A 144,179-nucleotide genomic window follows, 5' to 3' on the forward strand; every position below is an offset into this window, starting at 1 on the left:
TTTCACAGCCTTTTCAGTATTAAGGCCCATTTCTCACAAAAACAGAAGTTTGAAGAAAGAGGGGAAAATATCACCTATTTGTCATGGTCCAAATTTAATCTTCATTCAAAATTAAAAAGCCCCACAACACTGTCAAAGCAAAACTGCTACCCCAAGTCACCTCCAACTGTCAAAATATTTCTATGACTCTATTTAAAATAACTGGCAATGGCCTCTCCAGATCTCGTATTTCTAAAATGATCCCCTAAAATAAAGGAATTAAACCCCTGTGTTTAAAAGGTCATTGGCATAGGAAACAATGAATTAACAATAATGAGGTATCAATAGCAGTAATGAGGTAATTTTTTGATCCCAAGCTATCCAAATAGTTGGAAGATAATTCCTTAATGTGCCAATTAAGTTCCATCCTTCTCAACTTTGAGAGGACAAAGCATAAAAATAGGACTAAGGTTTGTACAAAAACACATCCTATGAATGAGTCTAGGAAATCATTAAAACAGTAATAAATTGGAAATAACACATATGGAGCCACAGGATGGATTTTAAGCTCTTTCAACACAAAGTTTACTTCCATTTACTGAAATCGCTCTCTTCGTATGGGACTTCATTCGACACACATATTGTGCCTCAGACAACAAAAAGCAGTAGCTTGGCCAAGTTTCCTAACAGATCTGCGGATAAGACCACAAAGCTTTAGTCTACAGGGAAAACCAGTTGACTTGGCAAGTCGGCCTGTGGCTTGCTGACCTTTGTTTCACAGAAGGTCACTGCAGAGTCACATTCCTGAACTTCCCAGGGATTCTGCAGCTCTAAAGCTAGGGATCTTTTAGACTACAGCATCATGATAGCCTAAAGAAACATGAATTAATAAACCCTTTTTTTAAATTCTCACAAAACCTTTTCAGAAATCCAGGAACAATCAGGAGTGATACCAGTCCAGTTCTCGGTTATCAGCAACTAAGACATTGCTGAAAAACGCTGTAAGAACACACAAAACCAGCTGCACATGGGTGAAAGGCTGAAGGTTTCTGTGTCTGTATGAGGAGCTCTGATTGTCTTTTGGCACAATTATGAGAGTTTAGCTTACAGTGCTATCAAGCTGGCTCTTCTTGTTACATTCAATGCAATTAAAAAAAAAAAAAAAGGGCAGTGAATTTTTTTTCTCCAATTATTTTCTGTGGAAGAATAGAACCTTGTGCACTTTTGGCTGCAGGAATTAAGTTAAAAGCCATGGCAGATTATAATTGATTTGCTAAAGGAGCAAATAGAAACCCACAGCATTTTCAGCGAGAGAATGACAGACTATAACAGGTTTAACACTGATGCTAGGTTAAATCTTAAATCAGGCATGTGCAAAGCCTTTCAGTTTTTCAGGGTGTGGCTCAGACATGGAATGAACAAATCAGTTTTTAAAGAGGTGACACATCCACAATTAGAATGATTATTTTAAAGAATCATAGAATAACTCAGATATGGAATTATAGATGCTATTAAAAAATCATCCTATTATTATTAGTTCCAAAGGAGCAGTAGCTGCTGACACTGCTGAACTTTGTGATCATTCTTCTACATTAAATTACTAATTTTCTAAAAAGTGAGTTTCTTTTCTCTACTTTATGTAATCTATATCCTTATCTTGAGTTTCCTTTCTAAAAGATGCATCAAACAAATTGTTTAAGTAAGACAGAAGAAGCTGTATGAAACCACTCTTGCTGAAATGAAAAAGTTGCTTTCTTTGGAAAAAAAATATAATTTAGGGGCCAGTAGATTAGATGACCTCAAGAGGTCCCTTCCAACATAAAAAATTCTGGGATTCTCTGATAGATATTTTTATGTATTATATTTTCTATACTTCATAAATTGAATAAACTTCCTATTTTATTCTGCTTATAAATATTAGTTAATATTAAATATATTTTCATTACATGTTATTCAATTTTATGCATTGTATTTTACATATTCTATCATGCAAATAAAACAAAATAAAATTAAACGAGCTAATGTGGCCATTTTTCTTTAAATAAAGTTACAAACTAAAGAAGTACTGGCAAAAAAATAGAGATAAAAACAGATATTTCTGTATTCTTGATGGAGTATTTTAACAGCACAGTCTCCAGTTCAATGTGTATAGTGACAACAAAGGAGCAGCCACTATGACTATTAGTACTGCAATTCCTTATACAAACAGATGTTCTATTTGTCTATACATATATACACACACACACACAACAAACCAGTCACAATAGAACACTGGTTCATTTCTATTTATAATTCTGCAAGCAGTCACACCTTTCCTTCCACCTATCCTGAAGGTCATTAATTTGCATTTTGTGGGGGGATGGATGTGTGTTTCCAGCACCCAAAATTTTGAAAGAGGGAGAGTGCAACAGCTTTCCAGCCAAGTATTAATGCCAGGCTGCATCCACTGCTGCTGGATAGAAACTGAGTAGTCACGGCCTTCGCAGGTGGAGCGTGGGAGGGGAAATCCACTGTCAGTGAATGAGGTTGCCGGGCAAGACACACACTCACACTCCCACACAACAGCTGCTACTGCTGTTCCGGTCAATAGCCCCACCATCTGAAGGAGAGAGACTTTTTCAAAGGTGAGCTGATTCAACTGCACAAGGGTTTAAGGTCATTTTTACTAATTATTTCCTGAATTAGAGCTATCTTCTATTAAATAATGGTAACTACTCAAGCAGACTTCGGCTGCAACAGGAGTGGACCCCTAAGAACTGCCACCCTGCTCTCTCAAATCAATGACTAAACTTGTGATGACTTCAATCACCCTGGAACAAACAGACCTTTAAACCTGAGGCTCTCTCTCAAACAAAAATGGACTAAAGTCAGCAGGTGTTCTGCTCAGAAAGGCGCCAGTATGAACTTCCAACTACTGAAAACAGCCCCTGGACACATAAAGATGCACTGCCCATCATCCATCAAGTCTCTCTACTGAAATGTATTTTTGTAGAAGACCTAAACACCTCTGAGGAGCTGAGCTTTTGCTCATCATTGTCCTCCTGGAGAGTATCAGGAAACATGAATTAATAAGTGTATTTTCACCTATACTAAGGAGGTCCAACGCTTGTTATTTGTTGTCACTGAGCCAAGAGTCAGAAATATGACACTGTAACTTTTGAGTTTTGGTTGTACTCTTGAAAATTAGTATTTGCATTTCAGAAAATGAAAATATTAAAACGGTTGAGATTGATGTTATATAACACATCCAAAATGCCAACAGGAAAGTGGAAAATGTAGTAACGAATATCAAAATAACTAGTAATACTGAAACAACAATTGTCCCTTCTATTCGGCTTTTATTCATTGACCAGTAAATTACCACAGAAGATATACATACAACCTTTAGGCTGGGGATCTGTATCACACAATAATCAGTATAATCAATCTCCAGGAACTCCCATATGTGCAGCACATCAGGTTCTCTATCGAATTTGTTCAATAACACTAAAATTAACATTTTAAGGAAGATATGTTATGAATACCACAGGGATTCCTGGAAAAGCCGTACTTCAGGAAAGATTTAAACTTCTTAAATTTTATAACATTAGTGCTGATTAATCATTATAAATACTGATGAATTACTCTGGAAAGGGATTATATTATATTATATTATATTATATTATAATTATATTATAGTGTTGTTCAGCACAGTTGATGATGTAGATGAGCCTGTGGTTCCAAGAATGTTAAGGGGACCATCTTATCTTTTGTTTTCCCACAAGATTTCACTCCAGTGTTCCTATGACACATTTTATTTTCTTTTTATTAAGTGCTTTGCAGAAGAACTCTGCAATTCACTCCCTGCTGCTGCTGACCCCGAGGCCCGCAGTATAGCCCCTAACTTTGCTGACCTCTAAGGTACATGCACAAGAGGTGACAGAAAACACAGACAAACCACTGAACCACGCTGAGGCAGCCAAGCACAGGTAAGCAGAACAGGTTTAGCTGATTATTACAGGCTGAATGAAGCTGGTGGCTGGAAGAGGCTGACATTTCAGGATTGGTTTGCTCAGATACATGAACAACCTTTTGTAAGCCATGGCACAGATGAGTGCCTACTGGTTTGACTTTGTAAATACATTCCTCATGGCAATACCCAAGTATTTACATTAAAACCATTTAACCTTTTATAAATACCACAACATACAGTTTTGATGCTTCAAAATCTGCAGTGCCTGAGTCTATCTTACAGTGGGAAAATGAGTTGGAGATGTCCCAGTTCAGAAGCTGGGCAGTAGAGGTAGATGACCTCCTACAGATCAGAGGGACAAGATAGACCTGTACTTCACAGGGAAAGGTTGCTTGCTAATCTGATATGCACATCAAATGAACAATAGTAATCTAATAACAAGCACCTGTAGACCACAGATTGTCTATGAAAGTGCTTCTATATTTTTTCCTTTGCATCTAAACTATTTATATTTCAACCTAATGGGATATATAGGAAGTTGGATTAAAAGTTCTTTTATCAACTATTTGTTTCACAAATATTATAAATTACATACTATTCACAGTTTCATTTATATTGTACTCCAAGTATTTTTTCCCTTCAAAACCTACATATATGGTTAGCCTTATCATCTCAAGGTTAAGTATCAAATCTTCATCATATTTATTGTTTATGCTTTTTTTCATACTCTATAAGTCAGTTAGAATAGTGGAAATCTGTATATAATCAATAGTATTGTTCCAGAAGTACTGATACAACTGAATTAGAATCAAAACTGAAGTCCTTATTTATACCAAGGTTTTATATATTTTTACTGTTCGTGGTCTAATTCATAAATCAGCCTTAGAGTGTTGTTTGCCTTTCTTTTCCTTTATGAAGATACAAGAACAGCACATCTGATGAGGGATTAAAAGAGAACTCCAAGATAAATTATTCATGAGAGCAAACAATATTCTTTTCTAAAGAAAATGATAGCTTTTAGAAACACAGTGCAATATATGCAGAGCCTTTGTAAATACAGGGAAGTAAGAAAATAAGAATTAAATAAATGGCTGGTTTTGAAACAAAAATATTATTTCTGATGCCTACATGATTGGCCTACATTTATTCAAGGAAAACATTCATTCAGACATGTAGGGTGAAATGCTGACCCTGTCAGCCAGCAACAAAACACTTACTAACTTGAAGAGAAACAGGATTTCATCCTCTCAGTGTGAAATATTTATAGTTCCTCAAATCCATTTTAGATATTAAAATTAAGTATATTGTTACTTTTCTTTCTGTTTTGTTACTTTACTTTGCTCCTCCTCCCTTACTGAGAAAAAAAAAAGAAAAAGGTAATGTGGCTATTTGGACTAGATGATCATTTGTAGGTCCTTTCCAACAAAAATATTCTATTCTATTCTATTCTATTCTATTCTATTCTATTCTATTCTATTCTATTCCGTAGCTTGATTCATCCTAAAACCTTTTTTGGCTTTATATTTCCAAAGTAACACCTTCTTTATTCGACAGAGGAAATCCTTCTGCCATAGATGTATGGGGAAATCATGTATTGAGAAAGATTTCAGAAGAGGGGCCTAGTCTTAAAAAGCTTCCAAAATATTATAAAATAAAAATATGCCACTCCATTTGCTATGAAAAATATAAAAGCTGGAGTAAATTACTGTGCTAGGCTCTGTGCTGCTGTGCCTGATCAGCTCTGCATCCCTAATCTAGGTAGTCATAAATTGCAAAATAATAATTTAGGCTGACAAAACTGCATAATATTATAAGTAATGTACTGTACCTAGGGATCCTCACCAGCAGTTTCATTTTGCAAGAAGATATAAAACTGAGATATCCTGACTCTTCAAGTTCTCGGTTGAGGGAGAGGTTCAAAGAGCAGAAGAAAACTCACATTGCTTGTGTGCCTGGCATTCTGCATGGGGAAAAGCATAAAGCACCTCAGATTCTTTCAAGAACTAGGTAAAATGTTTCAAAGACTCACATTCAAAACTCATGGGTTTGCCCCCTCTATATTAGGGTAGTAAGTGTATTTACAGAAGATACCTGTCAATACCTAAATGGTTTCTTACAGGAGAAGACCAAGCATAGTGACTATGTAGAGGTAAAGGTCTTTATTTACTGCCTGAGTGAACTGATCTAACAGGGACTGAGTGCTTTTCTTGCTTTCCCCTCACCCACACAATGCAAAGGAGCTTGGAGATGGACAAAACCAACTAGGTACACTGTTGGGAGAAGGGGGTAGCAAATGCCACCTGGCAGCTTATTAACTATTGAGGAAGAACAGAGGAATTCTGTCTCTAAGGGGCTTTTTCTTTTATTTACATGGCCTCTAATGACCACAACTGGGGTTACACTACTTAGGAACCACTGTTTAAATAAGGGAATAGTCTATTTAAATGCTTGGAACAACACTAAATTTATATCTTTCAGAATACACATTGGTTATCTGCCCACATTGCTATTTGATTATGTCCTACAAAGTGTTCTCTCTGTAAAGAAATCTTATTAAATTATCAATTAATGTGATTTTATCACAAATATTTCACACTTAGGTGTTTTCTTTGAAGCACCATTCCCTAGAATCAGGTAATTCTGTATTTTAAACAAACAAACAAAAAAGTTTCAAGCCCAGTGGTTTGCACAGTAAACTTTGAATTCATTAACAAAAAGAATCTCAAATATCCCCAGCTCTTCAGGAAAAAAGTCTTATTTTCTGTGCATCTGGATTTTCCGGTACCTCTGCTGCACCAGCTGTCAGGGCTTTCCTATGCAACAAGAATATTGATCTCGGGTAATCATTTTTAAATTTTCCCAGAAAAAAGTTTAGACCTGACTCTATGCTTTCTACCTCTAGCAGATGGAAAAATAAAACAAACTACAACCTGGATTTACTGGGAAAGAAAATGATGTCATGTCAGAACCTCCCCAGCAACAAGCAAAAATTACTTTGACTGATCACTAAATGAGGGATTTTAACTACCAGTAGAACATGGAGAAAGACTGATGCATTTTACTGATGATGTAGATACAGCAAGTCTTGACAAGCTCTGATCACGACAGTGATGCCATCATACACACGGTGATGAAAGAAACACAGCAGCAAACAACAAGGAAAAAAATGTCACGTCCTAATAAAAAAATGCAGCTGCAAGAATACACAAATTAAAACACCAGACTTCCATGCCTGACCCATTTGCACATTCTGAAAGTGACTGGAGCTTCAGAGATGGTGGGACACATGAGTCAAAGAAGCTGTGGCATGAAGATGACCATGAAACACTTTATTTGGTTTTGACTTCCAGCTGTGTTTGGGTACACTTGAATTTTCCTCTGTTGCATATGGATTACAAGCACTGGCAAAGACTAGGTTGAGAGCATGGACATTTAACTAGCTGCAATTATCCTACAAAGTGCTTCACAGCTCACATCTGGGTCTGGAACAGTGAGCCAGCATCATGGTAAAGTTGTCCTGAAATTCTACCAAAGCAGAACTGTGCATTCAACTACTAAGCTGGAAGCAGTAGCTTGCTTTGTTTAGTTGTGTTGGGGCACTAGAGAATACTGCCAGTCTCTCTTAAAGAATCTTCTGCATCCCAAGATTGAAAGGAAGGTGAAAACAGAACCAGGAAGCTTAAACAGAAATGCTAAGATTCTAAAATGGGAAAACTAACACTGATCAATGAGTAAGACTTTGTTTTTCCTTTTGAATACTACTTCCATAGGTTTGATACATACCAACAGAGTTCAAGGCGACACAATAACACTACACTCACATACTTAGAAGATTTGCTCATCAAAGTTTGACTGAGCAAATTTGAAGTTCCTTGCAAATTTCTGCCTGTAATTAAATGAAAACCACAAAACATCACTTGAAACCCATATCAAAATGCAGCAGTGTATAAAACAGGTTGTTTAGCAAAACCACAACACGAGCCTGTACGCCATGATCATCTACAGACAGGGCAATGTAAATACTTAGCAGAGCTGAGGCCCAAGCCTACCATATCCACTGAGGAACTTTTCCCAAAACCTCTACAGAACTGAATTAAACGACACAACTACCATTAGTAAAAGTAGTCACAAATACTAATATTTTTGAGATCAGAACAGTTTCCCCTTGGAATCAGCAAAGCTCTTAAACATATACTGAATTATAAAGAAGTGAGTAATTCCATCCCTATGTGACAAGCTGCTTAAATACAATGGGAATGCTTAAGTGCTCTGCTACATGGGGATGCCATTACTCACACACTTTAATGATAAGCATGTGCTTATTACTTAACTTTTTATGTTGCCATGTCTAAAAAGAAGCATGCAACTAATTAATGTACAATTATGAGAGCCCACACTCCCAGAGCTTACTGCATAAAAAAGAATACAGAGAAGAGATAAAAAAGCAGTAGAGTGACAGCTATAAAATGAAATGTAATTTGAATCTGCCTGTATATTTTACAGGTGAACAGTTTGAATGATGACAGATTTCACCCCAGTTTGAAAGAGGAAAAGTCGTCCACTTCTTTGGCAGAATCTTCTCTTTATTTTTTCTTGTGTGTTTTGACACTTGATTTGTACAAGATAACCACAAGATAAAGGGCTCTTCAGGGATACATTTTGTTAATTAGCTATATGCTGTTTTTCAAATTCTGTAAACTAAACAGCAGATTTGGTAAGCAAAAGCCATCTTGACATGTCCTGAATGCACTCCAATATTATTTAAGCTACCAAGATTTTCACATGATATTCCAATTTCTTTTCACAACAGTAAGTGCTTCTGCAATTTTAATCCATATTTTCTGCATTTCCTCAGGAAAGATAGACTGCATGAAATTAAGGCAATGAGCAACAATATTTGTGCTTTTCTCCAGACTTGTCTATGAATCATTTAGGTGCAACTTTCACCAATAGAGAAATTTTACAATCATATACATTTCAACACAGTCCATTTTCAACACAGACTAGGAAAGTAACAATTAACATTTTTAAGTCTTCTTCTGTGGAAAAACCATGTATGCAAGTAAAAGATGCACCAGAGTATTTTCTTCTAAGTAGGTTGCAATGCTGTCATTCTACAGAGATTTTGATAGCCTGTATCTACGGCTTCTGATGTGTACTTTGGGATCCCTGCACAACTTTAGAAATACACTCTTCTATAAAAGGGAATAAAACATGTCAGCCTTGGCACAGATTGTCTGCAGCAGCAAAGTTAGTAAGTAAAATTAAAAAAGAATCATAAAGTTATATTAAATCCAATCTACTACACTCCATGAGCACCTACATTTTAACTGGGTAACTTCCTGCAAGAGGGCTATTACTGCCCCTCTTGCTTAGGAAGAGCTCCTCAAAATTTCAAGAGGACTATGGCCTAAATTAGAATTTTAAGGCTTTTTTGGAATGTTTTGATCTGGAAGTTGGTGACTCTGTCCTCACTAAAAAAGTACATAGATAAAAATCTTTAACTGTCAATGTTTCAATGACAGGCATCAATGTATTTTCTGTATATATGAATGTATTGTTAGACTGAAGGCAAAATGGCCAGCCCCAAGGCCTGATGTTCCAGTCATTCCTTGCTCAGTGTTTCACTTGATGCCAATTCCAATACCACTTTCAAAACTTATTCTTTAATGCTGTCAAAGCCCTTTTCCTGATGGGAGAGAATAAATGCATGTCATCTGGTCAATTTTTTTGCACAAACAATATTTTGAAAAATCCAAAATTTGCACATCTCTCATTTTCTTCTCTTTAGGGGGATGTTGCTCAGCCTGAATTGAAAATTCTGAAGTTCTTTAGTAGAACTGCCCTTTCATATTATCTTTATTTATTACAGAAACCACAAGGCTTTCTTCTCTAGCATTTTCAGGCACTACATCTTATATTTTTGCTTGCCATGGGGTTTCCTGCCTTTTATGAGGTCACTTTACAGTTACTGAATCTCCTTTTTTTATCTTCTTACTAAATTTATTACTTCTTGTAGTTCCTTTTACTTCATACTAAGCCTTTTAGGTTTGCCACAATTCTCCTTGGGATAAGAAGAAATAACTTGACTGTTTTGTAAAGAAAGCACTAGAAGACAGGAGCGAAGATGGATTGCAGACATGTTTTAGACATGTAGGGCATATGGTCGTTTGGTAGCTTCATAAAACTTTCCATAGAAGAGAAATGCCTCATAGTTTCTCCTTCTTTTCTGTATGCCCATTGTTTAAAAGGATGATATGAAGTGCTCAACTGAGCTCTTACAATAAGAGCTTATAAAAGTTTTCATCACTTAACTAGAACACATTTTCCCAAATTAAATTGACATTCTACAGAAACTCTATTGCATTTATTATCCTAAACTTTCAACTTATCATGCTGACACTACACAAGTCTTGAGATTTTTTTCCCCTCTGAGTTGTAAGAAATACAGACCTGGAGCTTTACTCTAAGTGTAGTAGTTTCACTGTTTCTTAATCCTTCTGGGTTTTCCTTCCAGAAGGAGATCTTCTGGGCTTGTATCTAATTTCTCTTGAGTAGTTTCTGTCTTCTGTGCATTTTTTCAATCAGGTTTTCAATTCCATACTACCTTTACCCTTTTGGAAGGTTTGGCAAGACCCTCTGGTTTAAAACATGTGCTGTTCTGTTGATTTCATCTGGCTGCTTGTATATGCCAAGGAGAACTAGTTCGTTTCACTTCATACGGAGAAACTGTGCCAGTGATTTTTTGCAATTTCCAATGCCAATTACATTGTCTGCATTACTGAGTTTGGATCCCAGACAGATCCTTGCAGTCTGCTTGCTTTTGATTAACACCGACTTTAGGCATGTGAGGTCTGTGAGTTGCTATTAACCATGGCATTCTTGTTAAAATATGACTTTCCTCAGCCCACATTTAACTGCTGCACAATTAAAACAAATCCTTATGTTCTATGTTTTATAGTACTGTTGTCAGACCATCAGAAATGAAACATAAATTCTTCTAAAATAAGCTGCATATATGACAGAAAAATGTGCTACCGTTTTTCGCATGACCACATGGTTGACTTGAAAAATATATTGACTTGAAAAAATATACGTGTTCCTTTTTATTATAACCATTTAATGATTTTTTTTTTTTTTTTTTTTCCATTCAAGAGCAGACTGTTTCTCTAGAGGCTGTGGTCTTCTCCCAAGATTTCTGTGCAGAAAGCCAACTCATTTGCTACCAACATGTGAAGCAGATTTCAGGTGAACGTCCCTTGGGACCACATGGCGACAAGCACCGCACAACTGCAGAACACTCACGCTTCCATTCGGCACGGGGTACAGACTGGTGCAAAGCCTGGCGAGCCTGACAAATGAGGCCTAAGCACGAGGGTTTGCCCACTGGAAGTCCTGATTTCATGGCCACACTGAATGAAGGCAGCAGCCCTACCATGGGCCCAGCTACAGCTGTGGTCAGGCTGACACAGTTTAGTCCAGCCCAGAGCAGGCAATGAAGTACCAAGGTGTACATGAGGCTGCCCTCGACCTTCCCTGCCATGTGAGGTGAGGCATCTGATGCTTTCCACGTGGACCTCACTCTTCTTTCCCACTGTGGACCAGACCAGTGTCTTGTGGAGTGCTCACTTCCAACCCTCTCAAGCTGTGCCTGACAGGCAAAAGCAGGGCCACCATATATCAGTGGCCATGGGTGCCCTCCACCCTGGGTTGCCTGCAGTCACCCCTGCTCCTCCGTGATGCTCCACCACTGCCATTTCCCCGCAGATTCCCAACCGCTGCCGTGAGACACCTCTCCCTCTCCCTCTCTCTCCATTTTCACACTCCACCCACTTTTTGCTTTCTTTCTCCATCTCTGCCACCGTCTCTCTCCCTTTCTGGACTTGTCTTTATTTGGCACTCCCGGAAGCTGCTGGGCACTGCTCTCCCTGCCTGCCCGGGCAGCTGATGTGACTGACTGACACCGGCTCCCGCTGAGGAGGAGGAGGAGAAGGAAGAGGAGGAGGAGGAAGGAGAGCAGCGGCGAGGCGAGGGAGGGGGGGAGCGAGTGACCGACCGCGGATTTTCATTGCAGAGAGGAGGGGGGGAAAAAAAGGCTACGCGACTCATCAAAACAGGTAACTCAAGAGCAGGCGGCGGCAGGAGGGGCGGGATGCCGGGAGCGGCCCGACCCCCCTGGCCCCGGGCAGCGCGGCCGGGGCCGCGGGTGCGCTCCCGCCGGTGGCGGCGGCAGGAGCAGCCGCAGCGGACATCTTGGGGATGAGGGAAAGTGATGTGGGGACGACTCCGGGCTCGGCCGGGGGCGGCAGGGCGGCAGAGTTATTCCTTGGGCGGGTAGTGCGCCGGAGGTATCTGGGTCAGGGACCCACGCTGCCCCGGACTTCCCTCCTGTCACCTGCGCCGGGCTGCGCACGGAAAACCTCCCCCTCTCTGCCTTCCTCCCTTTCCCCGGGTGCTAAGTGGGAAGGGAGTGATCTGGGCTGGGAGAGGGGAGACCCGAACGAAATACCGCGGCACGGGAGGGATTCTCTTTGGGGTCGAAGCCGGATCTCCTCCGCCAAGCCCCGCGTCAGCGCCGGGAGCGACTCCGGGGGTGCTTTCGGCTGTGCCCCAGCCCCCGCTCCGGGTCCCGGCAGCCGACGGGTTATTAAAATGCCCTCGGCTTGTTTGTGCAGACCTGGCTGTCAAATGGTGCCGGTCTTGAACTCTCTTAATCAGCGTAAGATGATCTAATTCTGAGGCAGGCGGCTCTAGTGCCCGTGGGTGTTGGGGCGCCGAGCCCTTGGATCCCCCCGCCCTTGGAGCCGGAGGTGTGCTTGTGGTAGAGGTGGCAGAAGAGCCTACAGGTTTAGCGCAGAAGAAAGGGTTAAATAGCATCTATGGGTGAGCGACCTAAAGGCATAACACATACCTTTACATAACATATAAAGGATACTTCAAATACAAGGTGGCTTTCAGAGGGGGCAAGAGAAAGGCAGAAATGAAGACACGTGAAGCCGAGGTCCTGCATTTTTCAGTGACTTGACATCAGGAGCGCTCCCCCAGAGACGCAGCCAGCACAAAGCCGAGAAGAACTTCTTGTGACCGCACCTGAAAATGTGCAATCTGTCCTTTGCTTTGAGGATTGCTGTAGTATCTTGGCATTACAGCATTAACAGTGAGGATTTTTATTAAGTAGAATTTAGATTTTGTAATGTGTAGGGGCAGTCTTAAAAAACAAAGACCATTTGGGGAAGAAAGCTTTCTTTATATACCTTACCTAATGTGTTTGTTTCTGAGCGATGGAAAATACCCCCTTCACAGAGGCCAGTCCATTAGGAAATAGTTGGAAGGGATCTGTTTAGCAGGGGATCTGAGTGGGATAAACCTGCAGATTTTATAAATTTATTTCTAAGCCAGGCAAAAGTGGCAGTGGTTTATGGACTACCATGTTTCATTGTTTTGTGAAATTGTAATCAGCAAACTCATCCTACTTCAGAAATGAACTTGAAAAATTATTTAGAATAGTAAAGTGGTAGATGGAATGAGTTGGGACTCAATACAGTACTCTCAAATCTGGCCTTTTAAGACATTACTGTGAGTCAGATACTCTAATTTTTGTGCAACTTTTATCCTAGCATTTCCTTTTAATTACTTATGCAGATGATAGTCAACTTTTTTCTGCTTTGATGCATTTTCAGTACCAGGATTTCATAACTATTTTGAGCAAGGTTGCACAAGAACAAAGGCAATCTACCTTCTGTAACAAAGCCAGGCACATACAACAATATGGTCTTTTTGGTCTTGGGCTTAAGAAAAATGCAAGTCTTCTGACTATTCCTATGATTCCTTTGTGTCTTTCCCCTTGAATGCTGCTCAGATGTGGAAGGTGGACAGGCACAACTCCGAACTTAATGAATAAAATATGTTTTCTCAATTAAATAAAAATGAAGAGGATGTGCATTATTTACTACTACGGTAGAACCAACCTCTGACATATTTTCATTATTCTTTGTCAGCTGTGGCTCTCACTTAAGTGGAGAAAAGTGCTTCTTAGTATACCATAAGGAGCAAGAGTACAAAGATTACATATATTAAATTCTCTCCCATGATTAGATATTCTGATCCCACTGTATAATTTTTATTAACCATGCAAAATACAATGGGCACCCTAAGCTTAAAAAAAAAAAAAAAAAAAAAAGAAGAAGAATTAAAATTCACTCAGGTCCAAAATTCATGGTAATCTGAATTAGCAGGTACTGGGAGAATAGAGTGAGTAGGGAGGGCTGGAAACCAAACAACTTATATTCAACTCAGCCTTGATGTTGATTTGCAACATCACCTGAACAAAAATCACATAATCTAGGCTTTAACCTGTGGCCTGTCAGTGGCAGTAAAGTTGCAATTGGTTTGAACTCTAGGGAGAGAAATTATGAACTGTCAAATACCTTAAAGAATATTCTTAGTGGTTCTGCACGAGTTCTAACATCACGTGCAACAGCAGCAAAATCAATAGCTGCAGTTGCTGCCTACTGGAACATCTGACTACATGAAAGAGAACATTCTGTGCTTATTGGGGCAAAACCAAAGAAACACCTGTGATAGATAAGGCATACATTTTTGTAGTTATTCTTCTGCTTTATTATGAACTGGTTAAAGGATTTTGCCTGATGAAGTACCCCTGATATACATAAATAATTTTAATTCCTTTTTCTAAAATTTCAAGTGCATCTTTTGCAGTAGAGGGGACAAATGGGAACTTGTCATTTTCATGTGGTACAGAGTCCACTCCAGTTGCTTACATAATACAAAATACTTCAAACTCTAAAGATTCGGCTCTTCTTCAGAATGTCACTGCTAACGACTATACCAGAATAGCAACACCTTTACTAAGCACTGTATGCTGAAGTGACAAAAGCATGCATGAGCACAGCTGCATCTGTGGCAATGATTATGCTGATTCAGATGCTTCATCAAGAGTAGGGAGTTTGGGGCTTCTTAAATTTGTGTGACCTCTGTCACCATTTAGCAAGACTTTGTGGCATGGACACCACTACAGTCTACACACACACTGCCTACTGCTGTCTTAATTTCACCTGTGTTCTTAAGGTATTCTGACTGTCAGTTTCAGGGACTTTTTGTTATTTAAAAGGTCCCATTGAGACTACTTTCCTGAATATACGCTAATGGGAATTGCTTTGTCTGACCCACAATTTTTCAGGGAACAGCAAGCCAAAGAGGTCGCTTGTAGAATTCCAAATACCAGTAGTAGTATGCTGGGAATTAAAGCCTTAATGCTTTTGTGGGCTATATAAGAAAATGAAACAGGGAAATGCTCAATTACATAATTAAATAGTGGCACATTTTTCCAAGAAGATCTGCTCAGATCCAAGCTTTAGGCTATGTTTTGTATTTGTTTAAATATTTTATTCATTGCTCTTTGGAAGGAATGCAAAGAATCATTTACATTTCTGTGTGTAATCTGTCATTGTCTAGAAACAGCAGACTAATTCACCTAGCCGCTTTGGATCCTCTAAGGCAACAGCCATTCTCAGAAAGGCTGACTTTTACAAGCCTCTAGGGTAGGTCCAGTTTGATTTCTCTGGGTTTCGCAAGACCTTGCACTGAAATAGAGGAGGGATAAATCGTTAAATGTCTGAGATCTTGTATGTGAGCAGGTTGCATGGATTATCATTAAAGCTTAGGACCTCTTAAGTAGTACCTTAAATAGAAAGGTCTTTTTTAGTAGCAGCTGGCCCATTTCATCCTGAATCAAAAGCAAAGGCACAAATTGCAATGCCAGCAGTATTGCAAAATCAGTGGGATGAGTTTTAGAATGGGAGATGCATGAAGATCTTAAGTTTTTGTGACCAGTAAAGATCCCAGTTGAGCTGCAGAGCAGAGGAAGGACTCATATGGCAAAAAGTTTGCTTAAGCCCTGCTGATTGCTGCTGTGCTGGAGGAAGAGCCACTGGCTACAGGCTAAGTGGAGCAGCCATGATGAGCCTGAGACCATCAGACACAGATTGCAGCAGGATGTTCTGGTAAAAACAGGAACACTTGCAAACTTGGCTGAAATCAAGCCCAGCTATTCAGGCTTCAACATAATATGGATATGCATGAGAAGTGGGGTATGGAAGCTTTGTAAAAGGCCACCAGCACAGCAATCGAAACTGTTACAAACCTTGGTACTGAATAAATCTAGTCTTGTCTTTTCTTCAGAAGTAATTTCACAGTTTTTGTTTTTAGAGCTTGCAATACCTTTCACTTAGTTTTAACTTCTTCCTTTGTTTTTTTCACTTCACATCCCAGAAGTATTGAAATATTTGTACTTTGTGGAATTTACCCTTTCAGAGAGTTCAAATTCAATTTGTTTGGAGCCATGGCATAAAGGATCTTACTGTTCAGTTATTCTGAGCTGAACTGAAGCACTTGAATAAAATCAATGCCTACATACAGTATTTTCTCGGTTCAGCAAGGCAGTCTGCTTATATACAGTAATTGGACTTGTGACAGGTAATTAAATGGCTTGTAAGACCTTTAGGATGCTTGATTACATGAAGAGCCTGACACTAATATATAGTAAATGAGGTGGCTAAGACCACTGCATTTCTGATGATTGGACAGATACTAAAAATCATACACTCCATTGGAGGGAGAGAAGAAAATAAAACCAAGACAAAAGACTATGAGCAGTGGTGACATGAAAAGTGAGCATAAAATGAATAGGAGAATGTACTTAGAAACTGGGTTGCCTTGGTTATTTTAAGTCAATCATGCTTACACAAACTGTCAGGCAGTCATGACTGCTTCAGTGTATCATTAAATAATGAACTCGCTCTTTGTGATCACAAAATTCATGACAGTCAGAATTATTCAGCAAGGGATAGAAGCTCTTCACAGAACTTCCCAATAATTAGAAAGTGAACTGATACTCGAGGAGATATTAAGCACATACATGAACACATGCCATACTTTAAAGAATTCATATTAAATTATCAGAGGCCTAACTGCAGTCCATGTTATTATTACATTGACTTGTAGACATACAGCTCAATGTGTGCAGTTACTCACCTATATTACAGGACTAAACTGCGGTGTGATAAGAAATCTAAAATGCATCAACAGTCTTAGAGGTATTTGTCAAAACAGTGATTGTTTTACAATGCAAGTTTTACAATTTTTCTGAACAATGGGATGAAAAAAGGGCTCTGTTCTTTTTCAACATGTTTTTGTAGACAGCAGCCAAACAGAAAATTATGCTTTGTGGTACCAACAGCATAAGGCCAGACAAAGGAAAACACTTGGGTTAAATGGGAAAGGTTCAACATGAACCTGCTTTTACTTCTTCTATGCAAATGTTTTTTTGCTTATAAGAAGCAGTCCTTTAAAAACACATAGGTTATGCCAAAGAAAGAAGTCCACACACAAGATAATTGATGTATCACACTCTTATGCACAGCCATAAGGGACTCATTCATAGCATAGCAGTGGGTTTAACACACACAGTGAGGTACAGAGAGAAATTTTTTATGATGAGTATACTAGAGTCAGCCAAGACTTCAGATCAACTTAATAGTCAAAATGGTACATCCATCCACAAAAAGCAGAAGTCATGCAGACATTTTTGTCTTTTTGCTATTTCAGGTACAACTGTCCATCTTAACAAAAAAAAAAGTCACAATTCTAATACTGTTTGATATACAAAACTAACTATTTTAACCAGATTTAAAAATTAAATAATTCTCTATACTTAAGAATTAATTGCTCCCAGATGAGCTTGTAGTAGATCTAGGGGCAAAACATTAAAAATGGCTCTGATTTGAAACTCAAATCATTCTTCTCACACAGGGCCTTACTGAGAGGTCTTCTGGTTTAATCCAAATTGACATCAGTTTGAGAAGACTCTGTTTACATTCCTCCCCTACAGCTAATGGAAAACAAAACACAAACCATACAAGGTAATGTTCCTATTGGTCTACCAACACATACTTTCTTCTCACCACTGTTCCCTTTGCATTCTCTGTGCAGAATCTTTTTGTGATAGCAACCCAAAAAACTGCAAGTGCTCCTCCTTACCACTCAGCCAGTACTGAGTTGCTTCCAAGCTCTGTCTGGGAATGAGCAACTCCTGAGACCCCAATCCAGTGGGTTATTATTGTCTGAACAAGAATGGGGTGCAGCAGGAATTTGGGTCCCTTGCCAAAGGTGGCAAAGAGACTGCCTGCTCCAAACAGCTTGGATTTGTAGGTGTATGAATGATGATATAGGTAAAAGAGCCATTTCAGACCCAGGCTGTCTGTTTTTGTCAGAAATGAAATGCTGTAAGATGCTTTTGTAGTTTGAGGGGATATTCAGGAATGCATTTCTCCTCCCTTGATGTTTGTTGACATAAATTGTACAGAGGAACTCTCAGAGGACACAGTGCTTTGGATCTATAAAATGTTCCTGACTGGCTCTCTGATGGTACCAGCTGGCAATCTGGAGGGTTGTGTATTTTATTTCATATCTTAGTAGCAATTTATTAAAAGATTAAGAGAGAAAGGACATGTGCAAGGTGCTGTACTTGCAAGGACAGTGTGATTTTCCACTTCCAAGGCAGTGCAACAATGGTAAATACAATTAAAATGCCACTTTACTGCCTATATTCTGGTTTAAGCATCTGCCCTTTTTTGGCATAGTGGGGAAATCCAAATCTGACATGTAGGATATCAGATGATCTGCATGAGTGAGACCTGGCATCAATTTTCAGATGCTAGATGAATTTGGAAGAACTGGTGGGGGCAGGGGAGGAAAGCAAATAAATTAACAGGTAATTTCTTTTATAGAGTGCTAGGAAGTAAAACAAACTGTGGAACTTTGTACTCTATTTCTTGCTGGTGTTTGTGAGAATCATTTCGTACTTAACAAGGTAGCACCATTTTTTTGTTCAAAACCACATTTTTACATGCTAGATATGTCATCATATGTTTTTTCCCCCTTATGCTACTGTACTGCTTTTCCCTGTGCATTCATTACAACTTGTTTCTTCTTGAGGATGGAGCAATATTGTCCTCTGTTGTAAGTCACATACAATAGTAACTGGAATATACGTGTGTGTTTTGACTTAGAGTTTGCTGTTTGGGATCAGTATATCAGGAAATTCTAGTCTACAGCCAAGTTTTTTTCCCTTGATAATAGATAAATGGTGCTTTGAGACAGTTGGGGAGGAAAGCAGTGATCTCCCAAGGCCTGCCTATAAGAAGAAATCCACTCTTCGAGTTTCAGCATACTTTGTTCTACCTAGTTTTGGCTTTACTTCTTTTGTGGAAGAAATGACAGATGGTAGTACTACTACATGCCAAAAAAGATACCACTAACAGTAAACAGGGCAGAGCTGTGGATCATCTGTCTTGATTTTGTGCCCAAGAGATGGTTACCAATGTTAGTGTTTAAATGATTTGTCAGTAGATGTGTGTTTACACCTTTCCTGACTCCTAGGTGACCTTATTTTCAGTGAAGGACAGTATTCTTCTTCACCAGGAGAGCAGCTGGATAAGGATTACATGAGAGTTGAAGCATTGTTATTTTTAACTCTTTATAGGTGGTCAGCATCAACTCTGGGAAAAGATACATGGTTAACCCTGATAATCACTTCAAGATCAAATCTTTAATTAAAATCTTGACAGGTGAGATAGTCTGTCTTGATGTAAAAACATGCTTTATGAGAGTGGAAGCATGCCATAGACATATTTACATCCTCTTTTCTTTAATGTGCAGAGATTTAATTTGACACTGTAAGTAGACCAGTCTTATTTATTTATAATATAAGCTCTGGTGCTATGTCATGGAAGAAAGTACCTTCACAGAGTCAAGCTGTGCCATTTGTGTTCTGATTCCTTTTGAGCTGTGGCTTTGTGGTATCTCTTTGACCATACAGAGTGCAGTGTGGAATAAAGTAATCAGACAAACAGCTGAATATAGGCCAAGAAAATGCTGAAGTGTCATAACATGAGACAAATATGTAAATCCCAATATATAGGCAAAGATGTCAGTGTTTAGATTGAGAATGGATGAAGAGAGTTTTCATGCTATTGTTCAGTGGATGTTTAGAACAGTAACTTCTAATTCCTGTGTTGTTTGTAAGGTAGATAACACTGTGTCTTTTAATGATAAAGCAAGGTGTAAGATTCGTATATGTACAACTGATTGCTCTTTTAGTGCTATGGACAGTGATCACAAAAGTATTTTTGCACTTTATTCATACATGACAGGCATAACTGTGTGTATTCTTATGTGCATGATGTGCATGTACATATATGTATATAAATAGATGCAAATATGGTGTACTCAGGGTTATATAAATGTGCAGATAAAGAGTAGATAGACATAGTGTAAACATGATGATTATCAAGTGTAATAGTCTATATAAAAAGAATAGAAACCTGACAACCCTAATATTAGGGTAAAAGTGGTTTCTACTTCTGTTTAAAGACTCTAACAATATATTATTCTATGATTGCTGGTGATGCCTGCTTTTGGAAGAACAACATTGTAGTTCTCCAGTTAATGGGACTAGAATAAAACAGTGTAGAATACAGTGAGTAAAAGACTATGTTGTAGTAGGAAAGTATTGCATAAAAAGACCCTTCAGGTATTTGAGCTGGGTTCCCCTGAACTTCTGACACTGTAATGTGTATTCTTAGTGTCTTAGAGAAGGTCATTTATTGGGTAGTACATTATAAGTCTGCTCATTTGTGAGACTCCTCAGACCTCCTGGTGTGTGCACTCAAATTATTGAGTTTGTAGTCAAACAATTGGATTCTTTCATACGCAAAATCAGGCAGAAGAGGCCAAAAAGTAACAGGTCTTCCATAGAAGTTTGTGCACAATTTTTGTGACATTTGATGACATCATCAAAGAAAATTTTAAGGCAAATGGAAAAAACCCCAACCAACCAGACTGTATCTTCACATAAAGAAAAATAGGTACTATACTAAAAATATATTTTAAAATACTGATGAAATTAGTTGACTGTATGCTGTGTTATGTATTAGTATGGTTTGTTACACCATCCAGACTTAAGAGTGGTTGAAAACAGAACTTCTAAAATAGACACCATTTTAGGCTTCTATGTAATAGGGTAAAATGTGAAAAGAATGTACTCGTAATATTTTTTAGGATTAACAGTGCTTTGTTTTAAGAAAAGTTTTAATATTCTCATAAAAGTTTGAATTTTTCAGAAGCTCCCCTGATACATTAATCTCATTCCTGCCAAGATATTTGTAACCTTACAAAAAATTTAAGGTGTGTTTTTTTTAAGTGAATTGATTTTTCAAACAGAATAGTGTGCATTTTGCAGTATAAAGAAAGTACATTGCCAGTGGGTCAAGAGAGGTGATCCCACCCCTCTGCTCAGCCCTGGTAAGGTCACACCTGGAGTGCCATGTCCAGTTTTGGGTTCCTCAGCAAAGGGAGACATGGAGCACCTGGAGCAGGTCCAGTGGAGGAATGCAAAGCTGACCAAGCAACTGAAGCATCTCTTTCATGAGGAAAGGCTGAGGGAGCTGGGCCTGTTCGGTCTCAAGAAGAGGCAACTGAGGGGGGACCTCATCAATATCTATCAGCATCTGAAGGGAGGGTGCCAAGAGGACAGATCCAGGCTCTTCTCAGTGGTGCCCAGCAAGAGCCCAAGAGGCAATAGGCAGCAGCCGATGCCCAGAAGTTCCACCTGAATATGAGGAAGAACTTCTTTACTGGGCAGGTGACCGAGCACTGGAACTGGATGCCCAAAGGGGTTGTGGAATCTCTTTCACTGGTGATATTCAGGAACCATCTGGATGCAATCCTGTGCCATGTGCTCTGGGATGACTGCTTGAGCAGGAAGGTTGGACCAGATGACCCCTCTGAGGTCCCTTCCAACCTGACCCATTCTGTGATAAGAGAGCCCCTCTGAATTTTTACACTGTTCATATGCATGCTGTCTAATGTCATCCTCTGCTGGGGGTTTGATTTTTTATTTAATATCAATAGGAAAACCCCATAAATTCCAGACAAAACTTTCTCACAAGAATGGTTCTCTCAAGGGTTTCATGCTGTAAAATCTTCTGCTTCACTTTTAGGTCAAACACAAACCTCATTACAATTATAAAATCTGAAGGTCCCACCCTGTTTGAAAGGCAGCATGACTCAGAGCATAAGAGCTTTGCATTTGTTTCCACAGTCCTAGTAGCTAATTTCCTCTCATGCTTAAATTTTTAGAAGAAAAATATTATTATATTTTATTAATAAGAATTAGTAGTACTTGTTTGTAAATGAAAACATTTATTTCCATGGTACTTTACTTATTAATTATAATATTTAGGCTTTCTACACTGGCTTTGGAGACACTGAAGCAGCAATGTTTGATTTGGTTGCTGAGTGTTGCATAGTGGTGCAGTTTATTGGCATCTGCTATTACTCTTTAATATCTCTGCAGTACTAGTAATCATACAGGAATCATCCTGTGGAAGAACACCACAGGATGATGGCCCTAGAGAGCTTCTGAATCGCTGTTTGCCCCAGCTGTGGATGTGCATTCCCCTGTTGCTCCTGTTTTTGCACATCCTGGTGCTGGGCAGGGGATGCAGCCTAGTGTGGGGGCTGGGCTGGAACTGGCCACAGGGATCATGTTAATCAAGAGCCATCATCATCACATACACCCCTTGCCGAATGTCACTTATCAGGATCAAACACTCACAACCTAAAGTGGGGAACATGTACATTAAACTCGCTCTATTAAATGATAGGGGATTTAAACATAGCTTTGCCTTTGCTTATATAACTCTTTCTCACTCTGCATGGTATATAGCACTTTTTTCCCAAGAGATTGGCCAATATTCAAAAATGTCAATGCCTACACTGCCTCACATGTAAGAGAGCAGATAATCACATTGCGAGGAAAGAAGGCAATGTGTGAGTTGTTAAAAATGTAACCTAATTTCTATTTAATCTTAAATCAAAAGTACTGCAGCAGGCAGGCCTCTGGATTTTTTTTTCCTATCCAAATGTTAATTAGCATTTGATTTTAAAAACTTGGGAAACACTGGTTCATGTTGGGTACTTCTGTAAGAAAAAAAGTGATGGTGAATCATATAAGAAAAATAATCAGAAGACCTTCTTCAATTTCTGTGTAATCTTCAGTCAGATGACTGTGTCCTACTACAAAGTATAAAAGACATAGGCAAATTTCAGAATGAACCTTTTCAAAAATCAGAGAGTATTAATTGTGTCTGTATTTAGTTTCTTTAAATGCTGACTCAAATCATTGTAGGCATAAGATTTTACCAATTACTTCTATGACTATTCCAGTCATCTCAGTATCTGGTTGGGAGCATACTTACGCATTTGGTCATGAGTTGTTCAAGTGCAGGCTGTTAAAAGCTACACTAGCAGTGGTTGGAACCTGGTACTTAGAAGGAAGAATCAGAGATGAGTACTGATCTGAGTCCCTGCTGACAAAGAAGCAAGCTACCCTTTGTCAGCTGCTTCACTGCAACTGATTATATGCCAGAAAGACAGAGCTTAAAAAATGAGAGTTTAACCATAAAAGAAAAAGCCACAAGATGAACAGAACTGCAACATGAAGCAAGGACTTTACTGAGAGGGGTACTGTTTCTATCCATAATGATTTTTTTCAGAATGGCAGAGACTCATGGCTTGATGGAGAGATTGGAGAAAGCAGTGACTCGACTTGAATCATTGTTTTCAGATTCACACATATCTGGTGGAATGGAGTGTGATGGCATCAATGGAGTCAATGGAAGTAAGTATGTTATTTTGAAGTACCATCTCTCTGTTATTAAAAAATTGCAAATATTGTATATGTTTGTCTTCTAAGAGGGAATGTGATCCCACCTCTTACAAATTCTGTATCAAAATAAAGTAATATTTTTAAAAATTTATTTAGAAGTGCCATGTGACAAGCTTAGTAGCATGTACAATTCTAAACTAATATGGCCTAGAAAATTCACGATTTTACTGTTTCTTAACTATACTGTCCATGTCTCAAGCTTTATTACTCTTTCCATTTTAGCAATTATATGTACAACTTATATCATTGTAAATAACTCCCCAGGTGAAAATGTCTGCTTGAGCCCAGTTAGCAGAAGAAATGAGACATCCCCGAAATGTACAGCATAAATATTCCTATAGAAGTCACCTATATAAACACTGTTGATTTGCCAGCTCTCTCTAAATTTCATAGTGCAGACCCACTTAATTTGTTTAACATCCTTAATCAAACATGAGTTTGTTTGGAAGCATTTGCTTACTAAAGATTGCTATACATCCATGGCCTTACATTGTTATCTCTGTTCTCAAGCGGCTCTCCAAAGCACTACAGTGGAGAATATTCTAAAAAAAGCCTATTCTTTATCTATTCATATCATGTCATCAAATCACATTTTTTCATGCATTAATTTTTGTGGTACCTGAAAGTTATGGGCTAAATAACTTTACATATGTGGTACTTCTAAATATGATGGAATACAAGTACTCTTTCCTTTCTTCAAAACTTGTTTTTCATACAGAACCCCAACATACATCTCTTTTTTAGATTCACGTTCTTTGCTTTCTGTATTCCTTGCCCTTTCTTGCATTCTCCAGAGAAGAGCACATCCCAGCATGGACTCCACTGCTGTACAGAAGCTGCAGGACACATGGAAAGTTGCAGGCAGCTTCCTTTACTGACACAGCAACAAGTGGAGTATGTGAGCTGCTGTCAGCTTTGCCAGCCGACACATGCGAGGAGCATTCCCTGCACTCTTGTGTGCCCTGGGCCTGCACACTGGCAGCTGCTGTGGAGCAGCTGACTGAGAGCAGTGTGTTTCTGTGGCAGGAAAGGAGCATCTTCCAGCAGGCTTCCATGGCAGATGAGTTCCAGTCACAGAAAGCTTCAGTAAAAAAGTGCTTGCAGTCCAGAGAAAACCTAGGCAGCTAGCAAACTGTAGCAAAGTCAGGGAGAAATACGATCCATGTAGAAACTGACAAATCAATCACCACTATGAATTGTGCAATTCTCAAAGAATTCAGTTATGTAATGAGTCCATTTAGGTGAATCTGTATTTATCCAGAGCACAGTATTGCAGAACCAGGGCTGCTTTCAGAACAGGAGATAACTCACCATGCCAGGTACTTCCATGAAAACTGTTTATATTCTTGACCTGACCTTAGAGCTCAGTCAGGTGAAAAGATTCACTCCCCAGGGAACCAGAGCCTGAACGCCCCGACAGACCCCTAGAAGAAACCAACTGAGAAGCCTTGTTGAAGTGTGATTATAAAACACACCCACTGGGAGACAGCAGTAAGAAGCTGAGGTGAGCAGCACCATGGAGTGCTTGCCAGGCTGCATGGCGTCTCCAGGCAGAGCTGTTTCACACAAGGACTCAGGAATTAGCTTTTGCTGGTGCAGTTGGGAAAGTCTTCAGTTTGTGTGACTGGTACGCCTGCAGTGCCCCGAACACCACTCCGTGTGCCTGTGTCACTGTGCCTCTGCAGAAGTTCGTGTACCTGCCACAGCCACTGCACAGGAAACAGTCTTACAGGTCTCTTCTTTTTCTCCTTCAAAAGTGACACTCAAGCCAGAGTGTGACCTTTTTTAAATCTCCAATTGAAATGGAGGTATATTTCTTTCTTCAACCATGACCTCCATCCCCTAAAAGACCATTCCATAATTAGATTTAAAAAAAAAAAAAAAAAACCTTGGCTTTTCAATTAATACATTTTCAGAAACAGGATGGGAGATCTGTACCTTTACTGTTTTCCTAAATGGCATTACAATAGCAGAATTGCAAATAAATCATTCCGTTGCTGTGCACAGCCCACAGCAAATTCTAGTAAATGCTCCTGGGAGTGAGCTGCATTGAATAGAAAAAAATAGCATAGTTGCTTTCTAGCTTTGCATAGGAGAATTTGGTGAACTGTTATGTAAAACTCTGCTCTAAAAGGAAAACGTTACAATGATTCTTTTGGAAACATACACAGATTTTGAAAAAGAACATAAATGGGCTTTGGAAAGCGTCTCCACAGCTAAAACCTTTTGTGCATTAGGTCATTTTTTTACACACAAGGGTTTACACACAAACACTTAATATGGAAGAAAGCCCAGAAATTCCTCAGAATTATAGGTGAATGGCATCGAGAAAAGAAAAGGAGCCTTGAAATCCCACCTAGCTGACTAACTACATTTTCTTTTCCACACAGGCCACTGCAAACTCCAGTTGCCAGAGCCTGTCTTTTATTCTGTCACAAAGCCAAATGACCCTTGTGGAATAAAGAGGGCTTTCATAGCTATTAATTTGGACACAATTGTTATATAGTGCCAAAAGGTTAAAGCAAATTCTCTGGGGAAAGCCTGGTGCCTCTTCAGAGCAATCCTCAGGCTTTATTAATGAGGGAGAGAGGCAGGGAAGAATTTTTGCCTTGCTCTCTCAGATCCTACATATGTCATAGGTTCATATGTGTGTAATTCATGCTGGATCTGGCAAAGGTTCTGGGGCATAGACAAGACATGAGGGAGTAAAGGGAGGGTTGGAAAGCATCCTAGGCAAGATTATTTTTGCTATCTTAACAGGTACTGCATAGTGCCATGTAGAAGCCAGGTGTTTAAGAAACTGAGGCCGATCTGCATTTTCTGATTGTTCACTTAATCAGGAAACTGCTCTGTGTACCATATAGAAAATAGCAGCTTTATTCCTCTTTTATAATGTATAACATATATATAGTCAATGGGATATGTCGTCTGGAAGACTTGTTTGTGCTTTATCCAGTGACAGTTTTGCAAGGTGAGACAACAAAATGAGGAGATTACAAAGCCGTATCTCACTGCATAAATCTACTGTCAACCCATTCCAAAGCCTCTCTTACTGGAAATGGAATTGGTTGCTATTAAAAGCGACCAAACATCACAGAGATCTTCAGGAATGGAGTAGTATAAAAATAGTTGTTAAGTACAGTGCAGGTTCTTTTTCGGGGATAATATATGGTTAAAGTAAAATAGGGGAAATTTGTTACGAGAATTAGATTTCTCAGGTCACTCCTTTGAAGGGCTGATTGTTTTAGCACATGTTATTTTAAGACAGAAGAGGCTTCCCATTATGTTATATACAGGAAATTCTCTTAGAGGTTCCTATTCAAGTTCTAGCAAGAGCAGGATTTTTTTTCTCTTCTTTCTATCTAGGACAAAAATAATTTTACATCCTTTTTCACTGATTTCATAAATCAGAAGTGAAGTTACAGTAATCTCCTCATTTTCTATGATACACTTCCTCCATCTGCTACACTTCTTGTGCATTATATACTTTATGAACCCATTATAATCGAATGTTCCTTGTCTACAGGCATAGCACCATATGTGGAAGCCTTTGATAGGCTGCTGAATGGAAGTGTTGCTGAGTTTCTCAGGTACAGCAAGATTCTTGAAGGTGATGTGAAGACACATGTAAGTATTTACTCAGATTTTCCCATGATGGTGGAAGTGTACAGGTCTTAGAATCTGTGTGATCAGCCTTGATTTCTGAGTAGAGGAGTGTAGTAGCAGAACAAACTCTTAAGTTATTAATTCTTGTAGTAGAGATAGCACACTGAGTACAGTTGGTTCAGGAATGGCACAAGGTTGTATGGATTCATAAGAAGAGATTGCTTGCCTTCTACAGCACCAAAGCTGAGCACCACAGAATGCAAAATATATAAATATTCTCAGTCACAAGCAATTTGAATAGTTTTGTTGGCTGCTGAGCTCTTTGCAGGACAGGAACACAATTATGAACATGTGCTAACAATTTAGTAGCAAACAACAGGTGGGCCCAAGCAATGATATCTTCTTGTGGTTGTTTTATAGGTATGTGTATCATTGTTCCAATTAATATAGAGATATTGTTCTGGTTGTGTGTTTTTATTACTCACATCTCTTTCATTTGTAACAATATAGCAAACTAAAAATGATTCAGCCATTTCAGTGACCTTTTGTTAAAATCATAAGCTGTAGCAAGGAAGTACTATGGTATCATTTTCATGGTGACAATACTTTCTAACCTTATAATCTTAACCTTGTGATCAGAACTTGTTTGTGTCATTTTATTTTTCTAAGGTGGTCTTCCCTAAAATGGGTGGTGATAGAATTGACAAGGGATGGACTCATCTTACCAACAGCTTACCAATATAGATTTTGGAAAAAACAAAAAAACATCCCACACACACAAGAGAGCTGGGGTCAGTGCAAGCTGGATCTGAAGGAGTGTGAAGCTTTTGACTTTTCTAGTAGATCCATGCCATCAGGCCTTCCTCTGTGTGTATGGTTCCCAGTTGATTGCTGCTGCTGCTCTACATAACAAACACTGTAGCCAGAAAAACATGCAGTCCTACAAGCTAGAGATTCATGTTGCAAGGCCAACGTAAATATTCTTCAGGACAACCAAAGCAACCAGTCTACTTACAGAGAAAGATGACGATTATTCTGCGATCTGTGTTTTTTTCTGTGGTGTTACATATTCTGGTTTGTAGGACAGAGTTTCTGACCTAGTTAGGCCTAGAAAATAGGAGGGAGTAAGGAGACCAGGTAATCCTAGACAATCTTTGTTTTTCTAAGGAAATGCTGCACTCCCTTTTTATTTGAAAAAGCCTAGAGAATTACACTGTAAGCTACAATATATGTACTTTGTTCTTCAGAGAGACTAGGGGAAAATAAATAAATGAGGGTTGGAGCATTGGAGGAAGAATTATGAACATAACAGAGAATTGCTCCCTGGAAAGGATTGATTCTAGCTTGGTTTTTACATTCATTAGATATCATTATTTTGAAGTTGATTTCTCAACAGTTTAGATCTGAGTGATACAAAAATAGTCTTATTACCAATACTAAGTAGGGAAAGGGATTGCATTTAGCATTCTAAATTGCTAAACCCTTTTTAATAGTGTTTTTAATATACACTATCTCTAAATGTTTAAATCATTAAATCAGTAAGTGTGCATTTAGGCATTTGTCACTATTTCATACTCATAATTGAGTCCATATAAAATATTATTAATAATTTGTCAGCCAAGTCTTTGGACAGTCCCTAGCATATTGTTGTTGATAGTGTAATGCAAGCTGTGATATGGAGTATTTGTTAGTGCTATGAGCTTAGACATTGCACTAGCTTTCTTTACATAAAGAAACTGGTGATTCTGATTGCAGCCTACTAAATATTCTGAAATCTTAGATTCTACATTTACAATGTGGAGCAGACTATGGTTGCCTTATGCTCATGCTTATCACTGAAGCAACATCTGTGCTTTACCTTAACAAGTGGAACAAAGAGTATTTTTCTTCTGGGTGTCCTATAGACCATGTGTCCTCAGCATTATACTTGCAGCTGCTGTCTCTTTCACATAATGAGCTGAAGGGAGGGTTGTATTTTATTTCAAAAAACACCTGTTGCCTTGAAAAACCTCACATACCTGACAGACCAGAATGGTAATATGAGAGAAAGAGAGACTTCATATTATGTTAAAGAAATGAGGGATTTAACATGATGTGTTTCATGCTGATGGCTGTAGCGATTGTGTGGTTTGTGTGCCTGTCAAAAGGAAGAATTCAGACACAACTGGTATATGCTGGGGAGCCTTGTTCCTATTTTTTCAGCATGCTGTACTCTAAAAAGTCTGTTAGAAAAAACAAACAAACCACAAAAAAGAACTAATAGCTAGCTTCTGGCTCTCTTAAACACAGCAGCACAGTGGGTTTTACAAAGATTAGTTTATCAGATTTCTGCTTAGGCTCAATCTTGAGAGCAACATATTTCTCCTTCGAATTACAGTACATATACGGGTGAATCTCTGAGGTCAACTGCAGTGAAAAAATGAACCACTTTTTAAAAGGGAGAATGGTTAGGCTTTTACATACTCTATTTAAAACAAATTACCCTAAACAGCTAAGAAAAGATCTTTTCCCTGTTTTATCACTGTGGAATAAAGATCTGGTGATTATATGGATACTTTTGTGAAATGCAAAGTCCCCTACAGGCACAGATGTTATGAAACCACTTTCTGCTGTCCATGTCATAACTGTAGAGCATGTGAAGTCAGTGAAAGAGTGAATGTGGCCAGGACTGCTACCAAGCAGCTGTCTTTAGCCTGACATACCAGTGTCTCAGAGGCTGTCACCAACCATTACATGCTGTAACAGCCCTGAAGCTGACTCACCATATGTGCCAACACCAAAAACTGTCCTTCTGTCAGAATGAGGGAAATTCAAAATCAGTATAAAACAGATTGTGACTCTACAGCATAGGCCATGAATCCAGCACTGCAGAAAATGTGTTAAGGATGACAAAGAGCTGCTTGTGAAAGACATTAAGTCTACCTTTAGATTGTGTCCTATGAGAAAACTGGGTTCAAGCAGGTTTGATGGGCTCTTTGCCTTGGCAAAGCAAAGAAAGCAAGACTTTAGAAGGTCGAGAAGCAGGTTTTTGTAATGTGTTTATTATGAATTTCTTCACATTATTTTTGTTTATGTGCTATCTCAAGTGGTGGAATACTTTGGCTTGAATTTGAGTAATGTACCAGATGAGACATCAAGATAGGAAGAGAATGTACTGGTTCCACAAGAGAAGGATAGATAACCTCACATTTCCATATTTTAGTATTTTATGTGGTACAGAGCAGCGCATAATTGCAGCCTTCTGTCAAACACATAAGCTAATACTTGTCTTTTTAAAAAATGTTTATTTGTAAAAATCTTTTAACCTCCCAACCCCTCCAGTTGAAAGAACAGATTGTCTCTGTGATTCATTTATGTTCCCTCTTCTCTCATCCAAGCTATTTATCTTGGAGTGGAAAACTATAAAAATACGGATGCTTTTCCCTCCTTTCTTCCATCAACTTCCAGCTGCTGAAATGTGGAGCTCAAAACAAAAGCTCAAAGAGCTTGGAGCATTCAGAAATTCAGTTGCTCCTTATTCTGCAGCAAGCAGAAATTCAGTTGCTTCTTATTGGAAGAGAATTTCGATGCAATCCATTACATGTATGACTGCATGAACAAGGTAGCACCGAGAAGTAATTCATAGCACATTATCCAATCTGCAGGAGTTCTTTGTGTGCATGCACTTGTTTCTTGTCATGGTGAGCAGAGAAAGCAATGTGCACCCCGTAAATGTCATATGCACATACCCAGAGAATTTATTTTCTTTATCCATTACATGAAAGCAGTGACATTCTTCTCTTCTTCCCAGTAAAGTCCATGTAAATATAGAGAGCTGAAAGCAGGAGATATGATTTATGAGATATATATGCACTTTGCAAAGTGCCACTCTGGTTTGGACTATCAGTGAAGTTAAAAAGTTAAAAAATCCTACCTTCCTCTTTTTTTTTTTTTTTTTTCCAAAAGAGTAGTTATGACATGTAAAATAGCTGCATGTTGTCTTTTCATGTGAGAGATGCTGAAGAACGAGTCAGTGATGTTCATAGCCCTGAACTTTGAGCAGGATGTGCTGCTGTCTGTGCTACACCAAAAAAACCACACTTTTGCACTTTATCTTAGCTAATCTAAATGCAGACTATCAAACCCATTATTTGACTGATTCCTCATTCACAAGGCAATTTGCTTACAGGGCAACAGAATGCACAAGTGTACTCTCGTGTTCATCTTTTGTGCTCAGAGGCTGTGTGGTTTTAGGCATTGTGTTGAAAGTTGAATTAGAGCTCAGAGAGGAGGATGATGTCAACATGCCCAAAGAGAAGCTTGCTGTCAGGCTGCCTTTGCATTTCTGTGAGAGGTATTTTCTGCTACATGGAATAAACACCAAACCAAGGTGCTACTGCAGGACTGGGAAAAATATAATACATAAAAAAAGAATAAAAAGACAGGTATTTTTGACAGCATACGAAGTGTACTGAACTGAGAGAAGGAGTCTTAGAGTGCAGAAAATGGTAGCACTGTCCACCAAAAGGGAAAATAAAATCATCAGCCTTGGAAATCTGTCAGTGTTAAAGTTGATTTTGTAATGCTAATTCAGCTGTGTTTCTCACCCTATATATGTACCACAAGATACTTCATAACATGAGCAATAAAGAATGTTCAGTTTAATAGGAGAAGAAAAATGGAAATGCAATATATACAATTTAGCCAGAGAGGCTAATTTAGAGGATAGTTTAGAAAAATCTGACTTTTCTAGGAGTTTTACAACTTTTGATTGCTCTGTTCTAAAGGACAACTTCCCATATGGCCTAGGGATTGAATCTGGCTTTCAAAACAAGCAGGATTTATTGAAGCAGGAGCATGTGGTGTGCAGACATGCTTGCACCTGTTGGACTGTAAGACACCTGTTTGGGAATAAAGATGGCTCCTGAGCATGAAGGACCTGTCCATTCCAAGTCTAGAACACCACCCTCTGAAAGAGTGGGAGTTTTTCCAATAATTTTGATGGGACTTGGATCAGGCTGTTAATTTCTTGACAGTGACATTGCAGTAAATAACACTTGTTTTTCTTATTATTTAAAAAGGCAAGGAAGAGATAAAAGTCAAACAAGTATTGAAAAATAAATGCCATAGTGGCTAATACTGGGCTTTTAGTTGTGTATTGCTGGCACGAGAAACATGCACCTGTAAATTTAGGGGGGATAGTGGTGGGAATATGGAATGAGAACATTCCATACGGCATTTAGTCAGAAACATAAGAAATCAGAAACACAAACATTCAAGGCTGTCAGGAGTTATTCACAACCTGTTTTCATGGGGTTTCTTTGCATATGGAGTAGTTCCTGACTTAATCCATAAGGAGCTGCTTTCAAAGTAGTGCAGTTGATCAGGGACCATTACAGGCCATTTTAGACCAAGGTCTAAAACTATTGCCCCCTAAAAAGGATTTTATGTGTATATGGTTACTCAGTACAATGGGATTTTCTGATCTCCCAAGGATGCTAGAAAAAGGTATCATAATGATTTGAGTGGGAAACTTTATATGCAGTGTGAAAAAAAAAAAGAAAAATCCATCATTTTTGCCCAAGAAAATGTTAGATAAGTTGTTCTTATGAAAAAAGTCTGATCGTGAAGGGTTCTTTGATTGACCAGATGAATTCAGAATAATATTCAGTGTTCAGACTAGATATAAGGTCCATGTTTTATCAATCAATTTACTTAATGAATGGAGCAATTAATCAAGGCATACATTGCATTTTTGGCCATTTGAAGTCAAAGTCAGAACTGATCACATGCTTTAGCTCATGCTAATTTTGCTATCCCTATAAAGTTTTTTCATTGAAGCCCTTTAAGAGAATATTTGAGTCAACTGGCAGGAAACCAGTTTTTCTTGGTCATTTTCCAGAATAAGCAGTGTACAGACTAGAGGCATAAGAGTTCTACAAGTTGAAAACCACTGCGTCAGCTTAACCAAAAATCATAAGGTGATAAAATTACATGGCTAAAAGAGCGAGCTAAATCACAGATGGCTTTAGAGTGTGAACCACCTACACTCACAGCCACAAACACAGTGTGAGAGTGTCTCCACGAGCCTGTTGCAAAGCCATTGCCTAGGACACTTGCTGTTGTAAAGTCAGGAGAAAACTTACTAGTGAGGTTTGGCTATATGGAGTTGGCACAGAGCCAGGGTCCATGAGGAAGCCTTGGTAAGGTAATCAGGCTTTTACTTTTCTCTCTGTTTCAAAGCAGTCCAGTATTTGAGAGCATAGGTGACAGTCATCTCAGGCACTCAGGGTCGCAACAGTGAAGTGTATGGTTCTCACAGCAGTAATTTCTAGTGAACTGCCAAGTTACACTTTCTTGATCCATCAGAAAAACGAAGACAGCATCCTTGCTATTCTCATCAGCATGAACCTCTTGTGACTGAAAATTCTTTTTACTGATGCTCATAGTTCTTATTTCTCTGGTGAAAATATGAGTTGGATTAGTAACATAATTTAAACCCTTTTGTTTCAATCTGAGAAATACGAAATTTTTTTCCCCCTCTTTTTTTCTATTTTGGGACAAATGCTTGAATGATGTCATTTCTTGCTACAGGCTATGAGTAAGTCTTTTATTAATTTTCAGTCTCATTCTTTCTGAAGAGCACATGTGCACTCTTTTCACTCATCTGCCTCCCTATCCCTGACCTGCTTTTATTTTGCTAGTTGGTTGCAACTGTTTTGAGTGTATAGAAATGCTGGGCTTGGAAACTGAGAAGGCTGTTCATTGTCATCAGCAAAAAACCAAACAATGAGCTCAGAATCTGGCTCTTCAGTCAGTTTCTAGTAAAAAGGAGTTCAGTGAATAATGAGAATTAAGCCACAAGGGAAACCAGTGTGCAGTTTGAATGTTGTTTTAAATAAGCTGGGAGTGCTGTCAGGAGTGATGAGGGTATAATGTGGCCACAAACGTGCATTGCCTCTTTTTATCCAGTATGAATTGCATGATCAATATGGTCACATTTCTGAATGTTGAAGAGTTCATTAGGATAGATTAAACCATGTCATTGTCACTGCTAGCTTCTTTTAGTCTACTGACACCCATAAATGGAACTATGTATTTCCACAATTAATCTGCACTGCAAAGCAGTTTAAATACTGGTGCAGAGTTTCATAAGTTTAATTATGTGTTTTATCCCAGAGATACTGTAAAAAGATTCATTAAGCATCTTTATGTGGAACTTTGAGACTGAAATATTTCTTTCTTGTTGCTTTAATGCATGTTCTGTTTTAAAAAACATCTTAGTTCTGATCTGCTTTTTAATCACATTTTTGCCTTTCAGAGAGGCTGAGGTTCCCTCTCCAAGTACACGTAGGCTTTTTTTATTTAGCACCTCTGAAAAGGAAAATAGGGTTCAGTTGGGAAGAAATACTAAAATATTACTATAGATGTCTGAGCTTTAAGTTTTGAACTGACTTACATGTTACCAAATTTTGGTTGGGCACCTGGTATTCTTTCAAGGTGATGAAAGTGGAAGTGAGTTTACAGGGAGACAAATTCTGGCACTTTTAGCCTTTGAGTTGCTTTCAGAGAGCTCAACAGGACTACTTGCAGAGTGAGGTGGCAATGTCACCAGTTGTCTTGAAGTGCATGAGAGGCAGAACATAGAAAAAAGTCTTTTCTATATAAGAGCCTATTTGTCCAAGCTTTCTCTCTAAAGGTAGCAGAATTTCTTAGAAATCAATGGGTCTCCAGTCTTTATCAGGCAACTTATCAGACAGAGAAAGTCAAGACATCAGTTTTTCAGAAGGCTGCTCAGCAATAACTACTAGAAGAATATTTATGAAGTAAAACCTCAAGAAGTGCTATAACCTTTTTAATTTACAGAGAGAAGCATTTGAACTTCCTAGAACTTGTATTTATTAAATCAGGGACACATCTAAGGCCTGTGAAATTTTAAAGTCTTTTCTGAAATATCCTTTGTATGGATTTGGACCTTTACTGAGAAGGGTTTCTGACAGAATAGCTGGTAATAGAGAGTGGGGGTGCTTAGCAGCAGCCTCAGGGGCAAAGCAGCCCATCAGAGAAATAACCAGAGTGTCTGCAACCACAAGCAAAAGCATGTTTGTGCAGATCACAATGAGACCTGCAGGCCCCGAGGTCTCTGTGGTTCTCTGATGTGCTGACTTAAAATACGTGTTTCATGGAGGAAATATAGGTTTGCTTTTCCTAAGGGAAATGAGGTCTTTCCACAAATAGTTCCTCAACACTGGCAACCAGGTCCTCCAAAGAACTCTGAGCTCAGATGTTCATGGGAAAGAAAAAAGGCAACTGAATTTAAAAAACTGTTGATCTTGGCAATAACAAAGTTTAGACTTCATTACTTCAGTGCATTGTATGCAGTTTCTGTTTACTTAAAGAAGTAATACACTTTTTCAGAGATGCATAATGTAGCTCCAGGTAACAGGAGCAACTAGCTTCAATGGGCTGTGAAATTTTAATGTACCCCACTTTCTGTTCTTCGGTGAAATCCTGAACTGAGCTGGTTTCCTTTTGCCATCACTCTTGGAGAAACCTGCTTGGTTTTTTGTAGGCTAGTCAGGATGAAGAGCTGTAAGAGCTCTCAGGAAGACTGTGACCAACTTCCTGTGCAGGTTGGGGTACTTCCTGTCTACTCTCCCTAATACAGATTACCAAAAAAAAAATACCATTTTGTCATGGCATAATCTTTGACATGTGATACAAAGAATATTCATGTAATGTTTAAATGTATTCCACCTGGAAAAGCCTTTTACCCCAGGAGTCCTGCGTTATTTAACAAAATGGAGACAGATCAAATCTCGCTTATCACTGATTGCTGTTACTCATACCCTAATGCTCATAAAATACAGTATTGACAGTCTTTGATTATTAGAAACTCCAGCCAACAATGGTGGCCTGGTATTTTAGTGATGAAGAGAAGCCATTTGTTCTTAGGTGGTTTTATGCTTGCTTTTAAAATGTTTAGCTCTTTTTATCTGTTGTTTCTATGGTAATCACTAATGACACATTACAGAGACAGAAAATGACAGCACAAATCCCGCAGAGCTGACAGACAATTTTGTGGCTGTGTCTGGTCTATAGAGAAGCACCAGGTGCTTGTATCTAGATCAGGTTCTGCAATGTGACAATAGCACCCTTTACTTCTACTGATGTGGAGGCCTTTAAACATAGATCCATGGCTGTATGCTGTGCAGTGAGATGGCTTAGTAATCTCCATCAGGTGACTTGGTCCTTTGCAGAAGTCTGCAATGGAAATGACAAACTTGAATTCTCGAACATTTTTAAACCTGCTCAGAAAAGAAAGGTGTTGTAAAACCACCAACACTTTAGTCTGTAAATAGACCACATCTTGATAATTAGTGGACTTTTTATTTTTGCACACAATTCTCAGTATTTTTCCATGCTGAATCTTCTGGAATCCCTAACTATCAGTACATTACATCTGTTTTTGGAACTTCTCTGTAAAAGTTTAAATGAACAGAGGTCAAGAGAGTCGTAGATTTTTGGCTGTTGTCAAAGAGATTAATGAAGAATTTGTGAATCTGGAAGATAAGAAAGCAGCCTGAGCTTTAGGACAGCATCAGCTAGTCAGTAGCTTTGGTCTGGCCTTGTTCTTCCTCTCTTACAAGTGGTGGTGAAGGTTATTTGAGACGTTTTTGGAGAATATGATCTCCTGTTGCTTCACTTGGCAGTAATAAGTAGCTTGCAATGGCCCTAAAGCAAAATATTTATATCTGTTTGAAGCAGTGACAGATGAACAAAATAATTGACTGTTTCTGCTACTAATATTAATAATTAATTACTTAACAAAGCTGACATTTAAATAGTATTCATTATCTTTTAAAATTAATAGTCCCTTGAAATCAATCAGAAAAACACGTCATTCAAAACTGAGAGTTTAGAGGAAATTCTGGGACTCTGTGGCAAACTTTATTGGTGCAAATGGTGCAGAACATGTATATTCTTTACCCGAGGCAATAATACTGAAAATATGCCAAATCAGCTGTTGTGGCTTTAAATATTGCTTTACTCCAGTTCATCTATAAACTTCATGTTTCAAATGGAAAAATAAAATGGCAGCAACAATCTACCCCAAATGATTCTATCCATCTTACATCATTAATTAGCACTGAGAGATCTTAAAGAACAGTATGGTTTGAACTCCACCAGAAGTAAGAGCTCTGACTAGCTTAAGTCACTAGCTTAAGTGAAGTTTACAAAAAATTAAAGTTAATGAACTGAGATATGGATGCTACTCTGAAAAAAGTAATACTGTGCACAGTTACATGATGCAGTGTTTAATACGCTGGCAGATATAAGCATCCAGAGAGACCAGCACCAATACAATTGATAGCACTGACTGGTACTGTATAGGCAGTAGCAATGCTGAGAAATTTTAACAAAAATTCTTTAATATAGACGTAGCCATAAAGACTGAAAAACACCAAAAAACCTCAGTTTAGGGGACAGCTAATTGGTGGTAGTCAATGTATCTGTCTGAAAGTAGAAAAGAAAATATCTCAGGTAGTGTCTGGTTCTGTGAAAACCAATGGCAAATCTCCCACTGACTTTAATTTTGACTTGAATTTCAACCCTGTTTTCTGTATGGACCAGTGAGAGAAAGGTCTCAGTTTTTTTTTCTTTTTTACTTTTCATTTTCCAGAGTAAAAAGTTCTCTGTTTGGAGAACTGCCAGTGACTTTTTAAGGCTTGGTCCAGTTTTTAAAAATCTTTATCAGCCAATTAGCTGTTCAAAATAAATACCGTCTCTTTCGCTAGCCTGGGTGGTTTCTATGGCAGCCCCATCTTAACTTAAACTTTGTTCTTTTTCCATTTCTTTCCTCTCCCTTCAAGCCAGCAGCCATTTTACCACTTCACTTTGAAGAGGCTTTTGAAAGCAAAATGTAAAAGACAAACTGAGTCTCTTCCTCTGATAGTGATGTCCCTCTTAGAGAAAGGCTGGGGTCAGTGAAGCTCCAGCTGTAGTTTTCATTTGCTGAAATGAAAACTACAGTCAGTCATTGTGTCTTTTGCTAGATACAAAGGACCCATAATTATTTCTGCTGAAAATGCATTTTGAACTCAGGACTACTAAATCCCATTTTCCCCTTGTGTCCTCTTTACTATCTAGAACGGTATTTTGATTTGCTAATTATCTCTGTTAATGTTAGCATGTATATATAAGCAGATGTGTAATATTCTCCAACAACAGAAGTCCAGTAGATTCTGATGTTTATACTGCGCTTTTAAATGCTATGATTTTGAAGAAATACGGTATTAAATACAATAACATTTGACAAATTCAATATCATAAGGTCAGTAGGGTAATTTTCTTGACTAAAATTTCATTAGGAAATGTTATATTTTTTTCTCTTATTTCTATTTAGTTTTATTTTTTTTCAACTAGTGAATTTACATGTAACTTGACATCTGAGTGCATGTGCCTGTTTGTTCTTGTAGCTTGCTTGGCACATAAATAATATTTATCTTTATTGGTACTTGCAGAGTGAAGGTCAACAGATTAGATTGAACAGAACATTTAAAATGGGAAAGAGGCAGATCCATGTGTTCTGGAGAACTGAACCTCAGCAAAGCAAACTGGAAATTTTAGCTTCAGGTCCATTGCATCTACATCTGCTCAGTTTGAAACAGTGCAAGTTTGAGTGGAATTTGCACTCATGCTCCTTCAAATGGGTCAGTGGCATTGTCTTCATTAGACATCTCTCACGGAGCCTCTGGCAATTTTTCAAGCAGTGGCTTCTGACAAATATCAGAAGTTGGCATTATGTTATGACAGAGAAGGTTAAACCAGTTGCTATTTAAAAGATTCTTTCTAAATATATATGATTCCTCCATTAACCTCTGCAGGCTTAACTGAGAAGAGGCCAGTCCATGCTGTTACTGCAATGGCGACAGAGGTCACTCGCTGTAGTCAGCCATAGGTTTTCACAGCATGGAACTGGGCTGTCATGGCACACATGTCAAACTTCAGCTCTTCCAGCCATATCAGTCACCTGAGTCAGCTGTCAAACAGACCTGAGGTGAAGGATTAAGATGCATTATTCCAAACTTTACCAGTGGGGAAATTGGGGTGGTGCATGGAACGCCACATGATCCTGGAATTCAGGTCCAAAGTCACAGCCGTCTCCTCCAACCTCTAGAACAAATTGCTAAAAGCAAAGTAGGAAATGCTTTGAGGAATTTGCTTCCTTCAAAATATTCACCTCATCTGAGGAATCTGTCTGATGATTGATGTGTCTGTGTGTAATCCCAAGAATGCCAAAAGGATTACCCAGAGTTTTCAGATGTCAATTTTCTGTTGCTCCAAAACATGTCCATTTTTGTCTGCAGATAGATGTGTGCAAGTTGGTGGTGTACTCTACTCTGATAATTTACTCACGATTCCTATACTATTTTTGATACTCAAGCTTCATTACTGTAATTGAATATAACTGAAAGAGTTTCAGCTGGTTTGTTTCTGTAGCAGTCTTGTCGAAGCCACATAAGCTGTTGTGTTTTCACTCATTAGTCTTCACTGGTTTTGGTGGGGGGGCATCTCATGAAAGAGTCACCTCCCTCAAAAATTGTAGTTACACTGCTGTTACACAGCCTGACTGCTAAGCACAAGGAGGTAGCAATAAAGTGTCACGTTTGAAAGGCTACACAAAAGAAGTGGAATGGTGATAGACTGAACTAATGCATTCTTAATGAGAAGAAGCTCTTCTGTTGCTTTGAAGGAATGCAGGGAAAGAAGTATGGCATGCTCAGAAGCAGTAAAACCCTGAAAGCTGTTTTTAATGCTGTTGCAGAAAGAAGGAAGTCACTGTGGCAGAATTCTTAAAAAATTTTCTTGTAAAATGCAAATACGGTGTTAGCATGATCGTTTTGTTAAGATTTACATTGAAAGGTGAGAGATCTGGCCACTCAGATCCCTACACAGTTAAAAGCTTTTGGGAGTGGATACATTTTGGACACTAGCACAAGCCTTGCAATCAAGATATAGTCTACTGACAACTGAATGTTTCAAACATCTTGTAATAAATTTTGGATAATAGAAAAATGCAAGAAGCCACCATTTAAATGTAGCACAGGTAACTCAAAAGATGAGTGCTTGTGTGCACTCAATAGCACAAGATTTCCTAAAGACAGTTCCCAGACATTTTGAGAAAGTGGCCTTGGCCACACTCTGCACTAGAGAAGGAGAAGTAATACAGTTCTGGAGGAGAAGTGAATCCTGATTCCACATCCAACAATAGTTTTCACATACATATGAGGCATAGTCAAGGAATGTCAGTGTTTTAGGAACATCAGTGTGTATAATCCAATGGTCCGTCTCCAGCTCTGACCAAATTTCAGTGCTTCATCAAAAAGAAATGAACAATGAGACAAAAAACCAGTTGTTACTTTGTACTCAGAGTGGAGGAAAAAAATCCTCTTCAGACTCCATAGTGACCACTGGGATCTCAAAAGTGTGTATTTAATGCAGTGTAGACCAAGTGCAAACAGACACATTTTTCAAACCTCATTGATGTTACAGCTCAGTATGTGTTCAAGAATTCAATAAACAATCTTAACTTTCTATGTCTAAGGATTCTTTTCTCATGTTTATGATCTGTTTGATGAGCATTTAAAGCTCTGTCTTAAAATAATGCTGCCTCTTCGGAGGAGTTTGAAAGATCCCTTCTGAACTTCACTTTTTGCATTGCTGTAAATCTTACAAATTTGAGACCACATTTACGCATGGCCCAGTTTTCAGACCTGTGATTATGTGCTGACACTACAATTTTCTTCATTTTCTATTATTTGCATTGTGTATTAGAAAGAATTGTCATATTCCTCAGGCACTTTATTGCTAAGAAAAATAAGTGAAACTCACATTTTATCTTTATGTGACAGATACTCATTGCTTTAAAAATCCAAGTAGCTTGTCTCAGCATCAACTCTGATTTAAGCTCATCTTTTTTTTAACACAGGTGACTGTGTTAATTCTGTGCACACAATTCCAGGGGAGGGTCTCTCTAATGGTACTAACACTTCTGTAGATCTACTAAAAATACTTTGCCACATCCTCTGTAGAACTGCATACATGCTTTTCACAAAGACATCTTCCTGGTTTTTATACTTGTATTTTCCAGTCTTCAGCATTTCCATTTAATCAGTTCCATATTTACACCCAGAACTATGCACAGTTTTAAAAAGGCACCAGGAGGATTGCTAAATTTTATCCAGTTCATATTATATGTGCGAACAAAATTGTCTTACTCGTCTTAATTGATGAGTGAGTCCTTCTTGACTGTGTTAAAACCTCCTAACCCTGGGTTGCCCAAGAATGTTATGAATGTACACCTAATTCTTGCTTTTATGACACTAAGGAACATATTGATTGCTCCTAAAATTAATCCCTGAGAAACACAACTAGCAACTTTCCTCCTCTCAAGTAACACCACCTGCAATATACCTTATTATTGCCTCTGCTTATCCAGCTTCTTATCCAACTGAAGAATTTTAAATCTAATTTGTGCCATTTCCACTCAAACTACGAGTTTCCCGTGAGGACCCACAATAAGCATTTTATATGATACCCAGATAGACTAGATCTGACACATTATCCTTGTCTAAGAAATAAAGTAATGATTTCAACCAGAGGTAATCCCATTGTAATTTCTCCTGTTTTGTTGCCCTGCTTTTTAAAGTGTTAAGTTTTCTTTTATAGTTCTTTTGAAAGTTTTAAAGTTCTCATAAAAGTTCTTTAGCCTTCTGATAATGTTTACATATTTCTACTGGAGTTATCACACACTGTTCATGTAAATAATGATTGTTTTGCATTCTTCTTTGTGGGAGGAGAGAATTGATGGACTGTTGGTTTGACCAGTGTGGTTGGAGAGGTGGCAATTCCATCCTCCAATCCACGGTCACCTTTGAAATTCTATAAATACCACATGTTCGAATAAAACTCTCTCTTTTTCCTCTTTTGAACTTACCAAGCTCTGTGTACTCATTTCATTCCAATAGTGAAACTGCTTTTCCTTTTCATGTGTTTTAATCACTTGTTTCAAATCTGGTTTAAATGTTCATGGTGCTAAAGTCAAGCTAGCAGTCATGATATCACTTGACATAACTTCCCTCCCTATTCTTGGAAATATTTTCCCAATCCATTATTGTGTATTTCTGTCATCTAGTACTATCTCCACATAATATATATTTAAAATCTATTCTACTTGTGCTTCCATCTGCCAGTGTCCTCAGTAGTCTGGAAAAAAGATAATATGGATCCAATGATTCTGTCACTGAGCTGCAGATATTTTACTCCCCTTTCAAATAATGTAATTCCCATTGATTTGCCATCATTCTCCTTGGCTACCCTTTCAATATCTTTATGTACATTGACTTTCTTGAAATTAGGGAAGAGCATGTAATTCAGCAACAGATAATCTATATATCAAAAATAATGTAGACATACCAAACTTGCCCTTCAGAGCAGTGTCAGGGCTTCACTTCATTCCTTTGTTTCTTTATTGTTCCAATAGCTAAAAAAATATGTCTTTATTTTACTTTCCCATGCAAGGTACAGTTCAAAAAAGCCTTTATCCATCATTCCTTCACTGTATGTGTTACAGTGCCTGCAAAGTTCTGCTTGATAATACAGGCCTCCTCTCACTCTGTGAGGGTTTTGTACTTAGTATATTGCTTTCATTATTTGTTCATTTAGAGACTGTAACCCTTTCCTACAATTTCTCTCTCCTGCCCAGTGCACACAGATTATTTCCATTCTCAATGTAAATCCATCCTTTCCTCATTCAAATCATGCAGTTCCTCAGACCAACCATTTTCTTCGATTAATTTTTCTAAAAGTTTGCCATATACCAAGCCTTAGTTACAGATTTATTTTTATCCATCTTGCAATCTAAGAAGCACTGAATTCATTCATAATTGCTTCCTCCTCAGGAATATCAGTTTTTTCTCAGCTGTTTTACAAGGTTCTCCTCACACACACAAACCCCCCCAAGCTTAAAATAACCCACATGTTGTTTTATGAATTTCTGTACCAAAAAAAAAAGTAATCTGAAATGTCTAAGAATATCTAAACCTTGCTATTATTGATGGTATTTATGTCTCTGGCTGGAAAATTTAGGTTTCCCTTATTATTTATTTCTTTATCTATTTATAGAGATGATTATACCCTTCCAAATCTCAGGCTGTCAGACCATATTATCCCTTTCTCCCCAAATACTGTCCAAGCTGGGTCTCTTTTGCCATCTTCCTTGCAGTGACTTTCATCCTAACAGATTATGTTTTATTCATGCCATCACATTTTAAGATGAATAAACACAATTTAGCTGTTTTACTTCGCTATAACATCAAATTTCCTGACTTTTAAGTATTTTAAGTTACATCCACATGGGTCTGTATATATAATTACCTTGTTTTCTTTTTAGATTGAAAAAACCCCAAGGAAAAACAGCATGCACTTCCCCACCCTTTCACAAAGTGATTATAAATGTACCTATTCATACTAGGTTAACTTAACAGCATTTGGTTTGGCTTGGTTTGTATTTAGCAATATATACTAGTTATGAATAATTCTTTTCTATACCAGTAATGCTTTTTCCTAGTCACTACTCCTCCACCTGTATGAGGTAGAGGTGATACTGGAATACTCATTCAAATCAGTGTATATCAATAGGAATGTACAGAAAATGTATAGGGTTCAAATAAATGAAAAAGACCAGAAATTTGAACATTAGTAAACACCCATGAGTGTAGAGATTTACCACCCATCCAAACTGGTGACATGAAAGCATACTGTCAGGAGCAGCTTTAACCCAAATGCTAGAATTCTGTGAGTAGAAAACTGCCCAAAAACCTTCAGCCACCGTCTCCTATGGCCATCAAGTGTTCCCACAGATCCCGGGCAAGGAATGAATTACAGCATAGTCCCTCAGCAAATATGCCAAGCTCAACTCATCCTGAACATCACCACAGCCTAAGCTGCAGTTCAACACAAAGCTTGCAGATTGCTGTTCCCAGTGGTAATAAGTTCATGCCATGCACTTGGGTATAAGCATCACCATTAAAATGCCTAGACGTACTCTGAGGTGTTAAAATTAAGTCCTCCTGTGACTAAACATAGGAATTATAACTAAAAGCCTGCTTATTAACTCATTTTATTTCCTGTCTGAAGAAGATAGGGAATTTAACCATAGGTGTAAAAAAAAAAATTATAGCTAAGCTAGTGCTTTAATACATTTCTTCCAGTCAGTGTTGCTGTGATTTAGATGAGAAGCAGCAAGGAAGATTTGAGCTGTCACACTTGACTTTCAGCTGCCACGAAGAGGCATTGGAGGTTACAGGCTAAGGTTTAATTTATATTCCTCCTTTTGTTACAGGCAGAGATGGTACGTGCTGCTTTCCAAGCGCAGAGATCTTTCTTGCTGTTAGCATCTCAATGTCAAGAGCCTCAAGAGGTAAGGAAAGTGACCTGGAGCATCAAGAGGTAGTGTATGAAAAAGTCTGTATTGCCGTATGTTATCGATCCTGCATTTGCTTTGTTTGTTCCTTTATTTATACAGTGCACTTGGAGGCTTGCTTTCACTTTTATAAACATGGTGCTGTAATAATCAGAAAGCCATGGTCTGGGGTTAAGAACCTTTTCTGTACTAATGCATATAAGATCATTGAAGAAAGCAAAGGAGTTGTCCACTTTACGTTTGTAAGTGGGATTTGTCTTTCTCTGGAATCTGGAAGTGCCATGGAATAGAATGGCTATTTGCCAGCCCCCCAGGGATGCTACGTGGTAGACATTGAAGTCAGGGTATAAGCTAGTGAGAGAAAAACCAGTATTAGCCCATGCACTCAGTATTCCCCAAACTGAGGTCCAGGTTAGGCCAATTCTGGAAGGAAGGCAAAGCATTTTGTTAAGAAAATGAAAAATAAACTTTTATCAAGTTGATCTATATACTTGTTTCAGTGGCAACTATTTAAATCCTCCCCTCACTAGAAAGCACAGGGAAGCTGTGGAGTTGTTATGAATATCATTTGTAGTTTCTAGAAGGCTCAGGGCCAATAGCACTTTATCATTCCTGGGAATAGCAATCAGTTAGCTCTTCTGTGGGACCACCCTTGAACCTTTCTCCTTGGAATATGCAGAGAATGAAGTCTTCCCTTGCACAGTCGCATCATGGCCTTCAGTTCTGCCTTTTTCCACTAGTTCCCTGCTCCAAAGTGCATTAAAATCTGTTTTTGCAAGTCAGAACTCTGTGCACATGGTATAATTTATTGAAGTTTTGCTGTCACTATTGTTCTTAGAGACACAAATTAGAAGTTTTTCTAATCAGAATGTTTTAATGGCAAGGGGACTCAAGGAAAAAAAAAAAAAAAAAAACAAAACAAAACAAACATAGATATTCAGTGGTAGACTTCAGAGTTCCAAGCAAGAAGGGATCAGTTGTTTTTCCAGCTGTCCCTGATCTCAGGGAGTAAAAGTGGGTCATGGCTCACACAGAACAGGCAAAATTCCCATTGGTACAGGCCTCGAGCAGTCATTTATATTGGCTGTGAATACAATTGCACCCAGTGGCCCACAAAATTCTACATGTTCATAGGTAAAATATTCCCCAGTGACCAGTTTCTGATGGCCCATAATGTAATGCAATGTTCTGAAGTGTTGGGATTGTCCCAGCTCTGGTACAAGAATAAGCTTTGGGTCCTGGTTTGGCCTTCTGTGTTGACGTGCTATCAGTAGGATTTTCTCTGCTTTTCCAGTGAGAATGGCAATGGCTTCTCCCTTCTCCTACCCTTACAACTTTCTGACCTCAAGTCAGAGGTCAAGTTTGAGATTTTTCAACTGTAAAATTTAGAAATCTTTATTGAAAAATGTCAAAAAACATTGTAAAAAACAAACAACAGAGTAGAGGAAAAAGAGATTTTCCAGCAATCTAGAATGATGGTTACAGAAGCATTAAGAAAAGCAACAAATAATAAAAACCTTGTCATAAACATCACCAGAGCTGGCCATCCATATGTCTTAGTTGCACATTATCAGGCTTGCATAGATTTCTGCAGCTTGTTGAAGTACACTTTTATCATTTAACTATCCTTTAGCACAGAGGAAGTGCCACATGATATATGTGTACACATCATTCCAAAGTTAAAATACCAGAATATTACAGACTAAAGTTTCTTTTTATCAGTGAGAGCAAACTCAATCCAGTTACTTAAGTTTTTTTTAAAGACTGTTAGCTACACATTTTTATAGACATGAAAACACATATTGTTGTCCATTCTTTTTCTCTTCTTTGCATACTTTTTTTTTTTTTTTTTGCACAGATACACTCAATTATACTATGGAAAGATGTGAAAATAATTGAAGGCTGCCTATTCTGTACAAATTGAATATTTTTTTCGCACTGTAGAGAGTGATGGTTCCAGACATTAGGTTTTTTATATCTCCATCACAATGAGGAAAAAAAAATCTATTATAAAGTCACACTCATCAAGCATTTTGAAAAAGCTGGTAATCACCAGCTAACCCAGGAGAAGGAAAGAAATAGGCATCCTGGGCCTGCTCCCCCAGGACCTTATTGCTGTGATGTCATCTCGGCTCTGGTTGTATTTATAGCCTAGAGCCATGGAGTCAGTGTGGAATCCAAACAGGAAAGCTGATCATTAGTGTATCAGAATGCACAGAGTAGAGAAAAGCAAGTGAAGATGACAGCATATCTATAAATGCAAGAGAAAAGAGAGTAATTCTGTCATTCAGCTGTCTAGACTGTTTGCTTTATAATGTAAAGCTGTGAATGAGCCAGCGAGTTGCGATTATGGCATAGGAGCTTTGTAGACATTCAGAGACAGTGGTGTGGAGACTGAGGGGATTTACTGAGTTCCTGTCAGTTTGGGATGTCATACATGGTGTCTTTAAAAAAAAAAAAAAGAGGGAGGGGAAAATGAGCTGGAAAAATAAATTAACTCAGCTCTTGCAGCTTACAAACTAATGAATAAGGAATTCAAACAAAAAGAAAGCTCCTATATCTATGATAATCCTTGAATAGTTTTGTGCTCAGCAAAGAGAGAAACTTATATCATTAAAAAGTGGTATTTTTTTCCTCTGAAAATGGTGAAGTCCTAGAATTAATTTCACTCTTTAATTCATGCTATAAGTCACTAGCAAACATTTTCAAACAGTCAAGATTGCTAAAAGTTGCTTTTGTAGAGTTTTGCTTCTTGTCAATAATGTTCTTTTTTTTCATTTGGAATCTGTTCCAGTGCACAGCCTTTATTGTCTGAATATGTGAAAATAGTAGGAGCCAGGAAGGTAATTCCAGCTGGCATACCAATCTAGCATCAACTGCAATAAATTACTTTGCAGAGAGCATGTTCTGTTACTTTTTATGGTCATGTTCTATATTTGTATGTGCAGTGGAAGAGATCACATGACAAAACCACCAGTTGATATTCCTGTTTGTGTATATCCCAGCTAATGGCTGCTAGATACAGGCTCATTCAGCAAGATGGAATTTTTCAGTCCATCTACTTATTAGAAAAAAATAAGATTATTAGATGCAAAACTTCAAACATTAAAACAAAAAATGTCTGTTATAAATTGTTTACTACTATAAATAGTATAAGAGAATATATGAGTTTATAAGAGAGTGCAGAGAAGATGGGAAAATAAATTAGAATATTGTTGTAATCTGTGAGAAGTTGTTTAAAAAGATATTTTGAGACCATATGTTTGCATGTTGCTTGGGCTATTCAGAAGACAGGTTTTAGCATAAACCTTCACAAAACATTCTGAAACAGTTTGGATCTGATTTTCTATTTCCCACAGTCTAAGCCAAATACAATTCTGACTGAAATGTGGTTTTTATTTCATTGCATAATAATTTAAAAAGTTATTAGTGTTCCTGAGCAAATTTATCTGTTTAACAACTTTTTTTAATTTGCAATCATGAATACTGATCACTGCTCAAAGTCACTACATTAAATTCTTTGTGAATGGTGACTCATATACTGCCTTCCCTTTATGAGTTGTTATATTTCACTTTAAAAGTTCAAACACTTTTAAGAGTTGTTTGAGGGCTTGAGGAATCCATTGTTCCTGTGCTGAGAACAAATTAATGAGACTATTATTTTTGTGAATCAATATAAGCATATGCAGGATGAGTGTGTTCGTGGTAAGAAGTACTACAAACAGATTTAAATGACAGATGCAGTTCAGACTATAAATGATTATGTAATTTCTCATTAGAGAAGAATGCTGAGTTCATATGACTGCCAAAGCTCATGGATTTATTCCTAACATTGTGCAGACAAACATTCCAATTAAATACCTAGTTTAAATATCCAGATCCTGCACACAGGTGGGAGGAGAGGGGTGGAAAATAGTGAGAGGTAAAGGAGAGCTCTCCCTTTTTTTCCTAGAAAAGGGAGACCTCACCTCACAGAAACCCAAGAAACTGTATTTGAATTTGGACTTAGAGCTGTGAGAGCAAGTCCTTCTGTTTTTATTTTTTATAGCAAATCAAAAAGAAAAGAAATCTATTGTAGGATTAGAATAGTTGTGGCAAAATCTTTGAATAAAGGACTCATTCTCAGGATTTTTGTGTAGAAATCAAAAGATGAAGATTCACAGTTCCTTACACTCTGTCAGTGTGGGATAGCTCATTTTCTTCTCTTTCTATTCTAAAGTACTTCAATAATGGGACTCCTGGGACTTACTATTCTGCATTCTAGCAGGGTTTGTTTTCTAATTACCTTGACTTGCTTATATAATTCCATTTCCCCCTACTTTTCCTCATGCTTAGTGGGATAACCCTTACTGTTTTCCAAAAATACAAACGGTAGGATACTTCTCACCTTGTTAATTTATTACATTCTTATGCAAAAGAGTTTTGGTTGAGTTTTGATGCCATTCTCTCAGCTTGTTCACTCCTGCTAACTTGCTCCTCTGTGTCTAGAAATAGCTTAAGGAAGAATTTAGTTCAATCCTTTTAAGGTACTCAGGCCTCAAACTCAGAGAAGGTGCCAAGAGTGACATGGACAGGAGCCTGAGAGTCCTGAGCTTGAAAGGGAACCCCTTCCCCCGGTCCTGTTCTCTGAAATCTTGCCAAACTGTTGGCATACTTCTGTTATCTGCAAGCCTACAACTGCATGTGACACGTGGTCACAGCCATAGGGATGGACCAACAGTTTCCAGTCACAAACCCACTGCAGTGCAGAGGTCACAGCCTCATTTTTGGATATTGTTGCAAGCTCTTACTCTGTTTCACATCCAGATCACCCCGACAACTGTTACCTCATAATTCTGTCTCAAAATCACTCATCTGCATTTTATTAGCCTCAAATTCATTATCTTTTCAGTTCATAGAATCGTTTAGGTTGGAAAATATCTTTAAGGTCATCAATCATAAACCCAGCACTGCCAACGCCACCACTAAACTATGTCTCTAAGCACCACGTTTACACGTCTTTTAAATACCTTCAAGGATGGTGGTTCAACCACTTTCCTGGGCAGGTTGTTCCAGTACTTGACAACCCTTTCAGTGAAGAAATTTTTCCTAAACTCCAATCTAAACCTCCTCTGTTGCACCTTGAGGCCATATTCTTTTGTCCTGTCAGGTATTACCTGGATGTAGAAACTGACCCCCACCTCACCACAACTTCCTTTCAGGTAGTGGTAGAGAGCAGTAAGGTGTCTCTAAGCCTCCTCTTCTCTAGGCTAAACACCCTCAGGTCCTTAATTGGCCCCTCATAGTACTTACTCTCTAGATCCTTCACCAGCTTCATTGCCCTTCTCTGGACACACTCCAGCCCCCCAATGTTTCTTTTAGTTAACTTCTCTAGGAATCCTTGTCCCATTTCACTTTCTTCACTTGTGTTTGCCAAAACACCCAGGTCAATAAAAGGTGGATGCATTTGAGATTGACTTCTGCCCCAGGGGCAGTGCACTCAGCAGTAGGAGGGCCTAGGGACAACTAGGAATCATGGGAATGTAGAAGGGCCATGATAAGTGCAGCTTCACCCAGCTTGTATGGAATAGAGGCAGAGATTCACATCAGTGGCAGCTCTAGACTGGCTCACACTAACATCCCCCAGCACAGACTTGCCAACAATTCACATTCTGTGCAAGAATCAGGGTCCAGTAACCAAAGGTTCCTTGCACTTGTGACGTCCAGTGTACCTGTATACTCTGAATCTTCATTTGACATGCTAAGCAATTCTAGGGATCTGCAAACCTTTACTGGAATTCTGGTGTTTGTAACATAATGTCCAAAAATCACCAGGATTTTTCACTTCCTGTAGCAATGTTCATATTCAAACTGTGCCATGTGAGACCCTACTGAGCTAAGCTGATAGGACACTCCCTCTCCCATTAAGTACCATGTTCTTTATTTCTGCTAGGCACAAATCCAAACTAGTACTCTCCTTTCTCTGTGTTACACAATTCTTTCCTGGGATTTATGCACATATCCTTCTAAAAAGGAAATCACTAGGGGTACAGATGACTGAAAAGCAGGGCTTTTTGATTCACAGGTTAGTTAACTATTTTCTTTTTTTCTAATTTTACTTTGGTCTAAATCAGACCACATCTACATTTGTGAATTCCAAAAGTTATATCAGTTCCAGGACTGCTCAATGAACTGGGCAGTCTTACAGTTTGGCCAAGGATGGAAACCTGCAACATCTAACATCTCTTTCCTGGGACATGCCCCATGAAAGGTGATTGCTCTTAGCAAAGATTCATAGGATCTCAGATGTTGTGAACAAAGCAACTGTGGCTTAGCAGAATCTCCTTGCTACCTGGAATGCCCTGGACCCCACTGACATGAACTATAATCACAGCAGCAGGATTGAGGAGTAGTACATCAAAAAGCTGAAAGCAGTTTATTAGTGTAATTGTTCTTGTTGATTAATTGTGCGGTGTTGCCTGTGTTCCTAAAGCAGAAGTATCCTTTCTTGTTGAAAATACTGCCCACAGAAAGCTGCAGTGGACAAGAATACAACACACAGAACATTTGAGTCAATTTAAAAACCAGCCAGTCCCAGCCGAAGGCAGTGGGTGTGATTCTGCACTGCTGTAAACTGATGCATGCAGGTTGTATCAGGCCCTGGATTTCTCTACTGGTTAGAAGCAATTTGTCTTTCACATTACTCTCCACTTGCCTTGCCTCAGAGTTTACATTTAAAAATAAACCCACAAATGACTAAAGTAGTAATCTGTCATGTGGGGTTACAATTTGGTATTGCCTGGTTTTTCCCCACAAAGGACAAAACTGCTACAGCTGATATTGGCTGTTAGATGGAGAATTTTTGTGCTCTCCAAGAGGAATAAAAGCCAAATACCAATTAAGTCACTTTGGAAGCACACAAATGTGTCTAAGCTTCTGTGCTGATGAAGCTGACCAGACAATTATACAGATTTGTCTGTTTCATAGTCCTGCTGCTGCACAGTAGAGAGTTGAAGAGGCAAAACCTGTACTGTTGACCAATGCATCAAATACTTGTTATACCATTATGTTGAAGATTTACATTCTAAGAAAACTAGGCCATAATAAATTAACGTAGTTAGGTAGGAGGAGAGGTTTGACCCTGAAAATACCAGAATACTAGAGGGACATAAATGTAGTGATCTCAGAGAAAAATCTCACTTATGGTCTCTACAACCAGTCAGAAAATAGTTGCAGAGAAAACATTGGATTAAGGTGCAGTAAGGTAAAAAATTTATATTTTATATGTACTTAAATAAATAGGTTATTTCTCAGCCTAATCTGAACACTGATTCCATCCAGGTTATGAATAGAGTTAAAGAAAAAACATAGGCCTTTCCTAAACTGCATAACTACAAAAAAAAGTAGAAACTTAAAGTCTTCTTTACAGATTTTGAAAATACAAAAAAAAAAAAAGGGGGGAAATTACAGTTAATCAAAAACTATTTCAGTTCTAGAATCACAGCCATTCATAGCAGAAATGCATCTCACTGGTGATCTTATTCCTGTAGACACAGGATGGGCTTCTGCAAATAATTCCTCAGGGATATTTCTTTCTTCATTTACAGTAAAGGGAATCAAGTCTCAGCTGAGAGCAGATGCTTGCCTGTTAAATTGTTAGAACTGAGTGTGGTAGTTGCTATCCATGACATCTTTTATCCCTTGAAAGGATGAAATGTGGGATGGGACTGTACTAGGCTGTTTGCAGAGATAATGGCTGTGTCTACGTTAGTGTTTTAGCTCACTGTGGGACTGTATTTCTCCTTCAAATCAGCCCCATTTACTACATTGTGTTTCACATTATAGAGCGGCTTAAGGTGTACAAAGTGTGTAGAGCAGCTTAAGGTGTACAAACTTTCTGATGAAATTAAGTGGAAGATACACTCCCAGGCAGCATCTAAACCACAATTTACAGCTAGTCCCAAATTGCCCCCCTTACATGTATACTGTGTATGTTGGAGCCTCAGCACCAACTGTTTTGCTCTGCAGAACCATTCCTATTAGGCTGCACTGCTTGCCAACACATACAAAGACACTTGATTCAGATCAGCTCCATGTTTCAAACTTGCCCCTTAAAAATACAAAGTATGATGGAGATTTTTTATAAGTATGAAGGAGAAACTAACAGAACTGTACACCATGGAATAAAGGTTGTACTCACACTATTCAGGTTGCAGCTGACTAAAAGGAAGTTGATTCCAAATTCTCTGAGTTTTCTTTTGCTACTCCTTTGCCATGCCCTCATTTTGCATGACTTAAAAGGGTATTTGTTCTCTTGACATGTTTTTTTCATAATAAGTCAGGTTGATTTAAACACTGTAATAGTGAGTTGAATTGTGAATTGTGTTGCCACTCACCAACATAAGAATCCTTCAGTAAACAATCTCACCCCTCAAAACCATGTAAGATTAGCTTAAAAATACAGAAGATCTTTGAAACTATATTTTTTATTTAGCTGCTGTGTTTTGTGCCTTTGTGATTGATGCTGGCAGGTTTCCGGACAACAGTGGTCCTGAGAAAATACCCATTTTCCCAAATTAAAGCTGAGATTTTCAAGTAATCACTGGCTCAAGCAGCCAAAATTTAAGCAAGCTGTTCAGTTTACAGGCAGATTTCAAACAACACAAAACCCAAAACTTTGGCCATTCTCCTGAACTGAGTGTTCCCTGCGTGCCAGTCCTATTAAGCCTGTCACCTGGGGAATTTCTTGTGTGGGTAATCCAAATATGTGAAGGAGAAGAAAGTCTGTGTAGTGTGGTCTGTTGGAATACTGCTATTCCAGGCCATTTTATGAGAGTGGGCTGAGACTGTTAATCTCTGAAGCCAAAGCCTAAGGCAGTTCTTATAGCATGCTGGAAGTTTTTTGGAACATTTTGGGTAATCATGGCAATAGCCTTACTACTCTTGATTTTCTAATAAGAATTATAAAATATTATAAGATGGCTGGTTTTCTAGTTATTTGTGTTTAACAAGTTTTAATCATTATTTTAAAAGGAAAAAAGGATACTGGGAATTACTTCTGATATTTGTCAGTTGTGCCCATGTTGCATTTTTAAGCATTTCAGCAAAACTGATATTATAATAGGAATGGTGTTTATAAAGAGACTCTTAAATTTCTGTTAAACAACTGGGCTGGGTCTTAAATGACAAGAAATTTTATCTAGCACATGCCAAAGGCATGCTGAAGATTTTTCCAACAGTTCTGATTCATCTCCTGGAATTCAGTTTTCTTAGAGATACAATATAGACAATAATTTTATTAAGTCACCTGTTTTAATATTCATTGCAATAAAGAGATTATTCTTCTAGAACCCTCAGCACAACTGTTTCTGCATTGTAAAGCCAAACAAGACTGATTATGCCAGAATTAATGAGCCTTTCTATACCCATATGCCATATACACTGTAATTCATCTGCAGTTTAATCACTAAATAAAAATTTAGAACTGAGACAGAACTCAGTTCAGTGCTCCCTTGCAGGCTGTGTTCCTGTGTCAAACCCTTACACAGAAACCTGGAATACAAGAAGCTTCCACAAACACACACATTTTATGCAGCCATTGCAGAACAGGATGAATGCAGAGTGTTCTGCTCTGCCAAGACCTCTCATGTGGGACAGAGCTGAGCAAAGCCTCAAGCCCACTCTGGTGTCACTGCAGTGCTGAGGGAATGATTACTTTGAGAAACTTTCCTTAGCAATATGTATTTCATCTTCAAAACGTGCACAGGTTCTGTGAAATTAAATAACTCCACTACATTTTTATAAACATTTCTTATAAATATACAGTCATTTGATAGATTAAGTCCTGTGTTCTGAGGGACAGAAATAATCTCTGTGCCACTGACAGAAGATCCTCAGAAAAGTGGCTGCGAGCTTTTCTAGAAGGAATAGGAGGAGGTGTGGGTCACTGTGTGTCATTCAGAAAAATGTTTGACCTTAATTTTGCCTTCTTATTTATAGAAATCAAAGTATTCTACAAAATACAACAGCCATGGTAACACCATTTAATATCTAGGAAATCAAAGCACAGAAAGCTAGCCCAGCTCTCCTGAAACCTGATGACAATTTGGTGGGAGAGCTGCAAAGAGAACCCCCATTTAAGGACTCCCAATTCTGTGCACTATCCACAGAAATGTGCTGCCTCCCAGTGCTGTCTAGATATACCAGGCATCTGTGGAGCTGTATTTTTAGGACTGATATTATCTTTGCCTGGAACTGGGCCATGAAGATTCACAGTAAGCTCAGGACTGTAAATATCCCTCAGACTTTATGGGAGGAAAACTGGCATAATATCAAAGCAGAACAAGCACTTTCTTAAATTTCAGTTTTGTTAACTGCTGTCATACTTGAAAGATTTCCCTGAAAAATAAGAAAATAACCAAGAAAATACCAGCTGCAGCATGTTGTAAACAAACAAAAATTAGAAAGGAGAATTTCTGCAGACTTTATCATGTTATGGCAGCAAGGTCATGTTTTAAGAACTACAAATCATTGGGGTTTCAGGGCTTTTTCAGACTTAATGACTTGTGCCAGTCATTAAGTCATCAACAAAAAAATATTTTCATTTCACAGTAATACTGTAAATATTTGTTTTCTCCCAACCCATTTTGTTGTAGGGGAAGATCACATATCCCCATGTATTTCCAATGCATAGGCCTTTCTCAGAATTACTCTACCACTAAAATGTTCACACTCTGTAGGTGGATCAAAATACTTTTCAAAATGCACAGCTTCTTTTTGACATGTTTTTGAAGTGCCTTTGACCTTTGTTGATCCATAGCAAACGTGCTTATTCTAAGGTGACATAAAATTCTCTAATGCTGAAGTCTTCTGGAAAGGTGAAAAGAAAAACCTTAAGATGACAGAGATCAAGCAAGACATATGTGCCCATCATTTTGTGTGTGCCATGGCAGTCCTCAAGATCATGAGGATTAGTTGTCTCCAATAAGCACATCACAAATAGTCCTGGAAAATGTGAGAAAAATTGCAGAGTTCTGCTACATCCTGAGCGATTTCCAAGTGACGTGCCAGGGAGAATCAGGATAGTGCACTGTCTTTGGTGGGACACTGTATAGGTTTGGTGAGCATACTTTTGCAATATTATAGGGTTGCAAGGTACAGCAGTTGTTTTGCCTGTAAACTGATGACTCCATGTCCCTCAATCTGCTATTTTCTGAGTGGAAGAATTCTTCCCAGTGAATTAGTGCTCCAAATTAGTTTTTCTGAGACACTGGACCAGTGTGATTAGCATTCACTTTGCACGGGAAAGAGCTTGGATAGCTTCTGCATTCATTTTGCCTTCCTCTTCACTCCAGACACTATTCCTTCCACTCAGAAGTCATTCCCATAGACACCATTCGTTTCTGATTAACCCAGGAGAACTTCCCCAAACCATGGCTTGCAGGCAGCATATTTCCCATGAAATCCTCCCTCATTACTTGCAGCCAAAACATTAAATGTACCAAGAAGGAAAGGTAAAATTGATCTTGCCTACAGTATGTTACTTTCTCAGTCTTGTTGCCACATGATAACAGGCAACTAACAAGTAGTTTGTGTTTCTTGGGAGAAACAACTTGGTTAATAACATGAAAAACTCAAGCATCTGAAGAAGTTCCAGGGATATCAGATGAAAATCACAATCATTCTGCTAACTCTGAGCTATGAGGTTGATATAGGTCTTAATCTGGGCAGCATGTTAAAATGTTGCCAGTGCTGAGAGCAATTTTTGCTACAACGCATTATTAATACTTAATGTCTGTGCATTTTATCACTGCGACTATAGGAGGGTAATTAAACTGTTGCTGTAATGTAGAAGTTTATGATGACCTTTCTTTGTGGATGTTAAATCAGTAGGCAAGGAGGACAGTATTAAACCACATGGTGCTTTTGGACCACCCACTGTTAATAGCAGTCTCCTTTTTTCTTTTTTCTTTTTTCTTTTTTCTTTTTTCTTTTTTCTTTTTTCTTTTTTCTTTTTTCTTTTTTCTTTTTTCTTTTTTTTTTTTCTGTTTTCTGTTTTCTTTTTTCTTTTTTTCTTTTTTCCTTTTTCCTTTTTTCCTCTCCTCTCCTCTCCTCTCCTCTCCTCTCCTCTCCTCTCCTCTCCTCTCCTCTCCTCTCCTCTCCTCTCCTCTCCTCTCCTCTCCTCTCCTCTCCTCTCCTCTCCTCTCCTCTCCTCTCCTCTCCTCTCCTCTCCTCTCCTCTCCTCTCCTCTCCTCTCCTCTCCTCTCCTCTCCTCTCCTCTCCTCTCCTCTCCTCTCCTCTCCTCTCCTCTCCTCTCCTCTCCTCTCCTCTCCTCTCCTCTCCTCTCCTCTCCTCTCCTCTCCTCTCCTCTCCTCTCCTCTCCTCTCCTCTCCTCTCCTCTCCTCTCCTCATTTTTTTTCAGAATGAGGTGGCAATGCTTCTCAAGCCAATATCAGAGAAGATTCAGGAAATCCAGAACTTCAGAGAAAGGAACAGAGGAAGTAAAATGTTCAACCACCTCTCAGCTGTCAGTGAGAGCATCCCTGCCCTTGGGTGGATAGCAGTGGTGAGTGACACACGGTATGGTTGGGAGGGCTGTTCATAAGCTTCTGGATGGTGCAGCCCAGGATAGTTCCAAATCTTGCAGAGCTCTGCAGTCTCATCTATATAGTTCTTCAGTCTACTACACCCAAGAAGGTAATAAACCTAGTATGTCAGGGGAGGTGTCTGACTAATGTTTTACTTCCTTTCTCCTTCTGTTGTTTCCTGCTACCATGGGGTGATGGTCCTAGTCTCCTAAACCAGGCCCTTATGTCAAGGAGATGAATGATGCTGCTACCTTTTATACTAACAGGGTATTAAAGGACTACAAGAACAGGTATGTTGCCAAGCTCCAGTATCAACTAGACAGAGAACAGAGCATTAACCATACCAGTAGGGTTCACAGTGCTATCACAGGAAGTATTTAGTAAACTAAAAAGCATTTGATGAAACTTTCTTGCAGTAGTATAATTTCCCCTCCTCACCTCTGACCTGCAGCATGCTGCAGTGAGAATGGCAGCAGCATTAGCAGTGCTGCTTTTCACTCTCTGCACATTTTAAGATTATTTTTAATTTTTCTGGCATTCCAGCATCATGGAGCTTATATGCAAATGCCTATTTACATAGCAACGTGTGGCTAGCTGGCTGCTGTGCATCCTCCGCTCATATGTGCTCCCATAGTGTTGCTGTTCTTGCTCTTGGCTTGAAAATATGTATTTATGTGGTAGATTATATATACAGATTCAAATTCCATAGCTCCTAATTTGTTTTTTCTCTGTACCACTTCACTATTCTTAAAGAGCACAAGGAATACACAAAAACGTTCCATGAATGATATCTGTGAACTGATGGAGAAAGAGAAAAAAATTTGGGTCCTTCTTATGCCCTCTTTGAAGGATGTATACATCCTGTTGACTTGATGCTTTTGAAGGCCAGATTTTGGCTCTTGATTTTTATATCTCAATGAAGAATGATATTTGCTATTGAATTTTTCCTCTTTAGTGAGGAAAAGGTTTTAAATATTAAAACCTTTCACATGTATTTATGTTTCTTGTATATGTATAAATATAAATTATATGCTATATATAGTATGTTGTTTTATATATATTATATATTATATCTTATTCCTAAAGCCTGAGTTTACCTACTGAAGGTAGTAACTGATGCAAGGGTAACTGATGAATTTTACAACGTAGCACCAGTATTTACACTGGAGAAAAAAAATGTCTCATGTAATGGTATAAATAGAGTACATTATTTAGGTATTCTTCCTTTAATGAGGAATTCTTTTCCTGTTTTTCACTTTATCAGACCACAATGTCTTCCAAAGTATGGGAGGCTGTCCCTTGACTTCAGTAGGCTTTGGATTAAACCTGTTGACCCAGGTCCTCCACATTATTAAGGATAAAATTCCAAAGGAAATAAATAGAAGGTAGACACACAAATCCTTGTAAGCCATCACTATTCACTAATAATTTGTTATAAGTATGGACTTCCATCTTACAAGGAGTTTCTCTCTCCATATTTCCTGGTTTCATTTATGAGTCTCATTGAAGGAATAATGATAAAGATTGTAAAGCCAACTTGTGACTTGTACTTTAAAAATTCTTCATGTATAAATATTTTAGTCTGATGACTGTAACATGACCCAGTATTGCTCTGGCCACGTTGGAACGTGGCAGCCAGAATATCTTACAGAATCCATGGATATTTAATTTTCTAAAGTTCAGCACCCTGAAACAGTGTCTGGGTACCTGCTGCACAGCTCAATGTGCCTTTAGTGCTTTTTCAGTTGACTTTGAGCCTGAGAAGAATGGTGACACACACTTCTAGCAGGAAGCACTCTCTGCTAGAGGCATCCTTTGCTCTTGTTTGTCCTCTAGAAGGATCTAGATCTTTCCAATGTAGTAGCTTCGGTCTTTGCAGCACTGGGCTGTTTGGCTACCTGCTAACTGATTTGTCCATGGCTTTAAGGCAGTCATTGGGTTTTACCTGCTTTAAGCAAGAGCAGCACTTCTGTCTGTTTTTAAGTGCATTGACACATAAATATTGCCTCTGTTTTTACAGTGACACACGCCATGTTGATTGGGTGAAGTCATATCTGAACATATGGTCTGAGCTTCAAGCTTATATCAAAGAGCATCACACCACAGGTCTCACCTGGAGTAAAACTGTAAGTACTTTTTCTTTCTTCAAGAAGAACCATAAAAAGCCAGTAACCTGTTTGTCTTTTAATGTGGGTCATTAGCTCAGGAAAAGTAAATATCTATGCCAGGAACAGAAGTCATGGTCCATGGATTTCCCAACCAAGCCAGTAAACATTTGAAATATAGGTGGAGATGTTCAGGCCATTGTGGTACAGGTTTGGAGGAAAAGAATTAATTGGGATTATTATAGCCATAACCCTCAGCTGCAGATGGTAAAGAGAGGCAGACACAGTTCTCGGTGCCTGTAGAAGGTAGGAACAAGACAAAATGTAAAAAATTGAAGGACATGTCAGACTAAAGGAAAACTGAGGGAGCATGTCATGAAAAGAAGAAGGATGGTGGGAAGAATCTGAACAAAGAGAGAGATTTAATAACAGGGAAGACAAAGACAAGGGATACATAACTTCATAGATGAATATCTTTATAAAATTATTATTTTAGACATACAGAAATAGCTTCTGGAAACAGAGTAAATATAACTGCATACCTAATTATTTATGTTACAACCATGTAAGAGAATGTAGGTTACTTGTGCTTGGCAACAGACTGCAGCTTTCTCTTCATACCCTTCATGAGGCATTGTACAAGGCCTTTCAGTTCTCAAGTATTTGAGTGCAAGTTCAAACACGGGAGAGAGCCGTGATCTGCATGTACATCTTAGTCTGAAGCAATGCAAAAATGTTCGAATGTGATAGATTAGAAGACTCTAGTTATTAGCTACATTGTAGGTTTCTATAGTAAAATTTAAATATTAAACATGATTCCTTTATTTAGTACAAAATTTCACACTTGGTACATCCTGTCCTGTTACGATCAGTGAATGTGAGAAGACCTAATGATTTTTAAATTATTATTACATAAGGAAGAGGAATTGTAGTACCCCCTTAGCTGAATTAGCCTGAGAATCTGGGACAAAATTCCTTCTGTTAATACAGAAAAAGAATAATCTTGACCTTTAATAGAACTTCACAAATATGGAAATAGTGTTACAAGGTAAAGGTTTGTTACAGCCATTTGATCAAACAGGAGGAGCTTTCAGTGCTGGTGAGTACTGGTAGCCTTACTCAGAAGGGTAGCTGTTGCAGATTATGTTTGACTGATCCTAAAACCAGTACCTCAGCCGTCATGCCTTTATATTTCTCTGTCTTCAGCTGTCCAAGAAATAGCTGAAATCTAGGTGTGACTTGTTTATTTATATTAAGCATAGTTTCTTGCCAACAGTGTTCATTCCATCATGAGTGATGAGCCCATCACTGCATGTGAAGTACTGATTTCACTTCACTTTGGATATCATTCATATCTGGAAATTGTCTTGGAAGTATGCTTCATTTAAATGATCCTTTATGTGATACGAGTCTGAAAGATTAAATTGCAGACTCATTTTTATGGATGTATAGTTTTTTAAGTTTTACTAAATGTGCATATAAGAAAATTAGAATCCAGTAAGTTAGCAGGTTGTTTAAATAGCTTAAATGTTATTTAAATATTTCTGTGAAGCTTGGTAACAAATACATTCTGGAAAGTAATGAGTTGCTCAAGTGATAATTTCATTTTTGTTATACATATATATATATGTATAACAATGAGAATGGAAGTCACAGATTCACATTGTGTGAAGTTAAGCATAAAGGTCTGCAGAATCAGGGTCTAGACAAAAAATGTGATATATATAAAGGCTATAGATATATTCCAGACAGAGTTGTTAATCATTGCACACAGCAGCTTCCACTTACATGCATCAAAGGAAAACAGTAGTGTGGCAAGGCGTTAACAAAGTGGAACATTTATGAAAGGTAGACATTGGTGTAAGAACGGTATTTTATTATAGAGGGAGAGAGAAAGAGAGAAATGTCTTGGAGCATATAAGTACAGATTTCAAAGTGTATTATACCAATGATTTACCCTTCATATCTGCAGAAGTCAACAAAGCAATGCATGAAGTTTCTATAAAAAGCTCTTAAGTAGCACATTTGGATATTTCTAATGAGAGTGAAGAGTCAGGAAGAATATTAACTACTTCTTGTCTCCCAGGTGTATTGTCAGTGCTTGAACTCCAATACAATCCCAGGAGCATAAGCCTAGATCAGAGGATTTCCTATGCTTGGGTTTCCAAAAAGGGGACAGGATATTTGAGTTGGCGCTTGGCCCCCTAAGCTATGGGTGCTGTATAGTGTGGTGTGCACATTTGTGTCCATGCAATATCCCAAAGCTGTGCCAATTCCAGCCCCCCATACCCTTCCATCAAACTGCACAGGGCAGCTGCAGCCAGCCTTGGAACAGATCACTAGTACATATAGGAGAATGTTCCTGGCTCTGGCAGCAGGCACACAGGCACACACTTCAGAGGAAAGAGAAAAAAATGTCTGAATAAATTAGAAGACAGACACAAAAACAGGTGCAAAGGGTTGACATAATGTCCAAGCAGTCACATCTGACAATAACAGTTATCTCCATCTGCTTTATAAAAAGTTTGTGATAAAAACAGATGTTTATGGATTTTTGGACCTAACACAGTTCTATCTTACTTTGGTTCTGCCAAGATGTGAGACAATATTTTACTTATTAAGGGCACCCTGTTGAAATGTGTGTGACTGTGTGAGGAGAAAGCCAAGGAAATAGTGAAGAATATAGTGTATTTAAGAACACACTTAGAAGGAAATAGTGTGGTTAAGGACCTTTAGACTTTTGTGCATCTGAACCTTTTTTGCTCCTCATGTGGAATGGTGGTACAGAACCAGACTGGACTGTGTAAATTGGCATTTCAAGGCACGATGGATATGGTTAGGATATTTGATGGTACTGTGCTCACAGAACAAAAGTACATATCTAATGTATGTTTGTGAGCAGGATTGTCCCAGAGAGTAAAAAGTTCCATGTATTTTCAACAAAATCTAAAATAGTCATTTTCATTCATTGATTGTGCCTATGGCAGAGAAAATATGCTTGTCAGTGCAAATCAGATGGATCTACAGTATTTCCTTAAAAGTGTAATTTTGTAGCTCATTATCTTGGATGTAAAGTGTCGTCCTACCTCCTACACCCTGTACTGAGTGGCCATTCACTGTACTCACTACATCTCAATTTAGCCATCTTGACAATGGGAACGATAAGCAATTACCAGCCTAATGGAGATTTGTTTTAATTTGCTACCAGATATGACATTCTTAGATGTCAGTGAATCTTTGGAAAAAGCCGTTGTTACAATGAAGTATTTTAAGTGCCCAGGGTAGCATTTTACCTATGAAGTAATTGTCATTTTTGCTTGCTACATTTTGCTTTGCTTTCTGTCTTTAACAAGCAATCCACAGCTGTAATAGTGACCTGTCCTTTTTCAGTTCTTTCTGATAAAGAGCAAGTGCCTTTTTTTCCTTTTTATTTTCTTAAGAAGGGATTCTCTTAAAGCATAGCATTCTGTTCTTTCTACCCTCCACTTCTTTTTGGTGATGCAAATAAATGAACAGCTGTAATATAAGCTCACAGAATGCCTAATGAAAAGTTTGTTTGCTACAAGGCCTGCATGAGTAATCTGGGGGAAGTGAATCTTCTTCTCCTATTTCTGCAAGTTAACCTTGCAGCAAGAAAACAACCAGTAATAATAAGAGACTGCTGTAGTTTTCCTTATCTCAAGTAAGTGTTAATACACAAATCTTGCTTAAAGATAATTGTCTTGAATGTTTCAGTTGCAGGTGGATCTGTACTTAATATTTTGTGCTTGTATACAATAGTAATTTAGGATAGATTTTACCAGCAGAATACAGAATTTCACTCAAGTAATGAGTGAAATCCTCTCCTCCTTTACAAATCAAAACAACTTAGGATGAAGTCTGCACATCTTTAAAAGCAGTTGAGATATATTTAAGTCCTGTTTCCATTGAAGCCAGTATCTTCAAGTCTTTTTTTTCCTGAAACAGCATTTTAAAAAACATTTATTACTCCTTAGATAGTACTCTAAAAACATTCCTTAAAAGCTGAAATTCTCCACAAGCTCCACACCAAGAAGTACCGTCATAATTCCTACATTAGCCTTATTGAGTGCAATTATCCTAGTCACAGTGCAGACTTGGGCATTTTATTCTAGTCTAAAATAATTACCTCCAGACATTTTCTTATAAATTGGCCCTGCCTCTCTCCTGTTCTATCAAAACATTTTCCTTTAATACATCATCTCTGTACATATTGATGTGAACAAGCTGCAAAAGACCAACTTCTGCAGGCAAAAGCCTCCTATTATCTGTCCAGTATCTCTTCTGTGCCGTGTTTAGTTTGACCTACTTATCAAGCAGCCATCGTCTGAGCCACTTCACTAAAGCTAAAGGTCAAAAATGTAGTGCCAAATTCCAGCCACAGCCATGACTGCAATCCCAGAGGCCTTATTCAAATAGAAGTAAGGGCAGCATAGATATACCAATTTACATGCCTGTATCTTGGATAAGACGTAGACATTTCCACAGTGCTCAGTTTTTCTCAGTGATAGCCTTTTCTTTATACCTTCCATTCCTTTCTCTATCCTTCCCTATACCTATTCCCTATTCTCTGTATTTTTTTGTTGAAAAAATTGCATCCTTTAGTTGCAAGTATTTTTTCTCAGACAATAGGCAATGTTCTGGTTTTTGGTACAGGATCAATTTAAAAACTGGCTATCCTGGCACCTCTACAATAGTAGAGTAGTCGCCTCTTTGGTGGAGACTGCGTCAATCACATCCCTGTCTCTTTTAAAGAAAGTATTTTTACTCTCTTATTCCAACAGTGGCTGAAAATATTTGTCTTTACTGTATATCAATTGTATTCTCTTAACCTTGACCTAGCACCATTCAGACATTCAGACATGTTAAGGGAAAACCTGGGTGAGGCATGCAGCCTATTCCAGTGGAAAAGGGAGAAGAAATACAAAATTGAAAGTATGAAAAATAGAGAGACAAGGAAAGGTACATCTATAAAAACTTTACTATCTTACTAAAGGGATTGGTCTTCTTTTTAACCACATTTTTCCATAAGTAAACAATGGTTGAATCTGCCTGTTGGAGCATGTTGGCAATTACATTATCATACAATCCTCAAATGATTTAGAAGACCATGGCTGTATAAACCATTTCTGGTTGGGTAACTCTGAATATGTAAGCATCATCTTAAATCCTGAACAGGTGATGAATGGCAAAAGTATATTACAGGGGGCTGCAAAGCTTGAAAACTCTGCAGATAAATAATTCTGCTGAGACTCAGTAACAAGAAAAGAACCTAGCTTGGTTTTTGTTGTTTTCTGTTTTAATTGACAAAGATTACAGGCCCTGTAAGTCAGCTGTTTCATCCAGTAAATTGCAGCTCTCTGGGCAGCATAACTCCTTGCAGACAGGTGGCTTAAATAGAGTAGGTAATGGAACTGTTGTGCTAAGCTACTTTTACACGAAAACACCTTAACAAGAGCTCTGTGCCTCTGTGTCACAGTCCACCTGTTCCCAGAGGTTGATATGTGATATTTTAAGCTTCACAATTCTTGTCTTTGGCTGTGCATATGTATGGAAAGAACAGTACAGAATTCTATAATAATTCTAGGTATGAAACTAGGATTACTATAAAGGGGGAGAAAACAGGGATATCCTTCCTTTTTTTTTGGGGGGGGGGAACAGTGTATTCCCCATTAAGATTCCTGTTTGTCTGCTGCCATGAAAAGAAGGCTTTTCAATAAATTAAGGGAGGGATTTCATTATGTCTCTCTAAGCCACCTGTTGCTTCAGCTCCAAATAGATACTTACCTCTTAATAGGAATGACCGACAAAATAGGTACTGTATATCATACACACGCACATATAATTTATTTAAATGCATTACATAGATGCTTATAATCTTCTGGCTCTGAGTAAAATCAACCATTGCACTACTAGAAATGCATTGTTCAGATTCTCCACAGCAGCTTCCCAGCACAAGAACTTCGTTCCCCTCAGTGTCCGTGCTGCACTGTGTCAGCCGAAAGCTGGATAAACACAGAGGAACATTGCGGGTGTTTGTACAGGGTCTGGCACATAAGCCCCTCATATCCCCAGAGATAGGAGCCTCTGACTGGGGCTCCTTGCTGCTGCAGTTCTACAAATATAGTAACAGTGACATGGAAGGCTAACCCAGGGAGCTGTTCAGCAAGAATAGCTCAGGAAATAGTAACATCTGCGATAAGACATAAAAAGAAATTCTTACTGTCTTCAGTAGCTGGGTTCAGACCTGAAGACATGTCAAGCTGCATAAGGCCACTGAAAATTAGTGACAGTATGGCATCCAGAGCACTTGTGTTATATATGAACAGCATTTTATTTCTCTAACAAGACTGGCTTTGCCCTGTGCTCCAGGGGAAGGAAGCCTTTAGGAGAAATGTGCTTAACAAGGTCCAGCTTCTCAAAACCAAAGGGCTTCACTCAGCTCTATTGTAACTTCAAGGGAATTAAATGAGAATTTCAACCAGGCAGCTATCTCAACATAAACAATCATTTCTTTCTTCCAGCGAGCCAGTTAGGTGAGAAAAAGAAGTGTATGTCACCCTTCTGTGAGTTGTACAAGATGAAAGTAGAAATATAATATACTTTGAAGCTGTACCACAATCCTGCAAACCCTTGCACAAGTGACATTTATCAGACCCAGCGCTGTGAGCAGCATCAGACACTGTCGCTAAAGGAAGCTTCTCTGCCACAGTCAATGGGAGGCGCTTGGGCCTCTCTGCAGATAGCTTGGGGCTATCCAGCAAGGAGCTAACCCTGACCCATTCCTGTCACCCCATTTAGAGCATGGCTGGAAGCTGAAGACAGCCCTGAGGGGAAATTTCTGGAATGTTTTATCCCCTACAGAGCTCTTAGTACATGGTCACAGGGCCTGCATCTCCTGTTCCTGATAGGATGTTACTCAGAGAATTAAATTTTCCTCCATTTCAGAAAGCTCCAGGAGCACCAAAGCACATCAGGTTCACTATGATGCAAAACTAACAGGTTAAAAGTTATAGCTTACTTTTGTGTTACATTTTCAGAAATTAAGGACGACTCTATCTGTTCCCCTGATAATTCTCACTAGGGGCATATTTGTAAATGACAGAAAAATGACTACATGAACATGTTAATGGGAGCAGTCAGCTATCAGTATCACTTGACGTGGTGTCTGCAGACACCACAGCACTGAGAACAGCAGCTGTTGCCGAGGCAAACAGCTGAAATAAAAGAGGAAGAAAGGCAGCTTGCAAACAACCGCCTTCACTGGTCCAAATGGCTCCTAATACTTTTTATTAAAGACACACTGTTGTTAACATCTGTGTGAAGTTAATCTGAAGAGTTGTTTGCAAATAGCAAAGCTGCTAAGCACCTGCTGCTTTAGGATAGATGAACTTTTGTGGGCATGTAACATGCTATTTTATTCCCAGCAGCTCTCACAAACACCACCCTATACAGAACAAAAATGAATGGACTTTGTGAAGGGAACTTTTGTTGAAATTGGATAGGACTATACACAAGTATTACCAGATACCAGAACAGTTTAAGAGTCTGGTTCAGAAATATTCTAGAGCCTGAGGGTGTAAGTTGTCTTAGAAGAGGAACTGAGGACAGAAAACTAATTGCCGGTGACTGAGGTTGGTAACTGGGAAGTTCATTTATTAATAGATGTCAAAATGAACTTTAAAAGAAAACATCCTAGAAGTACTTCACTTGGCTGATTTTAAGTTGTCCTTTACATCAGTTTGTCTGAGTGCAGCACAGGTCCCATCTTCCTGTCATGCAGGGAATGCAAGAAGTGAAATGTGTATTCTGCATTTCCAGTTCACTTTTGCACTTTCTGCCCCCTTTTGAGAGTTTCCCTGAGCCACTCTCCCATAAAGAATTTCACCTCATTTCAGTTTTTGTTTGATTTCAGTTGGGTACATTAAAATGGCAAAGAAAAGAAGACTGTAGCCAGAGTTAGACTGTACCCTTCTTCCCAGCAGGTCTGTGCACCCTCTCATTAGTGAGACTTTTCTGTCTTTTCCATGCCATTTTATTTCAATGGGAGATGGTCCTACTGGAGGGGTCTACAGAGCAGTAGATGCAGATGGGAGCAGTTAAACCAGGTACTTTAGAGACCTTTTTTCCTGTGATTTGTCTTTCAATTTTGCCTGGCCTAATTTATGATTAAAATTGTTCACAGTTTCCAGAATGGCCCTAGATGTTGAAAATAGCATGCTACAATATCAGTTAGCTTGTAACTCAGGTCTTAAACTAGAGAAGATTTTCCATGCAGGAGAAAAGCTCCAGGGCTCAGTCTGTCTTTTATTTCTGTGACTGCACAAAATTAAGAGGAAAAGTGGGAAGGGTGACAGAACCTCAAGTGTCTTTACCTTGTGATAGCTTCTATGTTCTCAATTAGATCTAACTCAAAATCTTTTGTGCTCAGTGGAGATAACCACTGACTTTGGTGGAGGAACCAGGCTTGTAAAGAAAAGAAGAGACAGGTGGTCAGCATGAGTGCAATGAATACATTTTTTTCTTACTTTTGAAACACACTTAAAAGGACTAGAATGTCTTAGCTGCTCAGGTCAAGAATTGAGATTTTTGAGTAGACTTGTTTTTTCATCAGTACTGCTCTAAAAGGAAAAGAGCTCCTAGTTTCCCAGATCCTTTCCTACATCGTCTCTTTCTTGAAAATAAATATGACAACAATCTCCAGTCATACAAAACCATGTCCAGACTTAACTGATGTGTTTAAAATCCTTCCTTTTATCTGTACTTTGACAAGGAAGTTCTTTCAGAGTTCTGGGAGAGAGATGACCCCCTTCCACAGATAAACCCTTCTGAGTTTTACTTCCATCTCATACTTTATTCCCATGCTTCAGTTGCCATTTGAGACACTCCCTTTGCTACACAACTCAGCAGAATTATTTTAGCCCAGAGTGTCCTGCATTGGTCTGTGATGGCCTTGAGTTTGACACTTCAAGCAAAGAGACTGCCAGAGTGACCTACCACTCTGTGTTATACGCAGAATACCCAGATAGCTTCCAGAAATTTTTTATCTAATGCACCTTTGCAGCCTTGGCACAGTTTAGATGGTGTTAATTCCAAGTGGATGTGTGAGTCTTACACAAGTTTCTGGAAAATCACAGCACTGTATTGATAAGCAGGTGGAAGCGGGAGGTATTTTTGAGGAATCAGATGTCAGTCTGGAATTTGGCAAGCAGATTTTCATCTCAGACTAAAAGTTATTAGCCACTACCACTGCTGCTATTAATTGCCTTTCATAAAGCATACATAATTCATAACTGCATGTTCACACTGTGAATGGTGAGTGCCATTTTTGAGTATCTGAGTGTTTTAAAAAGCCCTGCAAAATGCAATGTTCATAATTCTGGATAACCAGGGCATAGTGGATTCAGTTGCTATGGTTGCAGGCAACAGAAGGGGAAGATCTGTATTGCACCTCAGGCAGCAGTAACTGATTGTACCACTAAATCCACTTACATTCTTTTTTTTTTTTTAAATTACAATAATTCACAGTTCTGCTGACTCTGCTGCAAGTAACTTCACTGGCATTAACAGAGGCAGGGAACAGGCACTATAAATTGAGGGCCCAGTGAAGAAGTTGTTCCCAGCCTAAAACACTGACCTATAATAAGGAAGTATGTAAGCAGAAGCTCTGAGTTAAATGTATCCATGCAACAACGGAATATTTCTAAAAGCAGTTGACTTTAGTCCCAGTATATCTTGACAATAAATTATAATTGGTTACAAAAAGAGAATAATCTCATTTGTTTACATTTGATCAAAAAGATTTAATAACAAGAAGAGAGCTTATTCCCTTAGGAGATCTTGGACTTTTATTTTGCTTTTAAAATATGTCTGAAGACTAAGTAAAAAAGGAGCATGTGGATCTCAGCCCTTTTCCTGTTATCAGTTTGGGATTACAGGCCAGAACAAGTTTACTTTTTAAAAAACAGCTGTAGTTTCCACTCCTGTGAGATGCATGAACCAGATCAATGTTTCAGTTTAGTGGAAGGCAGAAAGACTAGTACCATAAATGGTTAAAAATATCCTCAGAGGCCAGCTAAGCAATATCTGTTTCCAGGATGGATTAGCAGGAGCGCACTAACAACCTGTATCTCTTAACAAAGGTAGCCAGTTAGAGGAGCTGTGATTCCGTAAGTCGCTGTAATTTTCCCACTGTATCTGCCCACGTGTTAATATTTGCTGCTGCAATGCACAGTGTCTCTGTAGCTAGCTGAGCTCATCAAAACCAATCTATTTTTCTCAATAGTTCTGTTAAAAGAGCCTTCTGTGCTGCAGAGAGGTAGGAGCAGAGTGACACTCAGTGGCAGGATAGTAAAAGTGATTCTCAGATTGTCTCTAACATCTATTATTAGGATGTAAGGGCGTTCTTATAAAATTTTAGTCAGATAATTATTAGTATTTTCTGTCTTTTTGATAATATTTTATGTAAGAATTGTAACTCAGACCAAAATATGTACTTTTGATTATGCAAACTGAAAGAAAGATTGTGTTACTTACTTTGCTGAGGCCCCCTTCACTCCTAACTTGTGTGCTGTGATCACCTGTAACTGAAAGAAAAAGGAAAAAAGAATTTAAGAAATTGAACTAAAAACTCAGAAATTGAATTTCAGAATCAAGATACTTGATTCACCATAGTTTTATATTCTGTGGTATTTGAATCTTTTACAGATAACTTGAACAGTTCAAAGGATAGCATTTTACATCTTGCTTACTATTTATTATGTATGTATAACTGACAGTTCATGAACCTCTCAGTTATTTATGTTGTACCAAAACATCTTCTTTATCTGGGAAAAAAAGGACACATTTTCCTTTTTACATAAGTAAACACTGGAATAAATTATGGGAAAATACTGTTACTGTTAAAGATTTTTAACATCAACCCTTGGAAATGTTTAAGACAAAAATTTTAGGTGGAGTCATTCTACAGTAAGGGTAGAGTGTGGGCTGTCAGTCTTTCTAGCTGTGCTTGCTCAGGTGCAGGGAAGGATTCATAGCATTATATTCGATTATGAAGCCAGAAATTCTCTCCTGAGCCTGTGGCTTTCTAGAGTCACCCGAACTCGCAGCATTCAAGGATGTTAATAAATAAGAGCTATTGTGATACAATGTTCCTTAATCACTGTATGCAAAATATTTCCCTCTGTCTCAAACAGGGTCCTGTTGCATCCCCCATGTCCATGCGATCTGTTCTAACCAGCGGCTCCTGCCTTTCCCCGCCACCGCCACCGCCACCGCCCCCGGGACCGCCCCCCATCTTCGATACGGAAACGGCAAAGGACGAAGGAACTGCGTCTCGCTCAGCCCTCTTTGCACAGCTCAACCAGGGAGAGGCAATTACCAAAGGTCAGGAGAAAAGAAATCGAATTGTGATCCAGGAGTCAAACTACATCAAGAGCTGTTACAGCATTTCACAGCTTTCACAGCATTTTAAAGTTACATTCTAACAGCTCAGATCCTTCTGAAGCTTGCAATGGTCCGATGGAGAAGGCTGCATACAGAAACCTCCTTTAGAAGCCACAGCACCCAATTAAGTTCAGTATACCTGACATTCACACCATTTAGAGGTATCATTTTAATTTTAAGGCAGCCAAGCTGGATATCTTCAGCACCCAGTAGCTGGTCAGCCTCTTAAGTTGCAATTGCAATAAACTTTCTGACTCACATTGAGTGTGCAAACCTGTGTCAAAATGTCTTACATGTCAGGTGAAATAAAGCTTTTTGTATTAATATTGGAAAGTTGTAATTTAAGTATATATCTGTGAATTTAAATACATATGATTGATATATATGCAATTAATGCTGCAGGGATAGGTCAAATGTTGTCATAAGTTAGAAAAATAAACTCTGTTTTACGGATGGAAAAACATTATAAAACAAGCTCTCAGAACTTGCTACAGACAGAGAAGATGTCTAGAAGACATTGTGGGATTTTCTGATGAGCATACTGAGAGCCAATCCACAGTAGAAGAGTTTTTATAGTATGTTTTTAAAAGTATGTCAGCAGTTGCACTTCAGGTTGTTACCCAGGCAAACCTTGAGGAAATTAAAAAAAAAAAAAAAAAGTAATTTCAGAAAATAACACAACTACAAAAAAACTTCTCATGCTTCAATATGAGCACTTTTAGGATTGAAAAATATACTCTCTTCCACAAGTACCCTTTCTTTTTGGTTTCTTAGGGCTTCGACATGTCTCTGATGACCAGAAGACTCACAAGAACCCCAGCCTACGTGCCCAAGGTCCACCTGTTCGTTCTCCAACAAAAAGCCATACTCCAAGTCCTACCTCTCCCAAGAATTCCCCACAGCAGAACCATGCCCCTGTCTTGGAGCTGGAGGGAAAGAAATGGAGAGTGGTGAGTTCCAGTCACACCTCTGAATTGCACCTTGTACATTGCAAACCAGGAGGAACAGTGAAATATCTTGTCCGTCATTAACATGCAACAAAACAAAGTTGCAACTAAAATGGGCTGAGTCCTCCATTTCTCTGCATTGCTACAGTTCAACTTTTACTATTCTGTAGGATCTTAATTAATTTGTCTCTGTGAATCACTTATTAATTCATTTCACTGGAGAATGTCAGAACCAGCATATAAATTCCTTGCAAAATCAGACAATGTCCCAGAAACAAGTCCATTAGAGAACACCAATTAAAATCCCTTTTTGCAGGCCATTCCTGTGAATGAGAGAGAACAGTCATCACAGACCACACTCTCCAGTTTCCCTAGCCAGTGGAATTATACATTTATATTTCATTGCCCACTCCATGCAAGCATGTCTTCCATGCTTAAAAGTAGAGGAGTGTTTTCCTTTTGCCCAATCTACAGATGGAAAAAGGAGATTTTTTTTAAGTTTTGGTGTTAATTTATGTAGACATATACCAAAGAATCTATGAATGAAAATTGTGTTGTGACTGTTTTGGTTAAAGAGAGAACAGAAAGAACATGCATTTTAGTCATGCAGAAGGTTATATACACAGTCAGTGTATATTACAGTGGAGTCCAGTTTGCATAAGGTGCAGTCACCATTTGCCTGTGTTATGTTGTTACGGGTCTACTACTTGAAACTTTCCGTATGGATCCCTAGGCTTTCCTGGACATCTGTGGAGTGTAATTGTTCTTTTAAGCCTAGTGAAAGAAGTTTCTTTGCCTATTACTCCATTATTGTATATGGTAATGCCTGTATGTGTTCACAATATTATATAATAATTGGGGAATGAAAACTTGTTCTGTTCTTCAGTCTGAATCAGATGGGAGCCAAACAGCAGTTTTGTGCGTGCTTTTTAAAATTGTTGTGAGCATAACATCTTCGCTGCAAACTTAATGGATTTTGTCGCTGTCTGTGCTAACTTCTTCAGTTCTGCAGCTCTAAAAGATACAGTGTCATCTAAGGGTCAGTTAGGTGAGCTAGCTGGTCACCAAGCAGATTAGGATTTTAAGCCACAGGAAGGATATTGCTCTGTTGTAACTGAAGATGCAATGACTCGAGGATAAATTGTACTAAACTCTGTCTGACTGTTAGCTAAAGACTGTTAGTTAAAGACAAGCAATTAAATAAACTTTCTTTTGAAATAGGAATATCAAGAGGATAAGAATGACCTGGTCATTAACAACACTGAACTCAAGCAAGTGGCCTATATTTTTAAATGTAACAAATCTACACTTCAGATAAAAGGAAAAATCAACTCAATTACTATTGGTGAGTGGGTAGCTCAGCTGGGCTTCAAGTGACAATCTTGAAAAAACTGACTTATGTGATTAATAATGCATCTGAATCATTCCATTCACTTTAATGATTGATTACGAGAGTAAAGTCACTCAGCTATGCAGTGCAGGACTGGGAATTTTCATAGTTATTGTAGCAGGTGTGCATGTATTTGCTTTTGTCTTGCCTTTCTTATTTATGACTGCTTTTATTTTAGACAACTGTAAGAAGTTTGGCCTTGTGTTTGACAATGTTGTGGGAATCGTGGAAGTGATCAACTCCAGGGATATTCAGATTCAGGTAAATATCCAAGAGAAATGAAGACAGACCTAGAACAAGTGGGGAGGAAAAAGCCCAACATGTAGTTATAAGAGATTTTAAAAACTCACAGAGCACAACAAAAGTAAGAAGTATCTAAATGGATCTTTATATGCTCTAAATTCTGCTGAAGTTTTTAAAATATGCTTGTGAAAACTATTTACTATCACTGAACAAACCTCCTGTAGCCCAGTGTCTTCTGGTTCTGGTGAAGCTGCGAGATCTGTACACTGGCAGAACTGTTAATTCTCTCCCTGATCAGCTTGCTTTCATGGTAAGCAACTTCTAGCACTTGAAAGTTCAGTGGTGCTTACAGAAGAAATTCTAACAGTTAGCTAATTGATTTCTTGGTGCACAAGATTTTTTTCTTTTCTTATCTTCTCAATGGAAATGTTCAAATAGACTGTCAAAGGACAACTAAATGCTATAACGTACAAGTAGGTGCTGGGATTTCAAAAGATCTCCCTGGCCAATGATGTGGCACTTTATATAACTAAGTACTATAGTTATTTGCCTTCAAAAAGCTTAATCAGAGATCATCTTCCTTGTGATTCTCATGAAAAGAAAATACATACGTTAAATCTATAATTGTCCTCTCTACTGGGGACACTTGTACTGCTCAAAATATACAGTCTACCTGATATTTACAGCACTTCAGTCATCCTGTTCCAAAGAGCTCTAACTACCTGCTGTAATACTGGGTTGTGTCTGACACACACAGTGTAATCTCAAGAAGGGACTCCAGGACATACTATTTTAAGTGAAAAAGAAATGTTAATTATTACATTAAACTGCCACTCTTCGAAGTGAGGTCTTTTGCTTAAGAGGCTGTGACTGCTGTATGACATTAAATATAGGCAGTCCTGCTCCATGCTTCAGAAATAATGGTCACAGACACCACAGGGAATAGGAGAAAGATGGGGTTGTTATATTTTGTACCTTATGCAAGTGACTGACATTGCTACCAACTGTGCATTATTTTCTGAATTGTAACAATCAGTTTTATTCATGATCACTACATGTCTTTTTACAGCAGAGGAGGCAGTTAATTAAGGATCCCAGGCACTTATTGGAGCAGTTTTAAAATGATTGTATTATTTTTAATCATTACCTCTTAAACTATTCATGAAAGCTGAAAAATTCGTATGTAATAAATAGCAAAGCCTCAGCTTGCTAATACTCAAATGAAGTGGAAATACTTTTTATAAGAATCAGAATTCTTAGAATCAAAATTAAGCATGTTCTATGAATATTGCATAAGGCTTCTGTGCATGTCATGGAGCAGAGTTGGGATCCACTTAAGAAGGCAGGATCTGGTTATATGCTGTATGCTGCTTGAGTCAGGCAGCTCCCACAGGGCTCACGTGTGCCAAATGCTAAGCACCTCAGTTTTCTCAATAATTTGAAGACCTGAGTTCATAGTGTCCAAATATATGATATGTTAATGCAACAGATTTCAGTAAACTAATCCTACAGATTTTGCTATAGTGACTTCAGTACCATATTGCTTGTCTCTCCTTTATTTCAGTGGTATCTCTTTTCTTGCTGGATGTTTGCAAAAATTTTTAAACACCCCTTCCTTCTGTTCTCCATTGCATAAGAACCCATTTAAGAAGAGGAGCTTTAAGATGCATTGATCCGCTGTGTAGCTCAGACTTCAGGATAAGGGTGGGATGCAAGAGGACACAACACATGGTTTACTGCCACATTTAAGGAACTGAAGTTGAAAGATATTCTTTAATTAAGTGATGGGAGACACTCTCATTAACAAGTACATCTCTGTCATGTGCTGTCACTGTTCTATAGCTTAGGATAATCTCTGGTGTTTTGATGTCCAGAGTATATTGCCATCCTTGCTAGAGAGGGCAGGAGCAGGAATTTTTACTGACAAAAAGTGAGTCAGACTGTTAGCAATGAAGAAATCTTTCAATCTGTAAAATTGTAAACAAGAGAAGATTTCCCTTCCTCGCCTCAAGTAAATCTTGTGCTTGCTCTTAAAGAGACATACGAAAGTTTTAAATATTTAATTAAATTGATCTTAGTACCTATTTAGAACTGTGGCTTGCCTGAAGAGGATAAAAACCCTTTCCTGTTGGATGCTGCAAGAGCTTTGAAGTCTTCAGAGTGTATTACAAATCCCTTGTTGAGTACTACTACTGCTACTTGAGTACTACTGGGATCTTTCCTTTGCCCTTACTGCGTTGAAGTAGACATATTTGACTTCTTAGCCAATACTCAATGCTGAACAAGGTGAACACTGCCTAAATATCAGCACAAAAGTATCATTGAAATTTGAGAGAATCAAAGAAGTACTATCATCAAACTGTATATTAAAAGCTTGCTGTATATTACAGGTTTGCTGTTGTATATAGGTCTTTGTTACCACCACCAAGAATTTTCAGTGTCCAACAAATCAAATCAAAGCATCACACAGGCAGGTGACACATAGGTCAGGTGCTGGTGGCCAAAATTAGACCTAGAAGGCAGTGAGGATTTTATTAATAGTATCTCTGTTTGCATTTTAAGATTTTATTTTAAGTAGATACTATTTTGCAGGTGATGGGGAAAGTGCCAACCATTTCTATTAACAAAACAGAAGGCTGCCACATCTACCTCAGTGAGGAGTCATTGGATTGTGAGATTGTGAGTGCCAAGTCATCCGAGATGAACATTCTCATCCCCCAGGATGGTGATTATGTGAGTGAGATATTTTTTTTAATTTCCTTTCTGTTTCCTACTAGTCTCGTCAGTTAAGAGCACTTAAGCTGCTAGGAAAGAAACTGATGTAACACATATAATTATGTTACCAAAAAATTATCCAAAACAATTTAATTTCTATGTGCCTGTATTTCAGGAGGAAGAATTCCTTATTTTCTGGGGCACAAAGTAATTTCAGAGATCAGAAATTATGTCCTCTCTTTCCATTCTGATGGATAATGGCTTCATATCCTATCCATCTGATCTTCTCTTTTTAGTATCTAAACATAATCTCCCAAAGAAATTACCTTCACAGAAGAGCACTTAAATCTGAAGATGACGAGGCTAAAACTAAGATAAATGTAATGCTACTACAGGTGAAATAATACAGTATAATATATTTGTTTTTTCTAAAGCTATTGATACATGGGTAGCAGCTGTAGCACTTTGTACTATTTTCAACATATGTCCTTAAAAACCACTTTAACTGGTGCATTTTTCCAGTTCCTTTCCCGCTCTAGTAAAATTTTCATACTGTGCACAGTGTCATTTCTAGTAGAGTCATGCTCTGTCACTTCACACACAAGCAGGCAAAGTGTGCTCCTAATAGTTCCCTGGTGTCTTCAGCAAAGTACAGTTGAAATTGCTGTGCATGGCCATAGACAGAACTTAAATTTCTTGTTAGTCTTTTGGGCTGGAATTTAGTACAGGGGTTTAGGCTTTATAAAATAAAATGTATAATGAGAACTTTTGTGCTTCACATTTCCAAAAGTGACTGCTGGATGCCTTTAGTTTACTTTAGACTTTTACTTTCAGACTGGATGCCTTTACTTTAGACAAGTAAAAAGGGAACAATTTTTAGTGGGCTCATAATCACTTATTTCTTTTTTAAAAAGATTCCTTTTGTTCAGTATTGCCTCAAAATCACCATAATATCAGAATTTACTGGCTACCAAAACACCTCTTTGAAGTCTAAACAAAAAACCCTTCTCTTCACATAATTTTTTGTTTACTGGGTACAGAGAAATACTCAACAACATCCCCCATCATTTCACTGAATTTGTAGAATCGAAGGGCACTTTATTTGATGTTATGCTTTATTTTGTGTACCCCACAAAGGATGCTGACTATTTTGAAGTGTATCACACTTAAAATGACTGGGGGGTTTTATTTTATTTTATTTTATTTTATTTTATTTTATTTTATTTTATTTTATTTTATTTTATTTTACTTTATTTTATTTTATTTTTTATTTTATTCTTCCATATTACAGTACTGCTTTTGTCCTTAAAATTAGAATCCTGGCTTAATCTCGACATCTAAATCCTCTCTACTGTCGTCCAACCCAGACATTAATGGAATCCGAAGTCATTTCTGACATGAGGCTTATTTACTTAGTTGATGCAGATAATGGTGTGAGAGAAATTATTGCAAAGTCGTACCATACCAAGGCTATTTGAAACTGGGTAGCAAAATGCCTGTGTGGCATTGTAAAATAACTTCCTAGGGTAATGAAGAAGGCTTCTCTCTAATCCCGGCATGTCTGAGCTATCAATGCTTTCGCAGTCATGTAGAACTAATAGTATTCCACCAGTTTTCATGAGATATCCCCTGTTTGTTTAACCATCATTGTTGCTTTTGTTTCCTACCAGAAAGAATTTCCGGTTCCTGAACAGTTCAAGACAGCATGGGATGGATCCAAGTTGGTCACTGAACCTGCAGAGATTGTGGGTTGACTTCCTCACGCCATAGAGCACTTGCTGACTGTGGCCAGACTGCGGCCAGCACACACAAAGCAGTAATGTAAAGAACTAGAGGTAGCAGGAGTTCATGCTGCTGTCATAGGCCTTCAAGCATTAGCTCTGCATGCTAGGAACAATAACACATCTGGCACCCTTTTGTTAGGCAGCCCGGTTCTGGTCATGTCTCCACACAGTTTGCCTTCACATACAATTTTAATTTTGAATGGGAATGCAATAGGTTAAACGCCCCCACCCTCCAGTCACATCATTGGTTTGAAATTTTGTATACCTTAAGCCAACATACTGCATGATAACACTTTTTTTATCATCTTGCTTCAGTGCATTCCTTTTTGTATTTCTGCTAATCAAAAACAGCATTAAGACTTTAAGGTGTTTATTTTTGCCTATTAAGCAATTCCTGTATGATGCAGTAAAAATGTACCTGTAGAAGGTATGCAGTTTCTTGCAGTTCTGTGGCAATCATAATGTGTTTCATTTCAAACAAGGAAAAAGAGGACAACTTTCAGCACAGCAATATATTTTGCTAACTGAAAATAAAATAAAAATCTGGTAGTTTAATAAAAAATATTTTTAATATGCATATTTAGAAGATCCCACAATTTTCTGTGAAGTAAGATTTTACTATGGTTCACAGACTTGCTGTTGCTCTCTCATTTCTTAAAAATTAGTAATTCTTTCTAAGCTAGGGCCTCATCAATGCTAAAACCTTCCAGAAAATTACTTCAAGGTTTTTTGCTCCTTGGATTTTTTTTGCCTTTTTTTTTTTTTTTTTTTTGGGTGACACAAACTCTCCCTTTTTAAAATTTCACATTTTATCTTGCATCTTATACAGAAAACCAAGGAAGACGGACACATCTGATACCAGCTAGTTTCCCTTACTAATAAAGTTTCTTTAAAATATTTGTATTTTAACACATCATGTTCATTAAAAGTATCATCCTCAGTTTTTTTCCCCACATTTGTAAGAGTTACTCAGTTTCAAATACGTTCACAAAGCAAAGCCATAGATTTATGCCATACTAATTCTGAGCCCAAATAAAGGGGTAATTTCTGGTTTAGCCCTTTGACTCTACTTTACAGTCCCTACACTTTTTTTTAACAAAGGTGGAGTATTGTATACATTTGTATTATTTCAGCACATAGTACAAATAAAAAATTTTAGAAGTAAGTTTATGTTTTTGATCACTTGTAATACTTTGTATCAGTGAAATCACAGTGAGATGCTTGCAGAGCTAGTTACAAGCTAAACTTTGTGCCTAACTTACCTTGAAAGTACATTAACTCTTAAGGGTTTTTAAGTATACCTTTGATTGTAAACCCTATACAATACAACCAGTAGTGCTCATTCCTTACGGTTTTGCTATTTGATGTTTAACCCATGTGTATAATTGTGTTTGCTTTAATATATATCATTTTTTCAACAAGTAAACTTCTTATGAAATAAAAAGGAAAATGTACTTGTTTAAAAACAAAGTTGTTCAGAGCTTAACCTATTACACTGTTTGTCCTATAGACTTTCTCTTCCTTAAACCAAGTGTCATGCACATAACTTTGGTGACAGCCAGCAAATTGAGCTTTTCATGATTCTCACTTCTACGTACACCTGCATCTTCCAGGGATTATGTCTAGGGAGATGATCATGATGTAGTGCAAGTTGGTACGATTTGCCTTATATCTTTAGCTTTTCTTGTTGTTTCTCTATATGGCTTCAATCACAAGTGTTCCACTCCATATATCACTTGGATGTGCCTCATCTCTGAAGAATGGGTATCACATACTTGTCATGATAAAAGGATTGTTGAAGGGTTGTTTATTCCTTAAATCATAATCGTAATGTGTTCCGCAAAATAATCTCCTTCTGGAGCATTCTGGCCTGAGATACTGACTCTTTCTTTCACACAGCATCAAAGAGGGGACAAGACATTATGCAGCAGCAGGATGCCACTTACTGCTTTGGAGGTAAGACACAAACCAAGTATCAAATCCTGATGATAAAGAGAGAGCAGCAAGACAGCCCTGAATCACAACACAGGCAAGTTCTTCTAGTTCCTCTGAAGGATTTAACTCCCCATCAAATACAAAATCTGTGAAGGCTGATTTGATTCTTTAAACATTTGAAGGCAAACTCCTTCATGGTGAGACCTTCACCTTAACATTCAGATTAAGTACATTGCTTTGACTGGTTTCTTAGCAGAAATAGGACCTGTGAAGTAACAACGCATGCCTGACAGTCTGAGGAGCACACCTCAGACCTTTGTCAGAGGGCAGAAGTTTAAAAAAAAGGAAGGCGGCCTGCATGGACAGACCCAAGGCAATTGCTTCAACTGAAGAAAAGGATACCAAGTCAATGCATGACTGGACAGCAGAAAAGTAGGAGAGAGACTTCTAAAATAGATTACATCCAGCACTCTTAGTCAACCACATAACAACAACAAATCTATAACCACCTTTTGTCAGTTCAGTTTGGTCATCATAAAAAATACTTGTCATACATTTCCAGTAGGTTGGACTGTTCTTTCCCTGCAACCTGTCATTAAATTCAAAATTACAAAGGAGTGCTAAATCAACAAAGTTCTGCTTCTGCTTTACATGATTTTGTGTACAAATTAAAAACTAATTTTGTGAAAAATCAAGTTTATCTTAAGAATAGAAATAACCAACAAACTGTAGAAAGATGATTTGATGAGTCATCTCAACCATGAGAGTTGCAGCCACCAAGTTTTCAACAGCAAGATTGATCTGTCTTTGATGGTTGATTCCAGCAAGGAATGAACTGCTAAATGCTGAGCATCCCTAAGGTCCAGATGATCTTTTTTTTTACTGTGTGTTGTCACACAAGATATACCCCTTGATTTCTGCATTACACTGCACTAATATTGTGGTCATGCCCTAAAATCAGTGCCACTGCCAAAACAGAAAACAGTGAATTTGGTTCATATATTGATATGGAAAAAATGTATATGGTATAATTAGCCAGTTCATTTCTATAAACCTGCATGGGTCACATTCTCAGTAGTACAGATGCTGTCAATCTGTACTGTAAAAGGGAAGGTGAGTTTTTAATTTTAGTGTCTAAAGAGCTTTTTTCCTATGAAAAGCTTCAATAGATGTCGAAGTTTCTTAAACAGACTAGAGTGCAAAGAGGAGGGAGCCAGGCTCTCTTCAGGGGTGCCCAGTGACAGGACCAGAGACAATGGGCACACACTGAAACACAGATTTCCCTCTGTCCGTCAGGAAACTGTTTTTAGGTGCAAGTGACCAACACTAACACAGGTTGCTCAGAGAGGCGATGGAGTCTCCATCCTTAGAGAATTCAGAAATCCCATGGACATGGTCCTGCACAACTAGCTCTAGGAGGCCCTGCTTGGGCAGCGGCCAGGTGGACTCCAGAGGTCCCTGCCAACCTTAGCCCTTCCGCATTTGTGATTCTCGCTTAGTTGTTCAAAATATTGGTTACTAAGAACCCACGGAAATTAGAAGCATCGAGGTAGTAACTTCAAGTACCCACCAGATGGCAGGAAACAGCCAAGGCCAGGCCTTCGCAAGCTTTTAATGACGACCTGCGCGACTGCAGCGTTTACGAAGGGCGTGAATGCTGTTTGCCATGGAGCTGGGGAATTCTGCCCTCTAAAAGTCACTGGAAAAACACTTAATATTACTTTGATCTTGAAATTATCATCTTGGTAAGAGGTAAAAGTTTGAGTGGGATGAACGAGGAAGAATAAAAATAACTACTTGTTACCAATTATTAAGTAGATCTTTTGGGTTTGTTTTCCTTTTTTTTTTTTTTTTTTTTTTTTTTTTTTAAACAATGGTAAGCATATCTTCATTTAAAAATACCTGATTGAAATTAAAAGTAATATTTAACAGAGCCATTGAAGATAAAGGAGTAAATAATTTCAAATCTGTGTTTGAAAACCAGAAATCTTTTCCATATGCTAGAGAATTAGGCGCTTGCTAAGGGTTCCCTGTGCCATAGTTATTTTGCAGACAAATCATTTTTGTTCTTACTCTTTCCTGAATCCTCAGCGTATCTGGATCTGCAGGAGTTCCTTCAATGTTACTGTTCATCACCCTGTGCCTCAGATACCTTTCCTAAAGATCAAACATTTGGCCATTTGGAATGCTTCAGGCGCTCAGTTCAGTGTGCACCCTTAGTGCACTCTCCTGATGTGCTGTTCAACTGGGCTCCTTCTAAAATGTGGAAGCTTCCAGACAAATGGAGGTAATGCTCAGTCAATTACACAATATGCTAGCAAGCACAGCAGTTACCAAGAACATACAAAGCAGGTTCAGTTTCCCTTCTGGAGGTGATCTGGGCCCAATTGCTTTGAAAATATTGCCCAGAAGTAGCTACTGCTCTCTGAAGATGCCTATAAACAGGCCCCTGACTTGTGATAAAATCCCCCTCTTACTAGTTAAAAGTCATAAATAATGCTCCCCAAGGAATGTTCTGACTACCAGAAAACAAAAACCTGCTCTGCCTTTATGGTTGAAATAACTCTGAAAAATCTTCTTGTGTGCCAAAAGTTTTGTAGAAGAACAGAGAACATTCCCTACTCCACCACCCAAAACTCAGTGGTGACTTCCTAGGTTTAACCCTTCTTCCCTAGGTATTGCTGCATGCTGAGGACCCTACCTGATCACCACTGACCACCAAAGACTCTTACTCTCCAAAGCTATAGTCCTACAGCTGCTTCAACAGAGGCACCACATTTCCTCCCTGGGAAGAGAAAGGAATGTGACAGAGAAGGGAGTTAAGTAACCGGTAAGGCTTCCCAGTGCCACGTTCCTGGGAGCTGTTTTGTTGTTACTCTTCCTTCAAACAAGGCCAAGATAAAAGGCAAATAAAGGTGTTTAAGCACAACTCCTAAACCAGATACTAATAAACAGTCAACCACACAAAAAACTTGTGTACCCTAAGATAAAAGTGGAAAAGTTTCTCAGGTTTTTTCTTCTCCAGCTGATTTGCTATGACCTTTTTATCAACTGTGACCACCAGGATTCTGTTTTCTCTGTATTCCACTTGAAGTTGCATTTATTAGAAAGAAGTTGCCTCAGTCAACTGTGTAAGGCTTTAGAGCCAATCTCTCCTTCAAGTTCCTTAGATGGATGAGACAGATCAATTTCAGAGTGAAAGGCTAAATTAATTTAATTTGGGAGAAAGTTGTACCATTTTCCACACTAAGTGTATAACATTTTACATTATGTAAGTGCATACATACGTTTTTTGGCTCAAGTTTCATGTTCTGTATGTGGCTGCTTGCCCCAACAAGGGGGAAAGTTCTCATTCTTTGGTGACTGTGTATAGTTTCAGTGATGAAGAATCTCTTTAACCATCATTTGAATTTAATTTCACTCTGTACATGATCATAAATACCAGATACAAATGTCTAAATAACATGAATTGTAGCTGCTGGGCCTAACAATAATTAACCACTTTGCAATGACAAGAGCTTGTTGATGATTAATGTCCAACAACTCTCTTCCAAGGACTCTTTAGAATTTATTATTAGAATATTGCAGCATGATGCAGGAGATGTGATCTGTTATTCCCCCGAGCAAAGGAAAAAACTGAACTTCAATGCTTCAGTGATTTCTCTGTTTTAAAAGTGGTTTAAAACCCTTGAAAACAAGATGCTGGAAGGCATATAAAAAATGAGCAAAGGTACAATGCCTGTAGCTCTGTACAACAGCCAGATTCACACCACACCAGTGTTCATTACCCCCTATTGACCATGAAGGTTTCCCCACTCAAGTGTGACTGATCAGGTTTTTCAGCATTACCTACACTTAAAGAGCTTAAGGTGAGATTCCAGATTTCCCTTAAACCTTAACTATTATGACACCAGCTTTTAGGTGCTTACGTCCTTCTTTTGATCTAGTTCAAAACATTTCCTCTTGCCTAAATCTCATTTCTAGGGAAGAGGATATTTAACTGCCAAGGCATTCAACTACTTACTTTCATCAGCTGGTACAATGAACTACCCACCCACAAGAGAAAGCAATGTAGCAAGAGATTGGTGCTGCAGAAGGCTCTAAATACTGCCCTGTGTGGCAATCTGACACAGCAGTGAAACAAGACCCTTGCTCATCAAAAGCCTAAGCTGTGAGTTTCTCACTACTGGCAAACTGCATTGTCACAGCATCTCTTTCACATGCATCCCAGAATAGAAAAATCTGAATGCTCGCAGAATTTGTTGGTCAGTTGTGGGGTATTTTTTTTAAACAGAAGAAAGAAGAATGAAAAACTAATAGCTGAAAATTTCGGGCATGAGGAAACATTATTAGTCCCCTGCTCTCTGCTGTCAGTGATTCTCTTTCACCTTGAATATCCAGAATAATCTCATAGTGAGTTCTAACTACAGTTATGCCTGTGTAATGCTGCTGCTGGTGAGCCTAAAATTTACAAGTGACTGGCAGCATTATATGATGTCTCTGAGATCTTGTAATTGTACTTTAAGATTTGATCTGGCTTCCAAAACATGTGGCCACAGAGACCAAAAAAAAAAAAAAAAAAAAAAGGAGGCCAGACACTATAGACACTATTTGGTCCTGAAGGGTTTGTGGTAAAAAAAAAAAATTAAATAGACTGTAACTCATGAAGGAAGAAGTGAAATATTATAGGGAAAGAAGTCTTGTTACATTACATTTATTGTCGGTTTTCCAAAATAGTTTTTCTATTAGGAATTAATAGATTGTTTGAAACCTTTTCTTCTATACACGTGTCTATCTGCCCTCCTTTCTTCCTTCCTAATCATGCTTAAACTTGCTGTGTTTCTCTAAACATTTACCCATATTGATTTCACCAAAGTCTATGTTACAAAACATGCCAGTGTAATTAAAACCATAGCGAGTGCCAGCACCTTACATAACTGCATTATATTGTATGGGTCACTATTTGATAACCACTTAGGCAATTCATTTCAGCTTGCTTGTATTAGAGACTCGCTCCACACAAACTTATGGGACTGAAAGAGTGGAAATTTCTGTTAGATACACAGGAAAAATTCTTTACTGTGAGGGTGATGAGACACTGGAACAGGTTGCCCAGAGAAGCTGTGGATGCCCCACCGCTGGTAGTGTTCAAGGCCACTTTGGATGGGGTTTGGAGCCACCTGGGCTGGTAGAAGCTGTCCCTGCCCATGGGGCAGGGATCTTTACATTTCATTCCAAACCAGGCCATTCTGTGAGTCTATGATTTTATGAAATTACTTCATTTTTTAAAATTAGGTGAGGTTAAATGGGAAAATAGTTCATCAGGGAGAGGGAGAAACTTCTGGTTTTGTTCAGCTGTGGTGTTAGTTGTCTTCAACATGGGAAACATTCCAGGTTCACAGTATGTATTACTTGTTAATTCAGTATTGAGCTGTGTTAACACCTCTGTTCAGACAGAACTCTTGGTCTGGTTGAGATGCTTAACAGAACACAGAAACCTTAAAGACTAAAAGTTAGTTAGAAGAACTGTGTTTAAACTTGCTGCTGGCTCTTTGTTCAGCATTTGAGGGGATCAAGTTCAGCATTTGAGGGGATCCCTGCGGCTGAGGGAGCTGAGGGTGTTTAGCGTGGAGGAGGTTCAGGGGTGACCTTACCACTCTCCCTGAAAGGAGGCTGTAGCCGAGTGGGGGTCGGCCTCTGCTCCGGAGAGTTTCAGGTTGGACATTAGGAAGAATTTCTTCGCAGAATTGGTGATTAGACATTGGAATGAGCCGCCCAGGGAGGTGGTGGGGTCACCATGCCTGGAGGTGTTTAAGGAAAGCCTGGAGGTGGCACTCAGTGCCCAGGTCTAGTTGACACGGTGATAGTCAATCGATTACAGAGGTCTTTTCCAACCTAAATGACTCTGTGCATTGTGTGGGGTTTGTTTTGGGGGTTTTTGTTTGTTGGTTTTGGTTTTGTTTGTGGGGGCTTGTTTTTGTTTTGGGTGGGTTTTTGTTTGGGTTTTTTTTTTCTTTTTTTCAGAGGACGAACATGGCATGTGATAGGGGAAAAGGTGAAAAGGGGGAGATAGAGGGGAAAAAATCCCCACAAGATTAGTACAGGAAAATAAAACCGCAGAACTTGCACACCGCGAGAAGCTCGGTAGCCGCTTCGTTCGCACGTCAGGGGCAGCCGCCTCTGCCTCAGCGCTCGGCGATACCATCTCGTGGCGGGGGCGGGGGGAAGCCTGTTTCTCTCCTGGCGCAGGGCTCTCCTCGTCAGGCTCTTTCCCCCCCCACTCAGCCCTGATAAGTGGGAGAGGCGAGGCGCATCCCCGACGCACGCGCGGTGAACGCTCAGTGGCCGCCGCGATGGAGGAGGTGGCAGAGCGCGGCCGGGCCGGCGCTGGGGCGGCGGCGATGGCGGAGGGAGGCAGCGCCGCCGGAGAGGAGGCGGCCAACGCCGCGTCCTCGCCACCGCCGCGCTCCCCTCCGGAGGGCGGCGGGACGAAGCCACTGAGCGCGGCGGAGTACGCGCGGCGCGTACACCAGTGGCTGTGGGACTCGTACTGCGGGTACCTGGGCTGGCAGGGCTGCCCACCCGCCTTCCTCGCCGCCGCCGCCGCGCAGCCGCCCCCGCCCGCCGCCGCCGCCTACTACAGCCCCTTCTACCTCTTCGCTCCGCCACCAGCGCACACGCCCTCCGCCGGGACGGGGCCCCGCGCCCCCGCCGCTGCCACCCCAGCCTGGCCGGGAGCGGCGGGCGCGGTGTCCCCCCTGCCCAGGGCGGCCTCCGGCAGCGCCGCCAGCACCAGCGGCAGCGGCGCCTCCAGGGACACGGGGCGGCCGGCGGGTGAGTGGGGACCGGGGCTGGGCCGCTGGGCCTGGGGAGGAAGAGGAGCCTGATGAGAGCCGCAGCTCCGGGAAGCGGGATCTGGAGAGGGAAACCGGGAGTGTGCGACGTTGGGAGTCGCTGCGCTTCCGTTGGCTGCGGCCCCGGGCATGTGGCCGTGCCTTGTGACACAGGGTGACAGCCCTAATACCGAGGTTGTAAATCCAGAACCTGATGCATAAGCAGGTTTGGGGAGACTGACTTGCATATACAGCTTACAGCTTCAGAGCTTGTAAAGATGTTTTCGTGCGTAGAAAGTAGTTGATTTTTTTTTTCCAGTGGAATTTATTCTTCTGGTTACAGGCTTGTAGTGCATCTAGCTTTATAAGCAGCCCGTTTGGGTTATGAAATCTAAACTAACTTCGCCTGTTTTAGTGAGCTCTTGGTACTCAAATCATTTTGTCGAATCGAAGCAGAGAAGTGAAAACATGCTGACATTGAACAAGCTTAAGTAGTGGGACCCGAGATAAACAAGTGTCTGTTGCAGCTGTAAACATTGAAGGCAGTGCACGGCAGGCCTTCTGTTTATATTTTTCAGGAATAAAGCAAACTCACTCTGATCACATGAGAGGTAAAACCTGGAGCAGCAACAGCTCCTCACAAGTCGAGGAGTGCCTAGGTCACATTCCTTGAATGTTCGTATCACTGTGAGCAATGGTAGGAAACTGGAGGAGAGCACTGCTGACGGACTTTGGAAAAAAGCCAGAGCTCGTTTCTCTCTGCGGGACAAAGTACGACATTGGCGATCTGTGACATTATTTATAAGCTTAGTGGCCATATGTGTGTGGAAGATGTTTTTTGTCCCTTTTTTCCTTATTTTCAAGGGAAGGGAGCCTAGCCTCTGCTAGGCTTATTTCTTATGATTTTAGGCAGATGTTTTTTAAACATGGTTAGGAGACAAAATAGTATTTTCTGTAATTATGCCCTGATTCTGTTATAGCTTGGTTATGAGCTGATATTATCAGTCGTTAAAGGGAGGGTTGGACAAAGGCTAGGCTGAAAAGATCCAGGAATTTTACCTGGTTTATCAGGAGCTAATTCCATATGTTAAAAGTTATTTAGGGCATGAATAACATTTCATGCTGCTGAACATGGTTATTCTGAATATTGCATACTATTGCAACATTTGGCCTTCTTGGGGGACTAGGTATGTGAAGCAGTGATACAATACAGTTATAAACAAAGACTCTTGCGCTGATGCTTTGGCTTCAGATTGCAGATGGATATATCTGGAACAGCTAAAGTGATTATGGCTCTTTCTTCCCTGCTGTAGATTATTGCCCACACAGCAGCGAGGCGAGGCAGGGCAGGTCATGTATCTGTCCCTGTGCCAATGCAGTTTACAGCCTGTGTGCTTATGTAAGCTGAAATAAGTGACAGCTTATGTTAATGTTGCAGATTTCAAACTGGGATGTCAAAAAGTGGGATTGTTAACTGCCTCTGCCACTTCAGTCTGCCTGCAGGTGTGTGTCAGAGCAGCAAAATTTAACAGTACCCTGGGCAGTGGCAGGCTCTTCGTGGACAGTCACCATGATTTAAGACACTTCCTTGCCTGGTCCCTCCCTGCCTTACTGCAGGAGATTACTGCTCATCTGCTGGGAACAGTAGGGCAAAAGGTGCATCCAGGCCCCAGCTGCATTGGGACCGACTGGCCCCTCTTAAGCACTATGTGGATGCAATATCCTAGACATTGAACTAGATGGACATTGCATTTGGCTGTCCTTGCTGAATAAATAGTAACCCTTGGCAGAAGAGTGGATTTCTGATATGACGAACAGCTTGAATCACTGCAATGTAAATCTGCCAGAGTCTAAGGGTTGCCAAGGTTTCTCAATGTGATGGAGTTAACCATAATTTGAATACTTATTTTCCTAGCCCCATGTAGCTTCTTCTTTAGGCAGTCATTTAATTTAATTTATTCAATGGTTAATAAATCAGTCTCTGCCACCAACTTCAACAAATGTGCTGCTTTTGACAGAGCAAATGAAAGCTGTCACCTGGTGCTGTGTGCTCAAGCCAGGACTGGGAGACTGGCTATGTTCCCTCCTGCCTTAGTTGAAGAATCTCTAATTAGAATTTAACAGATAACTTGGACAGGCTTTGACAATGCCAGTGGAATCCATTTTAGTATTATACATGTCGTGGTTTGACACTGGCCCAACGCCAGGCACCCAGAAGAGTTGCTCGCTCACCCTCCCCTGCCACGGCTGGGTAAAGGAGGGGAAAAAAAAAAAACATTAACAAAGGCTTCTTGAGTGAGATAAGGACCAGGCTCAACTTTAGTTTCAAAGTGAAATTTATTACTAACAGAATCAGAGAAGGATAATGAGAAGTAAAATAAGCCTGTAAAACACCATTTCACCTCCAGCCCCTCCCTGCTTCCCACCGACAGTGCAGGGAGACAGGGTGTGGAGGTTTTGGTCAGTTCGTCACCAAGATTTTCTTCTTCCACTGCTCTGGAAGAGGAGTCCTTCCCCTGTGAGACTGGGGACAGTTCTCTGTGAACTTCTCCAGCGTGGATCCACTCTCATGAGCAGCAGCCCTGCCAAAACTGCTGCAATGTGAACTCCCCCCACAGGCAGACAGTCCTCCCAAAACTGCTGCAAGGTGGGTCTCACTTTCCACGGGGTGCAGTCCTCCAAGGACAGGCTGCTCTAGCCTGGAAGCAGGGACCCCCTCTCTCCACTGGGTCTCTCACTGGATCACAGCCTCCTCCAGACATCCACCCATTCCAGCATGGGCACTTCCCCAACGGGTTGTGGGTGGATCTCTGTATCCCCTGTGGATCCCCATGGGCTGCAGGGGTACAGCTGCTTCACCATGGTCTCACCACAGCCTGCAGGGGAATCTCTGCTCCTGTGCCTTGGAGCACCTCCTCCCCTCCTTTTGCCCTGACTTTGGTGCTGCAATGTTGCATATTCTGCCTCATATATTCTCCTCTCCCCCTCTAAGTAGAAGCAAAACCCATTTGTTTTGATTATCTTCTTAAATATGTTGTCACAGAGGTGTTACCAGCCTGCCTCAGTGGCCCACTTTTGGCCAGAAGCATGCCCATCTTTAGAGCAATCATTGGCTCTGTCAGACATGGTGGGAAGCTTAAGCAGCTTCTCGCAGGAGCCATCTTTGTGCCCCCCCACTACCTAAAACCAGGCTACTTGATACTATGGATGCAGAGCGATCAGTGCAACAGGTATGAAATGAAGCTGTATAAACCCAGGTATGTTAAATAAGAGCTGGATCTTACTGATTTCTGCCTGATTCTTCTTACCCTATTTAAAAGTGCTGTGGGCTTTTGGCTTGGCTCTCAGAGCTCACGGGGCCATGGCTGGCAGCATCAGTCTCAGCAGCTGAACTGGGGAGGCTTATTCTAAATGAAATTTGATTATGATTTTTGAGACTAGAGAGTGGTGTGATTTTCTTTCCTCTTTTGTCCTTACTCTGTGTGGGGATAAGTGTTCTCAGAAACAGTAACAAAACCAGTCCCTGTTTCCACAGGTTCCATCTGGTAGTAGAAGGGCATTTCTAAGTGAAGTTTTGATGTGAGTCATTGCATGTTTCATGTGTGAGTCCTGTTTGTCCTTTGGAAAATAGAGGAGTAGCTGGGTCCAGATGAAATTATTTTGCAACACTATTTCTTGGAAACTTTCTAAGACACTCTTTAATATTTTCTCTGCTTAAATCACCTGAGCAACAAAAGCTTGTGACTTCTTACTTCGTGCCCATTTGCAGGTGGCCAATTGAATAGGAGAATGTGTTATGTTTTCTGGCTGGAGGTAAAGCAGTATGTTGTGTTTTATTATAAGTAGTTTGTAGAAATCTTTATGTCAAGTGTGACTGATATTTTCATCCATTCCTGTTTGTATTTGAGTGGAGATAAAATAGGCTGTGTTTTACTCTGAGGACTGGTACTTGGTATACACAGAAGCCTTGGTGCTGAGGGATAAATAAGTTATGGTAGGTCTGATTTTCTTTTTAATCTGATCTCTCAGATTTACATAAATCTGTTCTCTATGAGATTATTCTAAACAAAAGAACATGAAAACTGATGCATTTTCAATGTACTTCAGTTCTTTAGCAGGGTATGATTTTGCCTGTGATCCTAATGATGAGAGACTCCGTTCTGAAACAGTTAAAGTTCTTCAAGAAGCTTTGTCTAATTCAACTTAATTCAGATTATTTTTTATGCATACATTTTTAGAAGTTTTCTCAACATGTGAGCAGAGCTCTTGATTATGTTCTTTTAGAGAGGTTAATGTGGGTTGTGCTTTAGATGTTAGTGTTAACTTTGTGTTAGTGCAGTAACATCTGGGTAATGTGAACTATTTCTGTTGCAGGTCGGGAGTTCCTTATCCCTTCACTGGCACACAGGTTCATAGCAGAGATGGTGGATTTTTTTATTCTGTTCTTTATAAAGGCAACCATCATTTTAAGTATTATGCACCTCAGTGGAATAAAGTAAGTTGAACAATTTAAAGCTTTCTTACAAACAGCTTTAAGCTTTTCATGCTCTTTGAGGTATCAGGTTGTATTTATGGTATGTTTTTGCATATGATATCATTAAATAAATGACTGCAGTTGAGGAAAAGCCACCACTAGGCTAACTTCATTGTAAATACATTCTGATTTTGGGTCAGCTGATGGAAACACAGAATTTGTACTGGTCTGTAGGCTCACAAACTCCCTACTAAGGAAAGATTAGACTTGCAGATTTATGGACGGGGGGGGGGAATAGCAAGATTACTAAAAAGTTCTTTTTAATTTTCAAAGAAAAAATGTTGACAAACTTATTAAACAGCCTTTAAAATGTACTAGATATGGCTGGGATTAAGTTAATTTTCTGTATAACATCTTCTGAGATGCTGTATTTTAGCTAAATAATGCTAAACAATGCTAACCCTCACCAAAAAAAAAAAAAAAATCTGATCAAGCAGATCAGATATGTATGTACTTTGAAAATACAGCCTGGTTGCTAGGAATGCTGCCACACTGCAGACTTCACTGGGTGTAAATTGGGTTTCTTAAAGAGTGCAAGTAAGCAATGTGTGTGTCAACCACACATTAGACTGAAAGATTAGTCATTTCACATTTTTGTACACAGATGTAGTAATTTACCTCAAACACTTCCCTTTTTAACTGCTTATTTAACTGTAGATATCTTACTCCTTAACTCACTTATTCTGCTTTGGGTTAGTGTAATCAAATATTTCAGTCTGATTAAGAGATGAGATCTTGGTGTAGTCGATAATTCCACTACTGTACAAACACATTTTGGAATGCAGGCTTTCTGCTCAAGAACCATCCAAACGTTGCCTGACTGTAAAGTGATAACAGATATACAGATAACACCTTCCAGACACCTTCACCTGCAGCTTGAAAGGGGTGTGGAAGAGGATGAGACCCAAAACAATAAATATGTCAGTGTAAATGATAGCTGGGTTCTGTTCAGAGAAGCAGCAATTAAAATGCCAAACGCTCATTTCTGTTGAGTGGCCAGATCCCACCTCCTGTAATTTGACAGCTTGTGTTTCCATTTTGCCTTTAGTAGGTGGAGAATGATACAAAGTGAAGTACTGGAAAGATAGGGAACAACTATATATATATTGCTGTTGTAAAGTAATGAAAGAGTAATTTACAGCATGTTCAATATGAATAGTTTTGTGAGACAGTTGCTTACAGGGAAGGTCAGAGAAATGTTCCGGGGGGGGGGGGGGGGGGGTTCTGCTTGAGAGGCATGGTGTGCTTGGGGTTAGGCTGAATTGTCACGGAAAACATAGGTCCTCACAGGCTCAAGACGGACACTTCAGGCCAAAGCTGTATTGAAGGGAAATACTATACTGTTGAAGGTTGTGCTACACTGTTTTTTTAATTCCTGGGTTGTTTTGGGTTTTTTTCAGTCCTTAAGCCTGAATAAAAAGGAGGGCAAGTAGCACAAATAGTAGATGGACTGTTTCAAAGTGGTACTGCACAGTTCTATGTGAGCCTTAATTAGATGCATGAGTGAAAAATTCTTGCCTTAGTGTGTTGCAAGTATATCCATTCCAGGTATCAGATAAGAATGTTACATGTGTGGAGTTTATCTTATGAAAATATACCATTAACACCAAATAGATGCTTCGCATAGATCTGTTACGCTAAAAACCATAAGGTTTCAATTGCTTTGTTTGAATCCTCCTATTGCGTACCAAGGTGCCTCCAGATGAGTATGGTGAGCTGTAAAGAATGAGAATGAGGAGCCCTGGTGAGAACCCTGATCATGCAGAGGAGGATGTAGGGCTCCCCTGATTCCTTAGGGAGACTGCCAACTTCTCCCTTGCATTCGTAAAGAGTGCCCTTTTCTTCTTCCTTGAGTGTTTGTGTACGAAGATACTTGGAGACTTGGATGCCTTCCATTTATATCAAGTTAGATGATTATGTGCAGAATCACTTTACCTCCCAAGAAGTGTGAGAATTTTCAGAACAATTCTGCAGCTTACTACCCAGGGACACCATTGTGCAAAAGTGGTAATAAAGAATAGTCTTTTCTTAATGAAAAAGACCAAACAAACTAGGCAGTAACTCATAATGAAACTGAGTGTTCTGAATTTTAATGGTTTGTTTAGTATCGGAGAGGGCAAGGAGCTTTTGTTATCTTATAATACCAGAATGGAGGGAGTGAATTCTGGTATTAAAGGGGTAACACTGGTATTGGGAGAAGGATGGTTTTAAAGTTCAGTTTTATTTTGTACAGGGACATCTCTAAATTTGCCATGCATTACATCATAGAAGAAATAGATGAAGATACATCCATGGAAGATTTGCAGAAAATGATGATAGTAGCACTCATCTACAGGTTATTAGTCTGCTTTTATGAGGTAACTACTCATAAACATTAACTCCTGTAATTAATAGTTGTGAGTTGTTGAAGAAACGGTTTTAAAAAATAATGTTATCACTGGTCAATAAAGTAAATCCTCTTAACAGTATTTTGGATTATGTTGAAGCTTATGACATTCATATAGTTCTATTCACCAAGTTTGGCAGACCTGTCAACAACACGGTGGCATGTGGAATTAAAATAACCTTTCTTTTATAGATAATCTGTATTTGGGGAGCAGGTGGAGCAACCCCAGGGAAATTCTTGCTTGGACTGCGAGTTGTGACGTGTGAAACTTCCGTACTTATTGCACCCAGCCGTGTGTTAGTCATTCCATCTTCTAACGTCAGTATGACAACGTAAGTGCTCCTGGCTCAGTCTCGTTGCGTTCAGGTTAGCAGTGTTGAGAGAGTGTGATTTGGAAGGAAATTCACTGTTGCTTTGTTGTTGACCTTTGCAACAATTAGACTGCAACAGCTATTGTCAGATTCTGTGATCTAAGAATAAAATGGTAATTATTCAGCCACATGGGAGTCTTTTTCAGGGTAGGCGGTTAAATCGCCTCTAGAGCTTGACTTCTGTGCTGTACAAAACTTGGGCACTAAACTTGGAGGTTAATTACTAATGTAAGCAGAAAAGTGAAAGTAAGGCACTGAATGTTCTATTCTGATTTCAGGTCCACAGTACGAGCTTTGATCAAGAATTTTTCTATTGCATCATTTTTTCCTGCGTTCATTACACTGCTGTTTTTCCAGCATAACAGAACAGCCTATGATATTGTAGCAGGAACTATTGTGGTCAGAAGAAATGGAGTCAGATGATACCAAAAAATGAGATTTCCGGACTGGTTCTCAACATCCCCTCCAAATCCCAGTGAATAAAGACCTACCCCAGAACTGAAATTGAGGTGTCTGTTGGAACCTTTTGCCCTAATTAAATAGGAACTGATTCAGAAGCTAAAGAAAATGTATGGTTCCTGTATGATGCCAGCAACTACCTTCGAAGTATTGGAGTTTTCATAGACGCCAAAGAAGTTTGGGAGAGAAAATACAAATTAAATCCAGGAGTATTAACCTCTGACTAATGAGACAAAACCTGTCTGCTTTAACTGCAAAAAGGAGCTGTTCTGTTTGTCAGTCTGTGGAAAGCAAATCCCTGGGAATAAGCCACCTTAAAAGAAATGCTGCTCCTACAGTTTTGGATGTTGGCAGATAACTAGAAAATGAAGTTCTTTTACAGACAGTTGCCCGTCGAAGAATAAGAGGGAAGAAACCTGCAGTATTAGACAGCAAGGCAAATGATGTTAATTAAATTGCCATGTATGTAGAGAGATCAGCAGTGGTTATCAGTGTCTTTTATTATTGCTTCTCAGATCATATTTCCTCACCTTTTAAGTATTTTCTCACAACATTGATGTGAAAAAATTTTTTGCATGATTATCTCAAGCACTGTCACTTACTTCACTTGTCCAAGCTAATGAAGAAGTGAAACAATAGCTGCTTTTTCCTCTGAGAAGGGTGTGTTACACTGCAGTGTTAGTGATCTGGTGTGTGTAAATAATTCTGGAGCCATCAACAGTACATACCATGCTAATGAAAGGTATTTTTGCTTCTGTTTGGAGTGAAAGCACTCGTCTATTCCTTGCATATAATGCAAAGCAGAAATGAATGTGTTTCAGGAGCATGCAGAAAACATTAACTGAAATGCGTTATGGATGTAAATCTGCAGAAGTACAAATACTGGTTATTTTCACTTTATCATTCTGGTTATTTTCACTTTATCATTCTAATTGTTTGTATATTCAGAATAACTTAAATACCAAATAAAGAAACCCAGTATTTTGCATGACTATATTGCTTTGATGATTCATTTATTCTCATGTTATTAGTATCTCAGGAAATTAATGTAAGCAGTATTAATGTTTTACTGAACTCTAAGTTGGAGTCTGGAACTCTTCAGTCACAGTTTTTGTACATTCGTCTCTTAGGCTTAACATGCCACTCAGTGGCTGAAGTTCTCACCCTGCCTTCAGTTTTGCACAGTGACTTGGTTGACAGTAGAAATGTTTGGTTATTGCTCTTGTCTCCAGGTGTAATAACTTAATCAGTAACATGTTCATATGCTGCAATATTTTCATTGGACAAGTTGTGTTCTTCTGTGTATGACTGTATTGTGCATGCATTTCAATTTTGATTTGGAATGATTCAGGACTAGATCCCATGTTTATAGTTGCAGAACGACGTTTTGCCATCCATTACTTATCCAGAATGATGTCATTAACTTTTTAGATAACTATTTTAAAATATTTATTTTTGAAGTAAAGGAAAAAAAGTTGCCTTGGCTAGAACACTGTTTTTAGAGCCCTTGCTTAATCACATTTTTTAAATACTGGCAGGGGTGGTGATCCTACTACTTACATGGACAGCCTCTTCCAATACTTGGCAGTTCTTTCCATTAATTTTTTTCCCTAACATCCACTCTAAACCTCCTGTCACCAACTTGAATCCATTTTCTTGTCCTACCACTTCCTACCTGGGATGAGAGACCAACCTCCCCCCCACCCCCTTTCAGGCAGTAGTAGAGAGTAAGGTCACCCCTAAGCCTCCTTTTCTCCAGGCTAAACACCCCCAATTCCCTCAGCTGCTCCTGACAGGACTTGTGCTCTATTCTTTCAAAGACTTAAGCACTGAGGTCAGGCATGGCAATCAGTCTGATGAAAGCTAAAGCTATCAGAACCAACTTAAAAAGTCCTTTCTAGGGTAAGTTTTGCCTATTCACAACAAGAACTTTTATTGTCTTTACTGTAGCAATGACCTAAAAACTAGGATTCAAAAGGAGGGGGATGAGGGAGGAAGGGAAAAGCAACACTGTTGGCTAAAACTTTATTACTACCAATTCAGGTATAAGGGAAGGTATCTCTTACCCTGTAGAAAAATACCACCCTTACCACAGCAGGTAAAGAAAACCATTGTAATGCAAGAACACAGAGCCTGTCCATGGAAAAAAGTATACACTGTGCTGCTGGCCAGCTTTTAGGTTGTCTCTTATGCAAGCTGCGTCCCAGATGTGGCTTGTTTCTGCTTGAAGGACAAGTGCTTGGCAGGTGCTTTAGGACTAAGGGGGAGAAAGTGGAAATCTGTGGCATTTTTCACATGTGGATAGCTGGAAACGGGTAATTGCATATAATCCTTTCATGGCTACTGTGGCATGATCTGACTGCCTGAATAGCAGTGTGAGAGTGTGTGTAGTTCAAAAGTCAAGTTGCTGAGCATTTTCTGTTTCTAGAAACAGTGACTGGGGCCCTATGCCTGAAAAGTGCAGTTGGCCTTTGCCCTCTTAGTCATGTCCAGCTTGTGCTTGAAGGGCATCTCACCTCATACCAGCAACACCTGCAAGAGTGGGGAGCAGTGCTGGAATGCATGTCTGAAGTGCCAGCCAAGGCCCCAGGAGTGCCTCTGAAGACATTTACACCATTGACAGTGATGCAGGTCTCTGCCCTTCTAGCTGAGGGAAGAATTCATGTCTGAGTCAGAGACAGAGTGCTGTGACTTGGTTCAAATTCAGCTGTGGGTCCCCAGATGAACAAGCATTTCCTCTGATTTTACTAGAATAATGTCTGTTCTCCAAGAAGTTCCTGTAACTGCTATAGAAGAGGCCCCCCCACCCCCTATTACTCATTTCCAGTCTTCAGTTAGAACAGTGGTGAATGTTTAAAGACATTAGGTTGGGTTTCTTTAATAGCACTACAAAAAAATTAACTGCAGTCAGCTGACACATTGATAAGCTCATCCAAGCTTCAGCCTACAATAAAACTCTCCTTCCTAACAGGAGACTTCTAAATTTAATATCCTCTAAAATCTATGCAAAAAAAGCAGAGGTTGAAGAAAGCATGAGAATTGCTGAGGTTGAGGGAACCACCTCATGCAGTTACAGCTGGAGATGCCTTTACAGGGAGTTAAAATTGCCAGGTAATATTTCGCAGTTTTTATTGATGGCATTTATCCCATGGTTTAACATGTTAATTATACTGTAATAAACATGGCTTTAATATTAAACTTTTCCTTATTATCCAAAGTCACCACAGTCCATTTCAGTAAATATAAAAATATATACTTAATACTTTGTACAATACTGGTTTTTGGTCCAAACAAAAATGGATCAGAAAAGCCAATAAACTTACTTTAAGAATTCCCAATTTTAAAGATTTTCTAAATGGATTTAGGCAACTTTGAATAATGGGATTTACATAAAATCTGAGACAATACTAAACAAAAATGGCTGTAACACGCAAAATTAAAATTTCAATTTCACAGATTTGTTATGCCAAAAAAGTACATAGAGAAACAAAATTGTATTTACACATTTCATAATAAAATAACAAGGCGAGACAGGTGATAAAGGGCTGTAAGAATGAAAATATAGAAATAGCATATAATTATTAAATGAAGAACTACAGATCTAACAAGTCCTTAGCATGGATCATCCTTTAATCGGTCTTCCCCTATCAGAAAATTTTAGTGCACAATACACCCAAACTCACTCACTTCACACATACACCAGCACAAACTCAGCATAGAAATCATTCATTATCGACATTCTCTACTCTATACAGCATCCCTCGCTGATATAATTACAATTTCGAGGCGTCAGTAAACGCGGATGAGCGCACGTAGTGGTGCGGATGAAGAGGTATCAACAAGCCATTCACTGTGCAGGCTCTACTCAGGGCTACAGCCAGACCATGCCAAGTCAGTGAAAGAAGTAACTTGAGACTTTTGCTTGAGAACAGCCTTGTTGCCAACTTTACTTGCTACCAAAAAAACGTAACGGGGAGAGGGGAGGAAAGGACAGGAAAGCTAAGTTTTATATTCCTTTAGGCAGATCTGACTTCCGACAAGCCAGCATGAGGTACAATCCCAGTAACTGAACAATTCAGGGTAGTAGCTGAACACTTCAGGATAGTAGCTGAACAATTCAGTCAGGGTAGAAGCTGAACAATTCAGGATAGTAGCTGCTTCCAATGTTTTTGATGCTTTACCGATCAGGCGTTTACTTTCTACGTCTAATTGCAGTCTTTATCTTCCGACCAGCAACTGAAGGTCCAGAGGCAGAGAAAACATTTTTCCCATTAGTCCTATTAAAAGAAATTAGTAGTTCAGAGTTTAGGACAGTGTAGCTGAAAATTCAGTAGCAGCACTGAGTAGATATTCCAGAACAACTGTTTCATAGTCTTGTCTCACTAGTTACCAGCTGGCAACAAGCAGCAAATGACGAACAGGAGGAAGAGAGTTCCAGAAACCAATTAAATCTCTCTTATTCAGAAGGTAAGCAGCAGCATAATGGCTGGATACAGGTTCTACCTTTCAAGAACAAGACAATCTCACATGTGTTGATGTGTGACATTCCTGACAGCTAGGCTCCTTTACAGATAGCGGTGCTTAGTTAGCCAGTGAGGCTAATAAAAGGAAGGATGCCAAATTTAGTTTCAAACTCCAAGGTTCATCTGAACACCTCATGATTTAACAGCAGTAGAGGCTGAACACTGTCCACTGATATTACCCAAAGCTCAAGGGAAATTCTGATACGGTCTCTTACCCCACTGTAAATGTTGGAGGCTGGCTGAACGAAAATCCTGAAGTGCCAGAAGGTGGTGCAGGAGCTGCTGATGCAGGAGGATTTGCACCAAAAGTGAATACTCCTGGGTTATTTGGAAAGCTGAAATTAGTAGTATTACTTCCAAACTGGAATACAGAACCTGGGAAGATGGGGTGGAAGCAGAAACAAGTAAGAAAGCTGAAATTTGAGTTCATCCTTTCCAGCAAAATCCTCATGTTCTTCCCCATTATCTTTAAAGATTATTCCTTTTACAGGTTGCTCAAGATGCCAAAGTGGGGGGGTTGCATCAGAAATGTCAGCTTACTACAGGAACAGTTTACTGAATTCACAGATCATGTAGGTTGGAATAGACTTTCAAGATCATTGAGTCCAACTCATGCCCTAACACCTCAACTAAACCATGGCACCGAGTGCCACATGAAATCTTTTTTTTAACATATCCAGGGATGGTGACTTCACCAGCTCCCCCGGCAGACCATTCCAGTACTTCATCAATCTTTCTCTAAAAAACTTTCTCCTAATATCCAACCTGTATTTCCCTTGATGCAGCCTGAAACTCTGTTCTCTTTCGTTCTGTCTTTCGTTGCTGCCTGGAGAAAGAGACCAACCCCACCTGACTACAACTGCCTTTCAGGGAGTTGTAGTCTGGTATAAGGTCTGAGACCTCTGAGTCTCCTTTTCTCCAGGCTAAACACCCCCAAGTTCCCTCAGTCATTCCTCACAGGGTTTGTGTTCCAAGCCCCTCACCAGCCTCGTTGCCCTCCTCTGGACGCGCTCAAGCATCTCAACATCCTTCCTAAACTGAGGGGCCCAGAACTGGACACAGCACTCAAGGTGTGGTCTTACCAGTGCTGAGTACAGGGGAAGGATGACCTCCCTGGTCCTGCTGGCCACACTATTCCTGATACAGGCCAGGATGCCACTGGCCTTCTTGGCCACCAGGGCACACTGCTGGCTCATGTTCAGCCGGCTGTCGACCAGAATCCCCAGGTCTCTTTCTGCCTGGGCACTGTCCAGCCACACCATCCCCAGCCTATAACATTGCAGGGGGTTATTGTGGCCAAAATGCAGGACTTAATTAAACTTCATCCCACTGGACTCTGCCATCCATTCATTCATAAAGATTGAGGAATTTTTAAAGTAATACTGCTGGCACGCTGATAATTAGCTGTTTGCTAGCTTCCGTGCCACCATGAAATTTATACCTGTGCATACTGAAGTTTATTAATCAAGTATTAAATCGTAAGTTTATATTCAGGTAAACTTTCCTGTGTTCATGCAATGATGGATCTGGGGACTTCCTTTCCTTTAATGTGCCAGCAGTACCTTGTGTGAAAAAACCCCAAACATTCAAATCATCAGAGTAAACTATTAAATAATACAGAAAATCCAGAGAGAACTTTACCTTTAAAATGCTATCTGATTAATGAAAGATCAACTGAGTAATGTTGTGCACTAATCTGCTTGTACTAATCTACGGATTAGTACAAAAATGTCAGCTACTTTTAATGGAGGCTATTTTATAAAACTTCTGAGAGGAAAAAAGGAGGCTTCTCCCTTTCAGTATTTGATGTGATATCAAATAGACATTCTGGCACTGTTTTTTTTATTTATTACTAGTATGGAACAGGTCTTTTTTAAGTTACAAGGTTCATTCTCTGCCCCTTTCCCATGGCATTTTATACTTCATTAGTATAAAATTAGTATTAAGATCTTTATCTTAACACAGTCTTAACCCATAAATGCTTTAAAAAAACCCCAAACAATTCTGACTGTATTTTATACAATAAAATGATTGATTCGATTATCAAATCAAAAAATAAAAATTTTGCACTGTGTCTGCTTGTTTTACACAATCTTACCAGTGATTACTCCGTGATTTTCAACAGTTCCTTTTAATCACTAGGTTTCTAAAGAAAATAAAGCTCAAAATTTAGTTGTAGAATTGCAACCTCCATGTCTGCTAACTCTCTTGTGGAGAAGGCATACTGTGAAGCTGGATACCTGTGGCACATTGTGTCGCCACAGTCAGGACTGGGACATAAATGACAACGCTATACCCATTATTTTTATGGAGGGCAATTCCTGTATTTAAATACACGCACAAGGCTGAAGTTGTCCTTCTCCACAGAATTCATGGTGCACTTCATGAAAAATACAATAAAATATATATAATCTTTAAATGGAAGAGGATGGTCAGCACTCACCAGCACTGGGGGTACCAGAGCCAAAAGCTGGCTGATGGGCTGCCTGCTGTCCGAAAACAGAGGGCTGAGTGCTGCTTGTCACCGAGCCGAAGGCAGATGGAGCAGGCTGAGAGCCAGCAGAAAACAACGTTGTCGACAGCGATCCAAAGCTTGGAGCGCTTTGCTGGCCGGAGCCTGGGCTTGGGCCAAATGCTGGTAACTGACTGGCGCCAAAGGCTGGGCCAGCAGCAGGCGCTGGAGGCCCAGAGCCAAACAGAAACGAAGACGATGACCCTTGGGGGACAGAGAGGTATGTCAGTATGGGCCCCTTCCCTCCCACCCTCAAGAATGAATCCAGAAAAAGCCTCAGGACTGGTAGCTGAATACTCATCTTCATTTCAAACTAATTGTGTGAATATATAAAACATACACTACCTCAGCCACAACAGGAATTGCATCTTTTCTTTTAAGCAACATGAGAAACACTGTGTTTATGAGAGAGTCAGACAAAATTAAATCTTAAACGCACTGGTTGCCTCCTCATGTTGTGCAGATAGATTCCTACAAACAGTGCGTTTTAATCTGCATTTACTAAAAGCTGTTTCCACCACACACATGGAATATTAATTCAAAGTGGATTTTTCAGACATGCAAAATAAAGCTCCTGATTTATTAGGACTAGGAGAACACGTATCTTTTCTTTTCAGCAACTTCACCCCTCCCTGTTTAAGTGTTTACCATTATCAACTTCTGGAGGCCATATCAACCTTGCAGTAATCTCAAAATCTTGGTTTAGCAGAGTAATTCTCTACCTGTCATCAACAAAGAACTAGCCCAATGGTTGAGCTGCATGGCCAGCAGAAATAATGAAACACACCTGAACAGTGACCCTGAAAGTACATGGCAGATCTGCTATGCCAAAGGAGCATTTTAAACAGCATTACTAATGCTCAAGCAACAGGAAATACCCTCTAATTGTACCATAACTTGGAATGGCTGACTTTCTTTCCAAGACGAGATACATGGTAAAACTTAGGTTTCTGAATTTGTGAAGATGTTTGAAATATGGTGTCACTTACTAACAAAATTACACCAAAAGTTACTGATTTGTAAGCAGTTGAAATTTATCTGTTGGTTGTTGTAATTTAGGACTGCTTTCTCTGTTTCTGATCCACAAAAAAAGTGTGCAAATTAAACTTTTGTGACTGACAAAGTTAAGCCATCTGGATCAAACCAGAGTAAGTCCCTTACAGATTCAATCTTATTTCCAACATCCTGCATGGCTCATAGGAATACAGATAATTTGGTGTATTTAGTCTTGAATCATGCATTTGTTCATGCAATTCAGGCAGTGGAGTAACAAACATAAAATATGAAGAAACTCTGCCTTACTGCTGTCTTCTCTAAATTCCTAAAAAATTAACATGCATTGGCCATGCTCCTTAGTAGAAACCAACCCTTAAGCAGCATTAATTGCATATTGAGGTACTCCATGTATAGATACTTGTGAGGGAAGGACTTGGCAAAGCTTGACATTATTTCCAGGAATTCAGAGTTTTAGGTATAGGAGCGTAAAAGCAGGAAAGTTGTAATTCCTTGACTTCTAAGTGTAAACACTGGACTAACAGTGACTGAAGAAAGAAATTATCATTCTCATGGTGAAAATCTCCTGAACAAACTCAAATCCAGTAAAGGTTTATCCTTTACATAAAACAACTGTGGTGCCACTTCATTCCTAAACTGTATTTCCCACGCTGAAGAAAAATGAGCCCAAATTAACATTGCTGAATATCAATCCTCAGTATTTTTCTCTACTTCTATGCATTTAGCCTGCACATTTTCCAAAGTAAAATATTCATGGAACGGTACCTCCAGCTATTTAAAACATACCTGTTGAATTTGATGTAGTTGTGGCTCCAAAAGTAAATCCTGAATTTGCTGCATTGGTACTGCTCTCTCCTGAACGAAAGAGAAACGGAGTAAGAGTTGAGCCGGTGCTGGAAGATGTGGTTGCTGTTTTGCTCTCTTGAGAGAAGCCAAATGACTGAGATGTTGCAGACTCTGCAGGATTGCCAAAAACAGAGCTGGTCACAGTGTTGCTGGGCTGTCCAAACACAAAGGGAGTGGGAACTGGCTGAGGGTTTGAGGAAGAGAGGGTGCTGCCAAACACGCTGCTGCTGTTGGCTGAAGTGGTGGGTACCACTGTGCTGGAGGAACTGGAGCTCAAGAAGCTGAAGGATGCTCCTTGATCTGAAAGGAAGAAACACAGTTACTACTAAGTCAGACAAATGGAGTTTAATAACCAAGAACTTTTCACACAGCAACCATCACTGAAAAACTTTAATCCTCCACTGCAAACTTTCAACAAATTAAAGGATACAAAACTGTGCAATATCTGTGAAGTGATTTTTTGCACCTTTATAGCAGTAGAGAAGCTGCAGCACAGCTTCAAGTAGATGGAAAGAAGATATTCCCTCTCTTCTTCCCTTTCACTATAAAAAACAACACTAGAATGAGGCCTCTATACTGCACCATATTACAGATTTTATCACCAACTGAGCTGCTACTACTGAGACAGTACAACTTCTGTGCTTACACAAGCAGGTTCCTTAAGGTGTGGCGATTTTTTTTTTTTTGGTCTAAACATAGTATTAAAACTCACTGAAATCTATAAAAAAATTGCCACATATTGCCTACACATCAACCACTAGAACTAAAGACAGGCTGCAGGTAGCATATCAATCCTGAAGATGCTGTCTAGTACAGCCTCAGAGGTATTATTTGATAGACACGAGCAGAGAAGTGAAGGCAAAAGATGTTCTGTTTACCGCAGGTACTGGTTGGTGCTCCAAAGGCAAAAGGTGCCTTTGCCTGCTCACTTTCCTTTTCCAATGGTTTACCAAAACTAAAATTGAATACAGGTTTTGCTGTGCTCTCCTCTTTGGTATGCTCAGCTGTCCCAGATGAAAAGATAGGCTGTGCCTTTAAGTCTTCATTGTCAGCTTTCTTTCCAAATGCTAATGGAGCAGCAGAAGTGACAGGGTCCTGCTTCTCTTCTGCCCTTCCCAAAACAAACTGTGAGGCTGGTGCAGACTCCACACTGCCAAAAGAGAAGCCTCCCTTTGTTGAAACAGTTTCATCCTTTTTCTCATCTGACTTCTTAAATGGCAAAGCAGGTGATGCTGCATCCTTTTCTGCCACTGTTCCAAAAGTGAAGCCACCGACTCCAGTTTTATTCTCATTAGTAGCTATGGAAGAAGTAGAACTTGTAGCAAAACCAAAACCTCCCAAAACTGGTTCCTCTTTCTTTTCCTGCTGCCCCAGACTTGTCGTTCCAAACTGAAATGTTGAAGGAGCCTGACTGCTTGTAGATGGAAGTCCAAAGGTAAAACTGTTACTTTTACTTTCTTTTTTGCTGTCTTCTGATTTAGAGTCTGAGGAAGAAACTCCAAATTTGAAGTTCTCTGAACTAGTAGGAAACTTAAATCCTCCAGTCACAGTGTTAGACGATGCAGATTCGGATGCAATGCCGAACTTAAAGCTACTTTGTTCTCCAAATTTAAAATTTCCTGTGCTACCTAATGTTTGAGAAGATTCAGAGGACGATGACGGGACACCAAATGTAAATGATGGCATTGCAGCATTTGTAGACACGGTAGTAGTACCAGAACCTGCAGAAATAAGCAACAATGTCAGGTTTGCAATATATGACATAATACATGCAGGCTTTAGATACATGGCTGAGATTCTAGCCTTGAGCTTTTTCCAGAGTCAAAACTGTTCTACAAAACACCCCCTCACACACACAGACAAGTAAGGAAACTCCACACTTCCTCTCTACACATATCTTTTTGCAATGGTGCTCTTCTGTGCAGCACTTGGCTTGGAAAGGCACACTGCTGAGCTCTCTGAAAGACCATGGTTTTAGTCTATAAACTCCAAATGAACAACACACATAAGGGCTTGAAACAAATGACTGTCACTGAAACAAGCTTTCCTCTAAAAAACCCAATCCTTTTCTGGAGAATGGGTGTGGAAACATACACACACAATCTTATTTAAGCAATATTCCTAAACAACAAATGGACAGTTTTGCCATACTCAAAGGAAAAATCACTGTACTTTAAAAAAAGTTGCAGAATGCACATCCTTTTTCTTCTCAGTAAGTATTACCTTTGAGCTCTGCTTTGGTGCCTGGCTTCGCATTTTCACAGGCTATGCATTTTGTGGCTTCTGCTTTGTTTTGGACCATGCAGACCTCACATTCCCAACTTCCTTCAGGCATCTTGAATTTGTCTAAATCCAGAAAACCTCCAGAAGAAGCAGAAAATGCACAAACACTGCTACTGGTCACAGGCACTGAACTCCCTGAGAAAGACGCAAGATAGTTAATCATCCTGCTAAAATCATACAGAAACCTTTTAAGAAATGCTCACTAAATTGCAAAGCACACAACTGTAACAGTAAAAAAAACATCAAGCTACACGTTGAGTAACTTGTGTCAAACACAGTCTGAGAATGTAAACAAAGGAAACACCTGGCTTCTTCTTTATAATCTATATATGAATTCAAGAACAAATTGAACCAGTGACATTTAAACAGCAACTGCAGTTCATAAAATACAGCAACACAGCTGATTTCGGATGTAAATTACAGGTGCTGTATTGAACTAGAACTACTAAAAGAACTCCTGGTGACACGAACTACCGGTAGTCAAAGTTAGCATCACTCGAGTTAATGATCACTGTCAAGTGATACAAGGGTGAGAATTTACTAGAATGATTCATCAGCGAGTCACAAGGACAGGACACATTCAAACTACATAGTAACAAAAGAAAAAAAAGGAACTGAAAGCTTCCAAACCCACAACTCTGTGTTCACCACACTAGCTATACTGCCTTCAACAGCAGCAAAAACCTACTGCTGCTGAGGTGCGAAATCCAACATTTGCCCTCTCACATTTCTCCCCTGTAAAGGAAAAGATGGCCCTTGATGCTGCACTCCAAGAGCAAACTTCAGCTCCACAAACGTCAAGAGAGAAGCAGACATCCCAAAGGCACAAAAGCACCACATAAATGCACTCTTCACCTACAATGAACCACTGAGGGTGGTATCCAAGAGAGAGACACAAGATAATTTCTCAAATTCAAAGCAGTAACGTTTCCTAGACAGGAATGGGTCTTCTTTTCCATAGCACATCCAGTGAATTTATGTCCTCCCATGTTACTTGCTTCACTTGCCCCCTTGACAAACATAACGTAACTTTGCAATTCTGAACATATGGTTCTGTTTTAGCACAAGACAACTAGCTAAAGACTACACTGACTTGGAATCTGGCTTCATAGCTCTGCTCAATTCCACACAAATGCTGACTGGAGACATTTTAAGCCATGTTGTGCAAATAGTCCTTCTACCTGTGTTTTGAAAGAGGAAAACAAAACCCCAACAAATCCTGTAGTTTTTAGCTTCTTGCAAGGAGTTCATTTTTCCCCAATGAAAATGAGTCAATTGGTTTTAAGTTAATCAAGGCATCCATTTTAGTCATCTTTCCTCACTAGCTGTAAAGCAGGGTATATTTGCTTCAGTTCAGCTCTGCACTAACATTTCACAATCAGTTCAACTCATGTGACAGGCTGGAATCTGGGTTGAGACCTCCAAACTGCCTGCAACCATTCCTGCAGAGAGCCACTAGTCCATCCTGTCTGGCATACAGAATGCTGCTCAAAATATTTTTTATACGCAACATATTTTATTCTCTAAAAAATGCACATAGACTGAGATTGAAACAGAGAAGAAAAGAACAAACCTGGTTTCTCAGACTGACAAGCTACACATTTGCTGTCTTCTGCCTTATTTTGTAGAAGGCACACTGAACAGTTCCAAGAGCCTTTTGGCTGTTTAAATTTGTCTCCAAACCCCAGAGTGACTGTTGTGCCAGTGCTGCTGGAGGTGGATGTCACTGTCACCGAGCTGTCCATGACCACTGGCATTGTGAGAGCAGGCATCACTCCTGTTCCAGGCTTTGGTGTCTCACATGCTATACATTTTGTAGCTTCAGGTTTGTTCTGGACCAGACAGGTATCACAATCCCATGTGTTGGGTGCTGGTTTAAATTTGTCTTCAAAGCCCAGCATGCCTGCTGTAGAGACTGTTGTCTTGGAGGAGACACACGGACTCACACTGATCGTCTGCTTCGTACTCTCAACAGCGGACACTTTAGGAGCTTCACATGTTACACATTTGCCATCTGTGGTTTTATTCTGCAGACATGGGTCATGTGTGTCAGACTGCCAAAACGAGGATGCTTGTTTAGAGGCGTCTTTACCTGCAGAAAAACTACTTATTGCAGGCCTTGTATAGACCACTGTGCTCGTAACAGGCTGTGCAGATGAACAGGAGGGTGATTTCCCAGACATAAAGCCTAGTTTGAAAAAAAGAAAAAGGAGAGGTCTTACTGATGAAGCTGTACCCTGGCTACATGGAAGTTATTTATATAACAGTATACAGCACAAATCTAAACCTAGTGTCAACAGTTACAACTATACATTCCGACTAACTGCAAGAGGAAGTCCATGGAAATCTTATTTAAAGGGATGAAATTTCATATGCTGAGCTGGGACACAACAGAACACTTATTTAAAGCTTGATTTAACTCTTCACTTCCAAGAAAGTTTTAAATACAAATCTCATTTGTATCTGCCACTACACTGGTAGATACAAGTATAAACAAACAGTACTGAAAGCTGATGATCTGTCACCAACTGGAAATAATCCAATTCCATTTTAATACACCATGCCCAATCAAATCAAAATTCTAAAGCTATTTCTGCCATAGTAGATGACTCACATTTACTTAGTAGCTGTACAGCAGTTGGTACTTGGAGCAGCAATCCACACAGTATTCCCCCACAAATACTGAGTAATAATTAAGCAGTAAAAATTAAGACAAACACACACTTTTTTTTTCTATAAATTTTGTTCAAAATGTACTGGGCACAGGCCAACTCTTTATTTAAAGGTGCAAACTTTTCAGAAAACACCAATATGGAAACAACTAATGAAAATGCTATAGCAATACATCTTAAATATCAGCACAGTTTAACTACAAAGCTGAAATAAAGAGTTTCTCTTTTTATTGTTATATTATTGCTGCTTTGGGATTGTTTTTTCATATTAGAAGTGGAATCTTCGAACAGTGTGGATTTAGAACCTGATTCTGTTAAACTGATTAAGAAAACTAATAACACGTCACCCACAGATCTTTCCCTAAACAAAACACACAGTGTATTTTCTCTCACTTAGCTCTTTCTAATATAAAAAGAGGCACTGCCTTTAAGTTGTACACAGATTTCACAATAAGAAGTCCTGCTGTATCTCAAAGCTTATGGGAAAGATCAAGTTCAATTAAGTCCTTTTTCCTAAAACAAAAAATATCATCTACACACACTTTACTCATCTACACTTTTTACTCAAAAGTTGAAAACAATCACAATGACTTGGAAACCTTTCTTTTTTAAGTGAGACAGCCCACTGCTAATTAACTTTACATCTGAACCCCTAGTAAGTGTCAACATTTAAGGTCAAAAGATATGCGACTTCTAAAACACCTTTAGGAATGAAATTATCTTTACCATTCTTAATTTCTGGAGATGGTGAAGGTCTGAGAGGAATGTTTGTAATACAAACACTGTAAACAAAACACTGATTCTTTGACTAATTCTTTTTATACTTAAGTTTAAATTACAACCTAACATGTAAAGGAGAAGCAATGCATCCGGTTTGGAGCTGCAGTTTTCTTGTCAGCAATGAAAGCCCCTTATAACAGAAGGGGGCATGAAGCATAACAGATGTAGCATTTAAGTAGGTATTTATTGCTGACACTGCCTTAACCGTGACAAATTGTCTGGGGGTTTTTTTGGTTGCTGTTGTGCTGGGTTTTTTAAAATCAATGCAGCTATATGCAAGTGTATTCTCTGCAAAATATTTTTTAAAGGAGTTCATTATCTCACCGGGGCTTTTTAGAATGTCTAACACACTTCCTTGCTTTAAGAACTTAGCAGGTTTGCAGAACCCATCATCATCTTCTTCTTCCTTCTTATTGCTGGTGCTGTTTACAGTGGCACTACCTTTAAAAATAAAACAAAACCCACCTTTTACCAAGAAATCCACTTAGAATACATTCATGTTTGCTAGAAACAAGAATTTCCATGTTTCATTCTTCTTAAATTAAATAAGAATCTTCAAAATTTAAACTTATTTACAAGAGTTTATAGTTATAATCTGATTAAAAGCAGACCTGTCACTGAAAACACACTTTGCCTGGAATTTGTAACAAGCTTAGAAATGACAGATTAACTATTTAATATACAAAAAAAGAGAATTAGCACTCTATGTTTGAAATGCTAAAATTTTTGTTACCTGGACTAAGGATGGATGTCACCGGTGTATCAGTGGATCCAGAAATCTCTGATGACTTTACAACAGGAACACTAAATGTAAACTTAATTTGCTATAAAAAAAAAAGAGGGTTTTTTTTAGATTCTAAGGAATTTTAATCAAGTTTCACACACAAATAATAATCTGAAACCCAGTCTTCAAACTTTTGGCGGGTGGTGGGTGAAAAATTAAAAATCAGAAATCTATCTATTTGTTTACCCCCTTACCAGGGCCAATTCTGCTTTATTGTTCCACCGTATTCTACTAAAGCCTTGAGAAAACATTGGGATTTCTTTTACTTACAGACAAGGGAGGTAGCACTTCCACCTCAGTAGATTTCACAATTGGAGATGAAAATACAAACGTAGGACTGCCAACATTACTTGCTGGTTGTACCTGTATTTTCAAAAGAATTAAAGTTTGTATCTAAGAGAAAAACATCCAAATGAAACAACAGCAGCTACCTGAATTCACTATCCAACAGATATTCTGCAGTGAAGTTGGGAAATCTGATGATTGATATTTCTGATCCACAGCTAAGACTGGATCAGAAAAGAGAAAGCTTGCAAGTGAGCGTATAAGAGTGTATAGATAGAAGAAGCCATATCAAAATATGTCATCCTCCCCATCCCCCAATCTGAATAAAACCCTGCTTAATTCAACACGTTATAAACTCAGGTTGGTTAGTTTCATGAGCACCACAGAAAAAGTTAACATTCAGCAAGGAGGATGTATACTCACCCTGAAAAAGTATTCACAGTATACAGCAAAGATTTACCTTGTTCATTACTGCTTTTGAAACAATGCTGGGTGATGAGGAGACAGCACTACTGGTAGGGAAACTGAAGTTGAACTTCGGCAGCGATGCAGTACTGATGGGAAGGGGTACTTCAGGTAGCGCTTCTTGCTCCATGTCCTAGGTACAAATTTTAATTTTTGTTAGTTTAATTTTTTCTTTAAAGAAGCTGCAAAATCTTCCACTTTCTTTAGAAAAGTTTTAGATTTTAATCTTTCTCTTTCTTTAAAACGTTGTACATTGTGGTAACACACAGCTACACAAAAGGTCAAAAAGCTTTGTGAATCTGAAGTTGGAGTTTCATTTCTGTATTTTTCTGTATATTCATCCCTCCCCCTGAAGCTATTCCCATTGGACTTGACCTGTGATGTATTCAGACTGGACACTGTCTTTATTGGTTTTACCTTATCACCTATATACTCTCTATAAAAGCTGTAACCCAACCCCCACCCAGGGTCACTTGTCCCTGTGGCGTTCGAGCAATACAACTTTCTTTGAACTGCACACAGGTGTCCTCTCTGGTCTCTTTGTCTCGGTCCTAGTAGCGTTCTTAGAACAGTGCATCCTGTATTGCACGACCCAACTGCTACCTGGATTCTCGGCAGAGACCCAGGAGCAGCAGCGTGTGTTGCCTAGCAACCCCCCCCCCCCCAGCAAACCGCTGGTCAGCACCTGGGAAGAACGGAAGCCAGGTGGGGACAAAAAAGGCGACAGTACATTTTAGTTTTTCTTTTTCACAAGACCTACTACCAGCCTACCCTGTCCTCCCATTAGTTTCTTAACAAAGTTAAATGTAATCTATAGACAAAGCAGGTTTTCAAAAGGAATCCTAATCTCCTACATAAGTCTGCCACTTTTTTTTTTTAATGGCAGGCCAGTTTCTATGCGATACTACATACATTACCTGTCCAGTAAGCGTACTGAAAGTAAACTCAAAATTGTTACCTGAGCAGAAGAGAGAGGGGCGCAGATAAGATTTATTTTTGGTTTTGTCCCTTAGTTAATCAAGATCTAGAAAGACATAACCATTCTAGGATTCTATTATTCCCTTATTTCTTTAATTAAGAGCACAACGTCATGGCAAGTAAGAAAGTGCTCCTCTTGCAAAATTAGGTAGGACAGCTGACTAAGTGTCTGAAGTCACTTGAACTGGTTGAACTGGGAAAAACATAGTATTTTAAGAAGGATGTGTGTTCCTTTAAGTACCAAAACCCCCAAACCAAACCAAAGCACAGAAAGTCAAAAATGAAATCCTGATGAGCAATATACAGGATCATACTCTGGTAAATCTTGTCAGTATCATGTATCAGGATGTAAATTTAAAATTCAGAAATCAGTGTACCTTAAAAACTTCTGCTCTTACCCTTGTCTTTTAAACCCTTTGATTGCCAAGATTAGATTGGTTAGAGTTTAAATGGGAATAGCCAATCTCTTCAGGATCTGGACAGTAGTACCAATGTCTACTCAGAAGTAGACATGCACAGAAGCAGAGATGCACATTGCTACTACAGACCTTTAATGTACCCCACAGATTACATACTTCGGAGATCTGATCTGAAGAGTCTATCACACCTTGATATTGAGACCATTTCTGTTACATTCTCCAGTATTTCCTACTTCTTTATTTTTCATCAGCCAGAAGACCAAGTTAACCTCTTTAGACTTAAGATCCAGTAGTAGGCAGCTTATGTAACACTCAGGCAGGAAAATAATCCTTGGAATAATAATGACTATCATTGCAATAAATGGAGTTTTCCCATTAAAACAAGAAAAAAAAACGCTTCACAATGAGTTTGAGTATGTGCCAAAAATTGTGTATGATCATTAGCAAACATGCAAAACAACTGTCTTCTGCTTCAGGTTCTTGGCCCATACCTTTCTACATGACTTACATATAAAATAGCAAAATAAAAAACCCTTTTAATACTTGGCATTTCAATCCTTTCTAAAATCTCTACAAGCCTCTACCAAATTTATTAATTCAGCAACTAATAAGAAACTGTAAAGTATGAAGAATGTTCAAGATAATACAATGGAAGATTTTAAAAATATAAAACCAAAGTTGAGGCACTTATACTAAACTGGAGCCTGCTCTGAAACCCACAGCAAAACGCCCACAAAACTGAAATAGCATTACTGTAAATTACGATGAGGCAATGAAGCTACTTATTTCTGTAATCACAGTAAGATCAATTAACCTGAGAGACCCTTACCAGTTGTTGTTTTTGTGCAGGTCTTGATGCACAGTATCGCTCCCTTTCCCTTCTCATCTTGCCACAGGCACTATCCATCCTTCCTCCTGAAGACAGACCATTGGATGCAGGAGTATCGAGTTTGGGGTAGCTCAAATTACTGGCACAGAATAGAAATATATAGGTTGAGGAAGGGGATTAAAAACAAAGGGAAAAAAAAAGCTTCAAGCTATTATAGCCACTATTAATCCTGGAACTGTCACACGCTAATTAGAATCAGAAAAAACTATCTCACAAGTTCCTAAATGCTGGTAAACAGCTAGTGTTCTAAACAGCAAAAGATGAATAAGAGCAGCAGTGAGAATAACATACATAAAAAACAGTCACAACATCCATAAATGAATGATGACTAAGCCAGAAGACCTGAAATAGAAGAACTGATTTAGACTGTTATTTTCTAATGTTTGCTTTTAATAGTCCAGACAGTGGAAACTTTGACTGCCAGTTCTCTGATTCTGTGATGAGCATGTATCTCTGAAGGGACATAAAAGAATAACTAAAAATATACAAGCAGGGGGCGTGTGTGTGTGTGTGTGTGTGTGTGTGTGTGTGTGTGCGCACAGGAAATGCTGCCAACAGCTCTTAGTGAATTGAGAGGCTTAAACCTGTGTGGCAAGAAAATATGACAGAAGCTTCATAAGCAGCTCTGGCTTTCCTGAGGCCATCAGCAGAAGCAGCAGAGGTGTTTGGGTGTGCCAACATTCCAGCAGTCTATTTAGACATGAATACAGATCCCTTTTGTAAGGCATACAAAGGCATTTCTCTGTTCATTACAAAAGCCTAGATCTAAACCAGAAAGATTCCCTAATCCAAATGGGAAGAGGAGAGAAAAACAAAAGACAAAAGAAAAAACAAAAGACATAAGAAAAACCTCAAAACAAACAAATGCACACCTCCCCACACACACAGACAAATCCCCCACCCCACCCAACAACAACAAACCAAATCAAACCCATGCCACATCCCAAACCAGAAGTGAACTAAGGAATAATAACAATAAAAAGCAGCAGGGCATTATGATGAGGTATCCCTGAAAAAAAATTACAATATCAAGCTTATCCTGCAGCCAATCAGTCAGTCATTACAAAAGTACATTGGATGATGCTGGAAGATATCAGGTTAAGAGTCTAGAGGACTGAGGAAAAGAATTGGTCTAAACCTCTCAGATAGTTGCAAACATCTGCTCAGCACTGTAACCACTGAGAGGAAACCAGATCCTTAAGGCCATATGCTCAAACTTTTCCCCAGTCCAAAGTGACAATCAATTTGAATTATGAAATAAAATCTCATGTCAAAATAAATCTTTATTCAGACAATTATAGCATGTCTATGATTGCCCATATTCCTCTTTTCTTTTAACACCTGTCAGCTTCTAAGGGGCAAAAACAGTTCTGTCTTCAAGCAAGTCAGTCCAATCTACAATTCTGACACTGGCTTAAAAACTGAACAGCCTTTGTTAGGCTGAACAGAGATGTACCAAAGTATTGCAGATTAGTTGCATGAAGAGACTCTGGCCCTTATTACTGTGTATACTCCATAATATGACAATCAATAGAGACTGGCTTTATAAAAGAGTTAAAATAAAAGGACCATCTAGTTCTAAGTCAAAAGTAGAAACACAGCAGTAAAATTTGTGAAACAAATGAAAAGCAGTATCAGTTTCCTGGATCTCCCTTCTACATGGAGAAAGTAATTGTACCAAAGAAAACTTAGAACAGCTTGAATACCCAGAATTAAAACCTAACATCTGTTAGCACCTCTGCCAAAACTAAAGATGGTTCCTGTAAAGTCAATCTATTAGACTGTAAAACAAAGGGTCTTTGGGGTTTTTTGCAAGCCAAAGAATGCCCAAGGCAATGTAAGAATTGCTTAGAAGATGAACACAGAGACAAAACATTAGCAGATTCCCTAATACTGTTCTTTGAAAGGCTTGAATCCTCAAAAAAAGGATATATTCTGAGCACACAGTGCCTTAATTCATCCAAAAGATTAGTTCCACAGAAGGGAGAGTCATCAATATTATCTCAAGTCATTCTATGCCAAGCAAACAGCATAATGCAAGACAATCTCCTCAAGAAAAAAATACAATTATTAACTCCCTCGTTTTGTTTTTTTTTTTTTCAGAGACAAGCTGGTATTTGTCTTCAGATGACTCTAAAGGGCTTCTGTTTTTCATGCAAACTCACAGAGCAGACAAGTGCCTTTGCCATGTAAGGAACATTAGAAAACAATCTTCCTCTAGCTTTTTGTATAAATAAATAAATAAAATAAAATAATAAAAAAAAAACAAAACAAAAAAACAAAACAAAAAAACAAACCAACAAACAAAAAAAAAACACACAAAAAACCCTAAAAATTCAATATACTCCTGAACCGTAAGATATTTCAAATTGTAAAGAATTTTTCAGAAAGAAATTGCTGTGCAACAAAGCCTTCAAATTCCAAGTAATTATTTAATTACCTGAAACTAACATCTGCTACCCTAACGAACACCAAGTTGCACAAGTATTTAAACTCTCTCATAATAAAATTTTTTCACTTTTTCTATTCCCTTTTACTGAGAACTGTTCCTGCTCCTCCAAAAGAAGGCAAGTGTGCAAATTGCACTGACAAAGGAGGGGGGCCTTCTTCTTTCAAGTGTTTTAAATTAATAGATTTGTCATACCTTTCAGATGATTTTACAAGCTTTTCTGCAGGAAAACTCTCCTCCATCATGTCCTGCAAAATAAGTTTTATTTATTTCAAGATTTAGCTGAATATATTTATAAACAAAACACAAAGAGAAGACAACCAAACACACATTTTTGTGCTGTTTTGTTTATTTTATTTATATCACTAAATATATCTCATCTGCTTAAACTTTCCATTTGATCTCCAGCCCATATATTTAATACCTGGTCATTTTTACATTCAGAATGATACTGGAACCATGGGTCATTTTTTTCTGAAAGAGATACCAGTATTGTTTTAAGGAAAGTTTATCAGGGACTCCATCAACACCAAAGAGATCAGAATGGGTAATTTAAAAAGTGATCTGAACTGGTAATTGCTAGAACTCCCACTTGGAGCCCGCAGTTCACCCAAAACATTTTATACACAACATCAGCACATTCCATCAGCCTTCTCAACCGCAGCATATGTAAAGGAAATTTGTGTTTCTGTATTTTAATATTCTTTCACTGCGAAAACCCTGGCCCAAAAGCACACCACCACATTCTGAAAATAAGCATCAGCCATTTAGTATGCCAATGATACAATTATAACCATAAAACCTCTCAGTATCTCTTTCATAACAGTTCCCACTGTCTTTTCTTAATGCTTACCTCAAGTATACTATTGGTTCTCTTGCAAAAAAGGGCACCTTAGTAGGCTGGTTAGACATATTCCAATTTTGCAAGAAGCAGGCAAATTAGGACATGAAAATTTGCTTACTTGATGATCCGTATCCACCCTTTGGTGAATTTTTCTGGAATTAGTAGCTGATTTCAGGGATGGTTTAAAATACGTGATCCGACTCCCTGTCAGGGAGATTGGCTTTGGTGTCACAAGTTTCTGGACAGGAGGATGTTGTGAATCCACCTTGGAAAGGGAAGCAGCAATCAATTCATCCTTGCACCCACCCAACTTACCACAGCATTGACTGATGATAAAAGTTACAGAACTAGAAACCTCCCACCAGTCTCAGCACCCAGTGAAAACTATGTGGTAAGTGTTGAAAATATTTAGCTTGCAGAAGGAAATCAACAGAAAATCAGTTATAAAATCCAAAAAGCTACAGGAATAGTAAAAGTCTGACTGAATCCTGTGGCACACTTTGGCAGTTACTTCACAGACAAAATAAACTATATTCCTATAAGCAAAATAACTCATGTTACAATAATATGCTCCCATCCTTTCCACTCCTCTGCCCTCTATGTAACTTTTTTTTACTGACTTAATCCATTAATTAATACTGAAACTGTTAAGCAGAGCTAAACCAGGTTCTGGGTTTCTTTTTTCCTATGTTTTCTTCCTTTGAAGTTACACTTTAAAAAAACAGATTGTGAAATATTTTTAAAGAAGTCTCATTAATGCATGTTCCAATGCTTTAGATTTGAATTTGATGCTCTTAAAAGTAGTGGTCTGACTTTTCTTGTCAAAGCTTTTTTACAGACAAAGGCAAATTATTAAACAGAAAGCACTGTACATTCTGCAAAACTGGCTTAACTAAATAGAGAAAGAAGGAAGACCCCAAAAGGCCCCATGATATGTCAAATCATCTGGTGATGAGAAGAATGAGACTTAGGATATACCTACTATTTAAATTAGTATCAACAGATGGCTGTGCCCCAACCCAGGTGCAGAACTGCAAGACCTTCACATGGGCCCACTTCTTCTAGAGCATGTCCTTGTCCTTCGGGATGGCATCCCTCAGATGTGTCAATTGCACCGCTCAATTTGGTGTCACCTGCAAACTTGCTGAGGGTGCACTCAGTCCCACAATTTAAATGATGAGGATCTGACATTTGGATTTGTTAAATTTCATCCCACTGATGACTGCCCAATGCTTCAATCTATCTAGATCCCTTTGCAAGGACTCTTGTCCCTCAAGAGAGTCAGCAGCACTTCCCTGTTTCATACCATCAGCAAACCTGCTAATGGGGCATTCAATTCATGTCTCCAGGTCACTGAGAGGTATTTGGAACAGCACTGGCCCTAGAACTGATCCTGAGGAACATTGCTGGTGACTGGTCACCAGCCAGATGTAGCCAAATTCACTGCAACCTTTTACATCCTGCTGTTCAACCTGCTCATCCTAGAGCTGGACAACTTGCCCAGAAGGATGCAAGAGAGACAGCATCAAAAGCCACACAAAAATCCAGGAAACTACATCTGCCACCTTATCTCCACATGCCAGGCAGATGACATTATTGTAAAAGGGTATCAAACCAGTGAAACAGGTATGTACAACAACAAAAAAAGTAACTCAGTTACATGTTCAATACACTAAGGGTTATTCTGTCTGGTGTAGATCCTCAAAATAAGAAAAATACCACCAAAAAAAGACTTGTAAAATTTTTGCCTGAGTATCCAAGTGTCCTGTCAACCATTTATTCGCTTCACCAGGAAAACACACAACCCTCTTCTGGGCACATACAATCCTATCCTCTCTTTTCACCAAGGGCTACCCTTTCTCCCTGCCAAATTTTATGAATTCTAGCATTATGAGTAGACAGTTTCTCTATTTTTACCCAGTGACAGCTGTATGCAACGTTCACTTTCTGACCAATGTCAGGGTCTATGCTGCAAATCTGGTAGATCTTTTTAAATGCCTCATCACAGGTGTGGTTCTGCATCTTAATGCAGAATCCATATCAACATTATTTTCAACTACTGGGATAATATTTAAGAGGTGGTAAAACACTTACATGCTCTACATTTCAACATTCTTGTAATTCATCATATGGCCAAAGACAGTACAGAAAATCTGAGATGTTTATAAACTCCTAAGTGGCTGCAGAATTAATTATACTTCTAACCAAGCCAATAGCATACAAGCTTTTAAAAACATTCCGTCCACTCCCTCATTACAGCAGCAGATTAAAAGTTTGCATTGAAGAAAAAACAGTTTTGTTCCTTTGGTTGCTGGAGCTAAAAGTGACCTTTTGTGGTTTCACAATTTAATAAATGCAATAGTCCAACATTTTTTAAACAAAACCAAGGAAATATGATTTACCACAGAAACAATTCACTGCTACTTACAAATAGGAATTTAGGAGCATAAATTTACAGAAGTTACAAAATTTAACAATTGTCCAATTTTCTTCTTGCCTTGAGTAGTAATAAAAAATGGAAGCATATATTTTTTGTTTAAAATAAATATGGAAATCTGCACAAGATCTGAACAATCAATCAATATTTTTCTATTTCTTGTTATTTCTGCAAGAGAAAGCTTTCCTGAAACAAGAATGTTATCATGCAACTTAACCCTAAGTTGCAGGCCACGATAAAACCACTTTGTGTGTTCTAGAGACATTGTTCTTGATGTATCAGCATACCACCACAAAAAGATAATAATTCTCCACCTGAGTAATCTTCACAGTCCTTCATCTAGTGTGGATTGAAAAGACATTTTTAGCAATTTCCACACAGCCCAGCAGCTATAACTCACACTGAATTTATGTGCATGCTGTCATTGAGGTTTGTGACATTTCTTTTAAGAACTGTAAAGCAGAGAAAGTTACCTATCACAGCTTAATATTTTACTGGCTCTTACCTGGTTTTGTCTGGATTGGAAGCTAGTCACATTCAGCACACTCCTGTCCACAGGCTAACAGGGGAAAAAAAGGCCAAAATTAGAGGACGGTTTTTTCCCAACGAGAGGGTTCCATCCAACAAAAAACAGGGGGTTTGTGATCAACTTACAGAAGACAGCGGACTAGAAACAGAAGATGGAATCCTTTTAGCATCCTGTTGAAAAAACAGGTGCAATAAATTAAAACAGACATGACATTAAGTAACATCTTCATCCTATACTGGCACATTCACTACGTTTTTCAAACACATGGAATAAAATATTAAAAGGAGCACCACTTACTGCCAAGGGGCTTGACATCTTCTCCAATGTCTGCAAGATGCGCCGTGCTGTGGAACTTGTCACACCATAGGATTGCACGTTTGGTTGTTTAGCTTTCATTTGTCTTTTTATCGGTGGCTGAAATATTAGCATTGCTGATGTTACGATGGTGGATTCTGAGTTACATACGTGTGTATTTCATGCCCTACGGCTACACTGGTGGTACAACCAATATCCTCAAAATGACAGAGAAAAATGTACTCACTGAGCATTCAAGGCATGAAGAAGAAAAACATACTCCACTGACTTTACAGAAGTTTAACTGGGGCCTTGCATATCTTGCACATAGGATAAAGAAGGATAAAGCAACAAAAGAAATCCCTAAATGTAAAAGGTCACAAAACGAAGATGTTAGGCTATTAGGGTCTCTGAAGCAGTGATTAGGAAAACAGAAATGAAGCAAAGGTTTGAGCTGCGGAAAGTACTTTCAGTAACAAAACAGATCTTGGAGTTTCAAGATGGCATAAGCATGGCATCTTAAGTCAGAGTATACAATCATCATCATGAATTCCTAGTTCTACTTCTCTCATTTCCTCCCTTCCCCCAAGACTGCAGCTGACTGCAGATCTTTTTTCTGTTTAGAAAGATAAAGATCTGATTTGAACTGTAACAGATCTAAAACAATACACTGAAAAAGTCAATGTTGTACCACATGACTGAACATAACTTAAAAAAACCTCAGTGTGACCATTAAAAAAAAAAAAAAAACTATGCTACACCTCTTATTGTAACCACATCATGCTTCCCACATGACTACGTGAAGACAGGAAGGAGATCACACAACACACAGAACACACAAGTGAGACTCGCTATACGCAGCAACAAACAAGCTTGTCTCTCCTTTAAAAGCCTAATATTTGCTTCCTCTCTTCAACATAAGCCAGAATTTTTGTAAAGAATAAAAACAGCTGACCAAAGAGGACTTCTAGGTTACAGAAATTTTAAATGTTCTCAAGTTTGATTCAACACCAAGTTAGGAAAATCCACAAGGTTCAAGATTTCCCTGAATCAGGAAATTGAGTCCCCTTGTTCCATGGTAGAAACAGACTGCCAAAATAGGTCCAGCAAACTTATTTTCAGTTCCTTAAAGTTCCTTTTGACTTTTTAGTTTTTTTAACAAAGGGCATTCTCATTTAAACAAATTAGAACCAAATCTGATTTTACTGACTTGCTTTTAGATTCAAATCTAGCTACTGAGAGCAGTCAGGATTTTTAATTTGCTGGTCCATTTTAGACCACAAGGAACACCTGGGGACAAGTAGCTCTTCTCAAGAGCCATCTGAATGACAGTAAAATAGAGAGCATCTTTTTGTTTAGCGTGATATGTAGCATGTAGGACTGCATGCCTCCCTCCAAGTAACAGAAGTGCAAAGGATGAGCAAATTTGCCTTTTGTATACTCCTATATTAAAAATGCACAATATGTTCATAGTTTGAGTGCTTGTGTAAGATCTACAGGCAAGTATTAGTGAGGTAACTTTTGCTGCCATTAACAAAGTTTTCAAAGTTATGCCATCATTGTAATTATTTACAATGTTATTTTACCATAATACAGTCAGAGGCAGACCATGGCAGAAAATGGAAATTTCTAGAAGACATAACAGAGAAACCCCTAATACAAGAAACTGCCCAACAACTAAGATGCTGCTGTCATTCTCATGCTTTATGATAAGCATTTCTACATAACGTGTTACACAAGAATTGAAACAAAAATTGTAGGCTGAGTGGGCAAGATAGGAACTGTTGCCACATTTTTCAAGTTAAGTTCCCAGCTCACAGCTTTTTTGGCCGAGCTCCCCGTTCTGTATTTCAGTTATGTTTTCCCTCACACTGCATTACTGTTCTCATACCTGGTAAGCAGAAATCTGGACTTTTGTCTGTCTCGCTGCTGCAGCTGCACCACCATAAGAGGTCTTTCCTGGGTAAAATGGAGAATCCCCAAGCTGTCTTGTCTTAAAGACAGAAGTGTTTCCAAGTGACTACAGAAAGGTATTATGGTAAGTGGTTAGTAAAATGGCTACACATTCAACTTGACTGAAATTAATACTGTGCAGTACTTACAGGAGAGGGAGATCCAAAAGCAGACAAATTGAATGCAGGTTTTTTAGAGCTAGATGCAGGATGCTGTGAGAGGGCATGAGATCTTTCAGCCTCTGGGGACCAGAGCAGTGGTGCTGAAGTATTTTTTGAAACTGTGATATCTGCCAAAATGACAAACGGCATATGTAAATGCCTTGTGTACATAGAGAAATTTAGTATTAAACATCACACAAACCCCAGAGCTCTCTACAAAAACATCTCACAAAATGAAAAGGGCCCTTAACACTGATTTCTCCAGCACTCTAACCTTCTGAGCTCTTCAAACAGATTAATTTCACATATGGTATGAAACCCAAGTACCAACTCTGAACCTAAAATCTGTTCACAGAACTACAAATACATGACCTTTCAGTAATCTTTCAAAAGCATTCACAAGTTAATAGCACATTTCCAATACAACACAATTTTATTTTTTCTTCTTTCATGATAAAGTAAAGGAACTGCATAAACACTGGTGCATCTCTAATGGCACAGAGTTTTTCCTGTGTTGGTAGACGGATGGAAACCAGCATAGCACAGAACGGACCATGTCTTAAACCTGAAAAATTACCCAAAGGCTGAATTAAGAGAGTTAACCACCTATTTTCTGTATGTCTTATGGAGACGTACCAGAAAGTTCCAGCAAACTCAGGTTATATTGCTACGCCCTGGCAACATCTACTCTGAATTGTCAAACTATGGTCTCCAGAGAACTGGCTGAGCACACTTCCATCCCCATTTATATGAGCAACTGGAAAAATTTCCAAACTTGCTGTTTTGCCCTTTCTCAGTGAGACAACTAGGTCACATTCTACATACATACAATGTCTTGGGTTTTTTTTTTTACTTAAAAATGGTGTACATTCTTTACTGAATTTAGCAAAAATCAAGGAAGTATTGACAAATTATGCCATCTACCAAGAACAGCAAAAAAAAAAGCAGCCCAAACTTGTTCAATCAGAATAGTTGCTTTACTGACTCCAGTAAAAAAAAAAAAAAAAAAAAAAAAAAAAAAAAAAAAAAAGTATCTTGTGTTTTTATTTTTCAACCATATTTACTAATACTTAGCCAGCTCTGAGATATTCTGAGTCACTCCTCCTTCTAGGTAACCTATCTAGCTATCAAGCTACAGAAAGCCACCTTCATCTCCTATTATTCCCATTCAAGATTTACAGATAATCAAACTAAAATTGTATTTATCAGCACTGACTGTTTAGAATATAACGGACTCATAAATTCCAAGCGTAGTTATATTTACAAGGTGACAGGATTATATACTTCTAAAATACTAAAAATTAAATTTAATTCTAACATCTAGAGCTGATATTCTCCTACTTTATTTAGTAAGGCAATGTGGAATATTAAAGAATACAAAGTACTTCATGTTATCAAACAAATCCAATAGAGAATATAAAAGTGACCTTTATCAGATGCTCTAGAGGAGAAGCCACTGGTTGTTGAGATGTTATCGTCATCATGCTGAGAGGTAGAATCTTTTATTTCCTTTACGAGGGACAGCCCAGGACTGCCAATGCCAAGTGTGGAAGATGTGGAGGGCTGACAGTGTGGGACTGTGGAATCCAGCACGGTGCAGTTCAAATGGCTCCGGTGAAGGGAGGGCCTTGTTAACACATCTGAGAAGTTCAGTGCAGACCTGCTCGTGGATGGTTCTAAACAAGAACAGTGAGACAATCAGCTTCCCTACAGACAAGCTCACAGAAGCCAAAACTGTTTTCTGTCAACAGCCTTGCTTATTGCCAAGTTCCATGCACAAAAATAGAGAAGCTGAATTTAACTTCCGCACCCAGATAGGGTTTCATCTGTCTGATTACAACAGCAACACTGCTTGCAATACTGAGCATTAATGTCATATTAAGAAGTACTTAAGGATGGGATTTTTCTGAATTTCATCAAAATCTGACCCTGCACTCAAGCACTTAAACTGTCTTTCACTAAATCAAACACCTATAAATTCCTTCTCCTCCAGATAATGCTTACAATACGCTTTCCAGAATTTGAGATTACATGAAAAGTTATGGACAACTCTTCAGTTTTTACCATCTAGTAAAAAAGGTGGTGTTAGTCTGAATATGTAACATAAAAATATGTATTTGCAAAGATTTTTGGGGGTTTATTTGTTCTGGTGTCATCATCCTCCCTTCCAAATTCTACCATATCAGGTCATGCTACAGGCAAATTATCTCCTATCCATTAGTTTTTGAGATTTTGGCATAAAGGACAAGTAAGCAATGTGGCCTCAGTTGTAAGACAGGCATTTTTTCCTCATGAAAAGGGTCTGTAAGCACTGCCAGCGTCCTGCAAGAGGTGGTCTCTCACAGCTCCAACTTGCCACATGAACACAATAGCAATTAATGGTCATCTTGCCTGATATCTGTATGTCTACAGTCCCTCCCACGATTTCTGGTATGAACATAATTTTGAGACACTATCATCCTGACATTTGCACTGAAGCTTAAGCTAGCTACTTCAATCTTCATAAGCATTGCACTGCTAGTAATTAATTCTCCAAAGCACTGGTATATTTTTAGGACTGTCTTGTTTGAGATGAAAGAAAGTGTTATCAGACCAAAGGCTGGCCAAGCAAAGGAACACAGTAACAACAACAACAAAAAAATTATTAATTATTGCTAGAAAGATTAACTACAAACCAAGCTACTGAAAGTTCTAGCGGGTCCCATCTGCTCCTGATTTCTTGGAGCTAGAAAGTTTGCTGTGCAGCTGTTCTCACTGAAAGGTCCTTTCACACTATTCTTCAGGAAAGCCAACACATGTTACTCATTCATGAAAACCTTCTCTATTCCTTTATACAAACTTATGCTCAAGCTACAGCTACACAGAGAGCCATAAAGCTCCTTATTTACAATTAGATAACATTGGTGAGAAAGGTATTTCCTCATTACTTTTCATTCTGCCAACAACAGAAGCAGCTGACTATCCAACAGATGGTTAAGTACATATGCTCACACAATATTTCTCACCTAATTAAAACCTGAGCTCCCAAAACTGCTAATTTAAGAGAAACTCAAATGAGAGCATATGCAAATTCAGAGTACTACAGAAACAGTGAGAGGCATAGGTATAAAGCACAGATTAATTTTAATATGATAAAAGAGTTGTAAACTTCTTTGCCTAGGATCCAAATAATTTTCAAAGACCCCAAGCTAGCAATGCCACACAATGTTACAAAATATTTCAAAAATAATAATGTCATAAACAAAGTTCCCCAGATCGCCACTAAACTAACATGGAAATTTAATAAATTGACTGAAGAAGCCCAAAGGAAAAGAAAAAAAAAAAAAAATCAGGACACGTGAAGGAATTTTCCTCTGGCATTCTAGGATCTGGTCTTTTGTTTTGAGGACAACAAAACAAATTAATGTTTCTACTACCTTAAGCAATTAGATAAACTTTCATCCCAGACCCTTTAAAAAGAACATGTAACCCACACACTTGCAAATGAATGCTAGCAGTATTTTGCACTTGGCTACTTGAGTACCTGAAGTTAACTCATGACTTCCAAGGGCTCTAAGTGAACTTCCAGTATGTTTAAACTTTGAAGCTAAGGCAGTTCTAAAAACTGAGTTACTGAGGATTTTTCCTTTGATTTTCCTATGTGTGGGGTTATTTTGTGTTGGGGTTTTTGGCAGGTTGGTCATTTTGGTTTGGGTGTTGCAGGGTTTTTTGCTGTTTGCTTTTTTTCTGTCCACACGCTCCTTCCAGTCTCCCCTAGAAATATAGATTCAAAACTAGAAATCTGTGAATAAATACAGATGGTCAGAATACTAAATGATATTTCACATACCTTCCAAATTAATTCTTGCTGATTCAGGCGTGACTCTCCCATCAATTACCATGGCATCTTCATTTGCATAATCATGGTGATAGTTTACTGGATTCTCTTCCTCGCTTGCAGATTCATTCATATCTACACATTTATCTTCCCTTTTATTGAAATACTTCTGCAACCATCCTGGTACAATGTTTTTCACTGATTCGGTCACTCTGCTAAGGAGTCCCAGCTTGAAAGAAAAATATATGAACACAGTCAGCAGCATACTCTGGGATGCAACCTTGCACAGACCTCCAAGACAGACATTAGATAGCAATATTCAGATGAGTAAGATAAGAGGGTGGTGGATCCTTCATAAAGAATTCCAATACTTCTGGAACATGCATAACAAAAATACAATTAACACTGATTTACTACTAACCCATCAGTTTCTGCACTTCCCACTGACCTTGGCAAAACTTCCACATTCTGAAACTACAGCTGAAGCTCACCAAAAGCTTGTCAAGTCACAAGGTCATCAAGAAATTAAATTTCTAAATAACTCCTGATGTATGCACTTTGTTTTGAGGACTTTTCCTTCTAACACCTTCACTTGAAAAATCATCAAACCCAGAAGCCCAGCAATTATCTACAGCAATAGTGATGAGCAGTAATAGTTACTAAAATCAGTGAACTTAAATATTTCTTTTTCTAATGCTGAACTGCAGGAACAATGTGCACCAAAAACCCCACTATTATGCTCTGAATAGTGAAGGGATTCTGAAAGAATCTCGGAAGAAACAGCTACAGTTGAACAACAGACTCCTCACTACAGGACTCTTGAATAGATTCAATTTGATAAAATTTCACTTAATGGTATGTTAAAATTTTGTATCTACAAACCTTAATATTTGGCAGTTACTGAATACATAAAAGCTATTTCCATTTTGACATTTAGCAATTATTTGTAATGCTTACATTCTAGTAAGAAGTATTTATTTAACATTTTTAGGCAGTCACTTGTTCCCCATCATAACATGCCTTCTTGTCAAATCTCAACCCTGTGCAGCAGAATGCTTGCAACATGGAGCTCCCCCTCTAACACTGGCTGCAGCCACAGAACCAGCTGCTAACCTCCACAAGTTGAAGAAAGCGCCGAAGCTACCTCCACTATTTCAACACTTTGGAAACTGAAAAGCAACAAGAGCGTAAAAAAGACTTTTATTGAACTTCAATGCCAGTTGCTAACACATACATCAAGGTACTTTGTTATTTTTCTGGGTTTAGGCAACAAAATTTTCTAAAAATTCATGTGTAGAGAATTGAGAATATTCTTTGAACATGTAGTAGTTGGTCTAGTAAACAACTCTGAAACAAGAACCCTGCTGTATTCAACCTTTAAAAATTCAGCACACATGGAAGAAAAATCCCATATCTGTCATTTTCTTACACGGTAACACAAACACCAACTTACAGGACACCCTTGAATCTGGAGTTAGGAGGGGGTCTGGCAAAGAGAAGAAAAAGAAGGTAGAAAACAAAAATCTTTTCACAGAAAGAAAGTCATCTTAATTTACAATTTGACATTTTTCTTAATGATCTGTAATTAAATCTTTTACTTGCACAAAGACAGAATAACTACTAACCTGGGACAGCTTGAACTAGAATTATCACATGATAAACACATCTATCACAATTACCACACTAAAATGCACACTAATATGCCATGCTTAGGGTGTTGCTGCTATTCTACATAAATACTAAGCCTCAGCTTTCCAACATCAAAAACTGTGCAACACCATAGCTCACAAGCAGTTCAGTGCCTGGCATCAGCAAAGAGGCAGTCTGTACTCTGTTCCCAGCCCCTCATTTTCACCTTTACTTGTCACCTTTCACTATTCCCCTTTGGGGAGTAAATATTTTGGCGCTATGAATAAAAGCATATCAGGAACTCAGAGGAATCAAAATTTGCCAAAATAAGCAAATGACAGGACACAAACTGCATCCAAGGCAATTGCCCTTTCCAAAAAGCTAGGCATTACTATATTCAATACTGCTAGAGGATATCTCCATTAGAGGGTAAGACATTACTGGCCATAAAACAGGAGCCAGTACGATTCTCTTGCTGAGGAAATCCTCCCAGGACTGAAAGCTACCTGAGACTCAAGATGGAAGAAGTCATAGGCATCCAGAAGAGTAAACACCCAATCATTAGTAATCCTAATGAGAAACTGGAGAATGTAGCTAGACTAGTAATTAACTAAGATGACGTTTTAGCATCCAGATCTGACACCAGACTGGTTTGACCCTTTTGTGCCAATGGCAGCCTTGCCATTCTCCACATAATCAGCATTCCAAGCTGGGTAACACAGGGTAACATCCCAAACCTACCCATGAGCTGGAACTCAGCACAGCTGTACCGCACCAAGAACTAATGGCCTGTTCCATCTGGCTTAGGCACAGTAACAGACAAGGAGCATAGTTTTATACTACAGAATAATGCTGGCTTAGTGACAAAGCAAGAGAAAGCAAAATACGTGTAAAGGCACCTACATTTTCTATCAGCAAAATATATTAAAGGCACTGCGAAAGAACTATGCAGGCATTATGAATGAGCCATCATCAAAAACAGATCCCATTAAAAAAACACCTTCCCCCTAAAAGTATTCCACATTCCCCAGGTATGCCTATTCAAATACACACAGATGACACACCAAAAAAACCACCAGAATTCCTTCCATCATCTCTTATCGGCCCATCAGAGCTAAAAGCCAATCAATAAAGCTCTGTGGCTGGATTCCTGATCAAATCAGGCAGTTAAGGTACCACTGACATTTGAACATGCATACTGCTTATTCCTGCCAGAACAATTCAGCAAAAATGTCATGCCTTACACTGTCTTTAAAGCTGGCATTTTAATCTTACCCTAACTTGCAGTTTCCTTATTCTTCAACTTCAGCACATGCATTTAAACACTCTTTCCCTCTCTCTGCATATGCAAATAAGCCAACCCTGTCAGCGTTAGAACACTCCCCCTCTACCACTTCTGTGTCACCAGCTCTCCACTCTGTCCATCCCATCTCCTCAGAGAGGAATCATTAATCCTTCTAGAAGGCTGACATGGATAGTACACATCTCATTGATGCCAACAGATCTTCAGATATGAAATACAAAAGACACAGCAACAGAGAACTCTAGCAGGCTTATTCTCCAGCAAACTGCTCAGATCCCAATCTTCTCCTGACACAAATATGAACCAGCCTCTTCCAGAACACCTTCATTCAGTACAGCTATTCTGAACATGCTACTGCACAAAAACTGTTCTAGTTCCCAGTCTCAGGTTGGGAGCAGGGGATATGGTACAGGCCACACAGATACCAAACTTAGTATCATGGAAGGGCAAAAGACTCAGAGGGGCAATCCCAACTGTGTGACTGCTGTCTGTTTTATTCAGTGAACATATTTAACTCCTTAACTGACTGATTTCAGAGGTTTGAACTGCTGTCAGTATCAACTGCTATCACTTCAAATACACTCATCCCAAAAAATTTCAGCAGGAAAGCTTAACAAAATTAAATTCCACCAGAAAGACCCAGTAGCTTATGAATAGGTATTTACAAGAGTTTTTCAAAATCTGTGCATCATCTCAAGTGTCTGCAGCTCTGCTAAGTCTATCTAAGTCTATGTATACAAACATCATAGCAACAGTAACTACAGTAACAGCTACTCCAAGTCATATTGACTTGACATCATGGAATCACTGAACTATTAAGGCTGGAAAAGACCTCTTAGATCATTGTGTCCAACTGTTACCCAAGAGTCCAAACCATCCTTGTTTGGGCAGGAACACTTATTACTGAGTTTCAAGCCCTGCTCCTTAGGTCCCAAGACTCATCTGAAGGGCCACAAGCATTATTTTGAAGGCTCCAAGTCTGATTTGTAAGGCCCAAAGCCTCATTTGTAGAATTCAAACTCTTTATAGAATACAAAGGCAGATCTCCAGGCCCAAACCCTAGCTTCCAAAGCCTCCTATTTAGGATTCAGCCTTTTATCTAATGGGCTCAAAGCCTCCAAAAACCCATTTCTAGCGAGCAGAGCCTCATCTCAAAGTATTGAAGCATCATTTGAGGGCACAAAACCGAAGAAAATCCAACCTCAGGGTTCAGACCCTCCTACTCATCTCCAAAAGCCCATTTCCAGGGCCCAAAGCTCTGTGTTGAAGACTCAAATCCTTCCTTGGAAGGTCCAAAGCCCTTCTCATGTTCTCATAAGGTCATGGAATCATTAAGTTTGAAAACATCTTTAAGATCTTCAAGTCCAACTGTTAATTGCAGCACTACCATCATGTTCACCATTAAACCATGTTCTCAAGTGCCAGCTCCAACTGCCCTTCTCTGGACATGCTCTAGCCCCTCAGTGTCTTCCTTGTAGAGAGTGGCCCAAATCTGAACAGAGGGTTGCAGATGTGGCCTCACTAGTGCTGAGTACAGGGGGACAATCATTGCCCTGGTCCTGCTGGCCACACTATTGCTAATAGAGGGCAGGATGCCACTGGCGTTCTTTGCCACCTGGACACTGCTGGCTGCTGTTCAGCCGCTGCTGTCCAGCACCACCAGGTCCTTTTCGCCATGCAGCTTTCCAGCCACCCTTACCCCAGGCAGTAGCATTACAGAGGGTTGCTGTGACCCAAATTCAGGGCTGGGCACTTCATCTTACTGAACCTCATACAACTGGCCTCAGCTCATCTACCCAGCCTTCCCAACTCCCTGTCCAGAACATTCCTGTCCTCCAGTTGATCAACACTCCTGCCCAACTTGGTGTCATCTGCAAACTGGCTTAGGGTGCAATTGATCCCCTTGTCCTGGTCATTGATGAAGATGCTAAAAAGGACTGGCCCCAATATTGAGCCCTGGCAATCACCATTTGTGTCTGGTCACCAGCTGGATGCAACCCCATTCACCACCACGCTCTGGGCCTGGCCATCCACACAGTTTTTTACTCAGCAAAGATCACACCCATTCACACCACGGGAAGCCAGGAGAATGCCATGGGAAATGGTGTCAAAGGCTTTACTAAATTCTAGATAGATGACATCCAACATCCAGAGCCTTTCCCTCATCCACCAAGTGGGTAACTCTATCACAGGAGATCAGACTGGTCAAGCAGATCTGCCTTTATAAACCCATGCTGGCTGCAACACTAAACAAAAGATATGTAGACAGAGTTAACAAACAGGTGTCATAATTTACTACTTTAAAATACCATTTCTTCAAAGGATTTAGATAAAGAAAGAAAAATCAGTAGTTTGTGGTCACAGTTTGAATTCCAAACTTAAAAGCACGCAATAGCTGGCCAAAAATATATTTCTTGGCCAAAAATATTTACAGAATAAGATAGTTGTTCCAGCTTGTAAGGGTCTTTCACACAGCAAAGGGTGAGGAAAGTACTGGCAGGAGCACTCAGTAGTGACACATTATTCGAAAACATCTGTTTTGTAACTGAGCTGATTTCAGTCAAGGAGGTTTAAGGATGAAAAAACTGTATAAAAATTATATAACAGTCATACACTTACAGGAATTTGTCAGAGATGCAAAATACACAACTAGATAAAACAGCTGATTTCCACTTCACTGCACACACACCTCTGAAAAGCATCAAATTCTTGCCTCTCAGAGACTTCTTTGTTTCAAATTTCAAAGTTAAAAGTTATTAGAACATATGAATTGGTAAGTCCTCAAAAAGAAAACTTGCCCCTAACAGTGAAGCTCACTGAGAGCAGATCAATCTAACCAATGCCAAACACCAAAAAGGAATTTTCTTGCCCTCCACCCCCCACAGTTAGCTCATGCCAGCTCTGGCACATAGCAGGCTACTTCTTTCCATACTAGCTGAACTCATTAATCTGGCAAAAAGTACATGTTTCTCTGCTGGGCCAATGAGTTAAACTGGCTCAGTGCACCAGAACTGGATTGAGAAAAAGCACGATCAGACAGCCAGAACCAGAGGAACAGGAAATAAAACTTCTCCCTTCTTTCAATCATCCTGTGTCTGTATTGTCATTAAAAACACTGTCCCATTCTCCTCTTCACTTCACCTTTCCCTTGTGCTACCACTAGCACATATAAGCAAGCAAATGACGAACTGTAGCAAGGCTCTATTAAATAGATCCAACCAAAAATCTGTCTATAGACTATGACAGTGAGGACTACCCCTCAGGGGCATCAGGTTGCTGGTGCAGTTTACCATGTGCCTGCATTGATGCTCATGCAACAGCATGAATAGAAATGGAAACATAACATGATTGTCTCTTGCAGCAGCAGACTTAGACTGGATTAGACTAACTCTGCTTTTGCTATTCACGGAGTGACTTCAGTTTGGATGTAGGACAGCAGAGTTTGATATTTCATTTAGAAAAAAGACAATAAAACTTACGACTTAATATGAACAGTACGTTTCAGGAATGTTATTAATTATGTAACACTTGAAAAACAACAATTTTATTTAAGGCAAGTGGACTAGTTTAGATTTATTCCTGAAAGTCTTGAAGAAGGGATTCTATTACCAGATGCCAGTGTATTACTTTCTTATTGCTTAAGTGAGCCTTATTTTCCTTAGTCGAGTTAGCTTTAGAATAAACATTCCAGGGAAATTCAGGTATTTTCTGGCACTGTTTGCACATCTGTATATATTATTATCACTTACAGCTGAGAGCAAAACACCTGTATGTGCTCTGAGAGATAAATCAGTGCCTAACACACTAGGTTAAATCCTTGTGACACCAAATGGTTTTATCTGAAGTTTTGTCCACACCTTCAGTTAACACAGTGACAACATTACAAAACACACCACAAAGTACAAGGTACCTTTCTTTTTTCCTTTTAGAAAACACTACACAGGCACTAGCTAACCCTCAGCAGCGATCAGCAATGGGCATTGTAAATTACATTCAGTACCACACTTTGAAATGGAAATCTATCAGCAGCAAAACCAAAAAGTTTAAGATTCATGAGACTATTTTCCCTTACAACTTTACAAGCAGTTTTAAAGTTTGTTCTTTCCCAATTTAAGAAGGAACTCCAAGTAGTTAGTATTTTTTAATTGAAGACTGCTGCAACTCAGCTGTGACAGTGCGTCTCCAGGTAAGTTTCATAAACAGTATCTAGAATTATATCAGTTGAAATGCTGCTCAGAATATCTTTCCTAAAAGGAAACCCTATAGTCTAAACTTACTACTTTTATTTCTGACATAACCACATGGACATGAAGTTTTAAACCAGAAAGATCAAGAAGTACATTTCCCATGGCAACAGCTGGTCTTTACAAGTTCATTATCACAAGTTATCAGATTTCGCAAAGTATAACACATATTTTATATTTAGGATTAAAATACATTATTTACACATAAAATTGTTTATCTTATTTATAGGTATTCTATACATATTAAGATCCAATTCATTACAGTATTTCAACATCACCAAACATAACTGATAATGGCAAAGTCTTCCTCTTCCCTGCATTTACAGCCAAGGAGTTCATGCATACAAGGGCTATCAACGCATCATACCCTACACTACAAATTTGCTACCTGCTACAATGTACAACGCTCCCACCAAAGAATTAAATATTTTCAATGTCATTTTGCCTGAAAGCACTCACAAACAAAACATAGTATCATCACACTGTGGCACATAATGGTGAAGACACGCTATGTATTTAAAACAAAATCGGGCAGCCCAAATTCTGCAACAACTCCTGAAGCAACAGTTAAATGCCATCTGAGGTCAACTCGTAGCTTGCAGATGTCCATCCCTGTGTCCAGTTCTTCCTAGTGAGTATAAGGCTCAAAGGTTTGAAGCATATTTCACAAAACTAAGCTACAAAATCTCACTCCTGACATTTTGGAAAACACAGTTTAAATTTTTAAATATAACACAGTATTAGCAAAAACCAGCAAAATTTTCACATTCTCCCTCTGAATTATCTTTTCTGTCCATGTTGATCCATAAACTGAGCTGACAATACCACATTCCAGTCATTTCGCAAAATCTACAGCCAATCCTGTTGCACTTTCAGTAGGCTATCTAATTCACAGATTTTAACAGGTAAATTAAAATTGAGTAACCAAATAATCAAATTTAGTTACTTGCTGTGATAATTTGGTACTTCAGCAAAACTCAAAGCCTTCCTACATTTTAAGTACCATACACAAAAGTTAAGCCTCACAATTCATCTAAATAGCATAACCTGCAATTACTTTAAACTGGACACATCTAACCCTGGTGCATACACTTCCTGACTAGATTCTAAAATGTAAGAATTGGTGCTTAAGAGAAACTAAAGCAATGGCCCTTGGACACAGTTGCTTTAGCTAGAGCAGTGAGGGGTATTATTACATTCTTTGACATTTTAAGGCAATATTCTGAAACTGTAAAGCCCAGGTAGCCTCAGCTCTGCTGCAGGGCAGTAATCTTCAGTTGTGAGAGACAGCAGTGTCTTTCTGGACATATTTTTTCATCACACTGCAACTGACAGAACCAAGAGCATCTCATTTTAAACATATAACCAGTATCTTCAGACACTTACCAGCAACATGAAAAATTGCCATTGCACATAGAGATTATTTTTTTAGTGACAGAACGTCACTAAAAAATAATCTACAAATATGTAAATATCCTACATCTCTGTAAAGTAAGTTAGTAACAAATATTGAGGGCTGACATTAGAAAAACATGCACTGTTATAAATTTAATATGTATCTGGTTGCACCACAGCAATTCCTGAACACAGCTGCATTTAAACTAGTTTAAGCCTTGTTTTTATCTATTTTCCTTAGGATAATTTTAATTACAAATGCACCTGTATTACAGTCTCACCAATTTAATATCTCATTACTGTAAATATTTCAGTGTCTCACTGTAATTCAGTCTCAAAGAAAATGACAACTGAACAGTTTATATCTTTGCTTGATTTACTTCAGTCTTGGAAGTCACCAGGCCTTGAGCTCTAATAGGGGAAAGAGTCTTGAGACATATCTACTTCAAAAACATTTGATTCAAAATACAACCATAACTAAAAGCAAAGTCAGCCAGCTCCCCAAGACACTCTCACACAACTTCTTCCAAGAGTAGAACCATCAAGAAAACATTAAATAGCCTCAGTAAGGAGAAAGAACATTTCGTACTGGCTCACGTATTTGCAAATTGTGTATGTGCTATTCACAGCTGTAGGACTCAATGCATTGCTGGTATATCTGTGTTACCACACACATTTCATCCCAGCAAATGGGAATGTAAAGATGAACTCATGTTTAGTTGAAAAAACCACAGTAGTCTCAAGTCAAACCCACCCAAAGATCCTGTACTTAAGTGCAACATGCATTGATTCATAGAATCTTTTGGATTGGAAGGGACCTTTAGAGGTCATCTAGTCCAAACTTGCCTGCAATGAGCAGAGGCATCTTCAACTAGATCAGGTTGCTCAGAGCCCCATCTAACCTGACCTTGAATGCTCCCAGGGACAGAGCTTCAAACGCCCCTCTGGGCAACCTGTTATAATGTATCATCATCATCTTTTTTAAAAATTCTTCCTTACATCCAGGGTGAATCAACCTTCCTTCACTTAAAGGAGTCTAAGTCCCCTTTAGGTTCTCAAAGGTGTTCATAAAGTCTTCCCAGAACCTTCTCTTCTCCAGGCTAAAGAGCCCTAACTCTCTCAGCCTGTCTTCACAGGAGAGGTTCTCCTGCTCCCTGACAATTCTTGAGGCCCATCTCTGGCCTCACTCCAACAGGTCCATGTCCTTCCTGTGCTGAGGACCCCAGAGCTGGATGCAATACTCCAGGTGGGGCCTCACCAGAGAGGAGTGGAATATCAGAATCCCGTCCCTCAGCCTGCTGGCCACACTTGCTTTGGGTGCAGCCCAGGATATGTTTGGCTTTCTGGAAGCACACATTGCCAACTCACACACAGCCTCTCATCCATCAGCAACCCCAAGTCCTTGGCAGAACTGCTCTCCATCTACTCATGCCCCAGCTTGCATCGATACTGGGGTTGCACCAAGCAAGTGCAGTACAATAAATATTGAATTGATTACACAGAACATGAAAAAGCAAAAAAAAACCCACGAGATTTTTACAACTTAATAGCAGAAAAATGGAAAAGCGTATCACATGACCTACCACTAAAAAGACAGAAGACATTTTTTAAAATTGGTCTGCAAAACAGCAACCCTAGAAAAAAGCCTCTTAGTTACTCTCTTTCTGAGGGCAAGCTCGCAATTTACTCTGGAAAAACTTCAACAGTGAGATGGAGGCATTATTTCCTTCTGCAAGAGACAGCACAACCCTGAAGACAGAACTACAGGATGAACCAGCAAAAGGACTACCAACCTAGAGTAACAGTGTCATTTACACTGAAACCATGCCTGTGTGCGCTCTGTGGTGCAGCTGCAGCAGCTCTGTCAGAATCACACACACATAGAGGCTGCATGACACCCTAGAGATCACCTACTACTACAACCTCCTCCTCAGAGAATGGCCAAAACCAGCAGGTCATCCACAGCTGAGTCCACCTGGGTTTCGAGGCCTCTCTGGGCAGTTCTTCCAACATGCTAGCTAGCCTTACAGTTAAAAAAAATTCCTATTATGAAATCAAAATTTCCATTTTGGCATCTTGAGTCCACTGTCCCTTTGTATACATGAATCTCCTATGAATCTCCTAGAAGAGCCTTGCTACACTTTCTCTATAATCTTATTAGGTATTTGCTGCTTTTAATCTGAACGCACCCAGTTCTCAAAACCGTCATTACTTTGGTGTCTCTCAACCAGACTCATTCCTATGTTTTCCTTGTCTTTGCTTAAACTGGAGAGGACAAAACTAGACACAACAGTCCAGATGCAGTCCTAGAAGTGCTGCATGCAGGGGAAAAAACAACTCTCTTAACATCCTTCCCACACACTTACTAATACCTCCCAGTATCCAGCTGGCCTTCTTTACCTCAAGAGCACGCTGCGGACTCACGTTCAACTTGTTGTCCAGCAGGTAGGTGGGGTTGTTTTGCTCCACATGAAGGACTTCACATTTGCCTTTATTAAAACTCACAAGATTCTTGGCAGCCCACTTCTGCCAAGTTCCCTCAATGGCAGCCCTATTCTTCATTATACAACAGGTCTGAAGTTCCCAAGGGTTTGGTATTATCTAGGAAACTGCTGAGGATCCATGCCATTCCTTCATCCATAACCTGGATGGTTAATAAAGACATGGAACAGCATCAGCCTCAAAATCAACCTCTGAGAGCTCTATTAGCAATTGGCTGCCACTGGATCTTTGTACTGCTGGTCACAACCCTTTGAGGTCCATGGTCCTGCTCATTTTCCAATCACTTTATGGACCACCTGACAAGTCTGTATTTCACCAAGCGGACAACAGGAATCACATGGGAGACCATGCTGCGGGCATTGCTCAAGTCCAGGTAAACAACATCCACCGTTTGCCCCACGTCCACTGATCCAGTCATCCCAGTGTATTATGAGTTCATTAAATGATGCTATGGCAGCCCACCACCTGCACCAACCTGGAATACTTTTGCTCAAACATTTTTGGGCACACAAAAGAGATTCTGAACTCTGTCCTGCCAAGTTGTTAGAATCAGCAGCAGCTCAGTTTGTCCATGGCAGGGGAGGAAGAACTGGTTCTAATTACTGACTGAAGGAATAAATAACTCAGAGGAAGTGATGTGCTGCCAGCAACCAAAGACAATTTGCAGTGTCCCAGCTAACACAGTCAATTATTTCATCTGCTTTTTTCTTCTCCTAAGATACAACCTACTAATACTGTTTGTCCTTAATACTTCACAGTCTCCAAGACTGTCACAACACTTTGAAACAAACCCTAGAATATTAATGAAATGCTATAGTAATCATCATCTACAATTTGTACAAGCGTACAGTACTGCTAGTCTAAAGGAGAGACAACTGTCAATATCTCAGTTTTTTAAGTTCTTCCCAATGAGGATACATTTTTGTTTACAGTAGCAGTAGAAAGCCAAGTGCCAAATTTAAACACCTATTTTGCCAGTATCATATTGCTGGGACAAAGACAAAACTTCTGATGTTTACTATGAGCCCATCTTTTAAAATGAATCTTTAAATACATATTAAACATTTCTTCAAATCTATTTGTTTTAGCTCAGTGTGCTAGCTTACTATTAAACCAAATCAGGCAGAATTGCATACAGATACAACCACATTAAAGTGTGCTTCAAGGTGCAATCCTGTTGACTGGAGTTAATACAATTGCATTTGTATAGGTCTGTATGGATATTCTTAATAAAGATTTTCCTAATTAGTATTTTCCTGTTTATGGCCTATGAAACATTACCTAGGTTACATTGCTCAATATGATACTCTCAGAACTCTTAAGCATCAAAGTTTCAAATTTTCCTGACAAAATAAACCTTGTGGTTTTTAAGATCCCTTCTGCCCACTGCCTGCCAAGCAAGGCCTACCTTCAAGACAGCAGCAAGCGACAATGCAATACTTTAGACACTGCTGCATACAGTTTTCAGTTCTTAGTCCTGTAGCTAGTCCCTCTGGGAAGAACCTTACATGACATCTCAAGTGACTTGGTGAAACACACAAATCCAAAGGGGTTTCATGACCCAGGCCTATGAGAGTGGCTTCCAGTGACCTTCCGGTCCCCTTTGTCAGGTTACGTCCTAACTATATCAGCATAAGACCACCTACAATATATGCACAGACTTACCCTGGTTTCATCAAGGAAAACATCTTTGGATTTGGACATCCATATTATAAATATGCACTGGCACATACACACATAGGAAAAAAGGAAAACAGCACTCCTCAGCAGAAGTTTTAGTCTACAGACATTATCTCTAATATCAAACAGCTGTAAGCTAAAGCTTAACATGAATATAGACGTTTAAGGGAAGGTTATAAACACTTTTCAACTAACTGTTTTTTTCTCATGCTTATATCTGCCTGTATGAGTTTAAATAAAAGTGCAGGAGATTCAAAGTTCTCTGACTCCTTCATTTGAATGCTTAATTCTCAAAATAAAAAAATACCAAGAAAACTAATTTTATTCTCTTCTCCTTAAAGTCACACTTAAAATCTCTGAAATCTGTTACCTGGATGAGAAATGGCACTGCTCCAAGTTAAACCAGCATGAGCACACACATGAAAACCCAAAACTAAACATAAAATTAGCAGTAGGAACATACAAATATTCTTCTAGAAGGCGTTTAATAAGCCAGCAATGCAAACATCCCTCCCGTTTAACACATCTGCATCGGTAATCTCCATCATCAGTCTATCCAAATGACCAGGACGAACCAGGACTTAGAAACACTGGGACCACATCTGGGAGATGAAACTCAGATGCTGGACACAACAGCTCCCTCACTTGGCATGCGCTTAGCTCTCAAAGAAGCTGTAATTTTAACCCAAGTGTCTAAGCTCCTTAAAAAGTGCGGGAGGAGGCAGGATATTTCAGCATGGGATGGCCAAGTAAACAGTGTGCTGAGCAAAGTCAATGCATTCAGTGTGGAGGTGTCAACACTCTACCCCTAGGAAAGCACAGTCAATGGGAAGAACTCGACAATTCTACTCCAAGAACACCCACCAAATAGATACAAAAAGGCTTTTTTTTGTTCTGATATGTAATTCCCTCACCTCAAATCCTCGTGGTTAGTGGATACTGTCCTTACCTCATGGTGCTGCTACTTTTTCTTTCTTGGTTTAATAATACAGCTGCTGACAGTGCACTTTTTATGAGGCAGGATGGTAGCCCAGAAAGGAAAATACTGTGGTTTAGTTCCTTCACTAGTGGGGGAAATCTACTCATAGCTCCATCTTCCAAGAGAAAATACAAGCTGCAAGTCACATCCTCCAAGCAGCATCTGTTCATCTCTCCTATCTGAGACTGGTTTAAAAAAAGACTCCACAGTTAAAAAAACACACACTCAAATATAATGAAATATGGCTCAATCAGGCACCTGGGAAGAAAAGGGCAGGAAATTCTGCACTTTCCATGTTTATTCCAAGAATATATAAAACAAATAACTTCTGAAATCATGGATTACAGGCTGTATGTCTGCACTCTTGGAAGGTAACATCTTCTTATACATCCTCTTCCTGACTCAATGAATCACGCATTCTTTTTCTGGATAATAACACAGTTTCAGTCAGAAGAACTCAAAGACAACACACAGCTTGGCAACTGGGATATTTGCCCAGAAAGTTGAAGATGTAGGTTGATGCCTCTAGGCAAAAAAAAAAAAAAATCTGAAGCGGGGTCTACCACATTTTGAACAAATGCTTTAGCTAATCATCTTTGAAAACCAGCATCATCTCCACTTCCAAATGTCTTCTAAAGCAGTTGCTGCACTTAATGGAAGACTGACTCTGCAGCACACTAGGCACCTCTGGAGAATTCCCACCTGACCAAGCTCCCTGGGAGACTATAACAAAATAACAACATCAAAAAAGCAAAACAACTTAAGAAAAACACACAACAGGCCCGTTGTAAGCCTGGCATCATGCTACTCATCTTTCATACAAGTGGAAAAGAATCAGATATCCTAAGAACTTTAAAGGTATGAACAATATGGCATTCAGTGCTTAGGCACCTTCAGAGCTTGGTGATAAGAGACTGAGTTTTCAGGACTGCAGTCTTGACCTCAAGCACTTAGTTCCAATACAGTACTTCTATGAGCTTCCTTATTGATAATAGTTAGGGGAGCAGGAGATCATGTCCAGTCTGCACTGAGCACTTCCATGTCTTCTCAAACTCATTACTGAGAGACAACACCAAACCATAGAATACTTTCTGCAGAGTGGATGTTTTATTGAAAATAAAATTATCAATTAATTCCAGTTCAAGTCAGCTATCTACCCAGAGCGCATCTTTTTATGTAAAGCAGGTTAGCAAGCTACATAGGGTTAAAAAGCCATCCCTTACAACAAATGCACATCTGACACCTATCTGTTTGACTATTTACCATTTCTTCCCCAATATATTTCTTGTTAATTTGATTGATGTATTTGACTCGCAGCATCCATGCACTGGGCTGAATCCCACAGATATCCCCCCAAGCACATGTTTGCTTTGCCCCATTGTTTAAATAAACCGACTAGAAAACACACAGAGGTAACAGACAATAGAATAATCAGAAAATCATCTCACCTAATTATTTTAAATTCATCTGTTTTATCAGTTATCTACACAGTATCACCACATGCAGGATATTGCAATTTCAACATTACTCTGTTGTTCATGTAAGAGCTTTCAACATTTGTTCTGCAAGTGCAGTGATTCTTTAGATGAAGCGTCACCCTGCCCGCTTTACAAGGACAACGCTGCTGATCAGTGTGTTATACAAAGGATTAAGTACAGTACTTCCCAAATAATAAGAACTAATTGAGCAACAATTAATGCATAACATGCCCTCAATTTTGCATATAATATTTAATCTCCTGGCTTATATTACCAATTTAATAACATAAACGCTTTGGTTTTACAGTCAATTTCAGGTTCACAAATACACGTGAAAGGCATTTCCAGAGCACTGTCTCCAGGCATCTTGAAATTCTCTGACCAACAGGAGTTGGGAAGGATCTTCGCTTCTACTCTCTGCAGCTACTCTAAATGGCATAGGATCTTTGTAATGCAATTTACAAACTGCTTTTTTTCTGTTATCTATCTATTCTGTCCTACAACACAAAGAACAAATGTCTTATGAATTACATTTTGCTTGCACTGCACTAGCACGTTTAGGGACAGGCAAGACACTGAAAAAAAAACCTAAGGGTTTTTTTAGACAGCATCTTATAAAAAAATAAAAATTAAAAAAAAAAAAAAAAAAAAAAAAAAAAAAGAAAGAAAGAAACCACAATGGAAGATGCCTAACTACCCAGAACCCTCACAGACTCATTTGCAACCTGGAATTTGTCAAGAAAAGCAAATATTGGAAGCGATGCACTTAAATCTGACGACTAACTCTAACTTGATAACCCAATTAAGATCATTTTAATCACGATTTAACCGGGCAGCCCAGAGACAAAACGAGCATCCCGTGGAGCGAGATCCAGCCCGCTCCGACCACGATGAGAGGGAATGCGCACCTAACCCTTCCCAGCCGCCTTCTCCTCCTCCTCCCGCCTTTGCTCCTGCTAACGGGGGACAGGCAGGAGACAAAGGGGAGGCGAGAATCCCCCCGCAGCCCGGCGGCGCCGGAGCGGGGTGAGCGCCCGGAAATCCCACAATCCCCATGGCCCCGGCGGGAAACCCTTCCCTCCTCCCTCCCCACGGGCCGCTCCACCGGGAAACCCCGGCCCGAAGCCGCGCACGTGGGACTGCATGGAGAGCGGGGGGGGGGGGGGGGGGGGGGGGGGGGGAAGGGTGGCGGAGCAAAGAGGCGTCTCTGCCGGGTCGGGCCTCCGGGGCGCCTCCTGCCGCCGCTGAGGGGAGCGCCGGGGGAGAAGCGGGATAGGAGGGGAAGGGGTTCACGGGGCTGACCCGCGACTTCACCTGCTGCTTGCCCCTCGCGTAGGGCGGCTTCGCGGCTCCCAGGTGGTGCCGTCGGGTCCGGATCTTGCCGCCACCGCCGCCGCTGCCACCCGAGGCCATGATGCGATCCGGCCCGCCGCCGCCGGCGGCCTCGTCCTCCTCCCCCTGGTGCGGCCGCTGTGCTCCGCCGCGGCCCGGCGGCGCTGTCGCTGTCACCGTCCCCGCGGGGACGCGCCCGGCCGGGCCTCTCTCCCCCCGCGCCGCTCCCGCCCGCCACGCGCCGCGCGCGGCCTCTGGTGCGCGCGCGGGGGGCTCCTCCGCGGCCTCCGCCCCGCCCCTACCCGCGCGCGCGCGCGCGCGTCTCTCCCTCTCACGCGTCTCTCCCTTCCCCGCGTTCCCTCCGCGATCCCTCCGCCCGCCGCTTCTAGCTCGCGCTCTCCCGCCCGGCGGCGGCGCCCCGCGCGCTGCCCGCCCGCCCGCCCGCGGCCCGAGCCGCCGCCGCCGCACCCCCCTGCCCTGCCGACCAACCACACGGCGGCCGCCCCGGGCCGCGCCCGCGTCACCAGTCCGCGCGGGCGCGTCACACAAGCGGCGCCGGGCCGACGGCCCGGCCGCTCCCGCGCACGCGCACCGGCCCCGCTCCGAGGGAAGCGGGAGGGGAGGGGCCGGGCCGGGCCGGGCAGGCTGCGCGGGAAAAGCGCTCGCTGGGATCTGCCGCGACCCGCAAAGGGACGTGGCGGGGGGAAATGTCTGCTTCGGGGCGCAGCTCAGGGACTCCTCGAGGGACTAAGAGCGGAGGTTTGTGCCGGGGTCTCGCCGCGGGTGATTCCACCGCCGCCTCCCCTCTTCCCGCGGGGTTTCACAGAATGACTCAGGTTGAAAGAGTTCACAGTGAGTCAGCTGATCCAACCTTCCCGCTCAAGCAGTGTCGTCCCAAAGCACATGGCACGGGATTGCATCCAGCCAGTTCCTGACTTTCTCCAGTGAGGGAGACCCCACAATCTCTGTGGGCACAATGTTCCAATCTGCAGTCATTTGTGCAGTAGTTTTTTTCCTCGTATTTAGGTGGAATTTCCTGTGCATCGGCTTCTGCCCCTTGCCTCTTGACCCGCTGCTTGGCTCCACTGAGCAGAGCCTGCTTCTGTCCTTCTGACACTCTGCCCCCACGGACACAACCTATCCACGCTGAACCGCCCCCAAGGGACAGTGTGAGGGGGATGTTTCCCTTGTCCCTGATGAGGAACAGCATGGAGAACACAGCAGGAAAAACAGCACCGGGAAAAACTGCATGGGGAAGGCTGCGGTGCTCCCCCAGGCTGCCACTAGCGCTTCGGTTTGTGTAACAAGAGAAACAGCAGCTGCAGGTTTTTCATCGCTCAGTGGTGGCATATGGAAAGGAGGTAGGGGGAAAAGGCTTCAACGTGGCTTTTACTTCCTCAAAACATGAGGAAGAGTGCATTCCTATTACAAAGTTAAAATACATTAAAAAGTGGGGTTTTTATCTTACTGAAAGTAAAGTTGAGAAAAATCCATGGCTTCACATTTTATTTTTAGCATCAACTTGCCGTGGGGAAGGATGGAGCTGAGGATGGAATTATGGGGGAGCTCAAACAAGGGTGATTCTGAAAGCATACAGAAATGTAAACAGGCAGCACCTACAGAGGAACAGCTGTAAGAAAAAATGGTACTAGGGGATTTTGTGTTGCCTAATCTCTGCTTCATACTGGGTTTTTTGAACTTCACTGGGGTCCTCCTAGCTCTCTTACATGACTTAACTCCTCAATTTCTTTGTCCCATTTTCATTATCTACAGGAAATAACCATTATCCAATACCCAGCAGAGTGGAATTACTGTCCAGATATTTCTCCTCATAAACTACACTCTTACTCTCCTGCCTCACAATTGGGAATACAATTTAACATGCAGAGGGATGACTTGCAGTGATAGATGATCCCTATCCTGGAACACGCCTGTTTGAAGTCACCTGCAAGAACCACCTCATTTTGTGTAAACAGCTGATGTGCTACAGCTGCTGACTAATTTTAGGATGATGGTCTGCTTCTACAATGGGCATGTCAAGACCTACATCAATGTAATTATCAAAATATGAAAAAATAGTATTTTCGCCTGGATTTGCAATTAATTTTGTCCAGGAACCAATTAACATGCTAGGTTTCAGCTCAAGAGGAGGGGAAGG

At 39.4% G+C, this 144,179-nt stretch overlaps 3 protein-coding genes across 4 annotated transcripts; 2 read left to right on the forward strand and 1 right to left on the reverse strand.

Annotated features, from left to right (window-relative positions):
• Nucleotides 1-11,978: 11,978 nt before the first annotated feature.
• Nucleotides 11,979-79,369, forward strand: CAP2 (cyclase associated actin cytoskeleton regulatory protein 2). Of its 2 annotated transcripts, none has more exons than XM_053976606.1 (13): nucleotides 11,979-12,048; nucleotides 23,569-23,693; nucleotides 27,268-27,368; nucleotides 44,734-44,811; nucleotides 57,215-57,358; nucleotides 57,585-57,670; nucleotides 59,401-59,506; nucleotides 70,699-70,888; nucleotides 71,723-71,898; nucleotides 73,117-73,240; nucleotides 73,464-73,546; nucleotides 76,121-76,261; nucleotides 77,914-79,369. In XM_053976606.1, the coding sequence occupies exons 2-13, from the start codon at nucleotides 23,570-23,572 to the stop codon at nucleotides 77,995-77,997; spliced, it is 1,437 nt and encodes a 478-aa protein (XP_053832581.1). In that variant the 5' UTR covers nucleotides 11,979-12,048; nucleotide 23,569; the 3' UTR covers nucleotides 77,998-79,369. The 2 variants fall into 2 exon arrangements, with proteins under 2 accessions (XP_053832581.1, XP_053833382.1); XM_053977407.1 differs by lacking the exon at nucleotides 11,979-12,048 and adding an exon at nucleotides 17,815-17,871.
• A 6,913-nt stretch (nucleotides 79,370-86,282) lies between these two features.
• FAM8A1 (family with sequence similarity 8 member A1) lies at nucleotides 86,283-95,536 on the forward strand. Its single transcript, XM_053981357.1, has 5 exons — nucleotides 86,283-86,796; nucleotides 91,170-91,290; nucleotides 93,563-93,686; nucleotides 93,908-94,047; nucleotides 94,365-95,536. The coding sequence occupies exons 1-5, from the start codon at nucleotides 86,316-86,318 to the stop codon at nucleotides 94,507-94,509; spliced, it is 1,011 nt and encodes a 336-aa protein (XP_053837332.1). The 5' UTR covers nucleotides 86,283-86,315; the 3' UTR covers nucleotides 94,510-95,536.
• Nucleotides 95,537-97,657: 2,121 nt separating this feature from the next.
• On the reverse strand, nucleotides 97,658-142,210 carry NUP153 (nucleoporin 153). Its single transcript, XM_053974264.1, has 22 exons — nucleotides 142,004-142,210; nucleotides 125,492-125,708; nucleotides 123,090-123,338; nucleotides 121,651-121,790; nucleotides 121,440-121,568; nucleotides 119,552-119,668; nucleotides 119,380-119,424; nucleotides 119,231-119,284; nucleotides 116,407-116,553; nucleotides 115,640-115,692; nucleotides 112,936-113,074; nucleotides 110,705-110,842; nucleotides 110,230-110,322; nucleotides 109,909-109,999; nucleotides 109,500-109,616; nucleotides 107,297-107,911; nucleotides 105,664-105,858; nucleotides 104,319-105,161; nucleotides 103,381-103,740; nucleotides 101,512-101,784; nucleotides 99,284-99,443; nucleotides 97,658-98,822 (listed from the first exon to the last, which is right to left on the reverse strand). Exons 1-22 carry the CDS (start codon nucleotides 142,100-142,102, stop codon nucleotides 98,738-98,740), a joined length of 4,359 nt encoding a protein of 1,452 aa, XP_053830239.1. The 5' UTR covers nucleotides 142,103-142,210; the 3' UTR covers nucleotides 97,658-98,737.
• Nucleotides 142,211-144,179: the final 1,969 nt, after the last annotated feature.

This window comes from Vidua macroura, chromosome 1, assembly GCF_024509145.1.
Source record: "Vidua macroura isolate BioBank_ID:100142 chromosome 1, ASM2450914v1, whole genome shotgun sequence".
NCBI classification, from domain to species: domain Eukaryota; kingdom Metazoa; phylum Chordata; class Aves; order Passeriformes; family Viduidae; genus Vidua; species Vidua macroura.

Coding starts and splice junctions, on each gene's coding strand:
- CAP2 (XM_053976606.1), top strand. CDS start 23,570: ATGGCAGAGACTCATGGCTTGATGGAGAGATTGGAGAAAGCAGTGACT. Junction 70,889..71,722: donor GGGAGAGGCAATTACCAAAG/GTCAGGAGAAAA, acceptor TTGGTTTCTTAG/GGCTTCGACATGTCTCTGAT. Junction 73,547..76,120: donor CCAGGGATATTCAGATTCAG/GTAAATATCCAA, acceptor ACTATTTTGCAG/GTGATGGGGAAAGTGCCAAC.
- FAM8A1 (XM_053981357.1), top strand. CDS start 86,316: ATGGAGGAGGTGGCAGAGCGCGGCCGGGCCGGCGCTGGGGCGGCGGCG. Junction 91,291..93,562: donor ATGCACCTCAGTGGAATAAA/GTAAGTTGAACA, acceptor TATTTTGTACAG/GGACATCTCTAAATTTGCCA. Junction 93,687..93,907: donor TATTAGTCTGCTTTTATGAG/GTAACTACTCAT, acceptor TTTCTTTTATAG/ATAATCTGTATTTGGGGAGC.
- NUP153 (XM_053974264.1), bottom strand. CDS start 142,102: ATGGCCTCGGGTGGCAGCGGCGGCGGTGGCGGCAAGATCCGGACCCGA. Junction 115,693..116,406: donor GGGTGGATACGGATCATCAA/GTAAGCAAATTT, acceptor CTTATTTTGCAG/GACATGATGGAGGAGAGTTT. Junction 101,785..103,380: donor AACTACATCAAATTCAACAG/GTATGTTTTAAA, acceptor CTGTCCCCCAAG/GGTCATCGTCTTCGTTTCTG.